Raw genomic sequence first — 144,179 nt, 5'->3', positions numbered from 1 at the left:
TGATACCAAAGTAAGAGTTGTTGATATATGGGAGCTAGGGTGTTAGGAACCATGTTCTATATTTGCAATATAATTCTGGAAGGTATTAGCATATAAATGGTGATTCTACATGAAAGAGATTGAATCTGCCTGGGGAGGGAGAAAAGGAGAGGGCCTGGGACTCATCTTGCCACTGTTCTTTTTTGTCCTTTCTTCCCAAGGGGTTGAATATACCTGCTTCTTTTACTTCCTTACCACCACTGCCTCCTTATTTCTCACACAGTTTGGCTCTGCTCTTCCTACTCTATGAAAATTATACTTAATTGGCTCCAAAGACTCCTAGTTGACATAATCAATGGTGTTTTCCATTCCCCATTCTGCTTAGTCTGTCTAAAGTATGAGACACTGCCAATCACTACTATTATTTTGAAAATTCATAACTTGTTTGACTTCTATGACTCTACCATATTCTGGTTCTTTTCTTTACCTTTCAATTGCTTTGTTTTCTGTCTCTTTTATTGTCTTTTTTCCACCTTTCACCACCCAAATCTCATGTATCCTACATCTCATAGCTCAGATATTTGCTTTTCCATTTTTAGCATTTCTAAGCCTTTAGGTGATCTTATTTACCTCTCCAACTTCGGTTGTTACTTATATATAAATGGTCCCCATTTTTTTGTTAGTAGTCCTGACCTCTCTCATAAAATTGAGTCCTGCATTTCCACCTGCTTATTAGAAGACATGCCACTATCTCAAGAGCAATTCATTTAAAACAAAACCTATTTTCTACCCTTAACTCCAACCTGACCTATTTTCCAGATTTCTCATTTATGATCATCATTATCCCTGACACACAGGTTCAAAATCATACATTAAACCAAAAGATGTCATTTTTAAGTTGTCCCTCACTTCCCCTGTCTTGCAATCTCAAAATTATATTGATACCTTGTTCTCTTCCTAATGTTTTTCCTTTCCAGCACTGTAGCCACTACTATGCACTAGATTTCTTATCATCTTTTTTTAGGCACGTACAAAAATTTTCTAATGAATTGTCATATCTTCAACCATTTTCTTTTCCACTTATCCTGTTACTACATACATTATCTTCCTACAACACTACTTCGCTATTTCGATCCTCATCTCAAAAACTTAAAACAGCTCCTTGCATCTATGGTAAAAAGTCTACAGTCTTCCAAAATCTGGCTTTATCCTACCTTTTAAGCTCTAACACCCACTACTCTCCTACATCAACTCTGTGTTTAAGCCCAGCAAAGAGGTCTTCTCATTGTCCTTTACACACACGGCATGCATTTTCCAGCCTCTGATGCATCCATTTCTCACCTGTGAAACATGTGCTCACTAGTCTCTAAATGCATATGCCTTTCAAAGGAGAACACTAATTTTACCTCCTCCATGAGCACTCAGACCATCCCCATCTGGCAATGATTATTTCCTTGTTTGGAATTGACTGTCCCTGCCACTTAATAGACATTTAACATTCAGATTTGTTTCATTTCCTCAACCATTGGTTCACTCCCTAAGTACAGAACTCTACACAGTGTGTATTGGTTGCCCATTAATAGTTTTGATAAATATTCAGAATCAAATTTTAAAATTTCAAGTTATTAAAGAATATGATACTCCTATAGTTCCACTATTACTGTAATCATTATTGCATCATTATTAGTTCAGAAAATAGTTCTAGGAGATCTCCAAATTTTGAAATGTTTACTAGATGGATTTCTATTCTAAGAAACAGATTTGCTCCCTGTAGTTCTAAAGTACATAAAGAAGGAAAGAAATTAGATACTGACATCATCAAAGCATAATATTAAAACAATATTTTATTTTAAAAGAAATGCAAAAAAAAAAAGGAAAATTTCAAGTTGCAACAAATATCATTAACCACATTTCACTGGCTTGTGATTCAAATCTCATGTGAGTTAATTCAAATTTCATAGTAACATGATTTCATATAATAGCAGAAATAATCACTTAAAAAGGTGGTGAATGCTTAATATAATCCAACTAAAATCACTAACTAAGTATATCCTCAATTAAGAGAACAAGGTAGTTTGATAAGAATATAGATACTTTGGGGGAATATTTATGGTACTTATTAACTGGAAACTTGTTAGTTAAGTCACTTCTATTATCTGGCAAATCCGTCTCTACCTAAATAAGAAAACATGAACTTTATTAAATTTTCAGTATTTCTGGATGCTCTGAAGCTCCAAATAGTTCTGAAATCCTCTGAGATTGTGTGCTTCAGAAATTCAGCAGGCTGCTGATGCTTTGCCCCTTGAGGCTGTGCTCCACATCTGCAGAGCCTGAGGCTCGACCTCATTTTGCTCTGCAGTATTTGATAAGTGATCAACTGTAAATGAGGTGACATCCTCTATTGGGTATGTTTAAAAATCAACTGGGGTTTTCTAAATTATTTCAGAATAAATCCTTTTTGAATTTGTTTTTGTTCTAAGATGTTTTCATTGTTGATTATTGAACTGGTCCAAAAGATCTTTGAGGAAATTTTTCCCCCTGTGTTGTATACCTCTGCCTGGAATATATTATCCTATGCCAGATATAATGAAACCACTCAGTAAATAGTCATTAAATTAAATTCTTATCCCTGGAACAAATAAGTTGTATCCAAGGAGGATAGGGTCTAAATTATTGGGCTCTCTTTGAAGTGGAAAATTTTGTTTCAGAAGTCAACTAGGTAAAGAACTACAGTGGTTCTCCTGGGATGACTTTTGAAATGAAAGCTGACCAGGAGGGAAATCACAATGACAGCCCTTAACTCTACTGGATTTAATCACCTATGAAAGATCTTCCCTGTTGTGCACATCAGGAGGCTTATAAATTGGATGTAGGCCACTCAATCAGTTTCAAAAGTCAGCTCTCTCCGAAGGAATTGGAAAGAATGGTTTCATAATTCCTATAGTAAGAGGAGCTGCCATAGTAAAATAGCAGCAATTGGGGTTAGGTAGGTCCCCTTTCCCATGCAGATTCCCCAGTAAGTGTTTTTATTTCTTGGTTTTGTTAAAATAAGATCCAAGTTATGGTTTCATAATTTCCCCATCACTAGCCCTGAAATGAAGTTACTACAGCCGTTAAACTGAAATAACTCCACTAGCTGCATAGAAAACCTTTGTCCAAGATTCAAACCAAACTGAATGTTTGAGGGTTTGGGTTGTTTTGAGTTTTCTAAACTTCAAGGTTAAATTTTCATGAACCTTACTGCACTTTCTGATCTTTTCTGGGAGAGAGAGTGGAAAAACTGACCTCTTTGGTGCCAGTCTTGGAAACAGCCTTCCAAGTGTTGTAACTAACTGCATGAAGGGAGATAAGCCTAGATAGAAATGTAGTAAGATGATCGACTCTGAATCTATTTTTAAAAATTATTGCTGAAGCCTGCTCTTAAATTGTATTCTTCCAGTTCCTCCCATTTAATCAAAACATTCAGTAGCAAAATTGGAGTGCTATGTTTCTAAAACCTGTTGTCACAATGACAAAAAATAGCCAGCAATTTTAGTTCAGAATTATATATTACCTATCATAACAATAACAACTAAGTATGAAACAACCATGGCAATATCCTCAATGTCATTTTAGAAATGAAACTGCATGGAAGAGAGGGACATGACCAGATTTAAACCTTTAGGCTCGGAAGATTCATTGAATAGAAATGGAATGGAAAATGGAATTCCATGAAGAAAAGAGGTTGGGTGAGAAGCAGAGGAAGTAGGAGAAATAAGACTTGGCAGTGCCACTTGGTGTGGTAAAGACAGTGAAAGCCATGGATTAGACATACAATTAAGGACTGTGTTATTCTCAATAAGTTTATTACAGTCTATTCCTGGCTTGGGTGGATGCTAGTTCAGAGACCACCTCCATCAATGGAAGCTTCAGATTTCCATATTGATGGTCCATGTCAATAGAAAGTTTCAAGGAAGACTAATCACCAAAAATCAGGGATGAATGATGTAATATAATCACAGCATCACTACCACCATCTCATTCTTCACCACTGTGATGGGTAAGTTAATCACACAGACATTCACACTGTGGCTAAATATGAAGTCAAATGCACCTGAGGTCACTTGGCATGAGCTTTTGCTTAATAAAGAAACACCATACTGATACAGTCAGAGCCTCTCTGTTAAGAAATATAAAGGGAATCATTTGGGAGCAAGCCAAATTCTAAATGATGTTCTCTGTGAGCCTTGCTGAGCAACCTTATCTTGGAAATCCTGGGTCCTAGGCCTCTTCACTTCTCCCAATATAGAGCCCCCATAAACCAAACATAACTTGGACATTTCTCTAAAGGCAAGGCTGGTTCATCCAATTCAGATTCTTAATCACCACCACCACCAATATTTGGAAATAAAAAATATTTATTCAATTCTTTGTAAATATTATTGTGAACAGTCAAAACTACCCACAACTACTCTATAGGTTGGAACATATTCAAACAAAACTGACCATAGGGCGATCATCATGTGTGGGGAGTTTTAAGGTCATGGCAAAAGGGAAACTGCTAGTCACACACAACAGGAATACTGAAAATCAAGAAAACTGATCAAATTATGCATTGGTACAGGGGGAAGAAGTGTCAGTCTGGAGCTGTGGAATCACCAGGAGTCAGTACTGGATGGCCGGGGACAAAATAAGTTATGTAAGCCAGGGACACTGGCACACACCTGTAGTTTCATCTACTAGGAAGACCGAGGCAGGAGGATCACTTGAGCCCAGGAGTTCTGGGCTGTAATGTGCTATATACAAACGGGATGTCCACACTAAGTTAGGCATCAACATGGTGACCTCCCAGGAATAGGAGACCACCAGGTTGCCTAAGGAGGAGTGAACCACCCAGGTTGGAAATGGAGATCAAAACTCCCATTCTGATCAGTAGTGGGATCATGCCTGTGAATAGGCAACTCTAGCATGGGCAACACAGTGAGACCCGATCTCTTAAAAATAAATAACTAAGAAAACAAAATGAGTTATAAATCAATTTTTAACAACTATTCCTGCATCAAAGCATATTTCCTATATGAATTCTGATATAATCAATAATAGAGATCATTTATTTTTAGTTTTTTTTATAACAAGGCTTAATTTAGAAAACTCAGAATACAGACAGGCACAAAGAAAAGTAAATACATGTATTTTAACTACCTATAATCCTACTACTCAGAAATAACACTACTGATATTTTAGCATATACTTGGTTCTCACTATCTGTGTGTCTGCATCCACAGATTCAACCAACTGTGAATGGAAAATACTCTAAAACAAAACAATAAAAATAACACAATAATAAAAAACAACATTTAAAAAATTACATATAATAACTATTGACATAGCATTTATATTGTATTAGATGTTGTAAGTCATCTAGAGTTGATTTAAAGTATCTCAGAGAATGTGCATAGGTTATATGCAAATATTACACCATTTTATACAAGGGACATGAGTATCTCTGGATTTTGGCTTGGTGTCCTGGAACCAATGTCCTGTGATAGGTAGGACTGATTGTATAGTCTTTGAGAAACACAAACATATACACTACCAGAAAGAAATATATGCTTGGTGTTTTTTAAATGTATCTTAAAATGGTTTTGTATTTTTCTTTAAATAATATGTTAAAAAATTATTTAAATAATATATTAAAAGCTTTTTTCCATGTACAAATATATAGTCATGTGTTGCATAATGACATTTCAGTCAATGACAAACTGCAGATATGGTGGTGATCCCATAAGACTATAATGAAGCTGGAAAATTCCTATTGCCTAGTGATGTCATCGTGCAATGCATGACTCACATGTTTGTGGTGATACTGATGAAAACAAACCAACTGCAGTGCTAGTCATATAAAAGTACAGTGCATATGGTTATGTACACTACATATTTGATCATGATAATGATTATCTTACTGATGTATGTGTTTACTATACTTTTAATCATTATTTTAGAGTATACTCCTTCTATCTCCAAAAAAAAGTTAACTGTAAATAGTCTCAGGCAGGTCCATCAAGACGTATTACAGAAGGCATTGATATTATAGGAAATGACAGCTCCACGAGTGTTATTGCCCCTGAAGATTCTGCAGTGAGACAAGACATGCAGTTAGAAGACAGTGATATTAATGATCCTGACCCTGTGTAGGCCTAGGCTAATGGGTATGTTTGTGTCACAGTTTTTGAACAAAAAAGTATAAAAAGTAAAAAAATAAAATTTAAAATTGGAAAAAACCTTACAGAATAAGGTTATTAAGAAAGAAAATATTTTTGTATAGCTGAACAATGTGTTTGTGTTTTAAGCTGTTATTACAAAAAATGTTAAAAATTTTAATTCATAAAATAAAAAACAGTAAGCTAGAGTTAATTTATTACTGAAGAAAGAAAATTTTTAAAAATAAATTTAGCATAACCTAAATGTACCACTTCTTAACTCTATAGTAGTATAATGTCTTAGGCCTTCATATTTACTCACCACTCACTCACTGACACTGAGAGCAACGTCCAGTCCTGCAAGCTCCATTCTCAGAAGTGGAAATTATATGTCATACCCCCTTCCATGTTAAAGAACTGCTAGGGCTTAACAGCATAAGCAAGACTTGATGATGTGAAAAGAGAAACAAAATCAAAATAATGATGGTAAAGTGCCAATCTTCATGGTTTATCTTCTGCAACTTTCTATGGAATGTCATCAGCAACATCAGTAGCAACAACATGAAAACACTTATTAGGCATCTGTATAACTTCAGATTATACAGGGATAACTACTGCTTGAATGAATTTGACAGCCTGATCGTTGCTTTTTAGGGAACATTCATATGTGCTCATGTCACAATGTATGAAGGACTTAAAGACAAAAAGATTGTCATCAACAAGAAAAACATAATTTTTGGCAACTTACAGGACACATCATTTCTTTCCATCATTGGCAAGACCTTGGCTGAAATTCTTTTGGATCAGCTACTACTCAATGATGGCAACTGTGCTTCTTGAATAACTGTGGCTTTAAACCACAGGGCAACTGACATAATCTTTGCTCTATGTCAAAAATAAGAAAAATACCAAAAACAGTCTGAACAGAACTAAATTTATTGACTGCACTGAAATTTTAATGTTGCCTGCAGACCTGAACTATAAATTACTACCTAACTTTTTGTTCCTATGATTTGTCAGTATTTAAGAAGATGATGGGACTGTACACGTTAGTCAATTAATCAACAGTCATTTAAACATCTACTATACAACCAGCACTATAGAGACTATAGTTATTTGTATGATTATCTACTTAATGACTGCTCTTCCATTAGAATACAAGCTCCATATAGAAAGGTGTTAGGCTATCGTGTTTATCCCTGAATCCCCAGTGCCTAGTAGAGTGCCTGGTATATATTATTAGAGGCAAAACAAACATCTGTTGAGCAAATAAAGGTACAGTATAAGAGAATTACAAGACACAATTCCTTACATTTCCCCACTGTGGATACAAAACATAAAATGATTATATCTTATTATCTAGCTCAATGTTCAGAGTTCCTACTGCTTGGAGCAGTGCTGTATAATAGAACTTTCTGTAATGATGAAAATGTTCTATATCTACACTGTCCAATATGGTAGCTACTAACCACATGTGGCACTGGAGCACTTGAAATGTGGCTAGTGCAACTACTCTATGCTACCCCATTCTCATCTTTTTCTACAAAGCCTCTGTTAATTTTTATTAAAAATTCAGTTAAAAATTTCTAGAGTTTCAAGTAGAGAATGGGGCCCTAACTTAGGTTTTGCCATTAAAATGTCCCTTTTCCCCACTACTCCCAAAATATACACAAATAAAAGATATTCAGTAAAGATGGTCAATAGGTTGCTTGCATGGAAATGCCACTTCTCTAAGTTGTAGTTAAAGAAGGGCAGAAGAGAGTTTAGCCATCTTTGGCTATCTAGAAAATCAACAGCATTTGAAGTACACAATATTAAAAGTTAGGATTATAAACTCAATCACTAATAATACAAATAAATCCATAGAAATATCTCCATAATAGTGTGAGACAAGCAGGCCACACTGCATCCCAAGCAATGCTATATAGCTAACTGGACTGTTACATTGCAGAACATTCATTCAATTATTCAATACTTTTTTTTGAAGACAGAGTCTCGCTCTGTCACCCAGGCTGGAGTGCAATGGCCTGATCACGACTCACTGCAACCTCCGCCTCCTGGATTCTAGTGATCCTCCTGCCTCAGCCTATGAGTAGCTGGGACTACATGCGCATGCTACCATGACTGGCTGATTTTGGTCTTTTTAGTAGAGATGGGGTTTTGCCCTGCTGGCCAGACTGGTCTTGAATTCCATGCTACCATGACTGGCTGATTTTGGTCTTTTTAGTAGAGATGGGGTTTTGCCCTGCTGGCCAGACTGGTCTTGAATTCCTGACTTCAGGTGATCCACCTGCCTCAGCCTCCCAAAGTGCTGGGATTACAGGCGTGAGCCACCGTGTCCAGCCCAATACATATTTATTGAATGCTTACTGTGTGCTAAATACTGTTTAAAGCACTAGAGGTATAGCAATGAACAAACTGATATTAATAAAATTCCTATCCTCATGGAGCTTACATTTTGGTGGATGGAGACAGCCAATGAACCAAGAAATAAGTAAAATATATAGCACACGGGGGATAAAAGTTAAATGGATAAGTAAAAATCAATTGGTGGAGAGCAGGATGTAGTGAGGGAAAGGGCTGGTCAAGCAAGGCCTCACTGAAAAGATGACATTTGAGACAAGACTGGGAGGTTAAGAGGAACGCCAGGCAGATATCTGAGGAAAGAGAGTTTCGGGCAAGGAAACAGCAAGTTCAAGGAATTCGCATGTTCAGGCAACAGCAAATATGCCAATGTACCTCGGGCTGAGTAAGCAAGTATAGGAGTGTTAAAGAAGAGATTAGAGATGGAAAGAGGGTACCAGATCAAGGAGAGGCTTGGAGATTACTGCAGAAGGACGTTAAATGTAATCCTAAGAATAATGTGAAACCTGCTGAAGGTTTTTAATGAACAAATGAAGTGATCTGATTTGCATTGTCAAAAGTCTACTCTGGATGCTAAATTTAAAAGAAACTATTGACAGTGGATGGCAAAGGTGGTGAGGGAATAAATGGAATAAAACAGAAAAAAAAAAATACCCTGCCCTCAGCTTACATTCCAATTTTACATTTCAATGACCTGAAGCAGATAACTGAATCTTACAAAGGTTTTTCTTAATTCAGTTAGTTATAAAATTACATACAACTCATTAACAGCTAATCTCACAAATACCTGCAATGACAGCAAACAGTAGATAAGCAGGTGCTTCTGGTGGATAGACACCAAGTTCATTCTGCATTGAGCAAGGTGAGAAACAGGAAGAGGCACACTAACTGGTTCTACTCACTTAAATCTCCAAAGAAGGGTGGATGTCTCTACAATCTTTTCAAGCAATTCTTGTGCCATTTCAAAGGTCTTGAGACTAATAAATCACTCTATCAACAAAAGGAAGTCATGTTAATACAAGGCTATAGATTCATGATTTCTTCTCTGCAATTCACATGTCACACAGAAACCTCTGGTTTTCCCAAAAATGTTAATAGAAATTTCACAGCAATTATTTTATTTTTTTTGAGACAGGGTCTTGATCTGCTGCCAAGGCTGGAATACATTAGTGTAATCATGGCTCACTACAACCTCAACCTCCTGGGCTCAAGTGATCCTCCCAGATCTCTCTCAAGTAGCTGGGACCACAGGTGCACATCAGTAGGCCTGCCATTTAAAAAAAATTTTTTTTGTAAAGATGGGGTCTCACTTTATTGCCCAGGTTGGTCTTGAACTCCTGGACTGAAGTGGTCCTCCAGCCTCAGCCTCCCAAAGTGCTGGGACTACAGGCATGAGACCCTGCACCTGGCCCTGAAGTAATTACTATTATTATTATTGAGACAGGGTCTTGCTCTGTTGCCCAGGCTGGAGTGCAGTGACACAGTCATGTCTTACCGCAGTCTTGACCTCCTGAGCTCAAGCGATCCTTCTGCCTCAGCTTCCTAAGTAGCTGGGACCACAGGCACGTGACACCATATCTGGCTTTTTTTTTTTTTTGTAGAGACAGGGTCTCACCATGTTCCTGAAGCTGGTCTCAAACTCCCAGACTCAAGCAATTCTCCTGCCTAAGCCTCCCAAAGTCTTGGGATTACAGGTGTGAGCCACCACACCCAGCCTAGAGCAATTATTTTTAAACAACAGTAGCATCATTCAGAAAGGCCACATCTGGATTGGTTAAGAGCACAGACTCCTGGAACAGAGTGTCTGGGTTTCAATCTCACCACCACTTACTAGGTATATGACTTTGAGCAAGTGACAGTCTGTACTCATAGGATTGTTGTGAGGACTAAGTTGGCTAAGGCATGACATGTGCTTGAGACAAAGCTTGGCACATAGAAAATGTTCAGTAGGCATTGCTTAACAAGTGTAATGATATTTATTGAATACTAATGTCATAGAAACTACTGGGTACTAACATCAATCCTCATAACAACCTTTGGAAATAGGTACTATTGGTATCTGCGCTTTTCGGGAGAGGAAGTAGGCACAGAGAGCTTAAACAGCATGATATATAGCATATAATACTGTTTTGCCTATCACATACTAGAGTTGATAATGTTTATACTTCTGGCAGGCCAAAAAATGGCCCCCAAAAGTATTCACACTGAATCCCTGGAAGCTGTGAATGCTACCTTTTAAAAAATATTTTATTATTTTTATAATTTCAACTTTTTAGATTCAGGGCATGCATGTACATATTTATTACTTGAGTCACTCAAGTACTGAGCATAGTACCCAACAATTTTTCAGCCCCTACCCCCTGCCTCCCTTGCTCCCTCCTCTAGTAGTCCCCAGAGTCTACTGTTAGCACCTTTATGTCCACAAGTACCTGTTTTGAGCCCACTTATAAGTGAGAACATGTGGTATTTGGTTTTGTTCCTGTGTTAATTTGCTTAGGATAATGGCTTCCAGCTGTATCCATGTTGCTAAAAAGAACATAATTTTGTTTTTTTCTATGGGTGCATAGTATTCCATGGTGTATAATACCACATTTTCTTTTTCCAGTCTGTTATTGATGATTCAATATTCCATGTCTTTATTATTATGAATAGCGTTGTGATGAACACATGAGTACAGTCTTTTTAGTAGAACAATTTATTTTCTTTTGGATACATACCCAGTATTAGGATTGCTAGGTCAAATGGTAGTTCTGTTCCAAGTTCTTTGAGAAATCTGCACACTGCTTTCCACAGGGGCTAAACTAATTTACATTCCCACCAACAGTGTATAAGCGTTCCTTTTTCTCTACAGCCTTGCCGGTATCTGTTGGTTTTTGACTTTTTAATAATACCCATTTTAACTGGTATAAGATGGCATGTCATTGTGGTTTTGATTTGCATTTCTCTAGTGATGTTGAGCATTTTTAAATGTCTGTTGGCTGCTTGTATGTCTTCTTTTGTGAAGTGTCTGTTCATGTATTTTGTCCACTTTTTAATGGGGCTGTTTTTTGCTTGTTCAACTGTTCTAAGTTTCTTATATATTCTGGATGTTAGAGCTTTGTTGGATGCATAGTTTGTGAATATTTTCTCCCATTTTGTAGGCTGTTTATTCTGTCGATAGTTTATTTTGCTGTGCAGAAGCTCTTTAGTTTAAGCAGGTCACACTTATCAATTTTTGGTTTTGCTGCAATTGCTTTTGAGGACTTAGTAATATGTTCTCTCCTAAGGCCAATCTCCAGAATGATGTTTCCTAGATTTTCTTCTAGAATTCTTTTAATTTGAGGTCTTACACTTTAATACCTCTTGGGTTAATTTTTGTATATGGTGAAATATAGGGGTCTGGTTTCATTCTTTTGCATGTGACCAGTCAGCTATTCCAGAACCATTTATAGAATAAGAAGTCATTTCCCCATTGCCTATTTTTGTCAACTTTGATGAAGGTCAGGTGGCTGTAGGTGTGCAGCTTTATTTCTGGGTTCTCTGTTCTGTTCCATTGGTCTATGTGTTTCCATATGTGTCTATGTGTTTTCCAAAAACTTTGGTCTATGTGTTTTCCAAAACTTTGCACCAGTACCATGCTGTTTTGGTTACTGTAGCCTTATAGTATAGTTTGAAGTCAGGTAATTTGATGCTTCCAGCTTTGTTCTTTTGCTTAGGATTGCTTTGGTTATTTGGGCTTTTTGTTGTTGTTGTTGTTCCATATAAATTTTAGAACAGTCTTTTCTAGTTTTGTGAAAAATGATATTGATAGCTTGATAGGAATAGCATTGGACTTGTAGATAGCTTTGGACAGTATGGCTATTTTAATGATATTGATTCTTCCAATCTATGAGCATAGAATAGTTTTCCATTGTGTCATCTGGGATTTCCTTCAGCAGTGTTTTGTAGTTCTCCTTGAGATCTTTTACCTCTTTTGTTATATGTATCCTAGGTGTGTGTGTGTATCCGTGTCTATTGTAAATGGAATTGCATTCTTGATTTAGCTTTCAGCTTGAATGTTACTGGTGTATAGAAATGCCACAAACTACTGTATGTTAATTTTGTATCCTCATACTTTACTGAAGCTGCTTATGAGTTTCAGGAGCCTTCTGTCAGAGTCTTTAGTTTCCTAAGTATCAAGTTATATCACCAGTGAAGACAGTTTGACTTTTTCTCCTATTTGCATGCCTTTTCTTTGTTTCTCTTGCCTGATTGCACTGGCAAGGACTTCCAGTACTATGTTGAACAGAAGTGGTGAGAGTGGGCATCCTTGTCTTATTCCAATCTCAAGGGGAATGATTCCAGTTATTGTCCATTCAATATGATGTTGTCTGTAGGTTTGTCAGATATGGCTCTTGTTTTTTGAGATATGTATCTTCAATGCCTAGTTTTTTGAGGGTTTTTATCATGAAGGGATGTTGGATTTTACTGAAAGCTTTTCCCGTGTCTATTGAGATGATCATATGGTTTTTATTCTTAATTCTGTGTATGTGGTGAATCATATTTATTGATTTGCATATGTCGAACCAACCTGCATCTCAGAAATGACACTTACTTGATCATGGTGAAGCAACTTTTCGATGTGCTGCTGGATTTGGTCTGCTAGTATTTTGTTGAGGGGTTTTGCATCTGTGTTCATCAGGGATATTGTCCTGTAGTTTTCTTTATTCAGTTTGAATGTTACCCTTAAAAGACTCTTAGCAGATGTGACTAAGGATCTTGAGACGAGGAGATAATCCTGGTGGGCCCTAAATGCCATCACATGAATCCTTATAAGAGAGGGGCAGAGGAATACTAGGAACAGATACAAGGAAGAGAAGGTCATTGAAGACAGAGTAGAGGATGCTAACACAAGACAGTGAATGCCAACAGCCACCTGAAGCTGGAAGAGGCAAGGAAGGGCTCTCCCCTAGAGCCTCTGGAGGAAGCACAGCCCTGTCCACACATTGATTTTGGGCTTTTGGTTTCCAGAACAATGAAAAATAAACTTCTGTTGCCTTAAGTCATCAAGTTTGTGGTAATCTGTCACAGCAGACCTAGGTAACAAATAAATACTCTATCATATTCTAGAACCTATCATACTTTCTACCATCTGTTCTCTTAATGAAAAAATAATTCATACATGTATTACATGTTTATTGAAAGGCTATGTGCCAGACTCTGTTCTTGATACTCTGTTCTTGATACTCTGTTCTTGATACCATCTCCCTCATTGGCATTAGGGGAGATGGACAATAAGCATGTAAACAAGATAATTTTAGACAGAAGCCCAGTGAGGAAAATAAAGGAGTGAAAGGAATAGGGAAAGAATGAGCAGGAAGGGGGCTCCTTTAGCTCATGGGGTCAAGGAAGCACTCTCAGAAACCATGATATTTGAGCTAAGCCTCACGATAATGAGTTAGATAATGCTTAGATAAATAACAGGAGAAAGATGCTCCTGACACAGAATATCAGGGAAAAAGTCTTGAGTCAGAAATGATCTTGGCATATCATAAAAACAGAAGGCCAATATCGCTAGAGAGTGATGAAAGAGGGACAGAGTAGCAAGAAGTAAATTTAGCAAGGAATGCATGGTCTAGGCCATGTAGGACATTTGTATCAATTATCCTATTGCTATAATAATATGGTATAACAAACACATGCAAAACTTCAGAGGGTATACAATAAACGTTTATGTCTTACGCTTTTTGGGTCAGCTGGCCATCTGCTAGGCAGCTCTACTGACCTCAAGTGGACTTTCTCCAGCGTCTGGTGCTTGAATGGATGTGTGCTGATCGAGGATAGCCTTAGCTATGGCAACTAGGGTAGCATGGCTCTCCTGCATGTGGCTTTCTCCAGCAGGCTAGCATGGGAATGTTTTCATGGTGGTGGCAGAGGCCCAAGAGGGAATTCCCAATGTGCAAGACCATTTCAAGTCTCTGCTTGCATGATATCTGATAATATCTAATTAGTTAAAGCAAATCACATGCCTGAAACCAGAGTCCAACAGTGGGCAGGTTACCTTGCCCACAGTGGGAAGGCATGCCAAAGTTACATGGCATGAATATAGAGAACAATGAAAAAGTGAAACCATGAAGGCAAGCTTATGCAGATATTTAGGGCCTTGATAAATTAATAAATATAAGAAATAATTATATTTAAACAGGATGATAATGTATTACACATGTTGGAGTTCAGACAAGAGGATCTGGCTGTAGTACTCAGAGAAAGCTGCAAAAAGAAGGCCTTTAAGGATATTTTAGATACAGATAGGTGGAGGGACAAGATGAGGGTATTTTAAGAGCAGGGAATATCATAAACAAAGTTATGACAGCAAAAAAGGACTATAAATACATAGAATGAAAAGAATGGCATGTATATCAGTATCAAGATGCTTTTATCTGATCCAATCTCTATCACAAACAGAAGAAAATGAAGCAGAACAAATGAATCACACATTCCTCCTACATAGTAAAACCACGACATTTCAAAATGTTTTGAGTCTAGAGTTCTCAATATAAGTAGAAATGTCTGAGGGCTAAAGACATCCATGAGTACAAACATAAATTCCTGATGTGTTACAATGAAGACTCAATGCACTACTTACCATAATGGTGAAGAAACCTGAAATTATGAATCAATGTATACAAAGTAACAAGCTTTGTTGGTAACCCAATGTTGAAAGCTATCAACAGATTGTTATTCTTGAAGCATACTATCAGATGACTCCAAAATTGCTCAGAATCAAAACAATATCCAAGAATAATCTTTACAAGGTAACTGAAAAATTTAGCCATGAACATCATTTCAAGCATGTTCATATAACTTTTTGTTTTTTTTTTTAATTGAGATGGAATCTTGCTCTGTCGCCCAGGCTGGAGTGTAGTGGTGAATTCTCGGCTCACTGCAACCTCCACTGCCCACGTTCAAGAGATTATTGTGCCTCAGCCTCCCAAGTAGCTGGGACTATAGACACAAGCCACCACACCAGGATAATTTTTTTTTTTTACTTTTAGTAGAGATGGGGTTTCACTATATTGGCCAGGCTGGTCTGAAACTCCTGACCTCAGATGATCCACCCTCTTCGGCCTCCCAAAGTGCTGGGATTACAGGTATCAGCCACCACGCCCGGCCTCACATAACTCTTAATGTTACTTATATCTTGATTTGTGGCAAAAAGGTGTTAAGGCAGTTTTCATGATATTAGTCTACAGCTCTAAAAATTGGTGATGTACATTTCACTACAACTGACTTCTTCATTTCACTTTAAAATAATTCTGTTTGGATGACACTAAGAGCAACATACCATCCAGTAATGAGATCCAGGGAAGCAGCTAGTCCACTAGTACTCATAGACAGAGATGAATTCAAAAGGGCACATAATTAACCAAAAAGAGGAAACGATATCCATAATTCAAATCCACGTTGTTGCAAAATAAATATTTAAATCAATTCATCCATGTTTATCAGCTGTAACAGTGGAACAAAGCTTGAGGATATCCACGTTCCTACTCAACTGGTCTCACAGTTACTGGACTAATTACAGTGGAGCATCATAAACTCTCCTCATGTCTCCCACCCCACTATCTCACAAACATTGAGCATGGTGAGAAGATACCTTACCCACTCCCATTCCTGGAGCAAAATGAGAGCTTAACCATCTTCACTACTCTCAGTTGGCCCAATATCTCGAGTCTCTAAGTACTCCCTACAATCCCACATGCTGGAGGCCTTGGATCTCTCTTCTGAGTCTTCAAATTAAAAACAAATAAAAAAAAAACCTCAAGTTGACTCTTCTCAAAGAAAGAAAAAAAAAAAAACTGGAGGTCAACTTACCAACCAAATTCAAACTGTCTCATAAGGATAACCTCCTAATTTTATTGCTGAATTCTGAGTGGCCTAAATGCCTACCAGGGGCTACCCTTCCTTGCCAACTACATCAACACCACACACACACACCCCTTCTAAGGTAGTGTCAGGACTAATTATTTTGCTAGCCAAATGTACTCCACCTTGTTTTCTCTTACCCTTGCTCTCCACCCAAATATGAGCCCCTCTAGATATCTATCCTCCCATACTTTCATCTCCAAACAGCACTGTGCTTCTTCTCTCTTCCCTCTCCAATCTTTGTATTATGTCTTCTGAATAACAAATATCCTTATAGAGTTCTCCACTTCACTGATCCTTTTACTACCACACATACTTAAGAGTTGGGAAGGAGGATGAATGTCTATTTTATTCCATACTGTTAATAGCATGTAAATCCTTTTGTTACTTGAGTCCCACAAATTCAGTATAGCCACTTCTTTTCATTATCATGTTATAATATCTTCCAGCTTTAAATAGTAATAGCCACACCCTCGTCCATCTACAATCTAATTTTTCTGTATTCTTCAGCATAAATCGGCGACATATTATTTATATTCAATGTTTCCATTTGTTCTCTTTCCATTCTTTTTAAATCCTCTCCTGTCAAGGTTAAATCTCTACCAGTGTCATTGAAACTGCTTCATCAAGGTCAGCAATGACTATCACATAGCCAAATCAAAGATAAATTCTCAGTTCTCATCTTACTCAACAGTAGCATACAGCACAGCCAATCATTGTGCTTTTCTATATTTGAGATGATCATGTTTTTTTCTCTGTTATTCATTTATAGTGGTGAACTTTACTGATTTTTTTCTAAAAGTTCAATTTTACATTTCTGAAATAAACCTCACCTGGTCATGAAATTTTATCTTTTCCATAACTGGATTCTATTTGATAACATTTTGTTTAGGATTTTTACATCTATGTTCATTAAAAATATTGGCCTACAATTTTCCCTTCTTGTAATATCATTGTCAGGTTTTGGCACCAAATTTATGCTAGACTCGTAAAGAGTTGGGAAGTGTCAGTCAGAAGTCAAAAACAGAAGCAGAACAACACACATACATATTCCCATATACAGAAATATATACACAATTTGTTACATAAATTTGTCTCATGCAATGGTGAAAGCTAATTAAGCAATATTAAGCAGATGCTGAAGTCCACAGGGCAGGCTGCCGGGAAGGAAAGATGGATGTAAAGTAGGAAAGAAGAAGAACATGCTGGAATTTACCAGCATGAGCTGAAACCCATGAGGATAGACTGAAACTCATATCAGATCTTGCTGCATCTGACCTCAATGGTATGGATGTCCTCAGGACAGCTAGTCTCCTTTGTCAGAGAACTGCACATATGTGTCCCAGGAGTCAGAGAAACTGGAAGTGGATCCAGTGGAAAGTGGAGCAGTCACAAGCCTGACTGCTGCTGAGACAATGACATGAGCCAGCAGATAAGCGACATCATGTGTGAACCACACATGACATCTGCTTCACTTCTGCTCTCCAATCTTATACAAGAATGTCTCATGTGGCCCACTCCAATTGGAAACACAGATAAAGATAAGAAAATTCTGGGGTGGAGGGGCAATTTCTGGGGTGGGAGGAATATATACATAATATATATAACTCTTACAACTCAGTCATAAAAAGAAACATCCCTCACCCAACAAAATGAACAAAAGATTTAAACAGACACTCCACAAAAGAAAATATATGCATAGCTAACAAGCACATGAAAAAGTGTTCAACATCATTAGTTACTAGGAAAATGTAATTAAAACATCTACCAGAATGGCTAAAATTAAGATTGACAACATCAAATGCTGGTGAGGCTGTGGAGCAATCAAAGCTCTAATATAGTCTTTGTTGAAGTATAAAATGGTACAATTACTTTGGAAAATAATGATTTCTTACAAAATTAAAGATACGTCTATCTTATAACCTAGCAATTCCATTCTTATATATTTACCCAAGAGAAATAAAAACACGTGTCCACAAAAAGACTTGTGCAAGAATGTAGATAGTGTTATTTGTAACAGCCAAAAACTGGATACAATTCAAGAGTCCATCAACAGGAAAAGAGACAAGTCAATTGTACTATATTTATACAACAGTAATAAAAAAGGAAGGAACTACTGCTTCTTACAACATTAAAAATGAATGTCAAACATGCTGAGTGAAAGAGGCCTTCCATAAAAGACATCATACTGTATATTTCCAAAATAGGCAAAACTAATTCACAGCGGAAAAAAATCAGAACAGTGATTGTCTAAGAGCAGAGCTGGAATGAGGGGTGGGAATGGGGAAAATGGTGGTACATGTAAACTCTAACAAGGTAAGACATAACTTTCTGGGGTGATGGTAATGTCCTGTATCTTGAAAGGACTTTGGGTTTCAAAAGCATACACATTTGTCAAAAATTAGCAAATATGCACTTATGGTTTATGCATTTCACTTTCCATAAATTTTACTTCAAAAAAAAGCTGTATACAACTATTAAATTCCAGTTAATGATATGTATGTTGAAGTATTTAGTGAAAAGCATACTGATATATGCAGTATACTTTTAAATGAATTAAAAGAATAAGATGATTAATAAAGGGATGGAAGGATAGAAGTGAAACGTTAATGGTAAACTCTAGGTGAAAGTGTATGGGTTGTGTACTATAGAAATCTGAGAAGGAGTTTTAACTTTTCTTACATCTTTTGATAATTTATATAAGTGAGCAATCTTGGCTTTTACACTCATACAATTAGCCACTAAGAAATGATGATTCTCAGTAAGCCAATGGCCAATTGACATTTAATTTACCAGTGACACATAGCAAAGATGTGTTAACTGGAGCAAAGAGAACTTTAATAAAGTGACTTACAAATACGTAGTGTCAGCAGTAGTTCTACAGAAAAAGAAGATCATATTTGATATAAGCCTTTTGCCTTTGCAAGGTTTACTGAACCACCCAAACCCACCTAGCAATAGTTTTACCTCTCCAAAGTTCCCTTCTACTACTTGGGGACATTCCATTTTCAGCATCAATGAAAAAGAAGTCTGCTATGCTCCACTGCACATCACAGTAACCAATTTTTGTTTTTTAAAAAGTTATCATTAAAAAAATTGGAAACTATCTCCATAATTAAATGGTTATGGCAAAACCTCATAATGTTCAGAGGCTATGACAGTTTAAACAAAATAAAGCATTAACTTTTCTAAACCGTCAAAATCATTTGGATTTGGTCCCAATTTTGAGTGAAGATCAGTCAAGCCAATTCATCCGGCGGAAATATAAAACAAAATACGTAATTATTAATATTTATTACCCTCCTAGAACAAGGACTTTTTTTTTTTTTTTTTTTTGAGACAGTCTTGCTCCGTTGTCTAGGCTGGAGTGCAATGGCACTGTGTTGGCTCACTGCAACCTCCATCTCCCAGGTTCAAGCAATTCTCCTGCCTGAGCCTCTTAAGTAGCTGGGATTACAGGTGCCCACAACCATGCCAGGCTAATTTTTATATTTTTAGTAGAGATGGGGTTTCACCATGTTGGCCAGGCTGGTCACAAACTCCTGACCTCAGGTGATCCACCCACCTCGGCCTCCCAAAGTGCTGGGATTACAGGTGTGAGCCACTGCGTCCAGCCTAACAAGGACTTTTATAGATTAAACAGGCACATCCAAACCAGGTTCAAACCAAGGCAAACAAAGTAGGGCACAACTAACCATATTAAAAAGATAAGGAAGCTCTAAGCTCAAAAAAGTCAAGGGATGTCAGAGTCCTTTGTTTATAATTATACTCACAAAACATTTACTAAGAAAGATCTTAATAGTCCCCGAGAAAATCAACAGTTAAGTCTACCTCAGATAAAATGTACTTAAGTGAAAAAGAAAAATTATACAATAATGTAAATTCCTAAAACAAACTAAAAAAGAAACAGAGAAGCTAAATGTTCCTACAGCTACTGAAGAAAGTAAATTAATTCTTAACAACAAAAATCCTACCAAGAAAACACCAAACCCAAAGTCTAACAAGAGAGAAAAGAAAGAAGGATAAATCTTGCCTCAAATGTATGAAATTAGTACAACCTTAATATCAAACCAAAGTCAATATAAAAAAGGAAAATTACAAATCAATCTTTCTTATTCATAAAAACGTAAAATGTACTAAATCAAATATTGCCAAACTGAAATCAATAATTTTTTTTTTTTTTTTGAGATGGAATCTCGCTCTGTTGCCCAGGCTGGAGCACAATAGCATGATCTTGGCTCACTGCAAGCTCTGCCTCCCGGGTTCAAGCCATTCTCCTGCCTCAGTCTCCCAAGTAGCTGGGACTGCAGGTGCCCGCCACCATGCCCGGCTAATTTTTTTTTGTATTTTTAGTAGAGATGGGGTTTCACCATGTTAGCCAGGATGGTCTTGATCTCCTGACCTTGTGACCCACCCACCTCGGCCTCCCGAAGTGCTAGGATTACAGACGTGAGCCACTACGCCCGGCCGAATCCAATAATTTAAAGGTTTCTTTCATGAACACATGGTTAGTTTAACATTAGAAAAATCTGTTAATATTTCTAAAGCCTGAAGGAGAAAATGATCTGGTCATCTCAATATATGCAAAAAATAGCATTCAATAATATTCAACAATTCATGATAAAAACTATTAGTAAGGCAGAAATAGAAAAGAACATCCTGTACTTTATAACAAGTATCTATAAGAAACCTACATCAAACATTATGCTCCATGGTGAAGCATTAAAATCATTACCTGTAAAATCAGTAACACTGCAAGGATATCTCTTATCTCCATTTTCAGTATTTACTGGAGGCTTTGGCCAGTGTGTATGAACACACGAACAGACACATAGACATGTATACACAATACAGATGAACGGAGGAGAAAGAGATAAAATGCCATTATTATATCATTTATATCAATTGTCTTCATACAAAATCCCAAAGAATCTATACATTCATAAACTTTTATTAAAAAGAAAAAAAAAAGAGTTTGGAAAGTTTTTTCTGTTATCAAATTACTATGCAAAAGCCAAATGCACATGCACATACCAGCAATAATGTAAGAAATATCAGTTTAAAAAAATACAATTTATAATAACCAAAAATAAGAAATTCAATTAAAATGATAAAGAATTATAATTCTCTCAACAAAGGTATGGAAGACCTTTATGAAGAAAAGAAAATGTCATTAAAAGATTAAAGAAGAAAAAAAAAGATTAAAGAAGATCTAAGCAAATATAGAAAAATGCCACGCTCATAGATAATAAATTACCTTCAGGATATCAATCCTTCTTCAAAATTAATCTTTAAAACCAATGTGATTATAGGTTGAGCATCCCAAATCTGAAAACCCCAAATCCAAAAATGCTCCAAAATCTGAAACTTCTTGAGCATTAACAATATGCTAAAAAAATTTATATTCACTGAAGCATTTCAGATTTCAGATTTGGGGATGCTTAACTGATATAATGCAAATGTTCCAAATTCTGAAAAAAAATCCCAAATCCAAAAATACTTCTGGTCCTAAGTGTTTCAGATAAGGGATACCTAACTTGAACCTTAATATCCTGTCAAGTGTTCTTACAGAACTTGAAAAGCTGATTTTAAGATTTATATGGAAAATAAATGACTAAGAATAGCTAAGGAACTGCTGAAAAAGAAAAACATGTGGGTGAGTAGAGGGCTGGGAAATTTGACCTACCAAGTATTAAAAATTATTTTAAAGTTATATTAATACTGTAGATTTGGCTGTGGAATAGAACGTTCTGAAAGAAGCCCACACATATATAGAAATCTGATATACTGCAGAGATGGCACTGTAGATTAGTGGGGACAGGACGAATTCTTCGAGAAATACATAAGGACATTGGAAAAAGTAAAATTACATCTCTATCTTACATCATACACAAAATTACAGATGAATTACAAACCTAAACATGAAAGTCAAAATATTTAAACTTTTAGAAGAAAACATATGAAAACACATTAATAGTCTAAGGATTGAGAAGGATTTCTTAAAAACAACACATTAAAAGTAGTTGCCATAAAGAAAAAAGAAAAAAATGTAACATCAAAATTAATCAGTTTGGTTGACCAAAAGACACCATAGAGGGGTTGAAAATATGTCACAAACTGAGAAAATAATTGCAATATATATAACTAACAATTAATATCCAGAATATATAAAGAACTTCCATAAATATATTAGAAAAAGGCAACCCAATAGAAAAATGGACAAAGCAAAAAAAAAAAAAAAAAAAAAAAAAAAAAAAAAAGCATTTAACATAAGAGGAAACATAAATGGCTCATAAACATATAGGAAGACACTTGACCTCTTTGGTAATTACGAAAATACAAATTAAAAGGACAATGAGATGCCTAAGAGTCAGCTAGGACATAGAACAATGGAAATTCTCATACCCTGTTTATCGGAGGCACAAATCGCACAAAACTATGTGGGAAAACATTTTGGCATTAGTAAAGCTGAACATATACATATTCCATGACTCAGCAATTCCATACTGAGAAATATACTCTAGAAAAATTCTTACATATATGTACCAGAAGACATATAAAAGAATGTATTATCTTACTTATTGGGGTCAAAATTAGAAATTAACTCTGAAATGTTTAATTAAAAGTCATACAATATACACCCATCATCCAAAAGTAATGTTTATGGGCACACAAATATTATTTTCATGGACTTATTCATTAATTGCTCAATTCATTAATAAATATTTGTACCTATTATCCTTTTGTAAATGCAGAGATAAAATACACCTGACAGGTCAATTTTTGATATAGCATGAATGGGTTTTTGTTCACACTGACAGGCATATGTACCTTAATCACCAAAGACTATATCAAGTATTTATAAAAGAAAATCCCTTTTGAGGATTATTTCAGTTTAATCAGGATTAAAAGGAAATAAAACTTTATCCTTATCATCCTTGAGTGAAATAACTTGAGTTTTAATATCTTTACTTAATCAGAAAATACATGGAAGGAAACAATAATATAGAGAGAGCCTGATGTCCTGTGGTCTTCTTTAATAACAACCCATTTTCAAGAGACTATAATCTACTCAACAGAAAGCATGCTACCAAGGATCTTAATCAGATGCTGAGAAAATTCACACTCAAAATAATGTGCCACTAAAACCAAAACAATAGGTATTAGCAGCTGCATAAAGGTTAGCCTCAATCTGTTGAGTCATTTCTAAAATGATGAAAAGTATAATTCTTTGAAGTACTTTTTATTCAAGCTGGAAAATATATAAAGATACAGAATCGTTTGCCAACCAGGCTGAGAAATTTTTCATTTTCTTTCTTGTTTGACTGTATGCGAACATCAAACTAAGAATAGCAAAAATGAATCTCTCTTCCTACATATTAATACTAACTTTTTCTTTGTTTTCTCAAGGTATTTTACTTTCAGCATCCAAGTCCATAAGAAATTTAGACGATGACATGGTATTTAATACATTCAGGTTGGGGAAAGCCTTTCAGAAGGAAGACACTGCAGAAGAATCAGTTATTGCTCCTTCCCTGGAACAATATAAAAACGATGAGAGCAGTTTCATGAACGAAGAGGAAAACAAAATTTCAAAGGTAAGTGGCAATGTGACTTGTCATTTATTTCAATGAAAATTTAAATGATTCTTACAAATTCTCTGAAAAGTAAAACTAATACTTTTATAAACAGAAGTATATGCAGTCACAATATGCATTAGGACAACTGACATTTCTTACATGCCAGGTAGTTCTTCCATCCTGGAAAACCCTCTTATCTGAAAGTTTTTTTTTTTTCTCCTATAAATTTGCATCTAAGGTATTTTTAAAGAGTCAAAAACAGTGCACAGCATCTTTGAATTGATCAACAAGAATATTATACAGTTGTATTAAAGTTCCACTCTGAATATGATAGCTAAAAAACAAATCAACCTTCTCTTTACAGAACACAGGCTCCAAACATAATTTCTTAAATCATGGTCTGCCACTGAATCTGGCTATAAAACCTTATCTTGCACTAAAAGGATCTGTAGCTTTTCCAGCTGAAAATGGAGTTCAGAATACTGAATCAACACAAGAAAAGAGAGAAATTGGGGATGAAGAAAACTCAGCTAAATTTCCTATAGGAAGGAGAGATTTTGACAGTGAGTAGTCTTTTCAAAATTCAATTCTACGTCCTACCACCATTAAACAGAACTCTGAATTAAAGCGAATTTGGATGCAATCATAACAAAATCAAATAAGACCATGGCTCAATTACACCTGCCAAAAATGTGGGATTGAATAGCAACAATTAATTATTATCATTTTGGTTTACTCAGAATTAGTTATGTTAGATTCATTCTTTTTTCTTAATAAATTTTGTGTGATAATCATAGTCCTTTAAACAATTTAAACTTTCTTCTTCCTTCAGTGCTCAGATGTATGCTGGGAAGAGTCTACCGACCTTGTTGGCAAGTCTGATACCTGCTGGTCCACATCATCTTTTCAGAAGAAAATAAAAGCATTTAATTGTCAATGGGGGGAGAAGCCCCTAATGCTACTATAACTTGTCCATGTTAAATGTCTGTTTTAAAAGAAAGTAGTGTTAAGATGTATCAGTAACTGAAATGATATGCTTTTACTGTGCATTAAACTTTGTGAAAATTCTGCATAATTATGACTTACTAGTATTTTTAAACAATGCTTAACATACTAACCTTACATACACTGTAGACCAAAATAATAAATCATCATAATGTACACCTTGATCTCTTAAAAATTAAGCATGTCTTTGGTGAATGGTTTATAGATACATAAACCTAAAGCATAGAAGACACAAATTTACAGTCTAAAAAACTGAGTTAACTTTGCCTGGCCAGGAATCAACTTGTCCTTGGCAGTACATTTATTACTTTTTGCTACTTTAGCTAGTTTGCTGTACAATTTATTCTGTGAATCATTTGATTTCTTAGGTATTTTAACATTTTTATGTTGAGGTGGTTCATTTCCATTATCACAGAGAATATTTTCACCATCCAAATCCACCTGTTTCCTTTTTGAGCTTTTATTTCCTGTCTGACTAGTTGATTTTCTTGATACTTTTTCATTTTTACTTCTGTCCAGATGAACATTTCCAAAACTCTTTCCAATTGTTGATCTTCCAACAGATGAATTTACACCCTCTGTTATGCAAGATAAAAAGCGGAAAGGAATTATATAATATTTAGTATTAATATTCACGAGAACTTTACAATAAACTTTAAAAATGGCTAAAGAATATTCAAATGTTTATTTTTAAAGTAAAATAATGCTATAAATTATATGATTAACAAATACAGCTACATTACTATCCCATTACTTTTCATTTTACCATAGCACCTCTGAGTTAACTTTGGCCAGTAATCAACTTGTCAGCCCTACTAACAAATATTTGTTTGAATGCATGACATTTAATCCTTAAACATATGCTACAAATTATTTCTTAAATACATTTAGTTAAATCAAACTATGTCCTATTCCTATCCATAAATTTGTACTTAGATTTAACTTTTTAAATAAACTGAGGTCTTTACAAATATAACCTTTCACATTTCACAGTACTTTGCAAAAATTATCTAATTTTACTTAAGTTAAAACTAATTAGTAGACTAGAATTAAATTGTTATTTAATTGCATAAATAAGGTCAATTACCAGAAAGGTCATTTTCCATGTGAAGCACACACAAAGGCTTTGATGCTAAATTAACATTATTCCAATTATCCTTGCTTATTATGTAGTCATCTTTATAAGTACAAGCAAATTGGGATCTAATTAAAGTTTGCTTCAGCTGGTAACAGAAAGAAAATATGCAATTTATTCATTATTTTATTTCTTCATCTAGATGGACACACACTCTATAGTAATCAAGGTATAAAAATTTCCCTTAGAAATTCTATTACTCATTGAGAACCTCTAACCTTTTATATTTCATAGTTTGCAAACTCATTCATTGCTATGGCTAGCATTTTTGTTCTTTTCCAAAATACTAGCTTTATGTATTTTTTTATTTTTATTTTTTGGTAACAGTTACAAAACAATCAATTTTAGACTCTTTGCAGGGCTTTGTTACACATTCCTGTGTCAGCACTGCTTTGGAGCATCTTATTGTAAGTAAAATAACAATACAGGTGATATACATAACCATAGAAAAATACAAGTTCTTCATCCTAAGAAGAACACAACTCTTGGAAAAAATAGCATAAAATTCAGGAAATTAGGGAGGGAAGAAATGCTAAAACGAAGAAAAGAACTAGGTGAGGTCAATCAAAAACAGGAAACTAGCAAAGAAATAAACTACAAGATAAAACAAAATGATATAGGAAAGACATTATTTCTCGGGCATTTAGGAAAACAAGAAAGAGGATTCAATATATCATTCTAGAAAGATTTGACCAAGTGACTTAATGATCAGAAATTCAAAATATACTCTTGCATGTATCTTCAAACATCAAATAGGAGGGCCTAACTTTCTACATAAATAGGAGAAAATTACAAAGATAAACTTAATTCTTGACCATTGAAAAGGATGCCAAAAAAAGTAGTTTTGGAAATGTATTCCACAAACATAAATCAGTGAGCTATTGGGGGACAGAAATTAATTTTAGAACAAAGTAGCCTATATAAATAATACCAGTTTCAACAGTTACAGATGGTGTGTAATACCGTTCAGGTTTAATGGAGAGATGTCTCCAAATACAAGTTGCCTGAAATCGTTTTATGAAATAGACAAAAGTTTCAAATACATAATTCAATAAAGATGACTTCAATAATTCAAAAATTTAACACTTTGAATGTAACTACATTACCCTGATTACCACATACAGAGTATTTGTTGATACAGTCATGAAATCTAAAACAGCATGACTTTACATTATACATTCAGTAGTTGTATATTATGTTATATACTCAGAGATTGATGCATTAATTCACTCAGATGTTTGTAAAGATAATGGCAGTGAAATCTACTGACTACGGCTTAGAAAAAGTCAGAATAATCGCTTGTCCAGCTGCTTCATAAAAGCAAGTTTTATTAGGATGACACATTTTGTTTCTGACTAATGAGGTCTGTGACAGTCTCCATCTCCCAGATCACTAAAAATTATGTTTCATGTGCTTACATGAAGCATTAGACAATTGGAGTTTTACCTTCCATTTAAGCATAAAAATGTACAAAACTGAAAATAAACGTGAAAATATACAAGATCAAAAACTATTTTTTAAAAAGTTGAACAGAATGGACTCTCAAAAATGAATGGGACTACAACCCACTACCTTCATGAATCCCTATGAATGCAACACTTATTATATAGCTTCTGCCACAAGATGCCCTATGTACAACTGAAGATTTTAAGTAGTTCTTTCTGGACTTTATTAATCCTATAACTACAGATTTAAAGCACTTGATAAACCTATTTAAATAAGTTTTATTAATAAAATTGACTTTATGTTATACTACATAATAGTAGCATTATCCATGAACTTTTATTTCCATCTGCAATACCAGTACTAACTGTTGACATTATCTTTTTACACGTTATTTTCACTTCACAAAAGTTATGCCTTATAGAGAATTATAAACTTATTGCTTATAAAGAGTTATAAAGAATATAGTAAGACCACGCAGGCAAATAGATGCTGAGTGGCTGGCTTGGATCACTCTTTGTACCCCAGTAGTGATGGCACCTAGAGTTAGCTTGGGAGATGTTAGCTTCTCACTGCAAAACCTTCATGAGCACCACCCATAAAACATGCTAAATAAAAATATAATACTAAATAATAATTATATTATTTAGTACAGAAAACTAATGTTTCTTCAATCTCATGTTTAGCATGAATAAAAATTTCTTTAGAATGTTTCGTTACTTTTGTTAATTTTTAACATATAGTCTAGGTAAAAAAATCTTTGCTTGCTGTGCAAATAGTCACAAAATAAGTGTGATAGCTCTCCTTACAACTAGATTTCCTCATTTCAGGCTCCTCCATAGACAAATTCTAGAATCCTCAGTGACCACAGTAAAATTTCAGAAAACTACCATCACAGGCAATGGATTCCTGAAGTACTGAAAACAAATTCAGATGTAAAAGAAAAATAATTAATGACTTTTTCTACCATGAAAAATATTATTTATAAATGTATTAAAATATGAGAAATAAACACAACAGAATTCCCCCCTTTGTATATTGAGGGTTTTTTCTTTTCATAAATGATTATATGCAGATTTCCTTTTCCCTGTCCTGTAAAAAAATCACTTTTTTTTTTTTTTTATCAATTACCACTTATTAAGTTCCAACTATGTGATAAGCACAGCATATACTAGAGATTACTAGGATGGCTTCTACAACTTCAAAGACATTCTACTTATAAAATTTGCTATTGACAAACAGCTGGAAGGAATAACAAATAAATTGGATAACAGAATCAAGATTGAAAAGATTTCAAAAGGCTAGAACCATAAGTAGAAAATAATAAGATGAAAATGGATGGGGATAAACAAAGTCCAGTATTTAAGTTCAAAAATATCAATTACAGATGTATAGGATGAGGAGAACCTGACTTAAAAACAACATATGTAAAAGACCTAGAGATTTAAATAGATACAAACTTGACGGAGCCAACAGTGTGATGTCCAACTAAGAAAGCAGCACAAAAAGGTAAGATGATGTGACGGGAAAAGCGTCAGATTTGCAGTCAGAAGACCTGGCTTCTAATACTGGCCCTATTACTTATTAACTAGATAACTTTGGGGAAACCATTATACCTCTCACTTATCCACATACAATGGGAATATTTACCTCACAGAATTATCAGAATTGGATGCAGTTAACTTATGTCAAGGTTATATAGACTCCAGAAATCTATGCAGACACTATATCACTATTATCGTAATAACATGTAGGAAGAGGGTATTCTTGTAAAAAAAAGATCTGTTCAATTAGGTGTCTCAGAACCAGGCCAATTCTAAAATGATTCTAGGAATGCAGCTCAAGAAAATGAACTTACAAACAGCTTCTTCATTTTAATTATTTAAACAATGCAACCTACATTGGCTGATATTTATAACTTAAAAGAGACTGCTTTTCCTTTGTTCATAAATGCTGAATTTTTCTACACAAGATTAGTGGCTGCATAGAACTGAGATTACTTCCTCTTGCAAATCTTCCAAATCTCTCTGTGTATTTGATTTGGAATCACGAATAAGCAAAACAATTCCCTCTCGAAAGTGCTTTTGAAGTACTAAACAACTAAGAATAATGTCCAGATTGACACATGGCTGTTAAAATCATTTCGTGTTCAAGTCACATGAGAGAAATGGATTGAAAGTGTGCCTTTGTAGAGTGATTTCCCCCCTTTGGAAAGATTTCTATCCACAGCATAATTGCAATGAACTTCACACTTGCCAAGAATTGGAAAAGTCCTTTTGCCACAAGCTCTTTTTAATTTGAAATTATTAGTAAGTTCCCCGTTTGAGGAAAATAGTACTTCACATAGGAAAGCCTGACTCCAGTTAAATTAAAATGAATGAGTCAAAACACTGAAAAGTCAAAGACACTCTCAGAGTTAGCTGCATCAACAAGAAAATGAAAGTTCTGTACCCCCATTATATGATAAATAAATTAGCAAGTTTGAAAAAGGAAATTATTCAACATACCCAGTAAATATGTAACTAAAAATATTCTAAATGTATCTTATTTTTACATTATCACATTTTCAAAAGAACAGAGATTTTATATCCTTGGTGACATATTAATTTGTATATAAATCAAATAATCCATTTCTTCATTGGTGAAATTCCATTTACCCTGCTAAATAGCAGAAAAAGAATCTTTTTGACCTAAGTAGTAACATTATCGTTTTATGACCCTTCATCATAATTGCCATGCCTTTATTTACTCTTTGAAGATAGCATAAACACTGAAGTCTGACACCTGACTATAAACCCTTGCGCTTTTACTTACTAGCTGTATGGTCTGCAAAATGATGACTTCTAGAGTTGAGCAAGGATTAATTGGGATGAGGGATATAAAATATCTAGCATAAACATCAGACACTTAGTAAGTACTCAATAAATCCTGATCCCATTATTTCAGCTAAAACAAATTCAATTTTAATTCAGTTTAATACAAACATTCCTTTTTCATTCTAATGGAAAATGTTGTTCACTCCCTTACAGAATTTGCTGAATGTCACCTTCTCAAGGAGACTCCTACTTATGGCTATTTAAAACCCAAACACACACAAAGGAACCCCACTTTCCTTAGCCCCTGCCCCAGTTTTATTTCACTCCACAGCACTGATAACCTTCAAATATACCATATAATCCACTTGTTTGTTTTGTTTATTGTCTGCTTCTCCCAACTAAAATATAAACTCCATCAGCAGTAAAACCCTTACAGTTTGACAACTGGTGGCCCCCTGTGGTCCTCCGGTTGCCATCCCCTCCTTACAAGGTGAGGAGTCCCCAGGGCTTCAGACATGCTCACCAGGAAACCATGACCGCCTTTATAGTTCCTGTTTCAGGGACCCCTCGGCACTGGGCTGGCACTGGCCTCTTCCTTTAGGTTCAAGAGCTGACTGTTTATGGCAAGCGTGATGGGCTGTGGGGTATATATACCTACTGGGAGAGTGTCCTTCAAAGTATGAAACAAAATCAGGGCTGAAGGGGCTTCAGGGTAGGCCAGTGGCTTCCATTTAGATTCTTGCATCTCAGCTGTACAAACATTTAGGGAAGTCTTGTCCTTTAGGGCAGGAAGGTTTATCTGTTTTTTTTTTTTCACTGATATATCTCCAGTGCCTAGGACTGAACTTGGTATCCAGGAGGTACTTATTGTTTTTTGAATGAATTAATTAATGAAGTAAAATTACAACAGACTATAACAAGTATATGCAAGCAGAGCTATGAGGGAACAGAAGCCATGAGCAAGCAAAAGTTTGGAGGTGGAAAAAGAGAATAAACTCTATAAGGCAACCACATGATAATTGTGTGCTTGTATCAAAATACCACATGTAGCCCATAAAAATGTACAACTAGTATGTATCCAAAATAATTTTTAAAAAAGTAAGTAGACTTGAAAAGAACAGCTACATCACCCTAGGAACACAAGCTTTGAGGTAGAAAAATATGTTCAGAGTAAACTCTACTCTGTTCAATAGGGTAAAGAAACCAGTTGGTACAGAAACAAGAGAGAAATATATATGCAGAGAAAACCTAAATCACATTTAAGTACAAAGAACTATGCAGCTGAATTCCTTAAGCTGCTTAATATCCACCGTTTACTTTTGAGTTCTTAAATATTCTGCCTTTCTCTCATACACACATCCTTAAAATAAACCCCTACAAAAAAAAATTACCCTATTCCTCCTACCATAAAAGGCATACTGTCCTTAATCTTCCCCAACATTATTTATTCACTGTTGTTCTTTTTTCGCAACTACTCTATACACATTCTCTCTCTTTTTTTTTTTTTTTTGGCCAGATCTCAGCTCACTGCAAGCTCCGCCTCCCGGGTTCACGCCATTCTCCTGTCTCAGCCTCCCGAGTAGCTGGGACTACAGGCACCCGCCACCTCGCCCGGCTAGTTTTTATTTTGTATTTTTTAGTAGAGACGGGGTTTCACCGTGTTAGCCAGGATGGTCTCGATCTCCTGACCTTGTGATCCGCCCGCCTCGGCCTCCCAAAGTGCTGGGATTACAGGCTTGAGCCACCGTGCCCGGCCTATACACATTCTCTTTACAACATCAAGGCAATTTAATACTTTCATCATCGGTTGTTTGAAATGCTCTATTTCATTCTCTCTGCCTATTCAAATCCTATTTTTCTAATCTCTTATTATTTCCTCCACTTAATATGGGTCTCTAGTTATTTCATTTAAGTATATCTTTAATCCATTAGAACTGCATTGTTCTAATGCCACATTTCAAGTGCTCAATAGCCACATGTGACTAGGACCTTCAGTAACGAACAGTACAAACACAGATCATTTCCATCACCACAGAAAGTTCTACTGGAGAGCACTGCTCTAGAACAAAGCTTTACAGTCTATGCCCTGTGGCATATTCATGTGCTGCAGATGGATTCTCAAAGGACTCTGGGACATTTTGTAGTTTGCTGGGTCCACACGTTTGGAACCCATATGCAACTTTATACTTGTAAAGGAAACCCTGCATTTGTTCACCCTCTCTTCTAAATGCTAGGTGGTAATCTGATGTGAACTGAGCTTTGGAAAGAATTATGATCAATATATCTTCAAATATTGTTTCTACCTTATTTTTTCCTCTCATTCTGGGACTCCAATTAGGCAAACGTTAGACTTTTTATCTGTGTCCTGCTCTTCTATTTTGCTTTTTTTTTCTCTCTTTTCTCTCCAGTTTGGATATCTTTTTTAACGTACCATCTTCAAGTCCACTTATCCTACCTAATGCTGTGTCTGGTTTTCTACTAACCACATCTAACAAGGTCTTAATTTTAGATAATGTTTTTACAATTCTGGAAAAACATTGTCTTTTTGTTCTATGTCATCGATTCTAAATCTCTGTTGGAATTCTCCATTTTTTCATATATTTTGACCATCTTTTCCTCCAATTAATTTTATAAGTTAATTTCTTTTGATTCCTTGCCAGTAAATTTCAATATCTGGATCATTTGTGGGTCTCCCTCTATTGTTAAATGTTTTCTCTTTATTTAAGAACAAATCATCTTGCCATTTCTCATGTCCAGTATAGTTTATTTCATGCTGGATATTGTACATAAAGGAACTCTAAAAGCTAACAGATGACCTCTTCCAGCAAGAAGAGTTCTCCTTTTCACTGTTAGGCAGACACAGTGAAAGACTGATAACCTCAATACAATCAAGGAATGAGCTGTTTCCGAGCTGGGTTGCACTTTTCATTAACTCACATTTGACTTCTGTTTTTTACCTTTTCCTCAGGTGTGTTCCTTCTAAGCTTTCAACTGAGAGCCTTGTAGGGATCTCTATCACCTCTGGCCTAAAATCTGGGGGATTCAGTCTGTTTTTCAGGGGTTTTCACACTGTGTTCTGTGATCACCCACCCCACTTTATTTCCAAATATGGCAAATACCTTGAAAAAAAAGACCAGCCATGTGTCTGAGGCAGGTCCCACTTCTCAAGTGGAATCAAGGTGGTTTTAGTCTATTGTATTAAGGCTCCCTACCCCCCACATAACTACAAAATCCAGAGTGTGTGTCCTAGGTAAAAATAACTGCATTTAGGACTCCTGAAGTTTCCAATTTGTTGACAGCCCCTCAAGACACCCAAACACTTTGGTGGTTTCTCTGTTCCTCAATAGAGTTCCTTTACATGGGCCAACACCAATCCTCAGCTCATATTCAAAAGTAGCAACAAATCCCAGGGAAGAAAATAGCTGACAATAGACTTCTCACATCAGAAGGATGTTATCCTGTCCAGATTTTTAATTTTTAAAAAATTATTTGATTATATAGCTCTCCTATATCTTTAAAATATATTTTTCCCAACTTACCTGCCTTTTATTGTTTTGCTGTTGTAGCGAGAATGGTGTTCTACCATGACGTACTACATCTTCAGTAAAAAAAGAAGTCTCCATGTCACTACTTGATTCTGTTCCTTCCTTATCTGACAGCATTTTATTTTCTCCTCAGAGTTACATTTTGAAAGCTGCATTTTTTTCTGTTATCCCTCACTTTTCCATAGCTTGAGGAACAGTAGAGGTAGAAGTTGAACTCATCTGAGGAGACAGGTAGTCTATGAAGATTTCTGGGTTCTGCACCCTAGGAGTTTATTAGGTATTGTATATACCAAAGGAAGTTTCACTTCATCTCACTAGGGAGTGTATTTCAATCAAGTGGAAGGAAAACATTTGGATAATTTCCCCAATTCAGTAGGTAGAACTAGAGCCTTTATTTCTCCCAGTGTGTAAATCCCAGGGTTCATTTTCCACATTTTGTCTATATTTCTCTTCCATTGCCACTTCTACTATTTCTCTAACGAATAAGAAAAAAAAAAAAAAAAAAAAAAGAAGAAGAATGCACACCCTAGTTCTCAGTTTTGGAAATATTAGTGGTAATCCTCAGAATTTTGCTAATTCACTAGCTCTGTATCTGGGGACTAGGACTAAATAAAGTTGCTAAATCATTCAATGCCTCTTCACTCTGAAATCTTCAGTTTCTTTCCCTGACCATCATCTTTTAAGCTTATTGCATCTGATTACATTATTCTTTCTTAGTTGGTGCTGATTATTTTTATTAGTTTTTATTATTTTGTACTCATTTCAAGTATCAGGGGAAGAAAATTCTATTAGTTAAACTCAATCCATAATTTTAATTTAGATGTACTCAGAGTTTTCAAATACCATAGGGGTTAAGTTTGAATTTTCTAATACCATGGGGTTAAATAAAATAATTTCATAATACCATGGGCATTGGACTACTACCTGGGTGTCTATGAAAATAAGTGAGTTCTAGCCAGTCCAGTTTTTTATACCAAGGCCTGACTTTCACTGTCCCAACAGTTCCATGTTAAAGGTACAGTATTTTCTTGATTAGCACACTTAAGTTATTGACTGGCTAAATGATGATTACTCAGACATTCATATAATATGCTGTAAACATTAGACTCAGAATAAGGCAAAGACCTGTATATATGACTTTTCATTTGTGCCTGATGTGCAAAATACTGCTAAACCAAGTTGTAAAGAATAAAACCAATTAATTTACAGGGATTTAAGGAGGTATCTCCTTGAAATCATTTAATAAAAAGGTATAAGGGTACTTATAATGACTTACTTAAAGTGCTTAATAAATTAAAAAGGAAATTAAAAAATTTCTTGAAACAAATGAAAATGGAAAGATAACATACCAAAACCTATGAGATACAGCAAAAGCAGTACTGAGAGGAAATTTTATAGCAATGAGCACCTACATCCAAAAACTAGAAAAACTTCAAATAAGCAACATAAATATGCATCTTATGGGATTAGAAAAGCAAGAGTAGGCCGGGCGCGGTGGCTCAAGCCTGTAATCCCAGCACTTTGGGAGGCCGAGACGGGCGGATCACGAGGTCAGGAGATCGAGACCATCCTGGCTAATACGGTGAAACCCCGTCTCTACTAAAAAATACAAAAAACTAGCCGGGCGACGAGGCGGGCGCCTGTAGTCCCAGCTACTCGGGAGGCTGAGACAGGAGAATGGCGTGAACCCGGGAGGCGGAGCTTGCAGTGAGCTGAGAGCCGGCCACTGCACTCCAGCCTGGGCGGCAGAGCAAGACTCCGTCTCAAAAAAAAAAAAAAAAAAAAAAGAAAAGCAAGAGTAAACCAAAATTAAAATTAGTAGAAGAAAAGAAAAGGATTAAAAAAGATTAGAGCAGAAATAAATGAAATTGAAACCAGGAAACTACAAAATATCAAGGAAATGAAAAGTTAATTCTTTGAAAAGATAAACAAAATCAACAAACCTTTAGCTAGACTAAGAAAAAAAGAGAGATGACTCAAATAAATAAAATCAGAAATTTTTAAAAAAGGAGATGTTACAACTAATATTGCAGAAATTCAAAGGGTCATTAGAGACCACTATGACCAACAAATGCCAATAAATTGGAAAACGTAGAAAAAATGGATAAATTCCTAGATGCATATATATAATCTACCAAGATTGAACCACAAAGAAATAAAAAACCTGAATAGATCAATAACAAGTAATGAGACGGAAGCTGTAATAAAAAGTCTCCCAGCAGCTGGGCCCAGTGGCTCACACCTATAATCCCAGCACTTTGGGAGGCCGAGGCGGGTGGATCATTTGAGGTCAGGAGTTGGAGACTAGCCTGGCCAACATGGTGAAACACCATCTCTACTAAAAATACAAAAACTAGTTGGGCGTGGTGATGGGTGCCTGTAATCCCAGTTACTTGGGAGGCTGAGACAGCAGGATCACTCAAACCCAGGAAGTTGCAGGGAGGCGAGATCATGCCACTGTACTCCAGCCTGGGCAAGAAAGGGAGACTCTGTCTCAAAAAAGAAAGTATCCCAGCAAACAAAAGCCCAGGGCCCAATGGCTTCAGTACTGAATTTTAGCAAACATTTAAAGAGAACTAATAGCAATCCTACTAAAACTATTCCAAAAATAGATAAGGAGAGACACTTTCAAACTCATTCTACAAGGACAGTATTACCAATACCAAAACCAAACAAAGAAAACTGTAGGCCAATATCTGTAATGAAAATTGATGCACACATCCTCTGCAAAATACCAGCAAACCAAATTCAACAACATATTAAAAAGATCATTCACCACGACAAAGTAGGATTTATCCCAAGGATATAAGAATGGTTCAACATATGCAAATCAATCAATGTGATACATTATATCAACAGAATGATGGACAAAAATCATATGATCATTTCAACTGATGCTTACAAAGCAGCTGATAAAATTCAACACCCCTTCATGATAAAAACCCTCGAAAGACTGGGTTTGGAAGAAACATATCTCAACACAATAAAGGCCAAATATGACAGACCCACAGTTACTACATTTCTGAATGGGGAAAAAAACCAGAAAGCCTTTCCTCTAAACTTGGGAACAACACAAGGATGTCTACTTTCACAAGTTGCTCAACATAGTACTGGAAGTCCTAGCTAGAGTAATCAGACAAGAGAAAGAAATAAAAGGCATCCAGATTAAAAAGGAAAAAGTCAAATTATCCTTGTTTGCAGATGATATGACCTTTATATGGAGAAACCTAAAGACTCCACCAAAAAAACTATTAGAACTCATAAACAAATTCACTGAAGTTGCAGAATACAAAATCAACATACGAAAATCAGTAGCATTTATACATGCCAACAGCAAACACTCTGAAAAAGATATCAAGAAAGTAATCGCATTTACGGTAACAACAAATAAAATAAAATACCTAGAAAGAAACTTAAAGAAGTGAAAGATCTCTACAATGAAAACTATAAAACACTGATGCAAGAAATTCAAGTGGACACAAAAAATGGAAAGATTCCATGTTTACTGATTGGAAGAACCAATATTGTTAAAATATCCAGACTACCCAAAGCAATTTACAGACTCAACACAATCCCTATCAAAATACTAATAACATTCTTCACAGAAATAGAAAAAAAAAAATCCTAAAATTTACATGGAACCACAAAAGAGCCAGAATAGCCAAAGTCATCCTGATCAAAGAGAACAAAACTGGAGGAATCACACTTGAATTGTACTACAGAGCTACTGTAACCAAAACAGCATGATATTGGCAAAAAACCAGACACACAGAGAGCAATGAAACAGAAAAGAGAACTAGAACCAAAAAACTAAATCCACACATGTACAGTGAACTCACTTTCAACAAAGATTCCAAGAACACACAGTGAGGACAGGAAAGTCTTAATAAATGGTGCTGGGAAAACTGGATATCCATGTGCAGAAGAATGAAACTAGACGCCTATCTCTCTCCACATACAAAAATCAAATCAAAATGGATTACTCTATAGACGTATAGACTCTATAAGTCTTAAATCTAAGACCTCAAGCTAGGAAACTACTAAAAGAAAACACTGAAGAAATTCTATAGGACATTGGTCTGGGCGAAGATTTCTTGAGTAATACCCCACAGGCAGTACCAACTAGAGCAAAAATGGACAAACGGGATCACATCAAGTTAAAAATCTTCTGCACAGCAAAAGAAACAGTGAACAAAGTGAAGAGACAACCTACAGAAGGGGAGAAAATATTTGTAAACTATCCCCCTTCACTGATCATCAGAGGAATCCAAAATAAAAAACTACAATGATATATCATCTCACCCCAGTTAAATTGGCTTATCTCTAAAAGACAGGCAATAACAAATGCTGTCAAAAATGCGGAGAAAAGGGAACCCTCGTACACTGTTGGTGGGAATGTAAGTCAATAAAACCACTATGGAGGAAAGTTTGGAGGTTCCTCAAAAACCTAAAAATAGGGCTACTATGCAATCCAGCAATCCCACTGCTGGGTGTATACCCAAAAGAAAGGAACTAACACATCAAAGAGATCTGCACTGCCATGTTTACTGCAGCACTGTTCACAATAGCCAAGACTTGGAAACAACCTAAGTGTCCATCAACTGAAGAATGGATAAAAAAAATGTAGGCCACCTGTAATCCCAACACTCTGGGAAGCTGAGGTGGGTGGACCTCCTGAGCCCAGGAATTCATGAACAGGCTGGGCAACATAGTGAAACTCCATCTCTAGAAAAAAATACAAAAAATTAGTCGAGCATGGTGGTGCACACCTGTGGTCTCAGCTACTTGGGAGGCTGAGGTGGGACCAGTTGAGCTTGAGAGTTCAAGGCTTCACTGAGCCATGATTGTGCCACTGGATGCCAGCCTGGGCGACAGAGTGAGAATCTGTCTCAAAAAAAAAAAAAAAAAAAAAAAAAGTGGTACATATAAAAAATAGAGTAAAAAAAAGAATGAAAAAACATAAATAAAAAGATCCTGTCATTTGCAACAACATGCAGTGAACTGGAGGACATTATGTTAAGTGAAATAAGCCAGTCACAAAAAGATAAACTTCCCATGTTCTCACTCATTTGTGGGACCTAAAAATTAAAAACCTGAAATCATGGAGACAGAGTAGAATGATGGTTACCACAGGCTGGGAAAGGCATAGGGTTGGGAAGAGTGAGGATAGCTAATGGGTACAAAAATATAGATAGAATGAATAAAATCTAGTATTTCATAGCACAACAGGGTGACTACAATCAACAATAATTTATTATACATTTTTATAGAGTATAATTGGAATGTTCATAACATAAAGAAATGATAAATACTTGAAGTCATGGATATCCCATATAGCCTGATGTGATTATTACACATTCTACGCCTGTTATCAAAATATCTCATGTACCCATAATATACACACCTATTATGTACCCATAAGAATTTTTAAAAATAAATAAATAAAGTGCTTGCAAATTGGGGTAAGAAAGTGGCAGAAAACATTCGCTAAAGGGTCCTAACAAAACCAACAAAATCATGAAGGTTCAGGAAGAACCTTCTGGTTTCCTTTGTGGGAAATTTATTTGACCATCATAAACAAGACTCCTGATACACTACAGTAGGAAATAAAAGTTGAGGACCTAAAATGAGTGTGTTCATGAACCATTTTCAAATTGGTTTCATAGACTTTTGTGATCATAGGAGCATCTATTTCTATTTAAGAATGAGGAAACTAAAATCTGAGTTAATTTACTCCGTATAATAATGACATGGATATTTCATAAGCAAGTACATCAAAATTCTAAGTTCTCTAATATTTTCTACCTTTGAAATGCTCATTTCAAGATATTTCCAGTGTAGATCACATATTCTTTCTGTGACTAAAAACCACTGTATGACAAAAGAGCAAAAGTAACAGAGTAATAAGGTAATCAGCTGCTAAACTACTTTTCCATAAGAACTTTGGTAGTAAATATTGGCAGCATTTTTTGTTGTTCCAACAAATACTCTACATGGCTATGGTTCAGTTGCATACCTGGTTAAACTAATCATTTTCATACTTCATTTTATAAAGAGTATCGTAAAACATAAGCAATGCTTTCCTTTCTTGATTGCCATTTATTAATAGATTCAGAGCTGTATAGACTAAGCCAGCTCTACTGTTAAGTAATGGAAGCAATGTAATTATAACCTCATTAGTATTTAACCATGGTTTTCCAAACTGTTACAAAATATTTCATGGTAGTTATGAGATCTTGGATAAGTTGCCTTCTTACAATTTTGGTTTCCACATCTGTAAATGAGACTGCATTAGATGATCTCTGTTCTATTTCCCAAAACTTTCTGAATTCGTCTATACATTTCGTAGTAATTAGTTGAGCCTTAACATTTTCTTTAAAAAAAACTATCATTTCTCAGATAGTTTTTTTTCATTTTGATTTAATTTTAAGAAAATCCAATTGGATTGTTTATAACACCAAGGATAAAATGCTTGAGAGAATGGATACCCCATTCTCCATGATGTGATTATTATGCAATGCATGCTTATTTATGTATCCTATAAACATATACACCACTATGTACCCACAGAAGTTACAAACAACAAAATTTAAAATAATAAAAGTAAATAAAAGAAAATAAAACTCTAAGCCCTTTCCTGGTAATATTTAACGTACTTCACTGTCAGTGATTTTTCCTTATGTGATGTCTTACATTCTTTTTTTTTTCAGATAGAGTCTCATTTTGTCGCCCAGGCTGGAGTGAAGTGGTGTGATCTCCACCTCCCAGGTTCAAGCGATTCTCTTGCCTCAGCTTCCCGAGTAGCTGGGATTACAGGTGCACGCCACCATGGCCGGCTAATTTCTGTATTTTTAGTAGAGATGGGGTTTCACCATGTTGGCCAGGCTGGTCTCAAACTACTGCTCTCAAGTGATCTGCCTGCCTTGGCTTCCCAAAGTGCTGGGATTACAGGCGTGAGCCACCATGCCTGACCCACTTTCTTATTCTATTTGAAATGGAGAGAGAGAAATTGAGTCCCCCAAAATATGACTTATTTTTAAATCAAAATATTAAAGTTTGTTAGTATCCCTAGCAAGAAAAAAAATTTTTTGATATGTTACATTTCTGTTTCTACCCAAGTCCAAAGGATAGATTTTAAAAATCTTATCCCTTGATTGCAAATACTTATATTAATATGACAAAGAATGGACAAATCTTATTCACAGAAAAATTTTATGAAACTCGATGTATTCCACAAGCATTAATTGCTAACAATTACTAATAACCAATAGAAAGAAAAGGTATTAATGAATAAACTAAACGGGTGTAGGGTATGTAGATGAAATAGGTATTAATTAAAAGCTTTGCTAATTTGAACTAAATTTCCAAACGAAAAGATAAAGGGCATACAAATTACTGTTCTCTTTTTTGTTGTATCAAGATGAATATTTGACAATTTAAGGATGATTATGTTTATATAAAAATCTTATTTAATGAATTAATGAATTCCCAACCATACCATAGTGTCTGGATCATAGTAGACACCCAATAAAAGTATGCTAAACAAATGAGTTAAAGCCAAATTTCCTTTTGAAAAATAAGGCCAATAAAAATTGCTTGAAAACCCATTATTGATTACTTATAGGCACAGATGTTTCATATGAGGACAAGAAAACTTAGTTCAAACTAAATGAAGAAAGAACAGGAACAGTTCTAGTCAAGAGCAATGTAAAATGCTCTCAGCTCAATCTACAATTAATTATATTCTGCATTATATCTTCAGACAGAGGCAATTTTAAAATCGCATATCTTGAGATTCAGTTTAAGATATAGAAATGTAAATGAGAAAGCCTTATCTTCTTTATTTTCCACATCACTCATTCAACAGATATTTATTCAACAGATATTTATTCAACACTTACAATAGCAAGTGCTTATTTCTTTCCCTTTTTTAGGTCCAGTGATTAAGCAAACCAGAAACAGATTAGTCAAGACTGTATAAAAGGAAAGTTGCTGTATGTCAACTGTCATAACTCATTTTCCATTTAATTCCTATTGTGTCATGTACAATGTTTACAATACTTACAATACCCAGCTCAGCTGTAAATGTATTTATTTCTTCTAAAAATAAAACAGTGTTTGCTATTTTCATGCCATGCACTAAATTGTACCTTAATTTTTTTCTCTTGCATTGACTTACAGATGCGTTCTCTTAGGGGTTTTATCGAATTATTCACTTGTGTGGGAGACCTATGCCAAAAAAAAAAAAAAACAGCAAAAATTTATTGCTTTGTTTGGAATGTTTGTTTCCCTCCCAAATTCACGGTGAAACTTAATTCCCAATACAATATAGTTTTTCCTCAACTTATGATGGGGTTACCTCCAGATAAACTCATCACAAATTGAAAATACCATTAAGTCAAAAGTGCATTTAATACACCCAATCCACTGAATACCATAGCTTAGCCTAGCCTATCTTAAACATGGAATTAACTGGAATTAGTACATTGCAATATCTGTTGGGCAAAATCATCAGGCAACACAGGAGAGTATCAGTTGTTTACCATCATGATCATGTGGCTGAGTACTGTGGTTCACTGCTGCTTCCCAGAATCATGAAAATATTGGTCCGCATATTGCTAGCTCAGGAAAAGATCCAAATTCAAAATTAGAGGCCCAGTTTCTACTGCATGTGTACAACTTTCACACAGTTGTAAAGTTGTGTGAACGTAAATCACAAGTCAAACCATCATAAGTTTGGGACCATCCATGGTGTTAAGAGGTGGGGCCTCAGGGTGATTAAATCATGAGGACTCTGCCTTCATGAATGGGATCAGTGCCCTTATGAAAGGGTTTGTGGGAGCAATTTTGCCCTTCAGTCTTCCCAGCCACATGAAAACCCAGCAAGAAAATACCATCTATGGTGCAGAGGCCCGCATCAGACACCAAATCTGCTGGTGCCTTGATCTTAGACTTGGGAAACAAATTTCAGTTATTTACAAACTATCTAGTCTGGAGTGTTTTGTTATAACAGCCTGAACAGATGAAGACACTTACAAACAAAAGTGGCTTTTAAACTACTACTGCCCCTCCTCTACCCAAAAGCACAGTTATAGGATAAAGGACAACTAAATCTACTTGTTTATAATACAGCCATGTGCTCCATAACAACATTTTGGTCAACAACATGCCACATATTTGACAGTGATGCCATAACATTATAATGAAGGTCAAAAATTCCTATCACGTAAATACTTTATGTTACTATTTCCTTATACTATTTAGTACAATAACATACTGTACAGGTTTGTAGCCTAGGTGTGTAATAGGCTATACCATCTAGGTTTGTGTAAGTACACTCTATAATGTTCACATGACAAAACTACCTAACGATGCCTTTATCAGAATGTATCCCCATCATTAAACAGTGCATAACTGTACTTTATAAAAGTGTCAGTATTTCTATTCTGAGAATCCTAAATATTAATGGTTTGCTTAGTTACTTAATCCGTAACTAAACGTTACATGAGCTTCTACTATTTGTAAGGCACTATTTAAGATATTGTGAAGAATAGAAAGTTGACTCATTTATTGACCCTATATTCAGGCATCCTGAAGTCTAAGTAAGGAACATAAGAAATCCACATAACTGAAATTCAAAATAGTGCGGGAATTCAAAAGAGAAAAACATAGAAATAGGAAGGTCAGAGAAGGTAAAATGGAGGAGACCCACCCTATAGTTTTGGATTCAGACCAACTTGAATACCTTAATAAATTAATCCCTTTTGGCTTAACAGAGCCAGAGTTAGAACCCCCTTGACTCAAATGACTACTAAGCAAGAATAAAAGATTGGCTACCCTAAAAAAGAATAGTTGACAACCTTAAATTGATATACCTCATTGTCCTTAATTTTATCATTTCAGTGTAGACCACTGAAAATTTACTTTACCACAGACCAGTGTGCACAATGACAATTAGAAATGCGAATGCAGAATCCAGACTGTAAACAATAGCAATGTGTTCAGTGACATGATTAATTATAGAAAACCTTTTCTTTCTTTTTTTTTTTTTTTAAGAGAACAGGGTCTTGCTCTGTCGCCCAGGAGAGAGTGCAGTGGTGCAATCATAGTTCACTGTGGCTTCGAGCAATCCTGGGCTCCCAAGTAGCTGGGACTACAAGTGTGCACCACCACACTGGATAATTCTTTTTTATTTTTGCAGAGATAGGATACTGAGGCATAGGAGAGAGTACATGAAGCAATCATGAAGCCAGATTTCAATAAAATAGCTCCAGTAGAAAATAGAAGAGATCAAACAGTAGGATATGTTTGCGACAATTCTCTACAGTGTACTAAATACAATTTAAAATGGTTGTTCTAAAAATGTTAATGTTTCTCAAAGTGAACGTCCACTTAATTAAAAATATCAACAACCTACTCAATGACTGACCTAATCATTAAAACTGGAGAGCATCTGCTATAGATGAAACTGCATCACCCATATGTGTGTGTGTGTGTGTATGTGTATAATATATATATTATATATATTACATATATATGTAGAAGCCTTAACTCCCAAATGTGACTGTATTTGGAGATATGGCTTTTAGGAGGTAATTAAGATTAAATGAGGTCACACGAGTGGGATCCAAATCTAATAGGACTGATGGCCTTATAAGAAGAGGACAAAGAGATCTCCCTCCACGTGCTTCTACTAAGGAAGGACATGTAAGCACACAGCAAAAAGGCAGTCATCTGCAACCCAAGGGGAAAGCCCTCACCAGTCCTGACCATGCTGGCACCCTGATCTCCAGCTTCCAGCCCAAAGAGAAAATAGGTTTCTGTTGTTTAAGCTACCCAGTCTATAGTATTTTGTTATGCCAGCCTGAGTAGACGAAGACAGCATCAATGTCTTACACATAATACCAGCATTAATTTGGTAAATATTTTTCTTCATAATTTGAGGGAGAACCAGGAGCTGTCAATTCCAGTGTAAGTTTGGTGTATGTGCTCTCTCTTATTCTAGGCAGACTAGCAGTCCTGGGAGCATAGGCCTCAGGCTATAGGAAAGACAGCCTTGCTAATTGCTAACATACCTCACTTGGGCAAATTACTTAATATCTCCCAAGTCTCTAATTCTTCACTTATAAAGTGGAGCCTCTAATTCTTCACTTAAGAACATGGTGGTTGGGAAGGCTAAAATAATTTAACTGAAAACATTTAGCAACATTCTTGACACATAGCAAAGGAAAGAAATATTTTTTCAAAGCAAAACAAGAACTAAAAACATTGAAACCAAAGACATCTCTCATGCTGTACTCTCATAAAATACTACTTATTTTATATATAACCTCTTTGATTTCAAATGTTCAATCTCTCTTTAATTAACTTTTATTTTCTTTCTTCACAATGTCTGTAGTTTCTAAGTTTCCTAACATAAGCATATATTTCTTTTATAATTCTCCAGAGTTAACATTTATAATACAATAACTTCCACATTACTTACCTAAAAAGGGTAAGAATAGAAGTTCCATTATGATGAATTGTGTTTTCCTCGTCATATAAAAGCTCTGCTTTGTTTTTGGTAGGAGCACTAGCTGCTTCTTCATCCAAAAGAACTAATAAGGTTTTCACAGTATCTCTGCCACAGTATGCAGTGCCATGGTTTATGGCATGAGATTTTGGCTAAGAAAAAAAATAATTTTAAGTAAATGTAATTATCACCCCAGCTGGGTGAATGGCCATACTTTTCTTTTTTTTTTTTTTTTTTTTTTTTTTTTTTTTTTTTTTTTTTTTGAGACGGAGTCTTGCTCTGTCACCCGGGCTGGAGTGCTGTGGCCGGATCTCAGCTCACTGCAAGCTCCGCCTCCCGGGTTCACGCCATTCTCCTGCCTCAGCCTCCCGGGTAGCTGGGACTACAGGCGCCGCTACCTCGCCCGGCTAGTTTTTTGTAGTTTTTTTAGTAGAGACGGGGTTTCAACGTGTTAGCCAGGATGGTCTCGATCTCCTGACCTCGTGATCCGCCCGTCTCGGCCTCCCAAAGTGCTGGGATTACAGGCTTGAGCCACCGCGCCCGGCCTGGCCATACTTTTCAATTCCCTGTGTCACTGGCCTCTTTCATCTATTGTTAAAGTAATAAAACATCAGCTATAAGAAGTGGCTGTAAGGCATGTGACCGTTTTTCCTTAAGCCATGCTATAATCAACTTTACCAATTCCAGATGCACAAAAATAATATCATCAGAAGAAGACATTAGGTTCTGGTCAAAATAACATTAGGCTTCCAGTCAGAAAAATTTAGCCACTATCTAGCTATGTGACATCACACCATGGCTCAACATCTCTATTTTTTCTCTCTTATGCCAAAGAAGTATGAGGTTTTGGCCATCTGAATACAGGCTCCATGGATGACTGTAAAGATCAAATGCAAAAATGAAAAGCTAGTTGACATTCATTCATTCAATAATCATTGATAAGTATATATTATGTCCCAAGCACTGTGTTTAAAGCTAAGGCTCCAAAGGTGACAACCACTGCCTTCAAGGAACCCATAGTTTCCTTGATAAGATAAATAAGTAACTGACAATTGCATTACAGAATGCTAAGCGCTATTTCTAATAAGTGTATGCACAGTGCAGTAGGAGTACAAAAGAAGTGACCAATGTACCCTGGCATCAAAGATGATTCCACAGAGGAGGAGGCACTCAGAGGAAGAAGAGAGCATGGTACTTTCAGAGACCAGGTAGCATGGCATGGCTGAAGAATAAGGTAAAAGGGAGGAAGTGATATGAGATGAGCCTGGGAAACTTTGTATATCATGCCAAGAAGTTACAAGCCAGTCTGTTACAGAGGAAAAATCTCTTGCTTTATTAAGCAAGGAAGTAAAATGATCCTATTTAGATTTTAAAGAATCAACGATGGCAATGTGTAAAACATATTGTGAGATATGAATGTTATCAAATCTGGAGACAGGTCACAAATTAAAGACTACAGTAGACCAGTTTAGAAGTAGAGAGTTCTGAACTAAGATAGTAGTAACAGAGATAAAGCAGATTAAAAAGGGAAAGTTGAAAAAAACTTCATGACTAGATAGAATAAAATAAAATATATAATAATAAAATATTATCTATAGATACATGTAAGCACAAACTCTGAAGGCATTTCTGGCTGGATTTGATACCAACTTCTTAGTCATATATCCTGTATAGCTCTGGAGAAGGTGCTTGACCTCTCTACTTAAACTCCCTGACGAAATAGAGGCAATTATAATGCCTAACCCAGAGGGTTGGTGGACATTATACCTAGATATCAAAGCTACATCTTCTGGGACATCTGTTGGAAGCTGTGCCAGTTTCTTCGGCTTTCATCAGTATTGTCTTGGCCTTCTTTCTCTCTTGGCAGACTCGGGCTACCAGGTGAACTATAATGTATATAGCTTCACTGGAATTATAACAAATTGCCTATCACAATCTGGTGCTTCACACATATTTTTCATTAGTACCAGAGAATTCCGTATTGCTTAATAGTAACTTCATGAGTACTATTTGATCATATTTTTCAAAGATCTCTGATGTGGTTGAAAACACGAAATTAAGAACAAGACTTTTGGTATCTTTATTTCTTCTGCCAAGAAATGGAAACAATTGATGTTGTTAATTATTTGAGCTGACAGATCCTGACTGATATTTATAGTAATAACCTGGTTGTCATTTGAGCCAAACTATTCACCAGGAAGTGTTAACACCCATGAAACACACAGGGCAACAACCCTGAATCTACCCCACCTTCAAAGTAAATCTAAAAACAAGCATTGTGATAGAAAAATAGCTAAAAGTGGTCCTAGAGGGCTGTGAATGAATGAACGAATGAATGATAAATAATAAAAATGAAGCAAAAGTCTTTCTTCATACACTGGCTACCATAATCACACCTAATAAAAAGGGGCTGTCAGAAAAATTGAAGAAACTGCAATAAATGAACTATACTACTCTAAAATTCTGTTCTAAAAACACAGTAGTCAATTTCTCTTATAATTCTGTGGGTTAGAATCTATTCTATTTAATTATCTGTGTAAAAAAATTAAGAATAAGTAAATGTTCTGGGAATATATGGTTTAAAAATTGCCAGGTACAGGTTTCAGTAGGCTGAGAATGGAGGTAAGAGACAGAGATTTATAAAAGAAAAGTAAACTGCTGAATGGAAGCAATATCTAACAGGACTGCTGTCCTAATACAAGGCTTAGTATTAAAGTCAGAAACAGAAATAAAAGGCTCTTATTTTATGTCTGAGTAAATGGGAAAGTAATTGTTTATAAGAATATTTCGGCTAGGCGTGGTGGCTCACGCCTATAATCCCAGCACTTTGGGAGGCTGAGGTGGGCAGATCATGAGGTCAGGAGTTTGAGACTAGCCTAGCCAACATAGTGAAACCCTATCTCTACTAAAAATACAAAAAATTAGCCGGGCATGGTGGCAGGCGCCTGTAATTCCACCTACTCCGGAGGCTGAGGTGAGAGAATCGCTTGAACCCAGGAGGTGGAGGTTGCAGTGAGCCAAGATCGTGCCACTGCACTACAGCATGGGTTACAAGAGTGAAACTCCGTCTCAAAAAAGAAAAACAAGAATATTTATAGAAAAACACCATAAAACACCTTAATATCCATCAAGAATTATAAGTTTTTAGTACTAAAAGGGATACCAGAGATTACCCTATGCCTTATTTTAACAAATTCAGAAATTCAGCCCAAATATGTGATAATTTACCCAAGTTGAACATATAATCCTACATAATCCTATTGAGAAACTTACATTTTCAACATCATTTTAGAACACAGGAAACACACTCTTCTGACTTAAGTAGCAATAATAAACCATTTCTACAATAAATAGAAGAGAGAATGATTTGTAAAAAAGGATAATGAAAAATAAAAAGCTCATTACCCGAGCAGGACTGATGTCAGTGGTGCTAACAGCTACAACACCTTCTTGAGAATTGATAATATTTTTAATCCTCAAATCCAAATCCTGAGCAACTTCCTCTATTGCTTTGTAAAAAGGATCCCTGCTGTTCCGGCCTTTAATCAGCTGCATCTTTATCACTGACAGTATTTGCCCCCCTGCAATGCTGAAAGTAGAAATAAGATTGCCTCTATAAAAGTATTGCAAATGACAATATGCTTACAGACTTGAAAATATAATTTTCAGAGTTTATCAACACTTTTCAAAGAATATAGCTTTGATCTTATAAATCAAACAGTTAAAGCATTTAAGAAAAAGATGAGGACCATTAGAAACAAAATTTAAAAGTTTGTCTAAAAGCAAGTAATTTCAACAAGTTTCTTCTTCCTTGATTTGAAAGCTGAAGGGAAATAATTTAGTCATATGTGAAATATAACAGGTTTGGAAGTGGTTGTATACATTCAAAATATTTAAAATACATACCTTTAGATACAACTAAAATAACAAAAACAGTTACCTCTCATCGAATACCTAGACTCTTACATTCATTTAATCTTAAAACCAATTCAGTAAGTTGGTATTATTATCCCTAAATCACAAATGAGAAAATTGAGTCCCATAAAGGTTAAATGGTTTGTCCAAGAACACATGGTGTTCTCTGTGAGGGAAGAGACAAGGAGGAAGGAAACTGATCTGAAAAACATGATATTGCATTCTAATAAGTAAAAGCTTATTATATGGAAGAGGAAACTAAGCAAGTTAGTACTGACCTAAAGCAAACAAGAAACTGGATCAACTATGGCCAATAGATAAGTATTTTTAAAAACCAGAAATTGATACTTCTTTATACCACACCTAAATCTAAGAGTTTGGGTTGCAGCTTCTGCTCTAAAGGACAAATGTGAGAAACATATAAGAGGAAGGATTCTGGTCCATTTTAAGGAAGAAATGAGGTGTGTCCAATAGAAGAGGATTCTCTTTTAAAGCCAGGCAATCCCATCCCTAGAGGTATCACTGGAAAGGCTACACAATGCCAAATGAGAAACTGGTGTAGTCTGACTACAGACCTTGAAGTCAGGCTGCCTGAGCCCACATCACAGCTCTGCCACTTTCAACCTTGGGTATGCTATTGAACTTCTCTTTTGTAGAGGCATAAAGGAAATTATGAAATGAAGTTTTCACTCTCGCTGCCTTATTGCCAGATTGTATGTTTTACAGAAATGCCAGGTTCCCTAACAAGCTAGAAATATTTAAATAGCTGGTCCAGATAGAAGAGGAAAGTTAGAAGAAAACTGCAGAGAGACTTAGTGTATGATGACAATGTATTTTCCTGATCATCAGACTCATATCCAGCATTTGTTTAAAACATCAACTCCAGATCCCATCCTATGGAAGTACAATCTCCAGAGAAGAGCACTGAATGTTTGCATTGTTTTAAAAGTACCACAGGTGATTCTTATGATTAGGCAAGGGTGAGAAAGAAGTCATGAAAAAATCAGCTCCTTGAGAAAGCAATCATATTTTACTAATCTTCATACTGTCAGTTTACATTTGGCACACAGAAGAGATGATTGACGTATGTTTGTTGAATAAATGAATACTATCACATGCAACAATCTAAAGTTTTTAATAGTAAGAGAAATGATATATATTTTACTATTCATATTATTATCTGCAATACAAAAGTACATAGGCGGTGTCTACTTACACAATGGCATACTAGATACCCTGAAGAACATATCACTGAATAGACAAAAATCTTCAAGTACCACCCAATCTCTCCCTCAAAAAGAAACCAACCAGACCTGGCATGGTAAGTTGAAAGCTGTGCATAGTAAGCCAGCAGGATATCATCCTGAGGACAAACATCTCTAGTAACACTGTGATCAGGATACAAAGCTCGGGGCTAGCAGCAAGGTGGAAGAGGACAAGGGACTTTCACGTTCAGTCTGAACCTTTCAAGGGAGAATAAGCTAATATGGTTTTTACTAGATTTATTCTATGTATTTTATATTTTTGAAGCTTTTTTTTTTTTAAATCCTTCTGTTTAGAAATGATACAGAAATCCAACTGCATTTTGTTTATTGGCCTTGTGTCCAGCAACACTCTTAAACTGTACTGCCAATTGTAATGATTTGCCTTTAGATTCTCGGAGTTTTCTATATAATTAGTCATATTGTCATCAAATAGAATTTTATCTTTTCAATTGTTATATCTATTTCTTTTTGTCTTACTACACTGAATTGGACATCTCATGCTATGTTGAAAAGAAATGATGACAGCAGGTACTCTTGTCTTATTCTTAAGCAGAATGCTAAAACATTTTAACATTAAGTAGGTTTTTATGGAAACACTTTTGTCAAATTAAAGCCCTTATTCTTAGTTTATTTTTACACTGAGGGATTCACCCTGTAGAGTGGGTATGTGTTTCCTATTTATCTCTCCATGCTGGCCAGTTCCTGGGCTAAAAGCTGGCTTCCCTTCTTCACTTGCCTCTTTGGCTTTCCTCCTTCACCTATTTTTGACCTGTATTTTCATTACATTTGCCTACTTACCAATGCATTTAAGAAGCATTTTTGAAATATACTATCCAACATTATTAATTATTTTCAACGGAAGAATCAATCTGGGGGCCTAGTGTGCCATACTTCTGTAATCAGAAGTCTGAGTAGACCCTAGGAATTCTTTCACATATATGAGGACTTCCTTTTTCAGCTGTGAACTGGATGAAATGTAGCCAAAATGAAAACATAATTAACATTATATGTTTTTCCTGGGAATTAACCTCTAATAGAAAAGAGTTTTGGAAAAGATTCAAATGGTTAATAAAATCTGCAAGTGTCTTAGTGCCAATTATAAGAAGAAAAAATATGCTTCAAATGATATTAGGAAAGTCACCTTTGACCTCTTTTTCTCATTCCTTCTACAAGACAAAAATGCTAAATTTTAAAGATGATGTAATTCACTGGCTGAATTGTATTTAGGAAAAAATAAGACTTGTATTTCAGAGACTTGCCAAGGTCAACATTTTGAACCCATGGCAAAATACCCCAAACAGTAGTGCTCTGACTATTACTATATACTCACTTCTAGAGCCACCATTAGGTTGGCTTCTAATATCTGTTCAGCAACACAGTGGCTTAATTCAAATCCTTGCTTCGAGAGCCTAGAAATTCCAGAAGTTTTAACTAAAATGACATGAGGATATTTATGCTGTACACTGGCAATAAAAAATGAATAAAATCTTTCTCTTTAAGAGCTCACAAGTGATTATGGTACAATGAACTACTGAAAGTATAGACAAGTTTGAGTGGGGAAGTAGACAGAAGGAGGAGGTATTCAGGAGTGCTTCCCAGAAGATATATTATGGTGATTCTGGATAAACATTAATAGGAGAATTTAGATGAGAAAGAGGCAAACTGAGCTCCTAACTCCTAACTGCATCACACCAGTGCCCTAGGGCAGGAAGAGAAACACGAGGCTGCTGATGAAAAGCACAACCGAATCCCCAAGCTTGTACCAAAATAAAGTAACTGGAAGAGAACACTAAGCAATAATACAGGCAAATGATTGGTAATACTTTAATGTAATTACTGACTATCTTCAATTTCCTGAATAAAGTGACTACTTTTTCCATACCACACTCAAGAATTTGATAACTATTTGTTGAAGTAAATTTCACCCTTAAAAATTAAATGTAATTAAAGGTGCCACATAAAATGTATGAAAAGTATTTCTTAAATATTTTAAACAAGAAAAATGTTAACATTAGGAGATTAGACTGAATAATTTCAATGAGATTTAACACTCCATACATGTATATTTAGTCCAATATAGTTATGTGCTGTATAATAACATTATGGTTAGCAACAGACCACATATACGATGGTAGTCCCATAATATTATAATGGAGCTGAAAAATTCCTATCGCCTAGTGATGTAACATCGTAGCATCATAGCTCAACATATCACTCACATGTTTGTGGTGATACCTGTGTAAACAAACCTACCATGCTGCCAATCATATAATAGTATAGTGCATATAATTATGTTTAATACATAATACTTGGTCATTATAATAAATGACTATCTTACTGGTTTATGTATGTGCTATACCTTTTATCATTATTTTAGAGTGTACTCCTTCTACTTATTAAGAAAAAAAAAACACTAACTGTGAAATAGCCTCAGGCAGGTCCTTCAGGAGGTATTCCTGAAGAAGGTGTTGTGACTACAGGAGATGACACCTCCAGGGGTGTTATTGCTCCTGAAGATCTTCCAGTGGGACAAGATGTGGAGGTGGAAGACAGTCATATTGATAATCCTGACCCTGTATAGACCTAGGCTAATGTGTATGTTTGTGTCTTAATTTTAAACAAAAAAGTTTAAAAAGAAAAAAAAAATTTACAGAGAGAAAAGCATATAGAATAAGGATACAGAGAAAAAAATTTGTACAGCTGGACAATGTATTTGTGTTTTAAGCTAAGTGTTATTACAAGAGTCAAAAAGTTTCAAAATTTTAAAATATTCATAGTCAAAAAAGTTTAAAGTTCACAAAGTTAGAGCAAGCTAAGAGTAATTTATTCTTGAAGAAAGAAAAATTTGCTCTGTAAATTTAGTGTGGTCTAGGCTTATAATGTGTATAAAGTCTACAAGACTCAACTCATCCAGAGCAACTTCAAGTGCTGCAAACTCCAGTCATGGCAAGTACCCTATGCGTATCTATGTTTATGTTTTATACTGCATTCTGAACAGGACCTTTTCAATGTTTAGATATGCTTAGCCACACAAATACCATTGTGTTATAATTGTCTACAGTATCTGATACAGTTAACAGGCCATACAGGTTTGTAGCCTAGCAGCAACAGGCTATGCCAGATAGCCTGTGTGTGTGGCAGGCTATACCATCCAGGTTTGTGTAAGCACAGGCTATGATATTTGTACAATGATTAAATTGCCTAACAATGCATTTCTCAGAGCATATTCTCGTCGTGGTGCATGACAGTATAATGTAAATGTGCATTCGAAAGTTGTGTGATAAATGTGAAATACAGAATTTTCAACTTCTAAACAACAGGGAACTATTAATTGATATAACTTGAAACATCTCATTCAAGACATCTTTCAGGTGAAAGTACACTATGCATTTTATGGTGTCACCTACTGGCAAAGTGTAGAAATGCAGCCACCTATAGCTAAGATGGCCTCATGAAAAGCTGGCAGTGGGGCGATGAGTGTAAGAATCAATTCTTTTTCTTTATTTCTTCCCAGTCTGTCTATCCCACCCTTCCTTGGGCTCAGAGATTACTGTAATTTTTCTATTTTAAAATAAGTAGATAAACTTTTCCTTAGATACAAGAGCTAAATACATTTTTATCTCTAAGTTTTAAGGTTGAGAGAGACGAGGAGGATAAAGAGGCCAGAGTGAGAGATGGACAGGAGTGAGAGCATAGACAGTTTTGTGTATTATATTGAGGTTCCTGGAGTTTTATCCTGTACCAAATATGGAATCACTGAAAAGTTTTAACTATGGGAGTAACATTTGCTGTTTCAGAAAAATCACTCTGGCAGCAATGAGGACGACAGGACAGGGCAACTTAAGACTGGAGGCAGAACAGACAACTCGGTTGTCTGTGAAAAGGTCCAGGCAACAAAGGATGAAAGTCTGAAACAGTAAACACTGGGAATAAAATAGTAGCTATAGGAAGAGATGAGGAGAAAGAACATAAAATATGTGAAGTAAGAAAAAGTGACGGATCTTACTGAGTGAATGCATTTAGGATATGCCCCAGATTCTTGTTTGGGAGCTGGAGAGAGACAGGCTTCATCACTTCAGGAGGAGAAGCAGTTTTGCAGAGAAAGATGAAAATTTAGTTTAGGATATATGAGTTGCCTGTGAGGCACCATCTTAAAGATAGCTGAGGATATGTTTCTGAAACTCAGGAAAGAGTTTCAAATTTCACTGAAATATAGATTTAGAAGAATTTGCATATCGGTGGAAAATAAGAGAATGACATCTCAGAAGTTATAGGAAAAAAGAGTTCCAGTAGGAAATGACTAAATTTGGAGACTCAAAAGAGACCACAGACTATGACAATTAGAAGATCACAAGTGACCACTGGCAGAATAGCTTCAGTAGAGGGAAAAAGTGAAGGAGTATAAATCAGTCAAGTACAGACAATCAAATAAATATTGACTGTCTATTCTGGCAAAAATTGTGCTAGGGCTAGGGAATATTAGTGAAGAAAACCAATAAACTCTCACTGAGTTTACTGTCTATTGAGAAATATACATTAAATAATTACAAAGAGGGAATCAGAAAAATGGAAAGTATTTTCTTTAAGAATTTGAGCTGTAAATGGAAGGAGAAGGAACTGGAAGAAACAGAGAAGACAGTTTATTGTTTTTTTCTTATAAGCTTATAGACTGTGGCTAAAGTACTAGTAAAGGGAGAGGTTGAAATTATAAGGTAAAATGAATAACCAGTGAAGCAATGTCCGAATGGGTTATCCACTTTCCCACCCACCATGTCTAGTTAACTCCTTCAAGTTCATCCTTCAAAATTGTGTAACACCCATCCAGATAAGCATTCTTGACACCCTTATCCCTGGCTCCCACAAACCAGGTCAATTGCCCTTTCCTCTGTATACCTTCTATTAATATCTATTATGATATGCATAATGTATATGTTTTTAGTTTTTAATAATTTTACTTTTTTATTTATAGAACAAACCTATACCTACTACAGAACAAAAACAAATAAACAAATCACCACGAAAAAGAGAACAAAAATTGCTCAAGTGGACTATTCAGACACCCAATTGAAGACATTCACTATTTAGATACTCACTTCCTCAAGACCTTCTCTAAACGATACTTGTTCATTATAACCACATGGGATATCCAAAATAAACGGCTGCTAAGTTGAAGAAGTCTATTCCCTCACCCTGCATGCCTCTAAAATAAATATACTTCTACCCTGTTGACCACAACCAGAAATTCCTCCAAAAGGAATGCAATTATAACAAACCATATTGGATAGAACATACACATATATCTCTGCTCTTTCACGAAACTTCACTAAAATGACAAAAAAGCAAAAAACAAAAAAGTTTCCATCTATGAAGAAAAAGAGAATGAGAGAGGAAACAACAGTTGATGAGAGTAGAGGCATTTCATGAAAGTACAAAAAAATGAAAACAGATGGTTGAGTCATAACTAACTACCCAGAATACAAAAGCTAAAACCTAAGTAACCGCTAAGAGGAACATCAGTAAGAAGTAAACTCAGAAATTAATCAGAAATTGAAGGCAGTACTGAAGGCTATGTAAAGATGGGGTTGAAAACAGAAAAGCTAGTTGACAGTCTCCATAAGGAATATTATACCCCCATTCTCTCTCTATTCTGAGCAGTCAGGCTAGCGCTTCTCTCCCACCTCAGCATGGGAAGCAGGACTGTTCTAAAGAAACTAAGAGAGGGTCCAGACCCAGGGGCAGCAGGACTAAAAACAAAGGAATTGAGTAAGTCTACATACGGAACCGTGAGACTCAGCATCAACCTGGACCTATCTCAAATCCCAGAATATTGCTAGCCAGATTTACAGCTTTCAGAGATTAAAAGATTCCTCTGTGGAAATTTTTGGGAAAGTCCCGAAGAAAAGATCTAAAGTTACTGACATTTGGAGAGTAAGTCCCCAACAAAAGAGCCAACTGGGCAGCATGCTATAAATAAGCCCACTATACAGAGCTACTAATCAGCTCTATACGGCCTCACTCTTAAATATGAAAGGACAGTTCAGAATCACCACACATTGTGGGAACACCTCTACCATGAAAGAGGGCAAAAGAAAGAAAGTAAAAAACAGAAAAGCATCCAATTTAGATAAAACAAAGACCATTCAGGAAGCAGATAACAATATTTTTACATTAAATATAATAATCTTAGAGAAATAAATGAAACATGACATAAAATCATATACAATCAAATGTGAGACTAACATAAAAATATTTGCTTACCATTTACTTTTTCTGAGAAAGCTACTTGAGCAAAATAAGGGGTTTAACAATTAAAAGTAAAGTCATAAGAGTCAGGAAAGAGGCAGAGACTGTTTCACAAGGTGAGGATGAAGGTTCATGGTTGTCACTCTGACACAGGCCCAGCAAGCAAAAGCAAAGACTGAATAAAGACGACAGGGGACTCTCCAGAAGGAATATCTTCAAGGGCAAAAAACTGCAGATGACTGTAGTATCACCTGACTTTAACAAAATATATCTATATTGCCTTACCAAAAATTTTTTTAAATTAAATATATGATATTTCAATAGAAATGGCCCCCAATATATTATCTGGAAGTTCAGAAGATGTCACTTATTTTGTCTCTAAGTTATTTTCAAAACCCTCTTCCAAGTTTACTTCTCTGTAATGGATATCCATATGAGAAGACAGAATGCAATTCAGAATAAAACCCTGAAAAAAATCCTTCTTAGAATCTTAGAATGGAATGAAGTTTCATGGAACAAGATATAGTCATTAACAGAATGGATGCCAGGGTCAGAACTGACTGTGTTCAGATCCCTACTCTGCTACTTAATATAACCTAGGGCAAGTTACTTGATCCCTGTGTTTTAATTTCTTCACCTCTAAATTAGGGATAGTAATAGTATCTATCAAGTCAGGTTGTTGTAATGATCAAATGATAATCTAAGTAAAGAACTTAGCACAATGTCTGACATATAACAAGTGTTCAATAAATATCAGCTATTTTTATTATGTTTATTTATGTTACAGGATACCAACCAAATTGACAACGATCCGCCATGATTGCTAGCAAATACAATCCACTTCTGCCCCCAAGATTTACTCACCACTTAATACACCAATATTACAAATGGGGGTCTATCAGATTTTTAAAAATCTCTTACCTCCAATGTCATATAAAAACAAATCCCAGCTGAACCAAAGATTTGCACATAAGAAAATGAAAAATAACAGAAAATAGAATAGGGATTTCATATCTTTGTTAATTTTCTTACTCATTCTTGATATCAGTTTCCTTTTTGGCTAAATACATACACAGAAATTATCTGTTTGCTCATTTCCAGTCCTCAAAAATCTATTTCATCCGATAAAAATAAATGCTAACTCTCTTCTCTAATCAATTTAGTATGGACATGACTTTTGACTTTGGCAAAAACTCAGAATCACAGGCAGAAATTTAGGAGGTAAGGTCATATGATTGTAATTTATTCATACAGATTTTGTTTCTTCTCCCCACCGTTTGGTCTGATGCTTGGTCATTTCAATATCTCTTATTTCTACCCAATTCTATAAAGTTTTAAAGATAGATTAATAACATATTTGTAATATATCAAAAGTCATTACCTTGGGTTTGGTATTTCTCCAAGAATCTCATCTAATTTGTCAATGAAATTAATAAAATTAGACAATCCCTTTACATGTGTCCTTAAAGGATCTGATGGTGGTGGTGCATAACCTTTCCCTCCAAGCTCTATTGTTCTAATAAATGACGTGGCCACCTATGAATTAAAACAAATGGATAAGTTATGTCCAGTGATTTATTAAATTAAAACTGTAATTTACTTCATAAAGCTAAGTAAATCTATATAATTCTGGGTATACAGTTAAAAGGGGAAGCATACTTTATGGCTCATGACACACGTTGAGTCAGAAGCAAATAACCAAAGAAACAAATGCCATGCAGAATTCATGCTAGCAAGTGTGGTGGCAATGACACCCAGCTGCAGATTGAGACTGAGGAGCTGAGTTAGAGGACAAATTAAGAGTTAAAGTATATTAGTTAGAATGTATTATTGACTATAAATAACTCATTTATGAATATATTCTAACAGAGTTAAAGTATATTAGTTAGAATGTATTATTGACTATAAATAACTCATTTATGAATATATTCTAACATAGTTGACTACTAGCTATTGAAAATGTTACATGGAACAAGGGAATTTTTAGTGTCAACTGATCTGTTGTGTTAAACAGGTGAATTGTTTGGGCAATTTAACACTTCCAAACCTCAGCCTCTCTATTTGTAAAATAAAAATATAGACTAGATAATCACTAAGTTCTATCCAGCTTTCCCATCCTGGGATCATGTATAGTTCAAAAGGCTTGTCCTTACAATGATAAAAATACATATGTGATAGCTGTACATAAGAGTGTTTCAATCAAAGATGAAATGTTCCAAGGTACATTTTAAGAAAGACAAATCCTGTGAAATGTCAGTAATTTAGGGGAAAGTTCCACGGTCAAATAAATTAGGAAACAACAGATTAAATAACAAGCTTAATTGGCTACAAGCAGATTTCTTTATGGCAGGACTTCCTCAGAGCTCTTATAGACAATCATGGACTATGTATAACGAACAAGGGTATATACTACTTCTAAACATTTTGCCCTTGGAAATATTTATTCAAAGAACATTTAACAGAAATGTTTTGACATTGGAAACATTTATTCACAGAGAATTTATCAGGGCCAGCACTATACATAACATATGTAAGGAAACACTGCTTTAGAGAAATTCTCCTTTACCAAACTTGAAGGATATGGTAAAAAATTAAAATACCATGGATTTTCAAATACAGAGGTAAAACATAAATTAACCACTTAAAAGTTGTTTCATCCTAGTTACAAGCATATTAGGATCCATGGATCCACTGTGCAAGGAGTCTTAATTTTGAACATGTCACACATCCATACCAAAAAGATAGACATTTGTTTCTCTCGAGCAGCATGTTTCAAATCAGTGAAGGCTTCTCTTCCTAATCCTCTATCAGGAATATTGAGAATATGAGCCACAGCCAGGTCATTCTTTGAATTTACTAGCAGGTTTAAATATGAAAAGATGATTTTCCTTGCTAGCAGCTGCACCTGTGCAATAAAATATACAGTTAATTTCTTTATTGCAATTCTTCTAAATCCATAATCTTTTTCATATGCAGTAAAAATGTATATAATCATTCAATCACAATACCTCACTTAACTCTTTAGAAAAAGAGAACTGCCATATAAAAACAGGTTGGACAATCAATAAACTCCATCTCTCCCCAAATTCTTGACTGACTACCAAATTTGGCAGGCAGAGGGGAGACCTACAAAAATCCAGCTAAAAAAAGCAGCAAAGGAAGACACAAGAACAGATATCCGCAATTGCATACCAACATAGAATGGAGACAGAGTATTAAGTTGGAATTCAGGCAAGTCAGTTGCCCACTAGCACAAAAACACAATATTTCTCAGAAGAACATAAAGAAATCCAGAGTTGTTATAAAATATTACCTATAATATCCAGTTTTCATCCAAAAATCAATAAACGAAGAAAACAGGTGTGACCCACTACTCAGGGTAAAAAGTAGTCAATAGAAATTGCCACCAAGAAGACCTAGATGCCGAGTTTAGCAGAAAAACATCAAGGCAGTTATTATGAATTATGTTCAAGATATTTAAAGGAAATATGTTCAATGAATTAAAAGAATATCTGTTATCAATAAATTAACAGAGGGAATGTCAACAGAAAAGTGGACAAAATAAATTCTGGAAATGAAAAGCACAATAAATAAAACAAAATTTGCTTGATGGGTTCAACAGCAACTTGGAGACAGTAGAAGAAAGTATTGGTGAACTTATAGACAAACCAATAGCTATTACCAAATCTGAAAAACGAAAGAGAACAACAGCAACAAAAAAAGATGAAAGAACCAAAGGGATTTATGAGACAATTTAAGAAGTCAAACATACATGTAATTGGAATCCCTGAAGAGAAGTGAAAAGGGTAGAAAAAACATATGAAGAAATTTTGTCCGAAAGCATCCCAAATTTAGTAGAAAACATTAATTTATAGACCGAATAAGCTATATAAGTAGGAAAACCAAACAAAATGTATACAAACTCTGACAACCAAAAGTAAGAAAAAATCTTGAGTGCAGCCAGCACAAAATGACACATTACCTACAGAGGAACAATAATAAGGTTAACAAATCATCCAGAAGTATGTAGGCCAGATGATATTGGAACAGTATATTAAACATGCTGAGAACCAATCTAAATTACTATACAATTACAATAATTAAGATACAGTAGTATTTACAAAAGAACACTCGGCTCAATGGAACAGAATAAGGTGCAGAAATAGACCAACATAAATAGAGCAATCTGATTTTTCACAAATGTGCAAAAGGAACAATGAAGAAAAGACAGTCTTTTCAATAATTGGTGTTGGAGCAATTGGTCATCCATATGCAAAACACATGAACTTCAACTTAAACTTCACACCTTTTATAAAAGTAAACTCAAAGTGGATCATAAGTCTATAAATGTACAATATAAACTACTAAACTTTTAAAAGAAAATGTAATAGAAATTATTCATGACCTGGAATAAGGCAGAGTTCTTACATAAGACACCAGAAGCACAATCAGAAAAGGGAAAAAAAAAAGATAAAAGATAAATTGGATTTCATCAAAATCAATTTCCTTTTTTTTTTTTTTTTTTTGGAAACAGAGTCTTGCTGTTAGGCTGGAGTGCAGTAGCACAATCAGAGCACACTGCAACTTCAACCTCCCAGGCTTACATGACCCTCCTGCTTCAGCCTCCCTAGTAGCTAGGATTACAGGCGTGTGCTATCGCAAGCAGCTAAACTATTTTATTTTTTGTAGAGACAAGGTCCCACTATGCTGCCCAGGTTGGTGTTGAACTCCTGGGCTCCAGTGATCCTTCCGCCTCGACCTCCCAAAGCGCTGGGAATACAGGTGTGAGCCACCATGAGCAGCTCAAAATTAAATTTTTCGCATGGAATTTTCTTCCTATTTTTGCCTTCTCAACTACTTCCATCCCACCTTCTGCTCTAGAACCCTGTTTGTTTCTAATTCTTAAATGTTGTTCCCAAACTGTCCACTTGAAATCATCTTCTTGCCTACTCCTTCAGATAACAGACTCACAAACTCTAAACTCGATTCCTACCCAAAACACATGAAATTCAAAAATCCTTCAGTAATTCCAGTCACAACTAATGTCCCAGGAATTTATCATCTGTAAATGCTAAGAAAATATTTTTCTTATTAAAACTAAAATTTCATCATATTCAATCTAATCACATTTTAAATTTTTGAAGCATCAAAGAAACTAAAAAAGGTGCAATAAAAAATTACAAACCCTTAGCAAGTCTCTTAAATAATTATTAAGCATATACATCTTAAAAGAAATTCAAAAGATAATATATTTTGACTACTTAAATTTCCATGTAGAAAACGATTCTTGAAACGTAGGAAGCAGTCAGGGTCAATTTAAAAGAAAAACTTCACTGGACAGGAAAGCATTGCTTTAAATATGGACTTGAGATAGAATTGAAGCAAAATTAATTAGAAGAAAACAAAGTTTAAAGATTAACCATGAGAAAGATTTTTCCTTGCATATTAAGTATACTAACTCAATGTTTCCGTTTCAGAGATGCTCCCTGATTCCCCAATCTAAAGCAGACATTCATGTATTCTCTTTCCAGCCATCCTGTGATAACTCTGCATATCACCCTATTATAATTCTCTGCATAGGTATTAACACTTCCTGATACTTTCCTTTTTAATATTTTTTTATGGAGACAATATTTCACTCTGTTGTCCAGGCTATTCTTGAACTCCTGGGCTCAAGTGATCCTCCTGCCTTGACCTCCCAAAGTGCTGGGATTACACGCATGAGCCACTGTGCCTAGCCACTTTCTGATAACGTTTCTTAATCCTCATATTACTTTATGAGTTCCATGAGAGCAAATCATGTGTCCTTAGGTGCTAATGGAATGACTCGCATTATAGTAGGTAACCAATCTATTTTTGTTCTCAATGAGTTTTCATTCAATGAAACTCAATAGGTTCTCAATGAGTTTTCAATGATGAATGAAAGAAAAATCAATACATAAATTTGTCCTTTTAAAAATTTCAAAATTAAAAATCTATTAAGAAAAACTTACCTAAGGCTGTGTGTGGTGGCTCACACCTGTAATCCCACCACACGGACACCAAGGCAGGTGGATCACTTGAGGCCAAGAGTTGAAGACCCACCTGGCCAACACAGCGAAACCCTGTCTCTGCTAAAAATACAAAATATTAGCTGGACGTGGTGGCACACACCTGTAATCCCAGCTACTCGGGAGGCTGTGGCACAAGAATCACTTGAACCTGGGAGGTGGAAGTTGCAGTGAGCCAAGATAGTGCTACTACACTCCAGCCTTGGTGACAGAATGAGACTGTTTCCAAAGGAAAAAAAAACTTACCTGGGATAAAATAAATGCTTATATTTTTTATTACGGTGCCTTACAAAGAAAGGTATTCTAAGGCACAACCAAATAAAAATAAGCTTTAAGGTTTCTCCTAAAATTTTATAAAATAAGGTATAATATAGTTTTCTGATTATATTTCTTTCTTTTTTTAATTTTTTTTATTTTGAGACGGTGTTTTGCTCTTGTTGCCCAGGCTGGAGTGCAATGACACGATCTCCGCTCCCCGCAACCTCAGCCTCCCAAGTTCAAGTGATTCTCCTGCCTCAGCCTCCCAAATAGCTGGGATTACAGGCATGAGCCACCACGCCTGGCTAATTTTGTATTTTTAGTAGAGACGGGGTTTCTCCATGTTGGTCAGGCTGGTCTCAAACTCCCAACCTCAGGTGATCTGCCTGCCTTAGCCTCCCAAAATGCTGGGATTACAGGCATGAGCCACCGTGACCAGCCTCTGCTCATATTTCAAATGTCCTTTTATCTTTATTTTCACAGTAAATCACAATACAAGTAAAACAATTATACAAGTCTATAATATGAGTTTCCATTTTAACTTAGTGCAATAGTCTGTCTAAAACACAATTCTTTTTATTCCTTTGACATTTGGGAAGAATAACACAATTTACCAAAAATCAAAGCAGAGAAAAAGTGATATTCACACTGTAATCAGAAACTTTCCCTAAATTTAACTTAATGCAATCTCTATGTCACTGTGCTTCTGCTGTTCAAAAATAACAAGAACTTAACTAATATGTATATACCTGATCCTAATTGGGTACAAAACCAGGGCTTAAGCTCTCACATCTACAACTTGCTCCTTAAGGTTAGCAAATTTTGTCCTTCTGATCTGTGATGTTAGGCAAACTTAAGGGAAAAACATCTTGGAGTCCTCACAGTTAGAGTGTTTCGTTTAACTCATGGCTGCAATTGGAAATCTATCCCTATCATTATGGTCAGATAACATGGTTGTTATGGTTTCCTTGCTCTTGTATTTACAAGTGAGTTTTAAAGAGGCTCCCTAGAAAAGCAGTCCACATAAGTACAGTTATGATGTCCAAGAGCAAGGGCCTAAATTGAAAAAATCCACAAGATTGAAGTCTTTACCAAGACACCAAAAATAAGGATACTGTTCTGTTTATTTGTTTAATAAACTGATTCTATCCATACCACAAAGTATTTGCAATGTTTGTTTAGAAGTTGGTCAATTTTATTTAAGCTTTCTGACAATTCCAAGTTTCTTTTCCTATCTCTTCTTACTGAGAGAGAGGCAGATATTCAACCTCCGTTTGAAGAAAGTCAGTTCTTCTAAGTTGAGAAGATTAACAATTTATACAGGGTCTTTTTTTAACTTTTGTTTGCCAATGCATAACTGCTTATATATACTGACAAAAAAAAAGTTGGACAAAAACTAAGATATTCAGATTTTTTTTTAAACTGATGATTTTCTTTTCTTTTTTTTTTTTTTTTTTTTTTGGTCTTTATTCTATTATTCCCTTCATTACTTCAGAATTTTAAAAACAACGGTTTAGTACCTTAGGAAAAATAAAATGAAGTAAAATAAAATAAGGAAACAAAAATATTGTTTCTCAAATTCAATCCATTCACCTACTTGAAGACTCTGGTGTCGTATTAGTAAACACATTTGATGGTCAAAATATATCTTTGCAAGACTGCAGCCCAAAAATTCACATTAGGATTTTAATTAGAAATACATTGGCTTTTGGCTGGACACGGTGGCTCATGCCTGTAATCTCAGCCTTTGGGAGGCCGAGGTGGGTGGACCACGAGTTCAGGAGTTCAAGACCAGCCTGGCCAACATGGGAAACCCCATCTGTACTAAAAATACAAAATTAGCCGGGCGTGGTGGCACGTGCCTGTAATCCCAGCTACTCAGAAGGCTAAGGCAGGAGAATTGCTTGAACCCAGGAGGTGGAGGTTGCAGTAAACTGAGATCGCGTCACTGCACTCCAGCCCGGGCGATGGAGTGACGCTCTGTCTCGGAGAGGAAAAAAGAAATACATTGACTTCCAAAAAGACCTTGTAAAAAGAAAAATTAGAAACTGCAAGTAACAGAAGCATGGCTAAGAAGATGGCTGACAATTTAATACTCCTCAGAAAATCAAATCCATTAGTTGAACTAGTAGATAAAATTCTATTAGAAAATACAATCCAAGAAAGCAAAAGAGAGAAATTAGAGAATTAACACAATGAAACTATCAGTGTTGTTTAAATCAGGAAACTACATGCTTATAATCTTTAGTCACAGATATCCCTTTAAACTTTATAAGTTGAAGTTCCAAAAGCTTAATTCTTTTCATACATACAAATTAGTTCATTCCTCTTTAAGAAATACAGATATAACAACTATAATTTCCTCCCTATAGCACATACAGGATAGATCTTTAGCACATACAAGAGATCTTTAAGTGATCTACCCTCTTGATATACAAATGCACCGCTTAAGTGCCACTGAGAAAAGATCAGGCAATTTGGCAATCACTTTGTCAAGATTTGGGCATCGAGGGAAAAGAAAGGAAATGTAAGTGAAAAGTTAATTTCAAGCAAGAGAAATCTCTAAAAGGAACCAGGTCTGGGCAGGTGGGCTCGGATATTTTCTTGTACCAGAAAAGAGGAAAATGGTCGAAAAGTCTACTAGAGCATATAAAAAAGACACAAAAACCTGCTTGAAGCAGCTTCCTCTATTTTAGCATCAAAGATTAATGAGTGTAACTCATTTTATACTGAATAAATTCATGAATCCATATAATAGATACACAAAAGGGAATACTATAAAATAATAAATATCTAATTTACTTATATTATATATAACTATTACACTAACCCCTAAATTGGTAGAGAATTAAGGAGTTACCCTGAGATTTTTAGAGAAGGAGTACTTCATCTCATTTGATAAGATAAAGTTTTACTGAGAAATGGCAATTAATTAATGTAAAGACATAACAGAATTAGAAGCTCACTACGCTATAGACACTACAGAAATAACTGATTCAAGCAGGGATCATCAATGCTTAAAACCATCAGATAAAAGGTTACTGGGAAACAGGATATTTATACAGTGCCAAAGTGTCACCTCACAGATCTTTGCTGACAGCAAAGGAAAAACTATATCTTTATACTGGAGAGACCTGGAAATTTAGGATAACCTGAGTTTGTTTCCCAATACGACAAAAAATGAAATACTCTGCATCAGTTAAGTATTTCTTAGGAAATACTAAACCGAAATCTAAGCAAGATTTTAGATGTCACTTCCAGTTTATTGGAAATACAGCAAATAGAGAAACAAGTTAAATAATACCACAAGGAATTAATCAGAAAATTTTTTTAAAAAAGATTAGGGGAATTCTTCTAGAGTAAAAGAGTCTAAGGAGACATAAAACCATTTTGGGGACAAATGGAGAAATTTAAATATGGAAGTTAGTAAATGATATTTGAAAATACTTATTAAAGTTTTCTTATTTATTATAATTATATTGCAGTTATGTCATTATTTTTAGGAAATGTATGCTAAGGAATTTTATGGATCCACATGTCAGCAACTTACTTTCAAATATGACAGAAAAAATATCAGATGCACATATAAAACATTTCATTAAATCTAGGAAGGAGACATACAGGTATTTGAGGGCACTGCTAAAATACATATTTTAAGTGCAATCTATTTAACATGGGACACATAGAAGAATCTACCTCAGCAATGTTTGTCAAAAAATGAAGGCAATTCACCAAATGTTTTAACTTACTGGAGCAGGTGATTTTGGAAGTAAATGTATTCTAGACCTTTTATATATCATATTTCTAAAATACGTTGGCTGGGCACAGTGGCTCATGCCCGTAATCCCAGCACTTTGGGAGACGGAGGCAGGAAGATCACCTGAGGTCAGGGGTTCAAAGTCAGCCTGGCCAACATGGTAAAACCTGGTCTCTACTAAAAATACAAAAATCAGCCAGGCGTGGTGGCACACGCTTGTAATTCCAGCTACTTGGGAGGCTGAGGTGGAGGGATCGCTTGAACCCAGGAGGCAGAGGTTTCAGTGAGTGGAGATCATGCCACTGCACTTCAGCCTGGGCAACACAGTGAGCCTCTGCCTCAAAAAAGTAATAATAAGCAAAATAAATAAAATAAAAATAATTAAAATATGTTGAATATAATTTTACTTTTTTCAATACTCTTAAATTCTCATCTTGTCAATGTGATCTTATTAATCACAGAAACTTTGCCAGGAGTTAAACCCTGTAAAATATTTAAAAAGGTTTATTCTGAGCCAAATACGAGTGATCATGGTGTTACCGACAGTCCTTGTTCTCAGAGCTCCCAAGATGGTGCTGGGCGCTTCCAAGGTGGTGACAAGCCTCTTGTTCTCTGATCTGGAGTTCTTGGCCTCACAGATTCCAAGGAATGGAATCTTGGGCCATGCAGTGAGTGTTATAGCTCTATTAGAAGCCATGGGTCACGGAAGAGAACTGTGGAACCCTGTGACTAGTGTTTAGCTCAATTGGGATGAACCTGGGTACTTAGCCATGCAGGAACAATGGCAAGCCTTTAGCCCAATCAGGAGCAGCAATGGGCGCCTTGCTAGATCAGGAGCACAGTGGACAGACACCCTGCCAGATCCGGAGAGGTGGAAGTCAGCAACAGGTCTGCAACAGCGACAAACAGCAGTGGTGGATGGCGAGCAAAAGCTCAGCTCCAGCCATAACAAACATGGACCACAAGAGTGTGCAGTTGCAAGATTTAACAGAGTGAATACAGAGCTCCCCTAAAATGGGAGGGGACCCAAAGGGGTTGCCGTTCCCTGCTTGAATGCCTGGGTTTATATTCCCATCTTGGTCCCTCCCACTGTGCTCTCAGGCTATAGATGATTGGCTATTTCTTTACCTCCTGTTTTAGCCTAATTAGCATTTTAGTGAGCTCCCTTTACTACCTGATTGGTCGAGTGTGAGCTAAGTTGCAAACCACGTGTTTAAAGGTGGATGTGGTCACATTCCCAGCTGGGCTTAGGAATTCTTAGTCGGCCTAGGAAATCCAGCTAGTCCTGTCTCTCAGTGGTCCGAGGTGCAGTCTCAAGAGATCTTGAGAACATGTGCCCAAGGTGGTTGGGTTATAGCTTGATTATATATGTTTTTTTGTTTTTTGTTTTTATTTTTGAGATGGAGTCTTGCTCTGTCGCCCAGGCTGGAGTGCAGTGGTGTGATCTCAGCTCACTGTAACCTCCAGCTCCCTGGTGCAAGCAATTCCCCTGCCTCAGCCTCCTGAGTAGCTGGTGTTTGTATGTTTTAGAGAGACATAAGACATCAATCAGTACATGTGAGGTAATCATTGGTTCAGCCTGGAAAGGTGAGACAGCTTAAAATGGGGCTTACAGGTCATAGGTAGATTCAAAGATTTTCCGATTGGCAAGCAATTGGTTGAAAGAATTATTATCTAAAGACCTGGAATCAGTAGAAAGGAGTCGCTGGTTTAAGATATGGGATTGTAAAGACCAAGGTTCTTATTATGTAGATGAAGTCTCATAGATGGCCACCCTTAGAAACAATAGATGGCAAATGCTTCCTATTTAGACCTTTAAAAGGTGCTAGACTCTCAGTTATCTCTTCAGGATTTGGAGGGCCTGAAAGGGGAAAGATTTAGTTACATTAATAAAGATCCTTTACAAACGCAAATTTTCCTCCACAAAAGACAGCTTTGTAGGACCATTTCAAAATATGGCAAAGAAATGTATTTTGGGGTAAAATATTTTTATTTCCTTCTCTATCTGTCATGTGATATTATGCCAGAGTCAGGTTGGAAAGTAAACCACATTATGGAGGGTTAAATAAAACCCAACTGATGAGATGTTACAGTTTAGAAGGTATACTCCCCAGGCCCCTTAAATAGGAATTTGGGCAAGAGAGAAAAAAGTTCATAGTTTTGTTCCCATTTTGATAAGTACTACTACTACGGTTAGTGTGGTTACCACATATGATTAGGTACCCAGCATAGTGTTCAGTTGAAGGTAAATTATATTAAACCAAACTTGTATGTGGCACTACTTTTTGGTGGTTTATATGACAATCTCTATCATCCAAACTCCTGATATATGAGTTGTACTACAGCAAAGGGTATAGACCAGATTTTTCAGCTGAGCACATTCTCCCAAGGATCAACCATCTAAAAGAGTAAATGTGAAGTTTATCAAAGAGATTCAAAGAACTCTGACAAACTGGACCTTCAATTACTTTCCTGATACTTTGAATGATACCTATTTTTATTCAATGCCTGTTACTTTGGCCCCAAATCATAAAGACTCTTTTTTCACATTCTCACCAGCCTCCAATGTATTATTCTTTGTGAATACAGTTTTAAACAAATTAAAGATTTGTAAAAAAAATTTTTACAAAGCATTAGTGACTTTTAGGTACTACCAAATTCAGTGATTTGAAAGGGATTATAGTCTGCTTGAATTTACTCACAGCTTATCAGTACCTTTTCATTATCCTGGTTGTATTTACTTGTTGGTGATGTTGGTATAGAAAGATCAGTTTCATCACCTACTGCATACTGTTTGCCAGACAGAAAATCCAGTAGTTGACTCTGTAGAAAATATAGGGTATTACTAATAAAATGCTGACTATAAAAATTACTTCACATAAAGCTCTACTCAGTGTCATTGATGTTTCAGTCCAGAGTATTACCTGACAATTGTTAGCAATCATTAAGTATACATATAATTAAACTTCATAATGTAACTGTCCATGGGTTCTTCCTGTCTGCTATACAAATAAAGACCACATAACTGCAGTAAAGAAAAAGTTTAGGGTCAGGTACCATGGCTCACACCTGTAATCCTACCACTTTGTGAGGCCAAAGCAGGTGGATTGCTTGAGCCCAGGCGTTCAAGACCAGCCTGGGCACCATGACGAAACTCTGTCTCTGCAAAAAATACAAAAATTGCAAAAATGTAGCTGGGCATGATGGCGTGTGCCTGTAGTCCCAGCTGCTTGAGAGGCTGAGGTGGGAGGATTACTTGAGCCCGGGAAGGCTGCAATGAGTTGTGACTGCACCGCTGCCCTCCAACCTGGGTGCTAGAGTGAGACCGTGTCTCAAAAAAAGAGTTTAATAGGCACAAGGCTGGCCATGCCACGTGGGAGATAGAGTTAGTATTCAAACCAATCTCATCCAAAGCTCATAGGTTAGGGGGTTTTCAAAAGCAGTTTGGAAGAAGGGATGGGGGTGGCTAGGCTTGCTGCTGATTGGTTTGGGCAGAGAGGAAATAGGGGATCAAAGCTGTTGTCCTTCATGCTGAATTGCTTCTGGGTTGGTCCAGGTGGAGCCATGGGTGTCAGAAACGCAAAAAACCTGAAAAGATATCTCAAAAGGCCAACCTATCATAAAGGTGCTCTCTGCTTTTGTTTCAGCTAAGGAAAATACGTCTTATAACAAATATATCTATATCAAATTATGTATTTAATTATAGCCTCATGCATCTGCTTCTGTTTAACCCGTTTTTTCTTTTTTTTTTTTTTTTTTTCACTGTTCTCCTACTTGGAAAATTACTAAGTACTTCATGATTTCTTTATCTAATATTTTTCTTTGTGCTTTAAATATTTACTGTGCTTAATTTTCAAGAGACTAATTTTGGTCTGAATTGGTCTACCACGTTGGGAACTTTTTAATTGCCATGAAAATGATTTGTTTTTAATAAATATCAGATGACATTACTCTGAAGTATTTATTTCAGTGTTATGCAATTACAAAGGAAAAAGTCCGCTTTTTTATACTTTCATGTTGTATTTGAAAAATAAATTTCTCTCATTTTTATCTGATAATTTTATAACCAGATAATAACTGTCACAGGAAAACAGTGAACAACTTGAATTGTCAGCTTATACAGGAGGAACTAGAACTAGCTCATAAAACTTACAAATGTTTAAACATACTACACAGTAAATAAATTCTTACCACATATGTAGAACATCAACAGATGAAATTTACAGTAACCCAGTAACTGCAACTACCAGCCTGCATCTCCTCCCTTTTGTGATTAATTTCATCATTACATTTCTGCTGGAAACCTTAAAAGAAATGTGGGTGTTCCCAGGGAGAACTGGAACCTTGATCTGGAATACTTTCCACCCATTCTGCAGTTTGAGAGTAACCTTTACACCTGTCTCTTAAAACAGAAGATCCTAGACGGATTTAGACTATATTATGCCCTGCATTTTTCAATCCAGTCTGAGTTTTCGAACAGGGGCTGATCTTTTTTATTCCACTCTAGCAATAAGCTTTCATCTGCATTCCTGAGAAGAGCCAGCACCTGCCCAACATCTAGGAAGAGGAGCAGGGAGACAGCAGAGCAAGGGATGCAGTTGGAAATAAAAGCATTCTTTGGTTTTTAGGAATAAAAAAGAAAGCTTTTTGATAAAGCAGGAGATGCAAATATTTACAAAAATAAAATCTAGCTCTGTATTTGGTAACCATGTGCCCACAAAAAAGGCATTTCTCTGAGATGCCTGGACTTCGGAGGTTTGCTGCTGGTTTTATATTAAACTGAAGCTCCTTGGGTCCCTGGTTCCTTCTTCTCAGCTTGGACAGTGAGTTGGTGCCAAGTGGCTTCTTCAGTGTTCTGAAGCAGGTGGCTTTCCCACTGTCTCAATTGCCCCATAGCAGCCGCCAGCTTCTTCAGGTTTCTTCTTCTGGACTGTGATGGGAATCCCAGGCAATCCCAAGTTTAGAGACCAGCTCCATGCTCAGAGGGATTCTCCCTTCTGTTGCTGCTGGGTCAATGAGGCTGACACTGGTGGATCTTCCCCAGGAACCAAGAGATCTGGCCTGGACAGCAGCAAGCTTCCTCTTTCCAAAGGTGGCTGTATAGTTGACCCCTGCCAGGTAGATCAGAAGGTCCAAAAAAGTGTGCAGGCATTGGGGACACACCTGCAGGACCCCATTCACTGATGTTGATGCATCTCCCAGCAGTTGCAGTCTCCAACTAAGGACCATTTCTGCAGAGGTGTTACATTTCATGAGCTTTCTCAAAGGTGGCCTTCTCATCACGAAAGAAGTTCAAGGTAAAAACCTACGCCTTCGGCTGCATTCTCCCCTGGGTGGTTGCAGCACCCTCTGCCATCCCCCCATCCCAGAGAGCCCAGCATCATGAAGCACCTGCGGCACCCCCACCCAGACCCAGGCTCATGCAGGTGTGCTACCTTCTTCTTTTTTGTCACATCCATAGTTTTATGTTGAGGTGCTATTCTTGAATTTTCCCAAGTACCTAACATTTATATGTATTCAAGTTGCTGTCATTCCCCTCTAGTAGCTCTGTTCTGTTAGGCATGTGTGTTGTCAGTGAACTCACCCTTCTCTGGCTGCTGGAAACCCTTAAATCATGTGTTGTTTTCTTCATTAGCTTTTTGGGACTCAGATCTGACCGCTGAGGTAGCTTAAGTGGTGACAGTTCTACAAGTAATAGAAGTTGAAATGCTATCTATACTTACAGAACAGCAGTGGACAAACAAATAGGCTACCAGTCATCTGCTGAGGCTAAGGAAGAGTCTTGTGTTCTCCTAAGCTTCACCAACAAGAAGTGAGCCCATCTATTCAGCTACTTCTTGGCTTGAGGGTCAGGGAATATGAGTGTACCCACAGAGGTCATTTGCTGACCTTCCCCCAAAAGACGTCCCACAGATCTCTGAGGCTAAGCTCTTTTCAGGATCAACCATTTCTGCTCCTCACCCCAGGTCTCTGATCCTGTCTTCCAGATACTTGCTCAGTTCAAGAGAAAGCAAGCCCTGTATCAAATCTCTCTGCTTAGACTCCAGTTACAATCTAAGGCCTTATATGCTCCAAGATGCCCATGGGCCCTGAATCCATTTTCCTTAGAAGAGGAATCATAAGTAGGGAGTGAAGAGGGCACTGTTTAAGTGACCACATTCCCAAAATTGCCCTGACTTAGCTTTATCTTCATTCCTCATAATCCCTACCTTACTTCAGCTACAAATATGAAACAAAGAAACTTTATCAGGATTATGAAAATTCAGGATCATGACATTCAAAACTTTTGGAATATTCTAATATGTATCTTTAAAGAGACTTTTAGCATAAATTGGGATTATGTTTAGTACATTTTTGAGAAATCAATCTAGGGATATATTTTCCTGTCTACTTTTTCCCCACACTGGAAATTTCCCTAGAACAAACAATAGTATCAGAGATTAAGTTGTTGATCTTCCAGGGTTAAAATGCAGAACATTTTCTACTTCATCTACTACCATCTTAGCAGCTTCAATTTTACTCCTGGTGACATGATGACATTTGGAGAGAGTCTCCCGCATAGGCAACCTCGAACTTGTACCCTGATATATATCATACTATAACTTAACCTACTCAAATCAGGAAACTTATTAGAGGACTTAGACAAGGGCAAGGAATAGAAAGAAAACAATGAGTTCAAAGACCTCAGGTAGATTATGCTATCACTGGTTTTTAAGATCTTTGTTGTTCCTACAATCCAATACTGATATGTGATTAAGCCTCTCTAAATCAACTATGTGAAAAACAGACAAAAATCATCTCTGTAAGCAAGCAAATAAGATATAGCTAAGGAAGAATTTTAAAAACTATCTTTACAAGTATCCTTACCATAGTGTGGTTGTACATGTGTGTGGATATGTTTTGAGGAAGCTATAACAAGGCAAAGGTTTTCATGATAGTTCAATAAGGCAAAGACAGCAAGCTGCCTGCCAATATCCATTCACCCTTTCTTCCCCAGTAATAGAGCTTTTGTTTTTATTCTGGCAAGATATTACCCAGAATAAGATCTATATTCTCCATCTTCCCTGCAGCTTGTTGCAGCCATGTGACTAACCTTTTGGCAATAAGATGAAAGAAAAAGCTATGTACCCTTAAGAGAAAAGCAAAGTGCTGTTCTTCCTTACTACTTCTTGGTGCAAGGAATACCAATATAATGAATATAATGGCTGGAGCTCCAACGTTCATCTTGGACCATAAAATGGTCTCGAGGGTAGGGACCAAGGACTAAAATGAGGGAGCAGAATGACAGAAAAAGTCCAGGTCTCAGATAACCATGGAGCTATCATATCAGTCCTGGTTGTGTATCTTTAGACATCTTACATAAAAGATTTATACTTCTCTTTCCTCTAAATAACTATTGTAGTGGAGGTTTCTACTATAATCAGCTAAAACACTGTTCCCAAGTATTATATTGAAATATTTATAAAATAATTGAATATCTTATAAAATATAGTAAACATTTTCTTCTAATTCCAGCTACAGTTATTTATTGCCACTATCTACTACTTTATTGGCACTCAGTAAATATTCAAATAACCAAAAATATTTCCAACACTTTAAAAATAACTAGATATACCCAAATATATTCTAAAACAGTTTATAAAATCTAACATAGACAAAACCAAGCTGCAAGGGATACTACTCCATTTAATTATTAAATTTATACTCCATTTAAAAAAACTGCTTGTACAAAAACAGAATAGTCTATTATCTCATGCATATTACATAATACTATTCTCATAAATGATACCTATATGTAGTAAAATAACATTATTAATCCATAGAAAAAGTCATACCAATCATTTACCCAACGTATGCCAAATGAACAGGTGCACATTAAAAAAAGGAAGTGAAATACGAAAGCAATCTTTGACATGAATCAAAAAGAAATCATTTGGGACTAATTTCTTTGTTACAAATTTTTGGTCTAATTAGAAGCTATTCTTATAGCAACCAAATAACAATAACACAAGTCCAAGAAAATTTACCACCAAAATATTTCTTTCAAGTAGTAAGTAGCTTTCAGGTAGCTAAATTTTCCCATTTTTAACAATGATACTATAATTCAAAATAAATAGAGCTAAATTTTAATTTGATTAAAATAGAATTGTTTAAAAAATACTTACAGGGCATATTGTGTTATTATTTTCACAATTAGAAGTCAAAATCCTACATTTTTTATAAACATCGATCAGATCTAACATATTACTATTCTCCAAGAAATCATCATAAATCTTCTTAATGTCCTCATAATGGTCAGTCACTTCCATATTTTCAACAGGTAAGTTCAATTTCTCATGGAGTAAGTATTTCCACGTCAATAAAACATCACTGAGAGAGACTGTAAATTCTCCACTGTGCTGAAAAAGATGTCAAAAAAAGAGATAAAGTTGGGTCCCAGAATATTCAATAACTTATAACTGCGATAAGAAATACAAACTAAATTTTGTTAAAGTCTACATTCAATTTTTGTGGGTTTGAAGAGAACACCCAAGTTGAACTATGAGACAATTTTGGAAACCAGATATAAAAGAAAAAGGTTTTCATGATTTTATAAAATATGAACAACTAAGGCAAGTTTGCACATGACAAAAATGGTAAATACATAGTCACTGTTACATTTCTTGAAATTCATCAACTTTCTTCTACCCATAGTGGATGGATAGGTGAGCAGTAAACTATACTTAAATACTATTGATGGGGGAAATTTTTTATTCTTTTTAGTTCCTTTTAGGTCTTTTGGCTAATCTATTTTTAATCTTGTATTTAAAATTCTCAGTGCCATAGTGAATTCCCATATAACATAATATTCCAAGGGTTTAGTCTTAAAATAAGGTCATAAAGACTAATTTTTTTAAAATTATGTTTCATTACTATTACAAGGAAAGCAAAACATCAGTGCTAAAACCTTGAGCCATTGCTTCTCAGCCTTTTGGCTAAGACCAAGTGTAAAATCTTGAGCCAGAGATTAATTTTGATTCTTCTCAGCTCATGGACACATGAAACTGTAACAAACAAGTGCTAAAAAGACACAGGTTTCTTTCTATAAGTTGTCAGATGTTAGTAATTAGGCAAAATTATTCTTTCTTTCTCTATTTTGACAGAGTTTCTGTTTTTCCCACAAGAAATAAAACAGATTATAACCTGGCTACAGTGACATATAGTTGCCTAGAGACCCACTAATGTTACCAACATGTTTGCATGCCAATATTTTATCTAACTATAAAGCTTTCTTTAAAGTCTTCAATATCTGCATAATAAGTTCTCTCAGTGAATAAGTTGAAGGGTTTTTTTATTGATTCCATTCGGCTCCCTTATTAATTAAATTAATAATGATGCCTTCCAAAAGCTGCCAGCCCTAATTCAGCAAAAATTAAATTCTAGCTACTCCTTTTATTTTTTATTTATTTATTTTTTTTGAGACGGCGTATCACTCTGTCTCCCAGGCTGGAGTGCAGTAGTGCGATCTCAGCTCACTGCAAGCTCCGCCCCCGGGGTTGATGTCATTCGCCTACCTCAGCCTTCCAGTAGCTGGGACTACCAGGTGGCCCGCCACTACGCCCTAATTTTTTGTATTTTTTTATTTTTATTTTTTTATTATACTTTAAGTTCTAGGGTACATGTGCATAACGTGCAGGTTTGTTACATATGTATACTTGTGCCATGTTGGTGTGCTGCACCCATCAACTCGTCAGCACCCATCAATTCATCATTTATATCATGTATAACTCCCAATGCAATCCCTCCCCCCACCCCCCTCCCCATGATAGGCCCCAGTGTGTGATGTTCCCCTTCCGGAGTCCAAGTGATCACATTGTTCAGTTCCCACCTATGAGTGAGAACATGCGGTGTTTGGTTTTCTATTCTTGTGATAGTTTGCTAAGAATGATGGTTTCCAGCTGCATCCATGTTCCTACAAAGGACACAAACTCATCCTTTTTTATGGCTGCATAGTATTCCATGGTGTATATGTGCCACATTTTCTTAATCCAGTCTGTCACAGATGGACATTTGGGTTGATTCCAAGTCTTTGCTATTGTGAATAGTGCCGCAATAAACATACGTGTGCATGTGTCTTTATAGCAGCATGATTTATAATCCTTTGGGTATATTCCCAGTAGTGGGATGGCTGGGTCATATGGTACATCTAGTTCTAGATCCTTGAGGAATTGCCATACTGTTTTCCATAATGGTTGAACTAGTTTACAATCCCACCAACAGTGTAAAAGTGTTCCTATTTCTCCACATCCTCTCCAACACCTGTTGTTTCCTGACTTTTTAATGATTGCCATTCTAACTGGTGTGAGACGGTATCTCATTGTGGTTTTGATTTGCATTTCTCTGATGGCCAGTGATGATGAGCATTTTTTCATGTGTCTGTTGGCTGTATGAATGTCTTCTTTTGAGAAATGTCTGTTCATATCCTTTGCCCACTTTTTAATGGGGTTGTTTGTTTCTTGTATATTTGTTTGAGTTCTTTGTAGATTCTGGGTATTAGCCCTTTGTCAGATGAGTAGATTGCAAAAATTTTCTCCCATTCTGTAGGTTGCCTGTTCACTCTGATGGTAGTTTCTTTTGCTGTGCAGAAGCTCTTTAGTTTAATTAGATCCCATTTGTCAATTTTGGCTTTGGCTGCCATTGCTTTTGGTGTTTTAGACATGAAGTCCTTGCCCATGCCTATGTCCTGAATGGTACTACCTAGATTTTCTTCTAGGGTTTTTATGGTATTAGGTCTAACATTTAAGTCTTTAATCCATCTTGAATTAATCTTCGTATAAGGAGTAAGGAAAGGATCCAGTTTCAGCTTTCTACTTATGGCTAGCCAATTTTCCCAGCACCATTTATTGAATAGGGAATCCTTTCCCCATTTCTTGTTTCTCTCAGGTTTGTCAAAGATCAGATGGCTGTAGATGTGTGGTATTATTTCTGAGGACTCTGTTCTGTTCCATTGGTCTATAGCTCTGTTTTGGTACCAGTACCATGCTGTTTTGGTTACTGTAGCCTTGTAGTATAGTTTGAAGTCAGGTAGCGTGACGCCTCCAGCTTTGTCCTTTTGACTTAGGATTGTCTTGGCAATGCGGGCTCTTTTTTGGTTCCATATGAACTTTAAAGCAGTTTTTTCCAATTCTGTGAAGAAACTCATTGGTAGCTGGATGGGGATGGCATTGAATCTATAAATAACCTTGGGCAGTATGGCCATTTTCACGATATTGATTCTTCCTATCCATGAGCATGGAATGTTCTTCCATTTGTTTGTGTCCTCTTTTACTTCACTGAGCAGTGGTTTGTAGTTCTCCTTGAAGAGGTCCTTTATATCCCTTGTAAGTTGGATTCCTAGGTATTTTATTCTCTTTGAAGCAATTGTGAATGGAAGTTCATTCATGATTTGGCTCTCTGTTTGTCTGTTACTGGTGTATAAGAATGCTTGTGATTTGTGCACATTAATTTTGTATCCTGAGACTTTGCTGAAGTTGCTTATCAGCTTAAGGAGATTTTGGGCTGAGACGATGGGGTTTTCTAAATATACAATCATGTCATCTGCAAACAGGGACAATTTGACTTCTTCTTTTCTTAACTGAATACCCTTGATTTCTTTCTCTTGCCTGATTGCCCTAGCCAGAACTTCCAACACTATGTTGAATAGGAGTGGTGAGAGAGGGCATCCCTGTCTTGTGCCAGTTTTCAAAGGGAATTTTTCCAGTTTTTGCCCATTCAGTATGATATTAGCTGTGGGTCTGTCATAAATAGCTCTTATTATTTTGAGGTACATTTCATCAATACCGAATTTATTGAGCGTTTTTAGCATGAAGGGCTGTTGAATTTTGTCAAAAGCCTTTTCTGCATCTATTGAGATAATCATGTGGTTCTTGTCTTTGGTTCTGACCCCACAGAAATACAAACTACCATCAGAGAATACTATAAACACCTCTATGCAAATCAACTAGAAAATCTAGAAGAAATGGATAATTTCCTGGACACTTACACTCTCCCAAGACTAAACCAGGAAGAAGCTGAATCCCTGAATAGACCAATAGCAGGCTCTGAAATTGAGGCAACAATTAATAGCCTACCCACCAAAAAAAGTCCAGGACCAGATGGATTCACAGCTGAATTCTACCAGAGGTACAAGGAGGAGCTGGTACCATTCCTTCTGAAACTATTCCAATCAATAGAAAAAGAGGGAATCCTCCCTAACTCATTTGATAAGGCCAACATCATCCTGATACCAAAGCCTGGCAGAGACACAACAAAAAAAGAGAATTTTAGACCAATATCCCTGATGAACATCGATGCAAAAATCCTCAATAAAATACTGGCAAACCGGATTCAGCAGCACATCAAAAAGCTTATGCACCATGATCAAGTGGGCTTCATCCCTGGGATGCAAGGCTGGTTCAACATTCGCTAATCAATAAACGTAATCCAGCATATAAATTTTTTCTATTTTTTAGTAGAGACGGGATTTCACTGTGTTAGCCAGGATGGTCTCGATTTCCTGACCTCGTTATCCGCCTGCCTCCGCCTCCCAGAGTGCTGGGATTATAGGGTGAGCCACCGCACCTGGCCAATTCTAACTACTCCTTTCTAATACACCATGAGTACTAAATATTTGTAAGTATCTATATATGGTTTATGAAATGTAATACATTGCTGTCTTCCATAGTTAAGTTCCTTTAATATTTTCGTAGTTTCCACTAACACCAAGATCTATCCATTAATTGCATTTAAAGATGGGTGGGTATTGAAGTACGACTATAGTTCACTAGAACTAAACTACAATATAACCTTTACCCAACAAAAATAGAAAGAAATTAAGTACTCCTAAATATGAGTTTCTATATATTTGACCCTTTTAAATCTGCATTTTTGTACTTCCTATAATAATTAGCCACTGTTACTACTTACTATCCACATTTAAGACAAAGTGTCCAACTGCCTTAAAATAAGCAGCTCTTTACTCATCTATATAAACACAACTAAAAAAATTATCCTAATTGTCCTTAGTGCAGGGGCCTGTTGTGTCATGTAAACAGAAATTAATTCTATTTCATGAAACTAGTTCAGTGAATAACCAAAAAAAAAAAAAAAAAAAAAAATCGGTAACTCTCAAACATTGGATCTACTCTCCAAATGTAGGACATATTTGTAATTTTCCAGTGTTGTACCAAAAACTGTACACTTATTCCCCAACCCCACAAAGGTTACACATCAGAAAATCTCCAAATGGTATTTAAATTAAATAAATCCAGTTATTTAGTTTTAAAACTAAACTGCTTTATCTCAAAAATTTCTAAAACTATTTTTAGTCTGACATCCTTCATGTTTAAAATAAGATTTTGTGTAATGTAAATGCACAACTTATTCTTACCCTTTTGACTATAACTAGTTAAAGTAAAACTATGCAAGCTCTTGATCTTGTGAGAAAAAGTTTTGACTAGATTAACAGTGTTTATACTGGGATTGTAAAAACATTTTAAATCCAAATAAAAATGCACTCCAGATATCAGTTTTCATGATCAGGTGCCCACCATGACAGCATATTCTATTATTCAAACCAGTAACAACTGATTGAGAGAGTCTGTGGTCAAATCAGAAAATATTTTGCTAGGAAAACATGCCAGCTGGCTAATATATGAAGGAAGTTCAAAATGTTCAGCACTTTAATTCTCTGATGGACATAAGAAGGATTGTATTTCACAAGAATAAAATGAGAAAAGCAAGAGTTACACATTTTCCAAAGCATTTGTACCCTGTACATTATATCATATATTTCTAATAATTCAAAATTTTAAAACTTTACATTTTTAATTGACTAGATGTTTTGTTGTCATTAGAGAAAAGATAGGTCTACTTAAGAGCACTAATGGGCTATGTGACCTTGGGTAAGATACTGAAACCCTTCAGTCAGTTTCCTTGGTTGTAAAATGAGATTACACAGATTAAATAACACCTGACAAATGATAGGTAATCAAAAATGTCAATTTCCTTTCTCTTCTCCTATTTAAAGTAAAATCATTGTTTTGAGGGGAAAGAGTGGTGATAAAATGTAATACAATTTTAAAAACCTGTTTCTTCTTGTTAGATCACAGTTACATCATTTTCAAATCTGACAGTCAATCACAGGTACTGTAACTGCTTTCCATAAAGGTATAAAATTAATACCTTCATCTGCTTTATGCAATGGAATATTGTAAGTTTCTCAATAAGACAATTTAAGGCAAAAAAAAATAGCCTCTATTAACACGATTGTCAGTCAGATGAAAACTAAGAAGCTAATTCCAAAGAAAGCAAGCCAAAATATTATTTGCCACCTAACGAAGTCATATACATTTGCCATATAATGAAGTCAAAAGTCCTCAATGAATCTATAAAGGTTAAATCTTTAGGAGGAGGTTCCAAGATGGTAGAATAGGAACAGCTCCAGTCTACAGCTCCCAGCATGAGCAATGCAGAAGACGGGTGATTTCTGCATTTCCAGCTGAGGTACCAGGTTCATCTCACTAGGGCTTGTTGGACAGTGGGTGCACAGCACAGAGTGTGAGCTGAAGCAGGGAGGGGCATCGCCTCATCCGGGAGGCGCAAGGGGTCAGGGAATTCCCTTTCTAGCCAAGGGAAGCCATGACAGAGGGTACCTGGAAAATTGGGACACTCTCATCCTAATACTGTGCTTTTCCAATGGTCTTAGCAAACTGCACACCAGGAGATTACATGCCACGCCTGGCTTGGAGGGTCCCAGGCCCACGAAGCCTCGCTCACTGCTAGCACATCAGTCTGAGATCGAACTGCAAGGCGGCAGTGAGAAATGGGGAAAAGATTCCCGATTTAATAAATAGTGCTGGGAAAACTGGCTAGTCATATGTAGAAAGCTGAAACTGGATCCCTTCCTTACACTTTATACAAAAATTAATTCAAGATGGATCAAAGACTTAAATGTTAGACCTAAAACCATAAAACCCCCAGAAGTAAACCTAGGCAATACTATTCAGGACATAGGCATGGGCAAGGACTTCATGATTAAAACACCAAAAGCAATGGCAACAAAAGCCAAAATTGACAAATGGGATTTAATTAAACTAAAGAGCTTCTGAACAGCAAAAGAAACTACCATCAGAGTGAACAAGCAACCTACAGAATGGGAGAAAATTTTTACAATCTACCCTTCTGACAAAGGGCTAATATCCAGAATCTACAAAGAACTTAAACAAATTTATAAGAAAAAATCAAACAACCCCATCAAAAAGTGGGCAAAGGATATGAACAGATACTTTTCAAAAGAAGACATTTATGCAGCCAACAGACACATGGAAAAATGCTCATCATCACTGGTCATCAGAGAAATGCAAATCAAAACCACAATGAGATACCATCTCACACCAGTTAGAATGGCGATCATTAAAAAGTCAGGAAATAACAGGTGCTGAAGAGGATGTGGAGAAATAGGAACACTTTTACACTGTTGGTGGGACTGTAAACTATTTCAACCATTGTGGAAGACAGTGCGGCGATTCCTCAAGGATCTAGAACTAGAAATACCATTTGACCCAGCCATCTTATTACTGGGAATATACCCAAAGGATTATAAATCATGCTGCTATAAAGACACATGCACACATATGTTTATTGCAGCACTATTCACAATAGCAAAGACTTAGAACCAACCCAAATGTCCATTAATGATAGACTGGATTAAGAAAATGTGGACATATACACCATGGAATACTATGCAGCCATAAAAAAGGATGAGTTCATGCCCTTTGTAGGGACATGGATGAAGCTGGAAACCACTATTCTGAACAAACTATCGCAAGGACAAAAAACCAAACACTGCATGTTCTCACTCATAGGTGGGAACTGAACAATGAGAACACATGGACACAGGAAGGGGAACATCACAGACCGGGGCCTGTCATGGGGTAGGGGGATGGGGGAGGGATAGCGTTAGGAGATGTACTTAATGTAAATGACAGTTAATGGGTGCAGCATACCAACATGGCATATGTATACATATGTAACAAACCTACACATTGTGCACATGTACCCTAGAACTTAAAGTATAATAATAAAAAAAAAAATTAGCAGGCTAAAACTGCTAGAGAAGCACTGTATAATTCAAGCTAAAAAAATTTCCCCCTTAAAACACATGCTAAAAACCTAAAATGTAAAGGGTATTTTAACATATCTTTTCTTTTCTCCCACTTTAACAGTTAAGAAAAAACAAATATGCCATTAGATAGACTAACAACTCTACTAGGTATTCAAAAGCTTTACTATAGTCAAATTCAGTTGTAAGAATTATACTTTAAGACTTATGTTCTTAAACTTCAGAGAATTAAAAACCTGTGTGGTGGCTCATGCCTGTAATCCCAGCACTTTGGGAGGCCAAGACGGGTGGATTACGAGGTCAGGAGATGGAGACCATCCTGGCTAACACGGTGAAACCCCATCTCTACTAAAAATACAAAAAATTAGCCAGGCATGGTGGTGGGTGCCTATAGTCCCAGCTACTCGGGAGGCTAAGGTAGGAGAATGGTGTCAACCCGGGAGGTGGAGTTTGTGGTGAGTGGAGATCGCGCCACTACACTCCAGCCTGGGCACAGAGCGAGACTCTGTCTTAAAAAAAAAAAAAAAAAAAAAAAAAAAAAAAAAAAAGACAACAAAAGAGAAACCTAAATAGAGCTCAAACACAGGATAAAAAATATAAGCAATGGATATACACAACCAACTCTATCTACTTTTAACTACTATATGCTACTCATGAATGCACCTGCAGACATATATGTATGTTGTTTCATATCGTTGAGTGCTTGGAAGTCGGAGCACAGTTGAGGATGTCTAAGCTAACTCTGTATGTGGAAAGTTGAAATAAAACTGAACTACAACCCACCACACCACTACACATGTGCACACACATAAAAGAACTGTGAAAAGTTCAGTTGCAACTCACCTCTTCTTTCCCACCCAGAGTCTGAAATTTCACACTGAATTAAGTGAATTAGCAGGTAGAAAATTAGCAAGTAGAGACACTGAGTGACTGCTACATAGACAAATCCTGAAGAAAAACTGATTTGGATTGAGTATTTCAGTATGTCAAAATTTCTACAATGAGGGTTAAATGTTTTTTCAGGGTATATTTCACTTAGCTTGTTGATACAATCTATTTATTTCTTTAGAAGTAATTCATAAATAAATGAAAGGAGGTGATTTGAATATAGTCTGATTCCAGAATAACAGCCTTCAATCACTATACAAGACTGATTCTGAAAAATGGCCTCAATTCCTCTCTCATTATTTTCCAGTGTATGGTCACCAAGGTTTAACCCTTAGCTAGTCTATTTATTCAATATTCTCAAACCCATCATTTATCTTAGCACTATTTCTTCACACTACTAAAGAAGAATGAATTAAAATAAAAATAGGCTATCTAGCTTAAGTGACTGAGTGAACAAGGCACATGCCAATACGACTAAGAGTATGAATGGGAAAGTAAGTTGAAAAAGCAAACAATGTGCTCTATTTAAAAACTGATGTGGGAGTGACTCTGTCTCAAAAAAAAAAAAATGATGTGGGAAACAGTACAGGGACATCAAGGTAAAGATGATCATACTAGATTTAAGACTCAGTAGAATGGTATCTCACATAAATGCAGGCAGAACAGTGTAAGGGAAACGCATCCAGTTAAAGTCGGTAAAATGGAGAAAAGGTAAAATTTGTAGGTAAAACTAGAAGATACTGAAAGAATTAAGATCACTCCACCCCCAAATTATGCCACCTGGTAAAATGAAAATCTAGGCTAAAAGTACTTGAAAAAACAGCAGGTGCAAAATGATCACTATGAACTTCCTTCTGTTTATTCAAAGCAGAAGACAAAATTTTATGAAACAAGCATGACCTGGATACCAAAGCCACACTAGGACACTACAAGAAAAAAAAAAAAAATTAGAGGACAATATCCATAATGAACACATGCAAAATTCCTCAACAAAATACTAGGAAGCCAAATTAAACAGCACATTAAAAGGATCACTCATGATGATAAAATCAGATTCATACCAGGGATGGTTCAACATACGCAAATCTATAAACAAAATATGGCACATAACAGAATGAAGGACCAAACACTATGATCATCTCAAAAGATACAGAAAAAAAATCTGACTAAATATCCTCTCATTATCAAAATTGTCAACACATTAGATATAAAAGAATATACTTCAACATGAGAAAGGCCATATATGACAAACTCACAGCTAACATCATACTTAATAGTGAAAAAGTTGAAAGCTTTCCCTCTAAGATCAGGAACAAGACAAGGATGCTTACTCTTCCCACTTCTATTCAACATAGTACTACAAGGTGTAGCCAGAGTGGTTAGGTAAGAAAAAGAAATAAAAGGCATCCAAGTTGGAAAGAAATAAGTGAAACTGTTCCTGTTTACAGATAACATGTTCTTATATATAGAAAACCATAAAGACTCCACCAAAAACTATAAGAATAAACAAATTGTGTAAAGTGGCAAGATAGAAAAATCAAAATACAAAAATCAGTATCACTTCAACACATTAAAAACAATCTGAAAAAGTAATCCGGAAAATCCCATTTACAATAGCTATAAAATACAAAATTTTTACAACTAAATTTAACCAAGAAGATGAAAGATCTGCACACTGAAAACTATAAAACATGGATAAAATAAATTAAAGAAGATACAAATATATGGAAAGTTATCCCATATTGATGAACTGGAATAATCAACATCGTTAAAATGTCCATATTATCCAAAGCAATATACAGATTCAATGCAATTCCTATCAAAATTCCAATGTCATTTTTGACAGAAATAGAAAAAACAATTTTAAAATTTATATGGAACTACAACAGACCCCAAACAGCAAAAACAATCTTGAGCAAAATGAAAAAAGCTGGAGGCATACACTACCCAACTTCAAAATATACTACAAAACTATGGTAATCCAAATAGCATGGTACTAGCATAAAAACATATGGCTAGACCAGTGGAAAAGAATTGAGAACCAAAATATATATCCACAGATTTACAGGCAATTGGTTTTCAAAAAAGGGTACCAAGAACACCTAATGGGGAAAGAACAGTCTAATCAATAAATGTTGGACAACTGGGTATCTACCTGCAGAAGAATGAAATTAGACCTTTATCCCTTTTACAAAAATCAACTCAAAATGGATTTTTTCTTTTGAACTTTGAAGTTCAGGAGTACATGTGCAGGTTTGTTATATAGGTAACTTCATGTCATAGGGGTTTCTTGTACAGATTTTTTTTTTTTTTTTTGAGACAGGGTCTCACTCTGTCACTATCCCCCAGGCTGGAATGCAATGGAGTGATTTCAGCTTACTGCAACCTCCACCTCCCGGGTTCAAGTGATTCTTCCACCTCAGCCTCCCAAGTAGCTTGGATTACAGGCACATGCCATCATGGCCTGGCTAATTTGTAGATTTTTAGTAGAGACGTGGGCTTCACCCTGTTGGCCAGGCTGGTCTCAAACTCCCAACCTCAGGTGATCTGCCCGCCTCAGCCTCCCAAAGTGCTGGGATTACAGGTGTGAGCCACCACGCCCAGCTGTAGATTAATTTGTCACCCAGGTATTAAGCCAAGTGCCCATTAGTTATTTTTCCTGATCCTCTCTCTTCTCTCACCCGTCACACTTCAGTAGGCCCCAGTACCTGTTATTCCCCTCTGTGTGTCCATTTGTTCTCATCATTTAGCTCCCACTTATAAGTGAGAACATGTGGTATTTAGTTTTCTGTTCCTGCATTAGTTTGCTAAGGATAATGGTCTCTAGTTCCTTTTCCAACAAAGGACATGATCTCATTCCTTTTTACAACTGCATAGTATTCCACGGTGTATATGTACCACATTTTCTTAACCCAGTCTATCATTAATGGCCATTTAGGTGGATTCCAAATCTTTGCTTCTGTCAATAGCACTGCAATAAACCTACACATGCATATGTTTTTATGATAGAATGATTTATATTCCTTTGGGTTTACACCCAATAATGAGACTGCTAGGTTAAATGGTAGTTCCGTTTTTAGGTCTTCAAGGAATCTCCACACTGCGTTACACAATGGTTTAACTAATTTACACTCCCCCAACAGTGTATAAGTGTTCCTTTTTCTCCACAGTCTTGACGGTACCTGTTGTTTTTCTTTTGAGACAGAGTCTTGCTCCATCACACAGGCTGGAGTGCAGTGGTGCAATCTCAGCTCACTGCAACCTCTGCCTCCCGAGTTCCAGTGATTCTCATGCCTCAGCCTCCCAAGTAGCTGGGACTACAGACGCACTCCACCACACCTGGCTAATTTTTGTATTTTTTTGTAGACAGGAGGTTTTGCCATGTTGCTCAGGCTGGTCTTGAACTTCTGGGTTGAAGCGATCTGCCCATCCTGGACTCTCAGAGTGCTGTGATTACAGGTATGAGTCAGTGTGCCTAGCCCATAAATGTAAATTCTAACTGCCACATGCAAGATAAAAATGTGTCTATCATGTAACTACTTAAATAAGGAGCCTAAGGAACCTCTTGCTTGGTGCAAACATTTCATTTCAAGGCAAAACTGTTTGTAACACAAAAGAACTTCAGTCTAAAGATCCACCAATAAATAAAATGTAGCAGTCATATTAAAGGAACATGTGAGAGTGATAAAATAAATTAGATTAACTTTTCTGTCTATCAGTACCTGAAAAGATCTTGAAAATAATGTTGGATGAAATAAAGATACAGAAAGAACTGATACTGTTATAATTTTATTTTATTTTATTTTTGAGGTGGAGTCTCACTCTGTGAGTGAGACTGGAGATACAGTGGCTCAATGCAACCTCTGCCTCCTGGGTGCAAGTGATAATCCTGCCTCAGCCTCCTGAGTAGCTGGGATTACAGGCGCCTGCCACTATGCCCGGCTAATTTTTGTATTTTTAGTAGAGACAAGGTTTCACCAAGTAGGCCAGGCTGGACTTGAACTCCTGACCTCACATGATCTGCCGGCCTCAGTCTCCCAAAGTGATGGGATTACAGGTGTGAGCCACCGCCCCCGGCCCCATCTGTTACAATTTTAAAACAGACACACCAACAGTGCAATATGGCTAACTTGATACACAGAAAAACTTCCTGATACAGAATACCTAAAATTACAGGAGAACGCAGAAAAAATTTTTTAAAGCATGACTAAATAGTCTATAAAAGAGAAACTACAAAAGGTCAAAAACAAAGAGAAAGTGCCAATATAGAAGGGTAAGCAAAAGGTGGGGCTTGTGTTTCTTTCAAGGCATCTACTACTCCCTGGCACTCTAGAAACTGGTTTTCATAAACCCTAAGCGCAAAGTTTAAAGGACAAAGGAAGAGTCCAAGAAAGGTAGAAAGCTGAATCATAGACCCTTTCTGCTCACCCAGCCACATATAAGCCAAAGCCTTCTAAAGGCAACACTCTTAATATGTCTCCTAGAAAAACAATCTGCCCAGTGGAAGGCGTTGGTGAAGAGATCTGCCAATGAAGTGATTCTAGAAGTTATTCCAGTATTGCGCTTATCTCTCTGGGTAATCTTTGCTTTGATTTTTGCCTAATAATTAATTTCTGTTGAGGTAGGGGAGAATAATCATCTAACTTGGCAGAAAATTGAAGATTCATTCCCTGGAGAGGGTGAAAAAGAGTCTCTAGATCAAAGAGTACAACTGAGGGGCTCAGCTTGATCTCTGATGAAGTCAACTGTCTGATGTCTGAGCATCATATTCTTCTTATGGCTATTAGTTTACATGTATTTGTATGATCCTCCACTTAATGTCTGCCTTATCTACTAGGTAATATGCTTCATGATGGCAGGAGTCAAGTCTGGTTTTGCTCACCGTTTTAACCCCAACACATATCACAATGCCTGGCATATAGTAGAAGTTCAAAAACAGAAAAAGAGAAAAAAGTAATTAGTGGAGGGAAGGAGATTAACATTTATTCAAACAGCTGTATTGGCCTTGTTACTGTTCCTGGAACATTACAGGCATAGTCCCACCTCAGGGCTGCTACACCTGCTCCTCCCTTTGCCTGAGATAGTCCCTTCCCATAAAAATCCCCATGGCTAATGACTTCCCCTCTTTCAAATCTTTGCTCAAATAGTACTTTCCAGGTGAGGCCTTCCCTGACCACCTTATTTCAAATTCCAACAACCCTTTCATCCCAAACTCTGCATATTCCTTAGTTGCATCTGTTTTATTCTTTTCTGTATGTTTATTATGTACATATTAATAACACTATTATTAATAGCATTTATTATGTCCTAAAAGACTAAGTATCTTACAGTACTAGCTATCTCTCCCTAGAAGGTTCACTCTACAAGAACAGAGACTTCTTTCATTACTGTATTCCCAATTTTTACAATGATGTCTAACACACAGTAAAAACTCAGTATTTGTTCAAAAAATGACTATATAAAGTAAAATAACATTTTGTCATTGTTTCAGAGATTCAAAATTTATCTTAACATGCATTGTTTAAAATATGCAAAACTGCCAACTATTCTTGGGTAGAAAACACTATCCCTGTTTTAAGATTTTATACTTTTTAATTTTTAAGTGTTAAAATATTCCTTTTTCAAAATGATGATCATAGTATATAGTAACTATTTTTTCTCAATGGCCTTATTTGCAAAAATGAGAAATGGTTAAAACCTGTCAGTGTCTAATAATTTTTTAGAAATTTTACTGGTCTATGGAATCTAAAAATCTGGAAACTACTGACATGTAAAATTAAAACAACTCATCAGAATATCATTTCAGTATCTAGTCCAACAGACCCACTGAAACTAATTCTACCCTTCAAAAATCCTCTTCTCGCCGGGCGCGGTGGCTCAAGCCTGTAATCCCAGCACTTTGGGAGGCCGAGACGGGCGGATCACGAGGTCAGGAGATCAAGACCATCCTGGCTAACATGGTGAAACCCCGTCTCTACTAAAAATACAAAAAACTAGCCGGGCGAGGTGGCGGGCGCCTGTAGTCCCAGCTACTCCGGAGGCTGAGGCAGGAGAATGGCGTGAACCCGGGAGGCGGAGCTTGCAGTGAGCTGAGATCCGGCCACTGCACTCCAGCCCGGGCGACAGAGCAAGACTCCGTCTCAAAAAAAAAAAAAAAAAAAAAAAAAAAATCCTCTTCTCTAGTCAAGCCAGTATCTTTACCAAAGTCAAACCATGACTTTGATTCCCCTGAACCCTTCTTCTGAACTGACTTTCCTCATCATGCCTCCTCTACAGCCTTCTCTTCCTTTATCTAAAATCCATCTAATATCACAAAGCCGTTCCTTACCACTCTATCCTACATTCATCCTTTTCTCATCTGAACACCTCCAACCCTTTAGCTAGGGCTTAATTCCAAACACTAGTCTGGCTCAAGCTACCTAAGTAAGAATCACTTTATGGAAATTTTTTAAAGGCAGTTTCCAGCATCTCAGTGCAGATCAGAATTTCCAGGATTGGGGTACAAGAGCCAATAGTTTTTAAAAGTTTAGGGAACAAAGAAAGTCTTATTAAATACAAATAATTTGACCACAATAATAGTTACATGTTTATCCTAAGTCTTCCTATTAAACAACAAATGTGCATGTCCCATGTATAATCATACATATGAAGAGTCTAATTTTGAAATAATTCATTTCAAATTCAATTGTAACATTCTGACACAGATACACAGAGGCATTTGTGAAAATGGTGTATTATCATAGAAGGGCACATATTGTAAGGAAATTAATATTCTTAAGTTTATTCAAATGGGCAGCAATGAAATTTTGCTTTAAAAAAACAAGTTAACCTAAATATAGTTTACCAACCTGTTTGTTGTTCTCTGCCATAGAAAGCTGCAATGCCAAGAGCATGGAGTCTGCACCACATAACGTAGTTCTCTCAGAGTTACAAAGAGCACGCCAGTTCTTTCGAAACTCTTTAATCATATCCAGGACAGACTTCTGATTAAGCACAGCCATTATCTCAAAGTAGGACAGAATACAAAGTTAAAGTACCTTATGTTAACTGGAAATTAACATTTAACATGTACAGGCAAGCACAGATAGAGAAAAATATATAGTGAATAAGAGGTCATTTCATATTTACCAAGATTGCTTTTAATTACATTTAGGAAAACAAAATAATACAATTTCTGCTCAATCATATTTCCCTTCCCTTTGGTTTCTTAAGCCAAACCTTTTGAAAGAACAAAATGCAGCCTTCAATTCTGAAAATTCACACAAAAACAGACATGCAAATTTACTGCAAACTTATAATTACAAACATAACTAATTAAAGTTGTATTTAAATATATATATTTGTTTTGAGATAGGTAATATCTGATAAATTGGAAAAAAAAAAAAAAAAAAAAAACCTAAAAAGCCAATTTCCTCCCATCTTACATTGTCCCAAAACAGGTGGCCTATTTTTCTACCTGTTTGAATCTGGACCAGCCTCGTGACTTGATTTAACCAATAGAATGTGGCAAGAATGACGCTGTGGGAGTTCTGAGCTTAGGCCTTAAGTGGTGTGTGCAGAAGTACTAATACAATAGGCCTGAATGCTATCCTTTGAAGCTGGAGTTCAGTCCGGGAACTTAGATTTCAGGAGGATTTCCAATAAGAATGGTTCACTGGGCTAAACTGTTCATTAAAACAATATAGTTTATGCTAAACACTTGCGAGTCTGGAATTTTGGTACATGTCAGACAGTGGATGCCTTTGCACTTAGCCCCCAATAAAAACCCTGGGCACAGAGTCTCTAATAAGCTTCCCTGGTAGATAATTCACATGTGTTGTCACAACCTGTTACTGGAGGAATTGTGTCCTGTGTGACCACCACAGTATCACCTAGCAGTGTCCCACCCAAACTGCTGATCCACAGAATCAGAAGGAAAGGGTTATTTTAAAACCTTAACTTTTGAAATGGTTTGTTACACTATACTACATAACCAATAAAATAACTAATATTTAGGAGCTTACTTGGTGGAGATACTTTTCAAAAGCTTAATATTGATTACCTCACTCAATTCTCACAAGTGTCCAATAAGACAGGTCTCTTATTATCCTCATTTTACCTAATATCCTCCATGTCACTCAGCTTGTAAGTGGACAAACAGCATAAACTTAAGACGTCTAACTCTATAAGCTGTGTTCCTAAAGCATCATATTAAATAACTTCTCCTGATGCACACAAAAGCCTTTCAAAATAATTTGAGGCAGTGCCATTGTTTCATGTACGCAAGACTACACAAGGCATCCAATTCCTTTCTCTGAGTTTACAGACATGCCTGCTAAAAGTTTTTTTCCTACTTTAAGTACTCAAGTCTAGGCATACTCACATGCCCATCATCTTATTTTGGGCATTTTCCTGCACTCATTCCATTTCCTGACTCCTGCTATGCATTTCTTCTACTTTTATGTGGCATAAACAGAATCTTAGATGTTTACTGGCATCTTTGGTTTGTATAATCAAGAACAAAGACATATGCCACTTGCAAAATAATTGAATTATAGATACAATCTATGATGCAACTTAAAGATACAGGTAGAAAAATCAGAGATTATTTACATAAATGCAAATCCTAGTAAATAGCTAAGAGTTGTATTTCTCTTCAAAAATTCACCCTCATCTCTTGAAAGAAAAAAAAGTGAAGAAGTGTCAGCTTCAGTGACATGGTCACTTTGCCTGAAATAAATTTTTAGGGGTAAATTACTTACCGGTATTATCTAAAGGTCGTATTATGAGATTTGATTGCTATGAATGAAGATTCACTTGGGAATTAGACTATTCTGAAATGTGGCTCCACCACTTACTGGCTGCGAGATCTTGGCCAAGTTATATCACCTTTCCCTGTCTCAGCTTCCTCATAATGAAAATGAAAACCCTATCCCATAGGGTTTTATGATGAGTAAACAACATAAACACAAGTAAAGCTTTTAGAACAGTGCCTGGCATGTATAAAAGCACATTAACTATTATCACGCATTATGAGTTTCTAAGTTGTTTTGAGTTAAAAGTAAAAGAGCATTGGCCTGGCATGGTGGTTCACACCTGTGATCCCAGCACTTTGGGAAGCCGAGGCTCACCTGAGGTTAGGAATTCGAGACCAGGCTGGCCAACATGGTGAAACCATGTCTGCCAAAAATTAGTTGGGTGTGGTGGCACGTGCCCCAGCTACTCAGGAAGCTGAGACAGGAGAATTGCTTGAACCAGGGAGGCGGAGGTTGCAGTGAGCCAAGATAGCACTACTGCACTCCAGCCTAGGTGACAGAGTAAGACTCCGTCTTAAAAAAAAAGCATTACTATGGTGACAGAAAACCAAGAGTCTCATTCAGGGATCAGCTATTTCTAAAGGAACAAACAGTAAATATTTGAGGCAGGCACAACTACTCACTTTGAACTTCTAGTGTGAAAATAGCCACGGACATACATAAACAAGCAAATGAGCACAGCTGTGCTCCAATAAAACTTTTTTTATGGACATTGAAATTTGAATTTCATGTAATTTTTACACATCACAAAACATCATTCATTTTTCCCCCAACCATATAAACATGTAAGACTCATTCTTAGCTAAGGAGCTGGCTGCACAAAAACAGGCAACACAGCTAGTTTGCCAACCCCTTGTCTAGTCCCAGCTCTTCCTGTAGCTAGCTGGGTGAGGGAGCCTATGCGATAAGCCTTACACGTGGTTGCCTAGGTAGAAGCATCATTACACAGAAATACTTGCCTTCCAGTCCCTTGTGAGGAGTCAATGAGACAATAAATATGCCAGCACTCTGAATGGCAGGCTGTACTATACAAGAAAAAAAAACAGTAGCCAAAGGCAGCAGCGATAACACTTGTTTTTAAAAAACTGGATTCCAGCTGCTCTAGAGCAAAAACTGTGAGACAAAAAATTGTCACTGGGCAGGCAGTGTGAAATGGTTGAAAGAACTACATTTTCGAGTCAGATATCACTTCCAGGCTCCCCCATTTATGACCTGTAGTCCTTCGGTATTTAAACTCTCTAATGAGCATAAGTTTCTTCACCTGCAAAACCAGGAAGGGAATTCCTACCTCAGAATGAGACGTCAGTGCAACGAGTACACAACCCACCTAGTGCCAGGGATTTAGTAGGTGCTCAATTAAAAAACTGCACTCAACATCATTATCAGTGTTAGAGTGCAAGTCCCAAAGGTTCCTTGGGAGGCTGTAACTAATCAGAAGTAGGAGAAAGTTGAGGAATTGGAGTCTGCGTGCATAGTGGGACTAGAATCCTGATTTCCTGTCGAACTAATGGAAGTTAAGCAGGCTTCTATGGGCCTGTCTTCCAAGCTGCAGACGAACCCTCAGGACCTTCCAGCTCCATCGCTAGATACTGTGAACTCCACCTACAGCCCCCAGGCCCAACCAGACTCGAGCGCGAAGTCACTGCACCATAATACTTCGGTCTCACAGCACTTTGCTACGACCGGGTATTATAGTGCAAAACACCCTCAAAAGCCACAGCCTGAAACATCACTTAAAAATGAGATAGTGCGGGTGGGGCAGACGCGAGATTTACCTGGTTGGGGTAGACCCGAAGACGTACGCTTGAGCTTGCAGAAAGCTCCCCCAAGGACGGCCCTCCCACGGCCGCCTCAGTAGCCGCTGAATACATTTCAAACCTCGCGGGAGACCTCGGGAGCCAATCGCTGCGCTCGCCCTCCGACCCGGAAGCAGAGCCGGAGCGCGTCGCAGCAGCCCCCAACGAAGACCAGCTTGTCTCTGGTCGGTTCCCGGCGCTCTGCGGTGGGTATCGAGCGGGGAGCCCAAGAGGCCGCGATGCTTTTCTGCCGGCCGCCCAGCCCTGCCTTTCTATCCCCGGGAGTTCTTCCTTCCCACGTCGGGCCCCGGGAGGTGGGAGCGGGGTCTTGAGGAACTCGCCTGGTCCGGGGACAGGTGTCGGGGCTCATTGCAGGGAGTTATCTTGTTCTCTCCCTTCTTCTCTGCCCTTCTAGTTTTACAGGGGCAAGTCCTGCCGAACATGTATGGTGAGGCCCTGGGCACTGCTTTAATGAGCAGTAGGTGTGGGAACTGCACAATATCCTGGCCTCGAATCTCTTGCACTTCCTATACCTCTCTGCCTCCATGTCCATAACACTTGCTGGTCACCCTTAACAAGTCTCCAGTCCCGGATGTCCATTCCTAAGGTTACTAGTTTATAAGCGTCTCAAGGTGGGACTTATCTGATTCTCAGTAGATACTGTTCAGTTGCTTGATATGTTTGTTACTGAGCCCGTCTGTTTTCAGGACAACCCTTGTGTCGAATTTTTTAAAAAACCAAAAACTCTAAAACCCATAACTCTCGTGTGGGAATGCTACTTCCAGAGTGCACACTAGTCCTTGACGGTTAAAGTCTTGTGCCTAGTTTTAAGAATATTACTATTTTAAATTTTATTTTAAGTTCCAGGATACGTGTGCGGGACGTGTAGGTTTATTACAAAGGTAAACGTGTGCTATGGTGGTTTGCTACACTTGTCAACCCATCACCTAAGTATTAAGCTCCACATGCATTAGCTCTTTATCCTGATGCTCTCCCTTCCTCCAGCCCCCCGAACATTTTTGTATCACAAATTTTGGCAATCCTTACAATAGATCGTGTATTTTGTATCTATTTATATTGTAGCCCTTTTCGTGTTGAGTCATAACTATCGCCAAATTGTGGTCTCCTTTAAGCCAGAAGGCTGTTTTTTTCTTCATTAGCACTGCTTCTCCACACACAATGAAGTCTTCCAAATCCTGGCCCTGCTTACAAGCTTGGCAAGTTAGTTAACCTACTGAAGCTACAGTTTCTCCATCTGCAAAATGGAGACCAGAGGTAGTACCTGCCTTTAGATTTGCACAGATATTAGATGTGGTCATGTCGGTAAAATCCTTAATGTGGCACCTACAAATAGTGGTTCATAAAAGTTATTAATTTTTATTAACATTTGCTATTAAAATGATTCCATCTTCAGATGGAATACTTTTTGTTTTAGATAATCTAAACAGAACTTTATGGTGTTATTGTCTGCTAGAATCACAGATACGGGAAAAAGCTGTAGAGCCAATGTGAAACCATTAATAACTAGATTTAATATTTTTCCTTCAGTTTCTGTCCCTTGATAAGTACTTTAAATGTTTCTTTTGAGCTTTCTGTCTCATTTTAACACCACAACCTTATTTTGATGCATTTGCTTAATGACTAACACTTCGACCATTCTAATTGTACCTGTGCTGTAATCCACAGTTTCGTGACCTTGTCCAGTAGAAGGCTATTTAATTTTCACAACTGCTTGAATTTTGACATACAAGATGAAGCAAGATGCCTCAAGAAATGCTGCCTACACTGTGGATTGTGAAGATTATGTGCATGTGGTAGAATTTAATCCCTTTGAGAATGGGGATTCAGGAAACTTAATTGCATATGGTGGCAATAATTATGTGGTCATTGGCACGTGTACATTTCAGGTTAGTCTACAAAACCGCACCGAATGACAGTGAACATATTTCACTGATAAGAGAACTTACACAAACCAAATCTAAACTTTGAGACTATATTGAGTTTGAATGTTAAAAAAAAAAGATAACACCCATAGAGAAAGATGTTCCCAGTTATATGTGCCTGAGATTTATGTAAACATTATATAGATAGTGAAAAAGAATAGTATGAGGCTTCTCTTTTGCTTCATGATCATTAAAGGAATATTCTGATAACTGAAGGCTATGATTAACTGTAATGGTATGTACAGGAAAAAAAAATATAAATGAGATCCAATTAATTACGGTTTTTCTACATCCTGCTTTGACATATGAAACCAGCTAATATTGAGAGCCTGGAAAATGATCTTCCAGGAGATTTTATAGCTTTTGTAATATTCAGCTTTCCTATTAGTATGCTGTCATACGTTTTGTGCATCTGACGTATGCAGAGTATGGAGTCTTATTAATTGAGGAGGCAGTTAAGCATAGCTATTAAGAGCGTGAATTCTAGAACTAGAATGCCTACATGTTTACTCCTTTACTTACTTCTTACTAGCTATGAGACCTTGAATAAGATATTTAGCCTCTCCTGTAAACAAGAGGAAAACAATGCGCAAATTTTAGTATGTGTAAAATTCCGAGAGGGCATCTGACAACATTGTAATCCATATATGTGTTTTAGTTGTCATTGATATGGGCAGTGGTAACACTCTCAGATTTAATCACCAAAGTAACATTGCTTTGTGGTGAACATAAACCATGTTTTCTCAGAGGAAAACTAGTTTTACATGTAAGAGAGACTTTGAACAATGAAGGTTCAAGCGTCAGGACTATCTGGCTAATCCTTTGTCTGTCAGAATATTATTATTATTATTATTATTATTATTATTATTATTATTATTATTTTCGAGACAGAGTCTTGCTTGGTCGCCCAGGCTGGAGTGCACTGGTGTGACCTCAGCTCACTACAGCCTTCATCTCCTGGGTTCAATTGATTCTCCTGCCTCAGCCTCCTGAGTAGTTGGGATTACAGGCATGCGCCATCACACCCAGCTAATTTTTGTATTTTTAGTAGGGGCTTTCATGATGTTGGCCAGACTGGTCTCGAACTCCAGACCTCATGTCATCTGCCCACCTTGGCCTCCCAAAGTGCTGAGATTACAGGTGTGAGCCACCCTGCCTGGCCTATCAGAATATTATTAATAGAACTGTATTTCTCAAATTATAATTAATACGGTAATTTGGAAGTGTCCAATTTTCTAAGGTTTAAAGTAACTATCACTAAAGTGATATTATATCATTATAAATGTTATTTCCTCCTTTACTGAAAAGGCAGTTCTGTATCTTTTTTTTTTTTTTTTTTGATTCGGAGTCTTGCTGTGTCACCCAGGTTGGAGTGCAGTGGTGTGATCTCTGCTCACTGCAACCTCTGCCTCCTGACTTCAAGCGATTATCCTGCCTCAGCCTCCTGAGTAGCTGGGATTACAGGCGCGTGCCATCATGCCCAGCTAACTTTTTTGTATTTTTAGTAGAGACAGGGTTTCACCATGTTGGTCAGGCTGGTCTTGAACTCCTGACCTCATAATCTGCCTGCCTCAGCTTCCCAAAGTGCTGGGATTACAGGCGTGAGCCATCATGCCCAGCGGCAATTCTGAATCTTACAGTATTCTGACATCAGAAATGCAATTTGGCATTTTATAGCACAATAAATATATAAAGCTTTACAAATTGGAATATAATCATATTTAAGAAGAAGTGTGAATTAAAAGTTTCAGTTTGTTGCTGTCTGAGTAGAATATGACAGCTCCTAGGCTATTTCATACTGTCTCTTTGGGTGGGGGGTAGAAATTACTACCTTTTAGACTAAATATGACCCTCAGCCTCACTTACATGGACATGGTTTAGGATCATAAAAAGTTATATGATTAAAACAATGTTACATACTTGAAAAAGACTGAGGAAAAACTATTTCTGTAATGCAGGCCACCAATGCACAAAAGAGTAAAGCAGCCTCCTACAGGTAAAACTAATTTTTACTTCATTACTTCTAAAGTTAATAACTGAACATAAAATTGTATTCAGAAACACTGAAAAATGTTTATCTCATTTATGATTAAGAAATGTTGAGAGAGAAAGTCAGTGGAGAACAAATTAGAAAAAGAAAGGCAAAGATGAGAGAGGGAGAAGATGGGAGAAAGGAAAATGACAACGTGAGAAAAAAGAACTAGTATAAACATTTGTGTTCTGTTATGTTTTATGGTCACATGTATTGTCTCAGTTGACCCTCATACCTGTGAGTTTAGCAATGTAGGTCTCATGCCCAAATTACTAAGGAAAAAATTAGATTTTTATTAATTTGGACAATAGTAAACACAAATTATATTCTGCACCAGACATTGGAAATACAATTAAGTAAGTCCATTTCAAAATAAATTATTGCTTTTCTTTGAAGTTATTTTTTATCTAGCTAAACACTGTTAAACGTTATTACTATTCTGTTGTCATAGAACCTTCAAGTTCCATTGTACCCAGTTTCATGCCTCTTGTCTTGAGAGAAAACTAAGTAAAGGTAAATTAAGTGGAAAGATTTCCACATTCCTGTCAGAAAGATAATCCTTATTTTAAGGCTATTTAGAAAACGTTGTAGATGTAGTGAATTTGAATTTCAACAAAGCATTTTTCAGAATCTCATGCTGTCCCTTTGATTATGATGGACATATGAGCTTCTGCACGATAGTACTGTTAATTGGTGTCATGTATTTGTCAGATATTCCTTAAGTACATACTGGGTGCCAAGACAGGAAAAAAGCAAGGACTGTATCCTTAAGGAAATATTTAAATATAAAGCAGAGCAATAAGAAAACTGCTATAAAAACCTTTGTTAAAGGGCAGAGGAGCATGAACATGTATGCTTGCCTAAATCAGTGTTCTCATCCAAGTTATACTAGAGGCCTCAATTCACTAATGAAGACCCCCTTGAATAGACTTAGAAATCTGCTATGTATTTTACACTTTTTAAAGTGTACACGTATCAAGTAGAACTAGCCACATTTCACGTGCTTCGTAAGGTCCTGTATGGCTAATGGCTACCATATCAGACAGCACAGTTCTCTCTGCATTTTCCTCTGTAAATTGACAATAATCTTTAATATAATATTCTTTAGTTCTCAGCAGTATATTATGATTCAGAGAAGATAATATATTTTAATACAAATTTCAGGGTAGTATCTAAATGTTTAAAACTGTGAAAGGGGTATTAGACTCAGAATGGTAAATGGATTTTATGTTATTTGTCACCTCTATTTGAGTGGACACAGTTGTTGCTTATAATGCTTTCAGGCTGAGGCTGAATCCGCTGCTTAGTGTGTCTTCACCTAGAGGAGATCAACTATGGCCAGATACTTGCCATCGTTTGTTTAGACTGACTTGGTGTGGTTCCAGAGATGGAACATGGAATAATGAGTAGAATTTACATGGAAACAGATTTTGGCTTAATGTGAAGAACTCTTCTAATAATTAGAGTCATTCCCCAATTGAATAAACTTTCCAAAGAAGTAGCTAGTTCCCTCTCACTGGAAATGTTCAGAGAGAGGGGTTGTGTAAACTCAGATGCTTTCCTAGGGATTCAAGCATTGGGGGAAAGAATTGAACTAGAGAAACTTCACAGTCTTAACTAACTGAAATTCTGTATTTGGCCTTAAATAGGTGTGGTAGGAGGGCCTGCCAGTTTCAAACCCTTATAATAGCACTTCCATCAACCTGGCTTTGCCCCAACCTCAAATATGCCGAAGCCTTGTATAATCATTTGTATTATAGCAAGTTTTCCAAAGTGTCTTAATTTCCTGCCTATACAATTCTGCTTACACCCCAAACTAAATCCAAAATAGCATTTGTCTCTGCCTATACCACACACACACCCTGGCCTTTTAGTTGGCTCAGTGGCAAACAGTGCTGCCAGGAAAAAAGGTTTCACTGGTAATACAAAAAGCCCAGACTATACAGTCCCTGGGATTTCTTTATCCCCATGACCACCCAGTAATCCCGTATGTGATTTGGGTAACAAATTATAGGACCTGATTGTCAACAATATTATTACAGTAGCAAGATGATGTGTATTTACATGTAAAAACTTCATTTTTAAGAGACTGATTTGTCAAGTTTGGAAAAATAGATGTAATCCAAACTGTGAAATCAGCTATGATTAGGCTCCTAAACTTATTTTAAAATTGCTTAGTGGCTGCTGTCTTGGCATATCTGGCTGTTAGCTATACAACTATTATACACACAAATTACGAAGTAGTAAAATTTGACAGTGTTTTTCTTTCCTTGATATGTGTATTTCTATTCTTTCATTTATGGAAAAACTTTTTGCTGTTAACTTTAAGTTCACCTGAAATTTGAAGTTATTTTCAAAGGGTATCTGAAGTATATAGAGAAAGATGTGTAGTATATTTGTGAAATGACTTTACTAGGATCCCATAGCCTATCCTGGAAAAATCAGTGTATCTACTTGGATTTCATTCGAGTATACATTATAAAACTTGGCATTTAGATTCTGGGTGAATGGAATTCTTAGATCAGTAATTCCTATCAATATAGACATACGTATTTCATTAAATATCAAGTTTCACCTGCTAGATTTTTTTTCCCGATACTAAAAATAACTGTAGTTAACACACAAGATTTCTTGGACAAATTTGTCATGAAAATTTGGCGTTAGTCTCTAGACCCAATTCAGGTATTGATTTAAATAGCAGAACAATGATATACTTATTTTTAAAATTGCAAAAATTTTTTTCTTTTTTTTCTTTTTTACCTTTCCTATGGTGCTGAGCAGTATTTTAATGCTTATAAAATATGTGTTATCCATAAAGGCATAAAGAATAATAAGATGGATCCCTATATACCTGCTGCCTATTTTAAGAAAAGGAACATTAGCAATTCTTTTGAGGCCCCCTAAGTATCTTTCCCTTACTCATGGTAGGTATTTTGCATGGCAGGGTTTTCTTTTTGTTTGTCTATTTTTTCCTGCTTCCCCCTTAAGGGCCCTGGATCTATGCAGAGATCTCTGATCTGGCATCCTTCCTTGTCCTGGCACTAGGATTTGTCTCCTCTCTCTTGCAAACTGAAGCTTTAAATCATTGCATGTAGGCAGATGCCCTTATAACAGCTGCATACCTTGGTAGTTGTTTGCTTGTCTGTATTTGAATTTTTGCAATGTTGTAATGGGAGAACTTTTCAGGTTATTGTCCCCATTGCCAGCAATGGATGGCTTGACTTTTAAAGTTGATTTTTTTTCTCACCTTCCCATGAAGATAAACTGAAATCATTTTAGTAGGGCTGAACTAGATAAATAAGCCAACTTTATTAAGCATTTATTCCCAGAATCAAATATCTAAAACTAACCAGATTATTTCTTACATATTCACTATTCATAGACTGGCCAGATGAATTATTTGTACCATCTTACACACATATAATGCCACATGTAACACTACATGAACATTTTTGACACTGATTATAAAGACTTTGAGGTCTTCATGAGGTCCCAAAGTATTTTCCATGTAATCAAAATGTTCAGTGTATTTTTTTTTTATATTGTCAGTAGATAATCCGGTTCTGGTAATTCATTTACCTAGAATATTTTGATTCTTTAGAGCATTCCATTTTCTTTGTTTTCTTTTTTTATAAAGTAGAGACAGGTCTCACTATGTTGCCCAGTCTGGTCTAAGACTCCTGAGCTCCAGCAATCCTTCCACCTCAGCCTCGCAAAGTGTTGGGATTATAGACGTGAGCCAACACGCCTGACCAAGCAGTCCCTTTTCATTGAACTTATTATGAAATGCCTCCTAAGATAAAGTAGAACATATTTACTGTCTGTTTCTAGTTGCCTTAGAGAGTTACTTTGTGAGGCTTAGACAACTTTGGATTTTTTTTTTTAATTCAATGAACTAGTTAAATCTTAATACGTAATTTGCTTTTGAACTTTTCAAAAGCATAAACATAACCTGATAAATTCATTATAATGAAATACAGAGTATTATATTGTTTGTTCTCATTACTTACTAGAACATTTACTGTGTGTGCTTAGGAAGAAGAAGCAGACGTTGAAGGCATTCAGTATAAAACACTTCGAACATTTCACCATGGAGTCAGGGTCGATGGCATAGCTTGGAGCCCAGAGACTAGACTTGATTCACTGCCTCCAGTAATCAAGTAAGTTTAACAGTACCAAATGCATTCTTTACTAGTGTACTTTGATTGTGTTACATGATCTGAAGTCTGATCATAGATACTTTTTTCTCCATTTCCATTTTCCACAACCCAAGATATTAGATATTTTGATACTTGCTACTACTTAATAATTTAGGCTTATCATCTGAATTTGTAATTTAAAGATACAGCCATGACTATGATTCTTTGACCATGTGTTTGAGTCAAACTACAAAGCTTTTTACCTGAAATTCATCTGAATCAAGGTCTTTACAGATTGTTCACTGAATTTACAACTTAATTGAAAGTACAACTCTTAAAATAACTAAATGTGGTTGAGATGTTAATGAGCTTTCCTTCCTCACACACAGGCCAAGATCACATTTTCTTGTCTAACAGTATGTAAATCTGTAGTTCTGGTCCTTGGACTTCAGTTTTTGTGAGTGTTTAAAAAGAATGATGGTTTTCTGAGAAAAAATCCTAGCAATGCCTGCTGAAACCCTCTTTACAGGGGCAAGAATATGTTAGGTTATTTAAGATTTGTTACAAAACACTAGCCTTGCCTCCTACAAATGTAAAATCTAAAAGATGTGTCTTTTTTTAGTAAACAGTACTTAGGAACTAAAAGTTATCAACTATTAAGCTAACTTCATTTTTTAAATTAAGGGATAATTTAGATACTCTGATATTCTTAGCTGTTAAGGGTACAGTTTGATCAGTTTTGACAAATGCATATTCTTGTATAACCCACACCCTATTCATGCACAGTGTTTCTGTCACCCAAGAAAGTTTCTTCATATTTCTTCCCAGTTAATCATTGTACCCCACTCCCTACAGAAGCAACCATTGATCCGATTTCTATTACCAGAAATCAGTTTTGCCTATTCTAGAACTTCATATAAGTGGAATCATACAGAATATTTTTTGTGTCTGGCTTGTTTTTGCAATTTTTCCACATTGTTATGTATACCAGTGCTTTTTAAGTAGTACTTCATTGCAGTGTATCAATAGACCATAGTCTGTTTATTCATTCTTCTATAAATGGGTACCAATATAGTTTCCAGACTTTAGTTATTATTTTTTGCTGAATACTGCTTTGGGTGGTTATATGATTTGATTTATCTTAGGAGTAGAATTGCTGAGTCATAGGGTAGATATATGTTTAACATTTTAAGAAAGTGCCTGTTTCTAAAGTGGCTCTACCATTTTGTCTTTTCCCCAGTAATCTAAGGGTGGTCTTCCTACTCTCCAACACTCATTCATTCATTTTGAGACAAGGTCTGGCTCTGTTGCCCAGGCTGGAGTACAGTGGCACCATCTCCATTCACTGCAGTCTCTACCTCCCGGGCTCAAACCATCTTCCCACCTCAGCCTCCTCCTGAGTAGCTGGGACTATAGGCGCCCATCATCATGCCTGGCTAATTTTGGTATTTTTTGTAGGGACAGGCAAATCCCTGTTTAGGGACAGGATTTGCCTGTCCCTACAAACTGTTGCCCAGGCTGGCCTCAAACTCCTGAGCTCAGGCAATCCACCTGCCTCGGCCTCCCAAAGTGCTGGGATGACAGCATCAGCCACCATACCTGGCCTATTCTCCAATATTTACTATTGTAAATCTTTTTTTTTTTTTTTTTTTTTTTTTTAAAATACAGGGTCTCACTCTGTCACCTAGGCTGATAGCCAGACCCATGATCACAGCTCACTGCAGCCTCAACCTCCCTTGGCTCAGCCTCAACCCTCCCTCTTACCTCAGCCTCCCAAGTAGCTGGAACTACAGGCATGCACCACCACTCCCAGCTAAGTTTTTATGTTTTTTGCAGTGATGGGGTTTTGCCATGTTGCCCAGTCTGGTCTCGAGCACCCAGGCTTGAGCAGTTTACCCACCTTGACCTCCCAAAGTGTTAGGATTACAGGCATGAGCCACTGTGCCCAGCCTGTCTTTTTAATTTTAGCCATTCTAGTTGATGCCACAATGACATTTCCGTGATGACGGATGATGCTGACGCTTTTTTGGTGTATTCGTTTCTTCTATTAGAAATCATTGTGTGATTTCTTATAGGTTGTGAAGATGTTGCATGTTTTTCCCTAGAAGCCTGTACCAATATTTAGCTAACTTAGTTTTGAATAATCTACACAATAGCATTTGTCAGCATACGTAATGGCATTGCCAGCAGCTGGTGTGCTGTTAGTTTCCTTTTATATTAAAAGAAAGTGGTCACAATATCTAGACCTAAATGAGAACAAGTCTCTGATTCTTTAAATTTTGAAAGCTGTGGAAACAGTCTTTTTCCCTTGGTTTTAAGTTTTGTGATACTTTAACCTAGATATTCAGCTGTTGTATTCTATACTCTCCTTGTTGCTTGGTACTTGTTTTCCTGTCCTCTTTTTAGTGTATTTGCTGTGTTTCATCATTTCTGGTTGGTGTTTTTTTTTGGTTGGTTTTTTCTTATTTTTTGGTAAACTGTCTCAAGTCCTTTTTGGAACTATACAAATATCAGTAACAAATTCGAAAAACATTAGCAAGCCATTAATATTAGACTATTTTTAGAGCAAGATGACAGCACAATCTTGTTGTTTTCAAATAAATTATTTTTATTATAAAATAATAAATGCTCAATAGATAAAATTTAGAAAACACAGAAAATAAAAAGAAGAATGCCACCTGTACTCCCAATACCCTTTTCATTTTTGTACATAATTGTACATAATTGTGATTATACTAGAGTAACTCTCTATACTTTTTTTACTTTACTTTTTTATAGTATTCTAAAATAAATAGTAGTCTGTCACCATGACTGAGGTATAACTCAGCATCTCTCTTATCATCGTTAATTTTTATCTTACATTTAGAAACCCTTTATGATGGCTTATCATTAGCATGTAGTTGCCTTAAATTCTCTTTCTCCCTGCCTTTCTACTCTTTCCATCACTACTTGCTTTTCTTTTACAGTGGCCAGAGAATTCATTGTTCATCTTATTTCAGTTCTGTGAGATTTTTTGGTTCAGTTAAAGGAGGACTTAAATATCCCTAAAACAGCAAGGATTCAAAGAAAAGTGGAGTAACACAAGGCTGGCCATAAAGTTTTCTGGGTTTGTTTGTTTGGTTTTATTTAGATCCTAGTAAGATTATTAATTTTCTTTTTAAGTAAGTATTCTTTGATTACTGTAACTCCTCTGTTTGCTGGCGTTTTTACTGAACTTGGCCTCATTTTGCTATTAATACCTCTTTACAAACCCTCTTAGTTGGGATATTTCTTTTAACAACTTCCAAAATAGCTTTTATCTGTTTTAGAGATGACATTTTGAACAAAGTTTTGTTATAACTGAGGAAATCTACTGAAGGAGACCCTCAACATGAGTGATATTATTGTGGCAAATTTGTGTAGAGTTTCCTATGAGCAAAGAAATAATGGATTCCCAAAATATTAATGGGACAAATTCAAAGGAGAAGAATTAGGTAGAATAAGCTTTGTTTTACAGTTTTTTTCTTACCCTTTATTTGCATGTATAAAATATAGCATACATGCTTAAACATACACATAGTATGTATTAGGGTTCTCTAGAGGGACAGAACCAATAGGATAGGTGTATATATGAAGGGGAGTTTATTAAGGAGTATTGACTCACATGATCACAAGATGAAGTCCCACAATAAGGCGTCTGCAAGCTGAGGAGCAAGGCAGCCAGTCGGAGTCCCAAAACCTCACAAGTAGGAAGGCCAACAGTGCAGCCTTCAATTTGTGGCCTAAAGCCCAAGAGCCCCTGACAAACCACTGGTGTAAGCCTACGAGTCCAGAAGCTGAAGAACTTGAGTCTGATGTTCGAGGGCAGGAAGCATCCAACACAGGAGAAAGATGAAGGCTGGAAGACTTAACAAGTTAGCTCCATCCACCTCCATCTGTCTGTTTTTTCTAGTTGTGCTGGCAGCCAGTTGGATCGTGCCCACCCACATTGTGGGTGTGTCTTTCTGAGGGTGGGTCTTCCCCTCCCACTCCACTGACTCAAATGTTAATCTCTTCTGGCAACACCCAGAAACACCCGGATACACCCAGAATCAGTACTTTGTATCCTTCAATCCAATCAAGTTGACACTTAATATTAACCAGCACAGAGTATCTATGTGCATTGTAACATGTTTATTATAAACACTCATGTAATCATCACAGAGGTCAAGAGATAGGACATCGCTAGCACTTGAGGTTGCCAGTGTGCCCTTCTCCAGTCAACCTTCTTCTTTCCCCTTAAAGGCTATCAGTTTCATGTTTATTAGGATAATTATCTCCTTGCTTTTTTTTGTAGTTTTATCAGTTACTGATGCATCCCCAAGCAATATAGCTTAATTTTGCCTGCTTATGAACTTTCTTATGAATAGAATAATACTATATGTATTTTTTTTGTCCTGCTTTGTTCACTTCATATTATATATATGAGATTCATCCATGTTTCTACTTGTAGATCTAATTATTTATTACTATGTAGTATTTCATTGTGAGTCTATGACGGTTTATGCATTCCATTAATACTATATTTCCAGTTTGGGGTTCTGAATGTGCTGTTTGAACATTACTGTGCATATATATCATAATGTACATGTGCACATTTTTTTTTTTTTTGAGACAGAGTCTACCCTTAACTTACTTGAAACATACTTTTCCCCTAACAGCTGACACATATTTCTTCAGTGTTTCTTAGGCCTTTTGTTTCTCCTCCTTTTCCCCTTTTTTTTCCTTGTCTTGTCTACTTGTGAAAGATGTGAAGAATGATTGGGGAGATGGACTGACAGGTCAACCAAAGGGAAGCTGACTAGCCTAGACAGGGGAATTTAAACTAAATTGGGCAAAGTTCTGATATCAAAGCTTGGGCATTAGCAACCTATCATACTATGTGTATGCCAAATGCAGCATAGGAGGGGATTTAATTTTTTAGCGTGTTGCCATTGTTACCGAAACACAAGGGATTGGTCTAGGCCCTGTTGCGTACCACACAGAAAGCCAGTGACTAAGACAATGAGTATTGTAAGGGAAGAAGGCTTTATTCAGGTGCTGCAGCTGAGGAGACAGGAGATAAGTCTCAAATCCATCTCACTAACCCACTAAAATTAGGAATTTATACAGCAGGGAAGAAATGTAACTACATGTAGAAAGACAGGAATTGTAGGGTATAAGGAACCAATCATGACAAACGAGGGGTCTGGTGTCTCATTGTCCAGATGCAATGATCTGGTAAGTTTCAGTTCCTTTATACTATCTGGGAGGCCTGAAGGTCAGTTTCCTGAGAAAGGAACTCAGAGAAGACAAATAAAAGTTTCAGGCTTTAAGAACAGGAGAGTCAATCTCTGTAATTATCCCCAAACCGTAAACATTAGTTCTGTGGGGAAGGTGGGCTAGTTTCACCATCAGGACCACAAAGTGGACCTGATTGGGTTTTGGCTGTCCCTGCTTTTTTTGCTTTTTGCTGGACCTGTTATGTCCCAAATCAAAGCACCTATTTTTATAATGCATTGTTAATTAAATATAGGTATTCGTTAGGTTAAGTGACAGTAATGATAAGAGTGTACATTTGCATTTTAAAATGAGATTGATAGAGTTCTTTCATTTATTAATACAAAGGGCATTAGAAGTAAACTAATCCAGTCTCCTTTACTTTATTGAGGAGGAAACTGAGCCCTGAGTAGTTAAATGCCATCTTCAAGTTGCATAGCTAAAAAGTGGTAGAGCCACTACTAGGCTGACATGGTTAATCAAATGAAAATCTTGTTAAAATATGGCAGATTTTTAGGGGATAACTTGATACTCAACATCTGTTAAGCAATTTAATGAAACAGTCATCTATTTGTATACGATTTATGAGGGTGTATTTATTTCCCACTGTTGCCGTAACAAATCACCACAAGCATGATAACTTAAAACAACAACAGAAATTTATTATCGCAGTTCTGGAGGCACATGTGCAGAATCACGTTATCAGTGGGATTGGTTTATTAGGCTCTAAGGGAGAATTCATTCCATGCCTGCTTTCTAGATTCTGTTGGTGACCAGGAGTCCTTGACTTTCTTTGCCTTGTTGATGCATCATTTCAATCTCTTACCCTTCATACCTCCTTCTCCTCTGTGTTTATCCTTTTTTGTGTTTCATTCATTGTTAAATTTAGGGCCCACCCTAGATCCAGGATGATCATCTCAGTATCCTTTAATTTAATCATGTTTGCAACACCGTATTTTCAAATAAAGCAGCACTTATAGTTACCAGGGGTTAGCACATAGACTTATCTTTTTGAGGACACTTTTTTTTTGTTTTTTTGTATTTTTGTTTTTTGAGAGGGAGTCTCGCTCTGTCACCCAGGCTGGAGTGCATTGGCGTGATCTCGGCTCACTGCAACCTCAACCTCCCAAGTTCAAGTGATTCTCCTGCCTCAGCCTCCAGAGTAGCTGGGATTACAGGTGCACATCACCATGCCCAGCTAATTTTTGTATTTTTAGTCGAGATGTGATTTCGCCATGTTGACCAGGCTGGTCTCAAACTGACCTCAAGTGATCTGCCCACCTCGGCCACCTGAAGTGCTAGGATTACAGGCGGGAGCCACTGTGCCCGGCCTGAGGGCACTTTTTAACCTGCTAAAGATAATATGGAATTCTTGCTGTTCAGACAGAGTTTCGCTCCTGTCACCCAGACTGGAGTGCAATGGCGTGATCTTGGCTCACTACAGCCTCCGCCTCCCAGGCTCAAGAGATTTTCCTACCTCAGTCTCCCAAGTGGCTGGGACTACAGGCACACGCCACTGCACCCGGCTAATTGTGTTTTGTTTCTTTTTTTTTTTTTGTAGTGATGGAGTTTTGCCATGTTACCCAGGCTGGTCTGGAACACCTGGCTCAAGTAGTCTGCCCACTTTGGCCTCCCAAAGTGCTGGGATTACAGGCATAAGCCACTGCACCTGGCCATGGCATTCTTGTGCAATATATAAATATATAGAGGTGCAAAATAAACTGTATGCTAATGTAGTGCATGGTATCCCCTTTCATAAGAACCCTCACTAGACAACCAAGGAAGCCAAAGACTGAAAACTACAAAACATTGCAGAAAGAAATGAAAGATACAAATAAATAGAAAGAAAACCTGTGTTCATGGATTGAAAGATTTCATAGTGTTAAAGTGTCTATGCTACCCAAAGCTCTACAGAGTCAATGAAGTCCTTATCAATCTCTGTGGCACTTTTTACAGAAACAGAAAAACCATCCTACAATTAAAATGGAATCTCAAAGGACCCCAAATGACCAAAACAATCTTGAGAAAGCTGAAGGTCTCACATTTCTTTATTTCAAATCGTATTACAATGCTATACAGTAATCAAAACAGTATGGTACTGGCATAAAGATAAATATGTAGACCAATGGAACAGAGTGGAAAACTTAGGAAAAATACCTTCACATAGCCATCAAATGATCTTTGACAAAGGTTCCAAGACTACACAATGGGGAAAAGGATAGTCTCTTCAATAAATGCTGTTGAATAAACTGAGTATCATGCAGAATGATAAAATTGGACCTTGCACAAATGAGCTCAAAATGGGATCTAAACAAGACCTGAAACTATAAAACTCCTAAAAGAAAAGATCTGGAAAAAGCTTTATGACCCTAGATTTGGCAGTTATTTCTTAGTTTTGATAACAAAAGTACAAGCAACAAAAGCAAAAATAGACAAATGAGACTAAATCGAACTTTAGTACATGGCAAGGGAAGTCAACAGAGTCAAAAGGTAACCCACAGAATGGGGTATTTGCAAGCCATATACCTAACAAGGGGTTAATATCCAGAATGTGTACAGAAAACTTCCACAACTCAACCACAACAAAATAAATGATCCAATTTAGAAATGATTCAAAAAGACTTAAATAAACATTTCTCCAAAGAAGGTATATGAATGGCCAACAGGCATATGAAAAGATGTTCGACATCACTAATCATTAAAGAAATACAAATCAAAACCACATGAGAGGTTACCTCACGTTAGGATTGCCACTACCAAAAAAGCAGAAAATAACAAATGCTGACCCAGGAAGTGGAGAAATTGGAACTCTTCTGTACTGTTGGTCAGTATGTAGCAATGGTGCAGCTGCTATGAAAAACATTCCAAAGGTTCCTCAGAAAATTAAAAATAGAATTACCTAATTGCTCTGGCTAGGCTTCCAGTATTATTTTGAATATAAGTGGCAAAAATGGATATCCTTGTCTTGTTCCTAGTCTTAAAAGAGAGACCACCATCTTTTCACCATTAAGAATGATGTTACTTGTGGGCTTGTCACAGGTGGCCTTTATTGTGATGCAGAATATTTTGTCTATACCTAATTTGTTGAGTTTTTATCAAGAAATAATGTTGTCTTTAGTCAAATTCCTTTTCTGCATCTGTTGAGATGATGTGGTTTTTGTCTTTCATTCTGTTAATAAAGTGAACCACATATATTTATTTGCATATGTTGAACATCGTTGCATCCCAGGGATAAGTCCCACTTGATCATGGTGAATAATCTTTTTAATGTACTCTTGAATACAGTTTGCTAGTATTTTGCCAACATAGTACTTGAAGTCCTAGCCAGAGCAATTAGATATGAAAAAGAATTAAAAGGCATCCAAATAGGAAAGGAAGAAGTTAAATTGTCTGTTTCCTGATGCATGATCTTTTATAGAGAAAAGCTAAAGACTCCACCAAAAAACGGTTAGAACTGACTAATGAATTCACTAAAGTTGCATGATACAAATCAACATTCAAAAATTGGTAACCTTTCTAATATACTAACAATGAACTATCTGAAAAAGAAATTAAGGTAATATGATTTACAAAAGCATCAAAATATCTTAGGAATAAATTTAACTGAGGAGGTAAAAGATCTGTACACAGAAATGATAAACCATTGATGAAAGACATTGAACTTGGCACAAATAATTGGAAACATATCCTGTGGTCATGGATTGTTTAACATATTGTTAAAATGTTCTTACTCCTCAAAGCAATCCACAGATTCAGTGCAGTGCCTACCTATCAAAACTCCAATGTCATTCTTTACAGAAATAGAAAAATCAATTAAAAAATTTATGTGAAATCATAAAACACCCCAGATAGCCAAAGCAATTTTGAGCACAAAAGAACAAACCCGTAGGCATCACACTACCTGATTTCAAAATATATTGCAAAGCTGTGGTATTCAAGACAGCATGGTACTAACATAAAAAGAGATACCTCGACCAATAGAATAGGATAGAGAGCCCAGAAATAAATTCGTGCATTTATGGTCAATCAATTTTTTACAAAGATGCCAAGAACATACAATGAAGAAAGTACAGTATCTTCAATGAATGGTGTTGCAAAAAATGGTATATACACATGCAGAAGAATGAAATTAAACCGTTATCTCACCCCACATGTGCAGAATCAACTGAAATTGGATTAAAGACTTAAACCTAAGACCTTAAACTGTAAAATGGCTAGAAGAAAACAGAAAAAGCTTCACAACATTAATCTCCACAACAGTGAATTTTTTGGATCTGACCCTAAAAGTACAGGAAACAAAAGCTAAACTAGGCAAGTGGAATTGTATTAAACTAAAGAGCTGCACAGCAAAGGAAACAACAGAGTGAAGATGCAACCTACAGATAGTGAGAAAATATTTGCAAATCATACATCTTGATAAGGGGCTAATATCAACAATATATAAGGAACTCAAATTACTCAATAACAAGAAAACAGTTATATTTAAAAATGGGCAAAGAACCTGAGTGGACATTTCTTGAAAGAAGACATGCTTTATTCCACTACCACTTTAATTTTTACCTCTGAGAAGACCTTGGGCAAAGAATCATTCCCTGGTGGCTTTGATCTATTTTCTGTAACAACTCTTGACAAATTACTGGAAAGGGGTGTAGTAGCAAAGGTCTACCAACACATCAGGGTCTGTGGATTAAGAGCCTTTAGTTGAGAAAAAAATGGCTCACTGTAGTCAAACTAAAGAATGAATTTAGATCTGTGTATGATACTCTTTTTACCAAAGAATTGAAAATAAACTTTTGTTTTTCAGTATATAATTTGTATTTTTTTCTCAGCCATTGTCTCACATCCTGCGAATCTAGAAAATTTAGGATTAAAGGTAAACTAGTTTAAAAAGTGGTTATTGGCCGGGCACAGTGGCTCATGCCTGTAATCCCAGCATTTTGGGAGGCCGAGGTGGGTGGATCACCTGAGGTCAGGAGTTTGAGACCAGCCTGGCCAACATGGTGAAACCCTGTCTCTACTAAAAATACAAAAATTAGCCATGTGTGGTGGAGGGCGCCTGTAATCCCAGCTACTTGGGAGGCTGAGGCAGGAGAATCTTTTGAACCTGGGAGGTGGAGGCTACAGTGAGCTGAGATCATACCACTGCACTCCAGCCTGGGCAACAAAGCAACACTGTGAAAAAAAAAAAATAAAGGAGGGTTTGCTGCTTAGGTTTTATTTTTTAATTTAATAATCCATTGATTAACTACTGAAAAACATGTTTTAAATGTTTAAAGTATAAATAATACTCCAGCCTTTAGTAGGTATAAATGTATCAGCTTTTATAGTTATAAAAATAGTATCTTACTTCATCTGATTTATTTGGAGGAATAGAAAAAACTAAGGATTAGGGATAACAGAAGAGGGCAAAGACTAAGGTAGATGTATAACAATATTTTTAATATCTCTTGTTGACCTAGCTAAAATGAAGATACTTTTTAAAATCCATCCTTTTTTGCTTTTAAGAAAACATTTAAAATTAAATTCAAGTGCTGATTTAGTGTAAAATTCTATACTTTTATTATTGAAAAGGCAAATCCAGAATAGACTAACCTTTTGTATGTTCTCAAAATAAAATAATATGACTCCTACTTTCTGTGATGGCTGTATAATACTTTTTACAATAAAACCACAACAGTCTTCTTTCCCCCTCCATAAAAAGCATGATTATGAGTTATGATAAAAGCTTCAGTGACCTGGAGGGAAGGATGGGGGAGGGGGAGAACTTTCACTTACAAAGGCTGAAAATTGGTATATTTTTGTGTTTTTGCTTCCAGATTTTGTACTTCAGCTGCTGATATGAAAATTAGATTATTTACTTCAGATCTTCAAGATAAAAATGAATATAAGGTATGTTGACAACTGTCCAAATCTTTAGAGTTTATTTTAAAACGTGTTTGTTTTTTGCTTTTTTAATTGGATTTATTCTAATTTAAAATGGCTTTTTATGGTCATCATTAAAGTATATAATTTAGGGTCTCATTTACTCTACTATAGGTTATAGTAACTAGCTTACTATATTACTAAGAACTAGGTTCTTAATAATGACTGCAGGTTATAAATCTGATATCTCTTATTGAAATATTAGGTAGGAACAACAAATAAAGAATTAGAAATTTACAGTTGGATATAGTAGGAGTATGATAGACATGACCATTCATAGAGTAAGGGTTGAACTTCATGGGAACAAATGATCAGTACAGCATAGCACAGGCAGGATTCCAAAGTGGTTAAGAGCACAGACACAGAAGCCAGATTCCTTGCATTTAAACCCCAGTATTATTACTTAGTAATGTGTGACCTTGGTTGAGTAACCTAATCTCTTTGTGCTAATATCCTTACCTGTAAAATGTGGGTAATCATAGCAGCTGCCTTATAGGATTACGAGCATTGACTGAGCAAATTCATATAAAACGCTTAGAATAATGTTGGTACATAGTAAACGCCATATGTGTTTTCTGTTACTATAATAATGACCCTCAGATTGGGTTGAAATTGCATCGTGTTTTCTTATAAGAATGGTATTGCCTTCTTGGCTTTCTAATAAGCCAAAATATGAATTTTGTTATAAAACAAAGATAAATTATAAACCTTTCCAATCATTTAGAAAATAGTAAAAAAAAATATGCTGTAAGCTATTTACAATGGGCTTAATGTACTATATGGATTGGTTAATTTAAGGCTGTACCAGAAATAACCAAGTATATAAATGGCACATAAAATTTTGACTTATCCAAAGTTAATATGCTAGTTACAATACACATTAAACATTTACTGTTAATTTAGTTTGTCTTGTAGACTGTGACAGAAGCTTTAGAGAATGATTTGGAGGACCTGGGTTTGTTAAAGTTGCTCAGGAATGTTTGACCCAAATCCTTTTTTTCTTGTTTAATGTTATATTTCTACATAGTGAGCAGTACTATATAGAACTGCTTTGATAACCTCAGAACTGAGATCAAATTTGAGTTTTTGGAAAGAAAGAAGGGTAGAAAGAATGATAACCATTAAAGTAATTATCTGACAGGCCTATTTAGCATTTCAACTGTGAAGATTTAGACAGATTGAGCCTTACCTGCTCACACAGTCCTCCACTGTGCAACTTCTCATTTGTTGCTTCTGTGTCGAGAAGATTTTTTGTGTTTGTGATGACTATCGGCTTATAACAACCAGCTGTCTTCACTGCTGGCAGTCACATTGAGCGTGTAAATGAAGGCATTAGATGGGGAAGTCCATCCTGTGTATGTTTGTTAAGTAGTAGTGAGTATGCAGAACAACAGATAAAAGGTAAAAAGCCTAGAGGTACTCTACCTCAGTACCCTAAAAAGTACCCCTAAAGGTACCCTAAAAAAAGTACCCTTCAGTACCCTAAAAAGTACCCCTAAAAAGTTTTCTAGCTCTAATTTTTATTTAGGCTTTATATAATAAGTGAGAAAGGAGGTGATATGAGGACAGGTACAATAAAAATGTGTGTGTGTTTTCGTAAGAAATGCATACTAGAAAAGAAAGACTAAGCTAATAGTGTGTTGAATGATCAATTTCTTTCCAAGATAAACCTTCCAGAAAAGTGGGTGTATAAATCATGCTTTAAAAATAGCAGATTGCTTAAGAAATATTTATAGAAAAACATGCAGTGAAAGCTTTTAAGGCAGTGAAGCAAAAATATTATGTAGGAATATTGTAGGTTATTTTTCTGTTTTCTTACTAAGCTTTCTCTTTCTGTTAGGTTTTAGAGGGCCATACAGATTTCATTAATGGTTTGGTATTTGACCCCAAAGAAGGCCAAGAAATTGCAAGTGTGAGTGACGATCACTCCTGTAGGTATGTTGCTTACGTTACAACCACATTTTTAAATTGTCATTTTAATGAGAATTACATTTTTAAAATGAGAAAACAATGTGACTTTTATATAAACTCTACAGAGTGTTGTAAAAGAAGCATACCTTATTTGAACTGTTGGTATGGCACACACATGAGTTTCAAAACCAGTGAGATGAGTCCTCATCGCCATTAATGAAAACTTCCCTTGCCTCCCATGGGTGTCTTTTATCTCTTATTTAAGATTTTCACATTTCTGAAATCCAAATCTATATTGGGCTGGGCACAGTGCCACACGCCTATAATCCCAGCTCTTTCGGAGGCCAAGGTGGGCGGATCACCTGAGGTCAGGAGTTAACGACCAGCCTGACCAACATGGCAAAACTCCATTTCTACTAAACATACAAAAATTAGCCATGCATGGTAGTGCACACTTGTAATCCCAGCTACTCGGGGGGCTGAAGCAAGAGAATCGCTTGGGCCCGGGAGGCTGAGGTTGCAGTGAGCCAAGATTGTGCCACTGCACTCCAGCCTGGGTGACAGAGCGATACACCATCTCAAACACACACACACACACACACACACACACACACACACACACACACACACACACATATTGGATCAAATTCTTCAATATTGGACAAGATGAGTAGGAGTAAAATGCAGTTGTCAAATTACTTCACAGATGTTGTATAAGTTAGTGTGTAATAATGAACTATGACTCATCTGCTTCATAAGACTGATGGAAAATTTAGTGTTTTGATAAAATCAGTGGTTTCTACATAAGGTTTTTTTTTTAGATACAATACATTTAACTATTATGTTCTTCTACCTCACCCTCTAATTTAGAACAGATGAGGTAGCTATAACATTTTAATAGTGCCTAAAGGTGGAGAATTTTACAAGTAAAGAACAAGATGAAAAGGAAGAATAGCAGGTGGAAATAAGCTGAGGAGTCAGGAGTGGAATGAGTGCATCAGTCATTGGAAGGGTGTCAGTTGCTTCATTTGCTTTAACAATACTGAGGAAGAGAAAAACTGCTGCTCTGCTGTTTTGCATAATGTTTCATAAAACTCTGCCAAAATCCTTAGTATTTATTAGTACTTATGTACATATAAAACTATTAAATATGTATGAGTTCACATTAGAAGTAAAGCTGCTAGCTACTTTTTAAATTTTTAATCTTCTTAATATAGCTCATCTTTTTAAAGTGATAGAGTCATAGGCCATTATTCTTTATGTACTGTCTGTTAAAATTTTCATGTCAGAGATATGAAAGATTTATATGACATTAAGATTCTAGGGCCCCAGGTACTACAAAATCAAGTTTGTATAGTGACCTGAAGAGTAAATGGAATTGTTTTAAGGTGAAAATTCAATCACTGGAAATAAATAATGGCATTTCAACCCTTTAAAACGTAAGACTGTCCTAATCACAAGCATTTGGAATAATGAAACCTGCAAAGGGGGAAAATGAGTGTCTCTGCAAGCCAAGGAATCACCTCTGAATAGTGAACAAAAGCCAGAGAGACCTAGGATCACACTCAGTATCTATGTTTTTGTTGGTTTGTTTTCTTATGACTCAGTTTTTTTTGTACACTAGCAAAATTATCTAAAAATGTAGGGGACTCACGTAGGGTTAATAACTTTTTATTTTGTCTAATATAAGACTCTTTACTGCCTTCTACCATTATCATTTTATAAAAGAAAGGACATTATTACTCTAAAAAGTAGGAAAGGCATAACTAAAGAGTAAGTCTTTTCATTTAAATAAACTAATTTTTTAAAACCTCACTACATTGCTCCTAAGTTTCTCATTTTGCCAGACTGTGGTTGTTGATATTAGTGTTCAACAAATATTTGCTTTCCTTTCACCCTCCCATGAAAGGAGATTTTCCCACCTGATTGGCCCTACCTTTGTGAATTGTTTAGGCCAATGTAGCATTAACAGGTGTGACACAGCATAAGCTTCAAATGTTTTGCCTGGCTTGACTTGACCTCCTGTGCTCTGTCATTTGCTATAAGATGAGCATGTCCTAGATAGCTACCGATCACAGAATGAGAAACACATGGAGCAGATATGGACCCATATGGCATTATGGAAACAGAGCTTCCCATAGACCCATGTGCAAGAAATGTATGCTTATTTTTGTAAACCACTGAGATTTTCGGGTTGATGCACATCAAAGTATTTTTAGATTTTACAGCTTAGTTCACCAACCAAAAATAAACAACTCTGATTGGTAATTAAAGCCAAACCTCTTAGGCCAAAACCTAAGCAATATAGGTAAGATTTTTTTAAAAAACAGAACACATATAAAAACAAATTTAAAATGAGAAAGAGTAGATAGTATCATACACTCTAATAACAAGAAAAGAAGGAATTCTAAGAGAACATATGTGATAATGTAAGATTCTTATAATATCACTTATATATTCTTACATTATCACATATGTGACAAAAGAGACTATCATATGAGCAGTTCTACAACATGTATTCTGTACTGTAAAGAGCAGACTCAGTGCTTACTTAAAAAAAAATTTAAATAACCTCAATATTTTGATCTATGCATGGTTTGACTTTGACATTTCAAAGAAAGACACGATATTATAATCAGCTAGCAGAATTTTGCCCTAGGAACACTATTTTAAAACAATCTGTCACCTGAATAGGTTCATGAAATGTATGTGTTGTATTGAAAATTGCCAAATTATGAATCAAATAGAATAAAGAGTCATACTGTGAACCAAGGTACCTCTGATAATACAAAATGTTATTATGGAAGACGATAGATGACATTTTATCTAAGATTCCATCTAGTTTTACTAATCTGTGATCTATGCAAGTTTATAAGAAAATTGAGTTCTCATTAAAGTCAGTCTTTATCAGTTCCAACGCTGCCTTTCTAACAAAAGTTTTATAATGCCTACCACACCTTTTTAAATGAAACTCACCAAAAATGTAGCCTTCCAAATATGTAAGTACAGAAAATTGTTATAGTCCCTTAATTTTGTTATGTATTTCTATAAAAGGAAAACCAGTAGAATAATAATGCATTGTGTATAAGCTCAGATACAACTACATATGAAGACATAGTGAGGTAGTCTTTGTTATTCTTTACAACGACATATCACTGGATATCAGAAAAATTGACTGGATATCAGAAAAATTAGATAACACGAAAATGAAAGGCAGAGGCAAGGCAAGTCAAGTTGCACAGTTGCAAGGATTTATGAGTTGTGTAGAGTATAATGTAAATAGTGCCATCTGGAGTTCTACAGTGTCATAGCCCTGAGCAGATCTACAGTTGTAATAGAATGAAATTAAATCTCATAAGAGAAATAGGGAAATACAGGTAATCAAAATAGGAATAACATAGCAAGATAAATCATAGGATGTCAAGTTGGAAAAATAAGGAAAGACAATATTCTTGCAAATCAGCTAGTTTTTATATGTACAGTATCAAAGTAATTCACTGTTATGCCATGGAATGAAATATTAATGAAGATTGCAGAAAATATCTCTTTTGAAATGTCCCTACTTTTTGGGATTTCTAAAGTTCACTCAGTCATTCAAAAGTCATATAAAATGACTAGCATCACTGGCTCTCATGTGCTAAATGTCTGTGGCACCCCAATAATTAGGACAACCAAAAATAGCCCCTTAGTTACTGGACCAACCCCTTGTTGAGGCTCATTGGTTCAGATAATAGTATGTGACCAGGCACTATCCTGAGCATTTTTTATGAATTTACTCATTTAATCCTCAAACACCTTATAGGATAGGTTCTTTTAGTATTCCCCTTTTATAGCAGTCTGTCTCACTAAGTACTGAAGTATACTGTTTCTACTTTAAGGTTCTCTAAGAGATTTTAGTCTTTTGGGGTTATTGAAAAAGCAAATGTTCCTGTTACCTGTCCATTCTGATCAAAATCAAGCATTAGTTATGGCTTCATAAAATTGATAGAATTGTATTTAGAGTCATGTCTATAGAAGTGTTATCTTCTGCTGGTAAAGAATTTATCGTTTTTAAAGATACCTTTGACATCACACTCTAGTACCGATTCTTGAAATGAAGATGTTAGGTTCCTTCTTCATACCACATTAGCCCAGTTATTCAGATAAAGAAGAGGAGAAAATGCAAGCTGCCACAGAGAGCTGCCTGGTATCAGTGATGCCTAAGTAACAGAGGGTTTGACTGCTGCTGAGAAACAGACTTTTCTGGAGGGTAGGGAAAGCTATTCTGGAGTAGGTTACTTTAAACTTTCACTAATAAGGTATTTTGTGGATTCGGCCACGCTTTGCTGCCGTAGAGGACATCACACAGCTTAGAAGAATGCTCTTCTGGTAGTAATAGAAGAGCCTAGAAGAATGCTCTTCTGGTAGTAAAAGAATGCTTTTCTGTGCCGGGCGCGGTGGCTCAAACCTGTAATCCCAGCACTTTGGGAGGCCGAGACGGGCGGATCACGAGGTCAGGAGGTCGAGACCATCCTAGCTAACATGGTGAAACCCCGTCTCTACTAAAAAATACAAAAAATTAGCCGGGCGAGGTGGTGGGCACCTGTAGTCCCAGCTACTCCGGAGGCTGAGGCAGGAGAATGGCGTAAACCCGGGAGGCGGAGCTTGCAGTGAGCTGAGATCTGGCCACTGCACTCCAACCTGGGCGACTGAGCGAGACTCCGTCTCAAAAAAAAAAAAAAAAAAGAATGCTTTTCTGTATGAAAAGTATATATATACTTACTATTTCTGTAAGTATATATATTACAGAAAAAGTAAGTATATATATACTTTTCTTACAGAAAAAGTAAGTGTATATATACTTTTCTTACAGAAAGTATATATATATATATATATATATATATACACACACACAGAAAAGTATATATCTTGATGAAGAAATATGTATCTTTATGAAAAAGGTGCCATTACTGAAACAAAAAGCAAGCGTCTGAGAGATGTGTTTAATAAAAGAAATTCCCAAGTAAAGCATGGAGTTTCTAGTCATTCAGCCTCATATTCTACACCATTTTCTTTATGATCCTTCATCATGTCTACCATATGCAAATGCACTCACATGCATATACATGTATATATAAAAATGTATATGTATACATATATACACAGGTTGATACAAATACTGATGCTTTATGTGTGTGTTTGTATGTGCATATGCACAGAAAAATATAAATACTTATGTTCATAGTTATGACCTAGTGCCATTGAAAGAAGGCTAAAATTATTATGGTATTTGAGAGGTAAAGAAGTGCATATTCATTTAGAAAAAATTATTATCTCTTCCTGCAAAAGAAGGTAAAAGTGTCATTTAAGTATTTAATGGGTTAAGCTTATTATTTTTTAAAACTCACTAATACAGAACATCTCATTTCCAGTCATTGCCAAATAACAGATGTTCTTGTATATTAGAAACAGTACCATTCTGTAAGAACAAGTCAGATCAACAAGTATTTATTAAACACATTTAGTATACCCAATATTTAGTACTTCGGGGGATACAAAAGAAATACAAGACCCAGCACTCACTGTAACTACAAAGGATATCAGTAGTAAATCCCATCCCTCCTCCTCATCCCTCAATAATCTTTTAAAATATTTGGTAAAAGTTTATGGTGAAAGAAAACTGATTTCTAGTAACCAGGGAATTTTTAGTTTAATAAAATATAGGTGTGCATATAATGTTCCATTCACTTTCCCTATAAGCCATGGAATATTTGTAGTTGTCATGTTCTAACTGGGATCACTTTTTAAAAGAATGAGAGAAGGGTGGCTTATAAAAAATAAAGAATAAGATATAGGAATATAACCAAATCACTGTATAAAGGAATACTAAATTACTTAAGCTATTCACTAAGCCAGTAAAATAGTTGTTTGAAAAATGTTACAAGAGGAAAAAGGATTTTTATCAAATTTGTTCAAGCTATGTGTTTTTCATATTACCTCTGTTTATGTACATTTGCAAGTCTTTAAGATCCATAATTAAGGTGAAGTGTTCTTCCTCCACCCCTACCCCAATTGAGATCACAAAATATGCAATGTACTTAATAATATAGTCCTTGTGGGAAACAGCAAAAAGGAAACTGAGAGCCTTCTGAAGGTAGGCCAGTGAAGCATTCTTTGGAAAGTAATCCACATCTAGGAGTGCATAAACCATGCCTGGGTACAAAGTATGATCAGAATAATTTACATGATTTATTATAGTGTTATAGTTAAAATTCAGGAAAAATTCCCTGCTTGTCTTCTAAAACTCACTCTAATTTTTTGTAACATTTTGAATCAAGATCAGTTATTGCATAGTTCTAACAAAAGCCTTGAGAAAGGGATAAAATGGACATTTTGTGTTGAGCGTGGTAATACTTTAGCTCCAGTGATAGAACATAGAGATTGTCTTTAAAAGAACTCTCCAAAAATTATACTAAAACCTGTTTATCACTTTTGCAGACATTTTTAAATTCAATGCAATGAAATAGTGTGTTAATGAAAGACTGTAATAGAGTAGAAGTCAGTAAAGTGATGAAACAGTTTTCTAAAACTTGACATGATCATTTACTGGTAAAATCACTCTCTAGTAGCCAATACTTTGTTCTTTTTTGTATGCCCTTGTAGATGAAATACAAAACAAGTACTTAATAAAATATACCACCAAATCAGTGACTATAGTAATTTAAGCTTGCTTTAGGTGGCCCTCATGTGGTTACAGTAAGTGGATTGTAAAATGGGAATCATATCCATAAACAGTTTCCAGATTTTGAAAGACCATTGATATGAATGATGAAGGAGTACTTTCTCTTATTGATAGCTTTAGTATTCAGCATATAGTCAAATTTTAAGTTGTAAAGTTTATCAAAATTTTTCTTGGATAAAATGAAATGCTAATATTTCCTGGGTAGTGTTACTGTTGCTTGTGTTAAGGCTTATGTTAGTTAAAGAAAAAGCCCTTCTACTCTGAATTCCTTAAAGATGAAATCATTACACATGGTCTATTTGAAAACTAACATATGGTATTTCTTTGCAGTTGAGTTTAATTTTTGAAGTTTATTTTTAAATGTGACAAAATTTCTCAATTTCCATCCTTCAAAAATTTATCTGTCTGTGTAAGTTAAATGAGATGTTAACAATTCTCTGAGACAGCCTCAGTTTCTCACCTCTGTGATAATAAATTGTAGTTTCTGCTCAATTTGTTTACAATTACAAGAAATCAAAATGAAGAAACAGCATATAAATTGATAAGATTTTTACCCTCCCCAAAGCTTTGTGAAGATGTATAATAGATTAAATTTTGTGTGGTATAGTTTATTAGTGTTCTGTATGAAACAGGGCACCTCCTTCCTTCTCTCTCCACCTTCAAAGTACATGCAACCTTTATTATCAACTCTGATTTTGACTTACTGTTTTCAGTTATTGAGGGGTAAGATAATAAGCATGTACAATTATCTCATTTTCGCCCCTTAAATCTTGCTCTGAAGTCAGTAAAACTTCTAATAATAATCTTTTATCATTAGTACTGCTAGTACATTAAAACTACTGCTACAGCTACTACTTGCTCAGTAGTCTCAAGTTTTAAAAAAAAAGAATTAATCTAATCTTATTTTCTAAATATATTTGGACACACATACTGAAAGTACCCTTTACAAAATTCTTACTTCCAACTATCCTGCTATTTTGTTGTCTCCACTTTTAAGGCTTTTGCCTAGCTGTCAAAGTTCTCCATAGTCTCAACCATAAACTGACAAAGTTTATTTACCAACTCTAACCTACCATACCCACTGTAAAGATTTGTCCATCTAATCTCTAGATGTGGGCTTTCAGTTACATGGTTCCCCACCTCTGAACTCCTTTTGCACTTAAAATCAGATATTTTAGCACTTTGCAAAATGTTCCACTTTTCTTTCTAATTGTGTGGTCATTTACTAAGGAAACACACCATGGCTTCCCTACTTTGAATCATCTATAACCTGATTTACTTAGTAAATGATTGATTAGAACTAAGAGAAAATCCTAGTTTTGCTCAGTGAAAAATATGTTTCTTGTCTAAGAACGTTGAGGATGCCTTTCCTGTACCAGTGACGTTGTAAAGTGCCTGCTAGTCCTTATAACTACATCTCTGTATTACTTTGTTCTTTCTTTCTTATTTAATTAATCAATACACAGATTCATGTGATCCAGTCATGTCTTTTAGAAAGATTATGGTTCATATTTTTTGCTTTACCAGTTAGGGCCAAATGGATACAGATGTGTCATTTAATGTCATCCGTTCCTTCTTTTGTGTTGTTAAAAACCATTTGGTAGTAGAAATTCCCTTCTGCAGTGAATTCACTAGCAAACAATGAGCTGCCAAAAATGTTAAAAATGGAGAATGAACAATTAAACAGATTATTACCCAGGAAATTTCCTTTTGAATCCTCAGACAGAACATCTTTCTTTACTAATGTCCATTTAAAAGACCTTTGAGAATATCTAGGATATCCCCAGTATGCCAACACCCAATTTATGGGACCTTTTTATTAATTAAATGGGACAATAACATTTAAATACCATATGGTAGAGATACTTAATGTTCTGCTGAAAAGCACTCGGCCTGAAATGGAGCAATAATTATAGCAATAAAATACTAAAAGTAAAATAATCATAATTCATAATCTTAGATCTGGATAGCTCTCTATCCCATCATTTTACAGCTAAATCTAAGAGTTCTATTTAGGACCACAATGTTAAGAGGGATGGGGATGTTTATATAATTATAGTTCAAATTGGATGAAAACTGTCATTTTATTTCACTTGAGGAGTGATGCTTTATTTACCTAGTTCCCATTTGATTTGATCTGTATTGGCATCTTAATATGGCAGCACATAACTTTGCCATAAAAGCTTTTCCTTTTAAATTTCCCTTGCAAACATTTAAATATGTACATATGTATATTAATATAAATCCTAGGTTTTGTCTAAGGTAATTAAACCTGTTAACATTTATTATGTACTTTTATACTTTGATAAGTGGTCTGTCATCTTTTCATATGCTTGATTATGTGTATTATGAAGGCTGTGGGGTTTTTTTTGGTTTTTGGTTTTTTTTTTGAGACAGTCTCACTCTGTTTCCTGGGCTAGAGTACAGTGGCGAAATCTCAGCTTACTGCAACCTCTGCCTCCCAGATTCAAGCAATTCTCCTGCCTCAGCCTCCCGAGTAGTTGGGATTACAGGCGCCCACCAGCATGCCCAGCTAATTTTTGTATTTTTAGTAGAGACAGGGTTTCACCATATTGGTCAGGCTGGTCTCGAACTCCTGACCTCAGGTGATCTGCCTGCCTCAGCCCCACAAAGTGCTGGAATTACAGGTGTGAGCCACAGCGCCCGGCCGGCTGTGAGCTTTTAAAGCATTTCTCTTTCTGTGATGCACCACTTTCCTGAAAAGTGTGCTTCTGTGGTTATAACTGACTTTGCAATAGTAATAATTTTGGAAATGTTAAAACCTGAATTTTCAGATTTTGAATTTTTTCTTTTATAGTAGAAATCCTGTTGTCTGACGTGGTCTAGACCAAAAGTTTCTTAGATAACAAAAAGTCAATAAACTCAAGAAATCATTTTAAAAGAATGCCTACTGCCTTATTTTAATATACGACCCATGTGTATTAAAAACCATTCGCCAGTCATTAGGCCAGTGCTTTTTCTCTTAGGTTATGAGTCCATTGATTGCCTTGGGACCACTTTTTTGACATGAACCACAACCAAAATACAATGTCTTCAATGAAAATAACACTTAGAAAAGCAGTCTTAATTCAGAATACATCTAGATTTTTATTTTTATTATTTAATCTTTTCAAACTGTCACACATACCTAATTTGAGTGAGGTTTTTTTTTTTCTCTTTTAGAAACTTACCTTTAGTTGGCACTGACTTGGTTTCATTGAAATAGCTTTCACATTCATATTTTGTCAGTTTATATAAGATTATGTAATTACGTTAATAAGCATGGGTCTACATCACATACAACCAGTGGTTTGCTAAGCAAAGAAGCTATATTCCCTCTTCGTACACATATAACAAATGCACATGTGGGCATATTAGAAAATAGCCCTCTCATTCTTGTCACTTCTATAGAGGGAAAAAAAATCTGTCAGAGTCAGTTCAGAGAGATTCTACTGTAGACTGTGTTTACCACATTGTAAAACTTAGGCACATTTGTCCATACATAGATACATGAAAGTAAAATGCAAAAAAAAAGATGAGTTGAGAAATCTACCTTACAAAATAAGACCACTTGAAAAGCTGTACCTATTGCCATTCATACAGATAATTGTTTAAGACTGTTTTTGTCAGAGAATGAGAGAAAGTTTTGACTTTTTCCACTGGTAATTGAATATGAGAGGGGAAAAGGAAATATGAGGTGCAGCCAACTTGGAAAGCTATTTGATGATAACTACCTGCTAAAGTTGAATATATTTGTAAGCTGTGATCCAGCAATTCCATGCCTAGGTATATACCCAGCAAGTGTGTGTGTGTGTATGTGATCGTATGTGGGTATCTATATTCATTAAAAGACATGTGCAAGAAGGCTTATAGCAGCATTCTTGGTGATGACCAAAAATTGGAAACAACCTAAATGTCTGTCAGGAGTAGAATGAATATATACGTTGTTGTGTACTGAATTAATTGAAGAATGTATAAGGCATTAAGAAAAGACAAATTACAACAACATGCAACAAATGGTGGTAAATCTCACAAAACCTAATGATGAGTAAAAGAAGTCAGACCAAGAAAACACGTAACATATGAATATGGACATCATTTTTATGATGTTCAAAAATAGGCAAAAGTAAGCACTAACATTTGAAGTCAGAAGAGTGGGTACCTTTTGTGAGACAGCAAGGAAGTATGACTGGAAAGGGAGCACAAGACAACTTTTGGAGTCTTGGAAATACTCTGTTTCTTGATTTAGGTGCCATTCTTTTTGAGTGTCTTCTCTTCGAATTGTACATTTAAGATTTGTGTACTTTTATTATATATGGTATACTTCAAAAATTTTATCCAAAGAAGTGACTATCTCATGTAAGTAATAGTAACTGGATAAGGTATATAGTAAAGACACAGAAAAATGAGCTGAGCTCCACAAAACGATTTAAGAAGGGCTTAATTAAGGAATCTATCAAAAAGGAAAATAAGACTTAACAACTTAAATTGTCCCATCTGTAGCTAATTTAGTTAGGATAACTAGATTCAGCCCAGTTTGTTGTATTTTACATACTTAGTACTTGGATTGTGTAACCACTAAGAATTATTGAATAAGCATATAATTATAAACCATAAATCATTTTATCCCAATCCCTTGAAAACTAGTCTCATTTTTAAGTCAGGTTTTTGTTTGTTTGTTTTCTTAAATGTCAGGGTTTGTTCAGGATAAAATACTGGTTAAAAATTAGGACGGGCGCGGTGGCTCACGCCTGTAATCCCAGCACTTTGGGAGGCTGAGGCGGGTGGATCACGAGGTCAGGAGATCGAGACCATCCTGGCTAACACGGTGAAATCCCATCTCTACTGAAAATACAAAAAAATTAGCCAGGCGTGGTGGCGGGCACCTGTAGTCTCAGCTACTCCGGAGGCTGAGGCAGGAAAATGGCATGAACCCGGGAGGTGGAGCTTGCAGTGAGCCAAGATCAGGCCACTGCACTCCAGCCTGGGCGACAGAGCAAGACTCCGTCTCAAAAAAAAAAAAAAAAAATTAGGTAAAACTTTGGTTCATTGGACAGGAATACACTTCATTAACTGACCAGTTTTTATTTAATATTTTTATCCATATTTTCTACCTCTTTTGTTTCCTTCATTTGGAAGAAAAAATCATGGAAATATTTTGGAATGTATTTACTCAATTTATATAATAGCCAACAAAACAAATACATATTAGAATAAGATCAAAAGAATGGAGGTTTTAAACCATCCTCTTATGTGACTTGCTGAATTTTCAAGACAAATTCCTACTATTTCAATAATGGTAAAATATATGCTAGCGCAACACTTTATTTTGCAGAAGGCAATAGAGAAGAAATACTTAATCAGTTGCCATAATTAATAATATAATTCATCGTGGGGAGTGAAACACAGTTGCATAAAGCCTTGCTAAATGTGATTTCTCTCTTCAATTAAATTGTAGTTGTTTCTCTTGTATAATAAATACAGATGAAAAGTATTGATTTGGCAAGAGAACAGTATGCTTCTAAATTGTTTAATCATTAAGATAATCATTTTGAAAAACATCTATGTTCGTTTATATGTAACTATGATATTTTAATATTCAGGGACCCAATAATTTCTACCAGGAAGAAGAGTATTTGAAGTAATGTGTTTTGGCACAGAATAGTAGCATTGTCCAATGTATATTCTGCTTTCTGTGAAATAAATTTTTGCCTACACGTTGAAAATAAATTCCTGAAATTGGCTAAACCTGTTTTATTGGTCTCTAATGAGATATGAACTATAAAACCTAGAAGAAAAATTCCAATGAATGAGTTCAGTTCTTTTTTTATTGTTGGTTTTTTGCTGTTGCTGTTGTTGTTTTGAGACAGGGTCTCTGTCACCCAGGCTAGAGTGCAGAGGTGCAAACGTGGCACACTGCAGCCTCCACCTCCTGTGCTCAAGCAATCCTCCCACGTCAGCCTGCCATTTCAGCCTCCCAAGTAATAGCTGGGGCTACAGGTGTGCACTACTGCGCCTGGCCAATTCTTGTGTGTTTTGTAGAGACGAAGTTTCACTGTATTTGCCAGGCTGGTCTTGAACTCCTGGGCTCAAGTGATCCTTCTGTCTCAGCCTCCCAAAGTGCTGGGGTTACAGGCATGAGCCATGTTACTCAGTCAAGTTCAGTTCTTAAGGATCAGAATTATATGTGCACTTTGCCAGCCTCCCACCGACTTCTGTCACCTGCTGTACTCTGTGCCACACTCTGTGCCAGTGCAAGGTAACAGTGGCTGAGTATGGAGAATGAGCAGTGGGTGAGGGATAGCATTCTCACAACATAGTGCCATGACTGAGGTTTCTGAGTCTTGATCTCCCTCTGCGATGGTAAAGCAATTGAAGTGGAGAGCCATGTTGGTGAGTAACCTGTTCCTTATTACTGTGAATTTGTTACTATTGAGGAAAGAGAGAACAGCAAGAACCAAATGCCTCTTCTTTCAACCCAGCTTTAATCGTCAACCATGGCCAGCTTGGGGAGAGAAAACTGAAAAAATAAGCCAAATTACAAAAGGTATAAATAGGAAGTAGCCACTGGGTTGGAATCCTAAAGGTAGAAGGAATAAACAATATGGAAGATGGCCATGTTGCTACATTTACATAACTTCATATTAGCTTCTTTGTATGTTGTTTTGAAAATAAAAATACTCAGCGTGCATGTGTGTGTGTTTGTAAGCACTTCAGTAGTAATTATCGTCAATTGAAATGACTACTGAGGTAGTCAACCTGATTAGTGACCTAGAAACCTCAAGATTTTGCCCACAAAATAAAGAGTATGCAAATAATTTAATTTGATTACCATGTAACAGTGTTGCTGTGATAGATGAATGAGAGGGAAAATGTGTGTTACTCTTTTGTCCATGATTGAGTATGGTATAATTTAAATTCTTCATACTACTTTCATATTATTTAAAAGTGGTATTATAATTTTCTTTAAAAGATATACATTAAATTCAAATGTCTGTCTTATAATCTGTAGTTAATACCTTTGAATAAATTCATGGAAATTTAATTTTTTAGTAATGATATATCAAGAACAATTAACATTATACTGTTATTCTTCTATTAGGATTTGGAACTTGGAAGGCGTGCAAACAGCTCATTTTGTTCTACATTCTCCTGGCATGAGTGTATGCTGGCATCCTGAGGAGACTTTTAAGGTTATTGTTTATAATTTAACTCTCTTATCAAATTGAAAAGACATATAGAGATATAAGACATCACATACATCGAGGAGAAAGATCAATGATTTTTCCCATCTCAGAGAGTACTAATCAGCACAAATGCATTTGGATTGTACTAATCAGCAAAAACGTATTTGGGTCAGTCTAGAAACCTGTACTGTAGAAGTTTCTCTATAATTGTTAAGATTTTTATTTGGCAGCCATCATCCATAATTGGCATTTATTCAAACTACACTTTTCCTGACCTTTAGTGGATTTCATTGTAAAAACTGGTGTTCCAACAATCTAGTAGCAGTAGGCAGGGATTTTTTTTGTTTTGGTTTTTCTTTTGTTTTTGCTTTTGTTTTTTTAAACAGGGTCTCTGTCACCCACGTTGGAGTGCAGTGGTGTGATCTTGGCTCATTGCAGCCTCTGCCTCCCAGACTCAAGCAATCCTCTCACCTCAGCCTCCCAAGTGGCTGGGACTATAGGCACGTACCACCACACCTGGCTAATTTTTTTGTATTTTTGGTAGGGCTGGGGTTTTGCCATGTTACCCAGGGTGCTCTCAAACTCCTGAGCTCAGATGATCCACTCACATCAGCCTCACAAAGTGCTGGGACTACAGGCATGAGCCACCATACCTGGCCAGTAGGCAGTTTTTTTTTTTTTTTTTTAAGTTACATCATCCACCCTTGTGAGCCCTAGTGTGAACAAACATTAGTGGACGAAGGCAAATTTGTCTTAGCTACAGTAGTGTTCAATTCCTATTCAAGATAGAGCTTTCTAAAATACTAAAAATATACTACAAGTTCTTATTATCAACTACCCTTGATGCTGATTCATTGGGAAGATAGGAGCCATTAAACAAGAATTTTCTCATTTGCCAGTATCTTCTCTTCATCATCACTGTAGTTATTTTGTATGTTTCCCTAGAATCTGAGAAGTTACTACAGTCATCTTTCTTAAAGTTAATTCTTCATCTGTTCTCTAAAGTTCATGGCAGTTCTTTAGACTCCCACAGTCCTCTAATGTCTTCATACTTCTTTTTTTTTTTTTTTTTTTTGAGACAGAGCCTGGCTGTCACCCATGCTGGAGTGCAGTGGCACAACCAACTGACCTTTAATCTGGTAGTTACCAAGCATGGCCAACTTGGGACCATGCTGGATATTTCATTTCCAGTAACTCTAGCATTCGTCATTCACTGCAACCTTCGTGTTCCGGACTCAGGTGATCCTCCCGTCTCAGCCTCCCGAGGTGCTGGGACTACAGGCATGCACCACTACACCCAGCTAATTTTTGTATTTTTTGTAGAGACAGAGTTTTACCATGTTACCCAAGCTGGTTTCAAACTCCTTGTCTCAAGCGATCTGCCCTCCTCAGCCTCCCAAATTGCTGGGACTACAGTTGTGAGCCACCACACTGGCCATCTTTATGCTTGTTCTCTGTCGACTCTGTTCTGTCCTCAAGTTTGCATGAGAAGATAAGTTTCACTAATCATAACAAGCACGTAGTGCTTAAATATGACAGGTCCATAGTCAGCATTTCATTATGTTAGCTTATTTAGTCCTCATGGTAACATGAGATAGGCACTGTGATTATCCCCATTTTACAGTTAAGGAAACTAAGGTGCAGAGAAATTAAATAAATTATCCAAGGTCACACAGCTAGTAAGTGGAAGAATTGGCATTTGAACTCATGCCTCCCAGCTCCATAGATCTTACTCTTAAAAATTCCCTTTTTCTACCTCCCCTTTAAATTTTAAACTATCTTCATCACACCTTTTATTTCTAAATGTTTGAATCCATCACTTGTACCTTTTAACTTCATTTCTTCTTTTCCCATCCTTTGGTCTAACACCGTAATCTCAGTCAGTCTCCACTATTCTCTCAGAAGGTACCAGGGGTATTTTCAACACATCCCATGGCCTTTTCCTTCATTCTTATTCTCCAGCCAGTGTTTTACACTGCTGATCACCTCCTTCTTGAAATGCTAGTTTGATTTTTAAAGCCACATTATCTGAGTCCTTTTGAGCAACTTTGCATATATATTCCCTTTTTCTTTATACTCTGCCAACTTTTCTTTCACCATATATTTGTGAATTGCTTCCAGAGTTAATTCTCACTGCACCGTACCCTTTATTGTAATAGGGAATAAAAGAATGAATAAAGTCCCTGCTCTTAAGTTGTATACTGATGTATAAGGGAGAAAAACATGTAAATACAGCAACACAAATAAGTTTTAGAATAAAAAAATCTATTAAGTAGAATGATGACATAAAGAAGGATTAACCAAATCTTCTCACAGCTTTCACAGAGGAGATAATCCCCAGACTGGGTGTAAGTGTGTTCTCTGAACCCTGGGATTTCATGGAAATTTGTTTCAGGCCCATTGAGTCTTTTCATCAGTAGAATTATTCTCTGCATATGTGCATGAGTGAAATGTTCTAACTTATTAAATTGATAGGTTTATTTCTGAGTCCAGTTCCTAAATTTTGTTTTCTTGGGGAGCCTACATTGCTCCCCAAGAGCAGTCTACTTAAATTAAAACACAGTCTACTTAAATTAAAACACAGTCTACTTAAATTAAAACACAGTCACAGTTTCTACCAAAATGTTAATATCACCACATATAACTACAATAAACTGCTTTGTAAAAACTATGACCTGCATGACAAATGAGAACATTTATTACAACTTCTATCCCAAAACTTACATCTTAATGCTTAATTTCTTGCTGTTATTTTTATCTCTTTCTTCCATATGCTTTAATTTCTGTTTTTCTCCTACTTATCACTGAAATTTCACCTTACCCCATCTCCTTTCTTTTATGATGTTTCCATGACTTCAGAATGTTTGAAAGTCCCTGTTCTAAATCACATAAACTCAGAATCCTAAAATCACCTGTAATTCCTTCTTTCCCTATACACAAACTATTCCAGGTCTTTTAATTTTTCCTTCATTTTTACTAACTCTAGCATTCTTCTCTTCATTAAGGTGCATTCTCCCACTTTCTGTTCTCACGTAACTCATCAAGTTACGCCAGTAACTTGCCAAGCCTTAGCTTGTTTCTAAAGTCTGTGGCTCTTTACTCTTTGATTCTTCTTGCCTACTGGACTAAGAGTCTTAGAATATCAGTTTCATCCTATCACTGCTAAACTCAGACACCTGGAATACAGAGAAGTGGTTAAGAGTGTGGATTCTTCAGTTAACTGCCTGGAGTCAGATCCCAGTTTCACCACTTACTAGCTATGTGATCTCTGACAAGTTACTTAAACTTTCTCTTACTATCTTCACTTCATCTTATAAAATGGATTTATAAGATCAAATGTGCTAACGTGTAAAATCCTTTAAAAAGCACATAGTAAGCACTCAGTCAATTTTAGCTACTGGTCATTGTTGATACTATCATTGCAGTGGTAACAAGCCCAATTGCTTTCAGTGCTCTGCCATTCGTTTTCAGTGCTCTACAATCGTTTCAGTGCTCTGCAAGCCCAGAATTGTTGGCCTCTTATGTTTGGCCTTGATGAAAATAAGGCAGCTAGAGAAGAGAGAGATGAGTTCTTGATTACCTATCTCATAGAATGCTTATGAAAATCCCAAGAGATATAAACCACAAAAAAAACCATAAAATCAGGAAAACACAAAACAAATGGCTAGAATTTAATAGTAAAATATACAAAAGTCAAGAGACCTCCAAAAACTAAGCTCCCAAATCCAATAAGCCTCAATAGGAGCTAGGATTTCAATGCATACTAATAACAGGACCAAGGATTTAGGATGTCACAGGATCAAATAATTGGATCTGAGGACATCTCAGTCTCTGCCCTAAGAAAAAAGAGGTTAAAGAGTAGCTAAATGTGACCGGGAGCAGTGGCTCACGCCAGTAATCCCAACACTTTGGGAGTCCGAGACAAGTGGATCACTTGAGCTCAGTAGTTGGAGACCAGCCTGGGCAACATGGTGAAACCTCATCTCTACTAAAAATGCAAACATTAGCGAGGTGTGGTGGTGCTCGACTGTAGCCTCAGCTACTCTGGAGGCTCAGGTGGGAGGATTGCTCATGCCAGGGAGGTCAAGGGTGCAGTGAGCACTTCAGCCTGGGCAACAGAAAGAGACTCTATCTCAAAAAAAAAAAAAAAAAAAAAATGGCTACATGAAATAGATTTAACAACCAACATTTGTTGAATGCTTTCTATTTGCCAGGAACTGTACTAAGTACTTGACATGTATTCTCATTTAATCCCCACAAAACACTACAGGGACAGTACTAGTATTCTATTTTGTAGATGAGAAAACCAAAGCACCAAAAGGTAAAGCATTTTGCCCAAGGTCACACAGTGACAGATTTGAACTCAGTCTGGTTCAAATATGACAATGTTGTATGCCACTTAAAGTATTTCCCCCTTGGAAATTCACAGTGCATGGTGTTGTTTATAGTTCTGAAAATTCCTAAAGGAAAAATTCCCCATGTGCCATTTTTAGATTCAGCTACTCCCAAACTCACTTAATTTTTCTACCCTATCTGTTCTTTCACCCAAAAAAAGATTTATTGTCATAATTGAGCACAGTTATACAGACAGTAAATAACAAAAATTTTGTGTTAGAAGTGAGTTTTTAATTTGACTTTAACCTGTAATAGCCAGTGTTTGTTGAGTGCCTGCTTTATGCCAAAACAGTTCTAAGTGCTTTATATTTACTAACTCCTGCCATTCTCCCAATAGTCCTATCAAGTAGATACTCTTATTAGCCCCTTCTTAGTGATAAGAACCTGAAACACAGAAAGGTAAGCAGTTGTCCAAGATCTTACAGCTCCTGAAGGCAGAGCTGGGCCCCATCCAGGCAGTCTGGCTATAGAGGCTGCACACCTGCTTACCATGCTTTACTGCCCCTAGTACCTTCGGACCAGGCTCAGGTAGTCTTAGCCCTTCCATAGTCCATAAGTTATACCTGAAATTCGCAAGATCTTTCAAGTCACTCTCAAAATATCAAATATTTTTACTAGGTCCTGGTAAATCTTCCTCATTCTCTTACCTTTTCTGATCCTTCCCCACTCCAGACCATAGCACACTAGACCACTCACCAGTCTTCAGCAGCCTAGCCTTGTAGCAAGGAACATGTGTGCACTGTAGTTAAACAGACCTGGATTCAAATCCAGGCTCCATCATGGGCTAGGGTTGATACCTTGAACAAGTCACATGAATCACTTTGAGCCTCAGTCTCATCTGAAAAATGGGATTAACGATAGTAATTTCCTCCTACAGTGGCTTAGGGGATTAAATAAAGCAGACATGTAAAGCTCTTACCTCAGTGTTGTACTTGTTTTTGTTGTATGTTTGTCATTGACTTCATTGTATTTATTGTTAGTAGCATTAGTGTTATCTTAACATTTGCCTGTTCTTAAAGAATCATTTTTGTTTTCTGTTTGTTTTGTTTTTGAGGCAGGGTCTCACTCTGTGGCCCAGGCCGGAGGCAGCGGGACAATCATAGTTCACTGCAGTTTCTATTTCCCAGGCCCAAGTGATCCTCCTGCCTCAGCCTCCTGAGTGTCTGGGACTACAAGCACTTGCCACCTCGCCTGGCTAATAAGAATAATTTCAAATTCCACTTCTTCTAAGACTACTGTAATTCCAAACCTTGTCTATATTCTGGAATAATTCCTTTTTGTACTCTAGAGCATTTTGCCTTAAATTATTGTCCGATTTTTTCATAATTCTCTTTTCTAGATAGAAAGTTTCTTGAGATCAAGGATTATATCCTTTATCTTTGACTTCTGTTGGAATTAATATAGTGTTTTGTGTATGTTTGTATATAGTATATCTTCATTATTCACAGATTTTGCATTTTTTAATTTCCCTCCTCACTAAACTTTATTTGTAACCCCAAAATCAATACTGATAGCACTTCCTTAGTCGCAGACATACGCAGGGAGCACAGAACAACAAAAAGTTTGAGTCAGCTTATGTGCACTTGCTCAGCTTAGGTTGAACAAGGTGAACTCTGGCTTCTTATTTTAGCTTTCATACTGTAAATAGGTGTCTTTTCCTCATCAGTTTAGTGCCACATTTTTAACATTTTTGTACTTTTTGTGGGTAATTTTACTGTGTAAAATTTTGCTGTGTAAAATCATCCCCAAGCACAGTAATGTAGTGCTGTCCAGTGTTCTAAGTGCAAGAAGGCTGTGATGTGCCTTATGAAGAAAATAAATGTGTTAGGTAAGGTTTGTTTAGGCATGAGTTATAGCGCTGTTCATGGTGAGGTTTATATTAATGAATCAGTATATATTAAGATATCTCTTTAAAAAGAAACACAGTTTTTAAAAGCTACATATTGATCAGTCGTCAAAAAGGTTGTGACCACAGGCTGGCAGGGAACCTAACTGTGTATTTCCCTAATGGTTCGGTATTCACTAATTGAGTGTTTGCAGCAACTTTATAACAACAAACTACCCTGAATAATTGACTATCCGTATATGTGTATAAAATAGATGCTCAGTAAAAGCCTGTTAGATGAATAGTAGAATAAATGATGTTTTATGTGTTTAGGAAAGTACAAAAGTACATTCTTAAAGAACAATCACATTTTAGCGATACAGTAACTTTTTGACTCTGATATAATTATCCTCCATTTTACAGATAGGAAAGCTAACTCCAGGTTACTCAACAGATTAAATGGTACAGCTCAGGATTTTTGATGCCAAATCCCACATTCTTACCAATCTACCATTACTACTTTACACCCTCAAGGATTTTTCAACTTAATAGAACCAGAATTAAAAGAACACTGTTTAAAAGTAAGAACTTGACAGAGATGTAGAGAGTGGAAAAGCATTTTATTCAGGCATCAACTACTCATGCACTTAGATACTTACAGCAATCTCATACCTTATCTCCCACGAATGGGTGTACCAATGCCATGCTTCCTTGAGATTAAGAAAAATTTTTTCACATTTTATTGTTTTGTAAAATTGGAATTTACATTATAATTAATTTGTGCATTTGACAAAGTATTTCACACATAAAACTTATAAATGTATTAAACATCTTAAGTCAATGGTATCTTAGAATAAAGGAAGTAGTGAAGTAATAGCTACTATTTTTTTGAGTGGGTGGCTACTATTTGTCAAGCATTACATTGAGGTACTTTACACACATTACTATTTAATAATCACAGCAATCCTGTAGCCATTCTTATCCTCCCATCTCCATTTTAGAAATGAGAAAGCTGCCAGTCACATGGCAGTCACTCAGCTTATAAGTGAAGGAAGCGGCCTGTCTGTGCTCTTTAACTCTGCTGCCCGGCCTTCCATTCTAGAAACAAACTTGAGTTGCTTAAGTATGCGTAACACATAAATGTCTGTCTCTCTTGAGAGATACATACTTAGGTATTCTTTCTAGACAACATAACTAACATACTTAAAAGTAACTTTTCCCAGAAGGAATTGTTAAATTGATCTCTTCTTAGTGACCATACATCATCACTTAAAATTCTACCAAATCTCGAACCTTCTTTTAAAAAAAAAAAAAAAAAAAAAATGGAGTTTCGCTCTTGTTGCCCCGGCTGGAGTGCTGTGGCGCAATCTCGGCTCACTGCAACCTCTGCCTCCCGGGTTCAAGCAGTTCTCCTGCCTCAGCCTCCTTAGTATGTAGGATTACAGACTCGTGCCACCACACCCAGCTTTTTTTTTTTTTTTAGTGTAGGCGGGGTTTCACCATGTTGGCCAGGCTGATCTCAAACTCCTGACCTCAAGTGATCTGCCTGCCTCAGCCTCCCAAAGTGCTGGGATTATAGGTGTGAGCCACCACACCCAGCCAAATCTTAAATCATTTATCCTGCCAGTTTTCTCTAAGGTTTTTTATATTCTCTGGAGATTTTTACATAGCCTCTTACTTCCTTTATATTTGATCTGCCATCTGTAATATAGGTTGAGGATCCTTATCTGACATTCTTGGAACTAGAAGAGTTTCAGATTTTAGAATTTTTTGCATTTTGTAATATTTGCATATACATGAGAAATCTTGGGAATGGGACCCAAGTCTTGATATTCACTTATATTTCATGTATACCTTATACACATGACCTGAAGATAATTTTATATAACTTTTTAAAATAATTTTGTGCATGAAACAAAGTTTGTGTTAAGTGCTTATATGTGGAATTTTTCACTTGTGGCATCATGTTGGCACTCAAAAAGTTTTAGTTTTTGGAGCATTGCAGATTTTCAGATGAGGAATGCTCAACCTGTATATTGCAAGTATTTACATTTTACCGTACAACAGTGAATCTCTGCTTACACTTCAGGTATAGTTAGTGAGTTAAGTGATTGAGTTTCTTTTTATTTTTCTGTCTTACAGCTAATGGTTGCAGAGAAGAATGGAACAATCCGATTTTATGATCTTTTGGCCCAACAGGCTATTTTATCTCTTGAATCAGAACAAGTGCCATTAATGTCAGCACACTGGTGCTTAAAAAACACCTTCAAAGTTGGAGCCGTTGCAGGAAATGATTGGTTAATTTGGGATATTACTCGGTCCAGGTACTTTCTTGATATGTTTGTCTATTACAAAAAAAAAACAGGCAGTAACTGTTGCTAAATGATCCACTCGTCCATCCTGTTATACCTGAGACTACACTGTCAAGCGAAAACAAGTCTCTCCTATAGAAGGCCAGAGCTATGGATTTTTATATAACATAAAGTTGCTATCCAGATTTACTCTGGGAGTAACCCAGAAAGGACAGTGCAAAAGAGGAAATCTTGGATCTGTGCAATGTTTACTTATATTGGAAAATAAGAAAAACACCGACCCTGTTGCATGATGGTTCCCTGCAGTGGTTCTAAGTCATGTCTTTATTGTATTTCATCTGTTTTAAGTGATTGCTTGTTTAGGATTTATTATAGTTTAAACACATTGGACATTCTGTCCTATAAAGAGAAAATACTGTTTAAACCTTAAGTTCACCCACTTGAGTCTAACACATAATTCATAAAATGCAAAATATTATCTTTTAGTTATCCTCAAAATAAGAGACCTGTTCACATGGATCGAGCCTGCTTATTCAGGTAATGTACCATTTTTGTCAGAGCTGTGATTTGATCGTTTGACGTTGTGCTGTGCCACCACTGGGATACTTTTGTAGTTCTCTTCACTGAGTTTTTTTTTTTTCCCCTGATTGTTTTATAAGTGGTTATTTTACTTTCCCAACTAAGTCATCGATTGTGTCTTTTGGTCTAGACAAGGAGTTGATTAGGTTTTCCAAATATTTTCTTTACACAGAAAAACATGTAACCACTCCACCACTACCACCCCAACAATTTGGAATATATTATGCTTCCTGATTGTTCTGTGCTGTTAAGGATGTAAATGTAGGGGAGCCCATGCTCATGTATATAAACTTTATTATTGTGTGTTAAATGAAACCATGCTAGATAGTGTATCTCTGCAACGTGTTTTTGCTTTTCACTTAAATTAACATACATGTCTACCTTGTTCTTTTTATAATACTCCATTGTATCGTGTGGTCATTAAGCTATTATTTCTGCTTTTTAAGGGACAGCAAAACCAAATGAGAGACTAAAACCAGTGAAATTTTATTATATGCTATATTCCAATATATTGGGGATATAAAATATCCCCAATGAAGTTGTAGAACTTAGAGATACCATTATTGAGAAGAAAATACATTCGACTAAATGTAAGAATGCCATGGATCATAAGATATATCCTGACTTCAGAGATGTGTGAACAAATATACACCAATGAGCAAGTGTACATCAATTTTAAAATCAATGAGCTATGGTACTTATAAGTCTAGAGGAGGTAATCTCGGGGCTTGTTTAGCAGCTCATCACTGTCATCAAGAGCTCAGACCCCTTTCATCCTTTCCCTCTGCTATTCTCAATGGCAAGGATTTGGGACTTGTTGCTTCATAGCTTCTCATAGCTATGAGAGTTCCAGGCATAAGAGATGTACTCCATTTGCCGAACAATTAAACAAAAAAAAGTAAGAAGAGAAGAAGGAACCCTATCCTTTTATGGGAGGTTGCTATGACTGCCTTAAACTAATTATGTCTAATCCCCTAGGGTTGGACACACTGTGCCCTGAACAAAGTTGGGGTTCAGTTAACATGGAAAATGGGCAGAATGGCTGTCGTATTTGATGCCTTATTTGTGTCTTATACCACACTGTTACCCCTTTGGTTGTGAAAAAAAGGATTGTATTAACCTTGTGTAACTTTGGAACTTAATGAAATGACACAAAATAAGCACTTCATAAATACTAAAAGTATGAGAAAATATTAATGGAATATTTTCCTCAAATTCCCAGTCTAATTGTAAAGACATATTAACAAATTTAGGATTATTAAAATCACTGGTTTTATACAAAAAGAAACCTGTTTCTGGCTAGGTGCTATGGCTCACACCTATAATCCCAGCACTTCAGGAGACCAAGGCAGGAGGATCACTTGAGGCCAGGCCTTTGAGATCTACCTGGGCAAGATAGCAAGACCCGATTGCTACAAAAAAAAAAAAAAAAAATTAAAACTTACCTGGGCATCGTGGTACACACCTGTAGTCCCAACTACTAGGGAGGCTAAGGTGGAAAGATCACCTGAGCCCAGGAATTTGAGGCTACAGTGAGTTTTGTTAGCACTTCTGCACTCCAGCCTGGGTGACAGAGCAAGACCCTGTCTCTTAAAAAAAAGAAAAAGAAAAAACCCGCTTCGGAAAAGCTTGTCGTTATCTATAGGATACGATACTTAATTTTATGCTTCCTTGTTTCATAGGTGGTCCACAATTAGTGAAAATCTGTTTGCAACCACTGGTTATCCTGGCAAAATGGCAAGCCAGTTTCAAATTCATCATTTAGGACACCCTCAGGTAATGTGGAAATGTTTTGTAACATATGTGCTTTTCTTAATTTGTGTTTTTGACTTTTCCACTCATAGCCCCAAATTTGTAATTTGTTAACTAAAGACATTTCTGTTTGTTATCTACTTAAATTGCAAGAAAAGGTGGTTCATTTGTTTTTGTTTTTTATGTGTGTGTGTTTTGTTTTGTTTTTTGGTTTTTGTTTTTTGTTTTTTTTTTTTTTGATGTTTGCATTACCAGTGACGACAGGTTTTTTTGGCCAATATTCATGTAAGAAGCTTTTTATTTCTTCTGTCACTTTTATGTTTTCTTCTTTATTTAAATACGTTAATTTTGCTTGTTTGGTTGGTGTACACTGCAAAAATGGAGTCTGGATTGTACCAGTTATTCATACATGGATTGTATCCCATGTTCCAGCTGCATATCAATAATGTGTATTTCACCTGTAAGGGAGCATATTCTTAAATTTTGTTTCTGCTACAAAGATAAATTATCAATGCATTTTGTATTTTTGCAAGTCATTTTTATTTATTAATTTTGGGGACTTACTGTGCTTCTTTAATTCTTCACATATTTTATAGCCCATCCTCATGGGTTCTGTAGCCGTTGGATCTGGCCTGTCCTGGCATCGAACTCTTCCTCTGTGTGTAATTGGAGGAGACCACAAGCTGTTGTTTTGGGTGACTGAAGTATAAAGTTTTCTCTGTACCTTAGATTCACAAACTTTGTATTTTTAGTACATATTTTGAAGAATTTCTATAGTACATATTTTGAAGAATTTTTATATCAAATATACCATATACTTTAGAAAATGTCTCAGTTGCTTTTATTAAATAAAATGTGAATGATTTTAAAAATTATTTTTCTACTCTGTTTTGTGTGGGTGTGTATATATATATATATATTTTGTTTTTAATAATCTTATAAAATCATATATTGACTCAGCAACTGACCTCCAGAGAAGAGATGACCAAGGAAAAATAATGCTTTTGAGTTTATCAGAAAAGGAGTATTTAAAGTGTACCTGTTTTCTGTACTTTGAGTGTATGCTGTTTTTCTAATTCTCAGGGACACATTTATCAAAAGAGAAAAAAAGGCCAGGTGCAACGGTTCACACTTACAATCCCAACTCTTTGGGAGGCCGAAGGGAGTGGATCACTTGAGGGCAGGAGTTCGAGACCAACCTGGCCAACATGGTGAAACCCTATCTCTACTAAAAAAATAAAAATAAAAAAATTAGCCAAGCATGGTTTGGAAGACTGAGGCAGGAGAATCACTAGAACCTGGAAGGCAGAGGTTACAGTGAGCCAAGATCGTGCCACTTCACTGCAGCCTAGGCAACAGAGCAAGACTATCTCAAAAGAAAACAAATCAAAGGAGAAAAAAATATCTTAGGGTACTCAGGAAGTGGTTGTTGAGTGTGTGTGTATATATACATACGTGTGTGTGTGTGTATGTATACTCAATGTAAAATATGGTTTTCAGTTTCTTAAATATGTAATTGATTATATTACTTAACCCTGTTTATTATATGCAGATTCCTTTGGACTAGGTGTTTTAACAGTCTTAGAACATCTGGTATATGGGATAAAAATGACTTCTAGTGTATACCTTTAACAGCCTCCTTTTTATGAATCTTCACTGTTCTTACCAAGAAACAAGTGTTTTTGAGATGGGACCTATTGGCAATGGAACTGTGTTCACCCTGTCAAAGATCATTAAAATCAACATTATCTAAGACAGCTGTATCACATTTTTGGGATACATCATGGTACAATCAGAAGCATATAAAATTATGGTTCTGCTTGTCAGTCACATACAGAATTCAATACATTTTGACGAACTGCCCATTCGTGCAAGTTAATACCTTCTTTGAAGCTTCAATTCCTCTTGTAAAGTACCGATAGAAATCATTGTTTTGTGGAGTTGCTGTGAAGATTAAATAAAGGTGAATGAAAATACCTAGTATGTGTCTGTCACACGGTTCAGAGATGTATAGAAATTATTTATTTCAGAGATGAGTAGGTTTTATTTTTGAGGTTTTAGAGATTTATGTTTAATGCCAGTAAATATTTTTTACTGCACTTCTATTCGTAAGGTGTCTTAAAATAATTATAGAATCAAGAACATGATATTTTTAAGAGATAGGAGAATGTTCCAGGTAATTAAAAGAAAGAATTCAGTGAAATTTTATAATATGTAGATGTTTGGGTTCAACTTTTACATGCTTTAAAGTACAGATGAAAAATTTCATAGCAATTTCCTAGTCAATTTTTTAATACAGTTAAATATTATAACCAAATGATATAAATGGTTTTGTTTACCCCTTCATAATAAGATTTTGAACTAACAAAGTAAAAAGCAAAGAGCAAGGAATTTTGACATGGTTCTCTTTAAGAGTCTCTGTGATGGGGCAAGGATTCCTAAAAGCATCAGGATAGCCAAAGGGCTATCAATAGTGACTCTTACAAGAATTTGTCATTTCAGGATGTGTCCAAGAAATAAAAAAGTCACCTCTAAGGCCAGTGTATTCAAAAATTGTTGTCATATACTTAGAAAAATTGATGTATGAAGTGGGTGGGTTTTATTTAGGGATGGAAATTAGGGAGATGATTATGTTGGGCTTGGGTGTATAAGAAATGGATTCTCTGGAATAAGGGTTTAACTAAAATATAAAAGTTGTCTGATAAAATTACCCAGTAGGGCTGGGCGTGGTGGCTCATGCCTGTAATCCCAACACTTCGGGAGGCCGAGGCGGGCAGATCACTTGAGGTCAGAAGTTCAAAACCGCCCTGGCCAACATGGTGAAACCTCTACTGAAAATACAAAAACAAAATTAGCCAGACGTGGTGGTGCATGCCTGTAATCCCAGCTACTTGGGAGGCTGAGGCAGGAGAATTGCTTGAACCCTGGAGGCAGATGTGGTGGTGAGCCGAGATCACACCACTGCACTCTAGCCTGGGTGACAGAGCGAGACTCCATCTCAAAAAAAAAAAAAAAAAAAAAAATACCCAATAGAACTTCTGTCTTTTAGTAGGGGAAGCAGTGTTGGAAAAAGAAACTCATGATGATTGTATACTGTTATGCCAAAAAGAGGCAGGAAATGTTATCCTCAAAGAGAAGAAAATGGTGATTCCATTTGTGGACTAATATAGTGACTAAGATAAGACATTCTCAAGAGAGGAGAGGGTTGCCTTTAACTGTTAGTTTCAGGAGTGAAATGTACTTTATCCTCCGTAAGCATTGAGAACTCTAACCTCTTTTTTTCTTTAGATCTTAACAGTAGGCTACAGGACCATGTTCCAACTTATACTTTGGTGTTAAATTTTATTGTGTTTAATTATTTTAAAATGTATAATGATTTTTTTCTTAGTAAACTTTGTTCTTTGAAATATGTTTAAATTAGACTAAGACACGAGGAAGTATTTATGAGGAATTAGTTACTGGTCATCACTTCTAATTCCTGATGATAACATGAGATATTTCACATTGTATGTCCCAGTTTTAGTTTTTCCATGTTTGTTTATAAATATGTCCAAGAGGGTTTTTCTTCTGTTGAAATTTAAGTTTTCCTCAGGATTGCTTCACTTAAAACATCAAAGAGAAAAAAGTTGTACTT

The 144,179-nt window shown here is 36.2% G+C and overlaps 3 protein-coding genes across 7 annotated transcripts; 2 read left to right on the top strand and 1 right to left on the bottom strand.

The window, feature by feature from the left end:
* Nucleotides 1–23,696: 23,696 nt before the first annotated feature.
* On the top strand, nucleotides 23,697–25,058 carry PMCH (pro-melanin concentrating hormone). The gene is made up of 3 exons (XM_010353581.2): nucleotides 23,697–24,004; nucleotides 24,351–24,549; nucleotides 24,819–25,058. The coding sequence occupies exons 1-3, from the start codon at nucleotides 23,765–23,767 to the stop codon at nucleotides 24,866–24,868; spliced, it is 489 nt and encodes a 162-aa protein (XP_010351883.1). The 5' UTR covers nucleotides 23,697–23,764; the 3' UTR covers nucleotides 24,869–25,058.
* On the bottom strand, nucleotides 24,006–94,635 carry PARPBP (PARP1 binding protein). Of its 3 annotated transcripts, none has more exons than XM_030939639.1 (11): nucleotides 94,530–94,635; nucleotides 90,808–90,963; nucleotides 75,096–75,324; nucleotides 69,646–69,753; nucleotides 59,600–59,770; nucleotides 58,247–58,401; nucleotides 48,848–49,031; nucleotides 45,416–45,594; nucleotides 42,081–42,159; nucleotides 26,079–26,214; nucleotides 24,006–25,569 (listed from the first exon to the last, which is right to left on the bottom strand). In XM_030939639.1, the coding sequence occupies exons 3-11, from the start codon at nucleotides 75,237–75,239 to the stop codon at nucleotides 25,229–25,231; spliced, it is 1,497 nt and encodes a 498-aa protein (XP_030795499.1). In that variant the 5' UTR covers nucleotides 75,240–75,324; nucleotides 90,808–90,963; nucleotides 94,530–94,635; the 3' UTR covers nucleotides 24,006–25,228. The 3 variants fall into 3 exon arrangements, with proteins under 3 accessions (XP_030795499.1, XP_030795498.1, XP_030795500.1); XM_030939638.1 differs by having other exon boundaries at nucleotides 75,096–75,329; nucleotides 94,530–94,629; XM_030939640.1 differs by lacking the exons at nucleotides 24,006–25,569; nucleotides 26,079–26,214; nucleotides 42,081–42,159; ... (1 more) ...; nucleotides 48,848–49,031; nucleotides 58,247–58,401 and adding an exon at nucleotides 87,254–87,406 and having other exon boundaries at nucleotides 59,288–59,770; nucleotides 75,096–75,329; nucleotides 94,530–94,612.
* On the top strand, nucleotides 94,566–141,420 carry NUP37 (nucleoporin 37). 3 transcript variants are annotated; one of them, XM_010381292.2, is made up of 10 exons: nucleotides 94,566–94,756; nucleotides 96,237–96,457; nucleotides 102,561–102,685; nucleotides 113,758–113,830; nucleotides 115,704–115,798; nucleotides 129,598–129,688; nucleotides 138,045–138,226; nucleotides 138,701–138,751; nucleotides 140,476–140,569; nucleotides 141,142–141,420. In XM_010381292.2, exons 2-10 carry the CDS (start codon nucleotides 96,302–96,304, stop codon nucleotides 141,253–141,255), a joined length of 981 nt encoding a protein of 326 aa, XP_010379594.1. In that variant the 5' UTR covers nucleotides 94,566–94,756; nucleotides 96,237–96,301; the 3' UTR covers nucleotides 141,256–141,420. The 3 variants fall into 3 exon arrangements, with proteins under 3 accessions (XP_010379594.1, XP_030795502.1, XP_030795501.1); XM_030939641.1 differs by lacking the exon at nucleotides 94,566–94,756 and adding an exon at nucleotides 95,616–95,825; XM_030939642.1 differs by lacking the exon at nucleotides 96,237–96,457 and having other exon boundaries at nucleotides 94,690–94,756.
* Nucleotides 141,421–144,179: the final 2,759 nt, after the last annotated feature.

The sequence above is a fragment of the Rhinopithecus roxellana genome, chromosome 10 (assembly GCF_007565055.1).
Source record: "Rhinopithecus roxellana isolate Shanxi Qingling chromosome 10, ASM756505v1, whole genome shotgun sequence".
NCBI classification, from domain to species: Eukaryota; Metazoa; Chordata; class Mammalia; order Primates; family Cercopithecidae; genus Rhinopithecus; species Rhinopithecus roxellana.
The sequence above is the reverse complement of the archived record's forward strand: the minus strand, read 5'-3'. Positions and strand labels throughout refer to the sequence as shown.

Excerpts from the sequence above, each read along its gene's own strand:
- PMCH (XM_010353581.2), top strand. The coding sequence starts at position 23,765 with ATGAATCTCTCTTCCTACATATTAATACTAACTTTTTCTTTGTTTTCT. Across the intron at positions 24,005-24,350 it reads AGGAAAACAAAATTTCAAAG|AACACAGGCTCCAAACATAA; the intron begins GTAAGTGGCAAT and ends TTCTCTTTACAG. Across the intron at positions 24,550-24,818 it reads AGGAAGGAGAGATTTTGACA|TGCTCAGATGTATGCTGGGA; the intron begins GTGAGTAGTCTT and ends TTCTTCCTTCAG.
- NUP37 (XM_010381292.2), top strand. The coding sequence starts at position 96,302 with ATGAAGCAAGATGCCTCAAGAAATGCTGCCTACACTGTGGATTGTGAA. Across the intron at positions 113,831-115,703 it reads AAGATAAAAATGAATATAAG|GTTTTAGAGGGCCATACAGA; the intron begins GTATGTTGACAA and ends TCTTTCTGTTAG. Across the intron at positions 138,227-138,700 it reads TGGGATATTACTCGGTCCAG|TTATCCTCAAAATAAGAGAC; the intron begins GTACTTTCTTGA and ends ATTATCTTTTAG.
- PARPBP (XM_030939638.1), bottom strand. The coding sequence starts at position 94,625 with ATGTATTCAGCGGCTACTGAGGCGGCCGTGGGAGGGCCGTCCTTGGGG. Across the intron at positions 69,754-75,095 it reads ATAATAACACAATATGCCCT|AGTCAACTACTGGATTTTCT; the intron begins GTAAGTATTTTT and ends TATTTTCTACAG. Across the intron at positions 59,771-69,645 it reads ACAACCAGGATAATGAAAAG|GTGCAGCTGCTAGCAAGGAA; the intron begins GTACTGATAAGC and ends TTTATTGCACAG.